The sequence below is a fragment of the Lolium rigidum genome, chromosome 2 (genome assembly GCF_022539505.1).
Source record: "Lolium rigidum isolate FL_2022 chromosome 2, APGP_CSIRO_Lrig_0.1, whole genome shotgun sequence".
NCBI classification, from domain to species: Eukaryota; Viridiplantae; Streptophyta; class Magnoliopsida; order Poales; family Poaceae; genus Lolium; species Lolium rigidum.
This window is the reverse complement of record NC_061509.1, coordinates 172075477-172219655: the sequence shown is the minus strand read 5'-3', so window position 1 is coordinate 172219655 and position 144179 is coordinate 172075477. Positions and strand designations below refer to the sequence as shown.

General features: G+C 45.1%; 4 protein-coding genes, 1 non-coding gene and 2 pseudogenes across 5 annotated transcripts; 6 read left to right on the top strand and 1 right to left on the bottom strand.

Moving 5' to 3' along the window:
- The first annotated feature begins 59764 nt into the window (after nucleotides 1–59764).
- LOC124687706 (GDSL esterase/lipase LTL1-like) lies at nucleotides 59765–62567 on the top strand. The gene is made up of 5 exons (XM_047221460.1): nucleotides 59765–60002; nucleotides 60122–60249; nucleotides 60330–60572; nucleotides 61941–62193; nucleotides 62278–62567. The coding sequence occupies exons 1-5, from the start codon at nucleotides 59765–59767 to the stop codon at nucleotides 62511–62513; spliced, it is 1098 nt and encodes a 365-aa protein (XP_047077416.1). The 3' UTR covers nucleotides 62514–62567.
- Nucleotides 62568–64892: 2325 nt separating this feature from the next.
- Nucleotides 64893–74145, bottom strand: LOC124692595 (polyribonucleotide nucleotidyltransferase 2, mitochondrial-like). The gene is made up of 16 exons (XM_047225994.1): nucleotides 73816–74145; nucleotides 73067–73222; nucleotides 72803–72973; nucleotides 72474–72599; nucleotides 72241–72402; nucleotides 71795–71914; nucleotides 71169–71306; nucleotides 70800–70962; nucleotides 70348–70473; nucleotides 68774–68904; nucleotides 68423–68642; nucleotides 68261–68332; nucleotides 67072–67151; nucleotides 66814–66957; nucleotides 65510–66196; nucleotides 64893–65370 (listed from the first exon to the last, which is right to left on the bottom strand). The coding sequence occupies exons 1-16, from the start codon at nucleotides 74143–74145 to the stop codon at nucleotides 65272–65274; spliced, it is 2925 nt and encodes a 974-aa protein (XP_047081950.1). The 3' UTR covers nucleotides 64893–65271.
- Nucleotides 74146–74583: 438 nt separating this feature from the next.
- LOC124692596 (39S ribosomal protein L41, mitochondrial-like) lies at nucleotides 74584–77528 on the top strand. The gene is made up of 3 exons (XM_047225995.1): nucleotides 74584–74761; nucleotides 76352–76416; nucleotides 77187–77528. Exons 1-3 carry the CDS (start codon nucleotides 74614–74616, stop codon nucleotides 77277–77279), a joined length of 306 nt encoding a protein of 101 aa, XP_047081951.1. The 5' UTR covers nucleotides 74584–74613; the 3' UTR covers nucleotides 77280–77528.
- A 31014-nt stretch (nucleotides 77529–108542) lies between these two features.
- On the top strand, nucleotides 108543–120162 carry LOC124687705 (protein MICRORCHIDIA 4-like). The gene is given in 22 exon segments (XM_047221459.1): nucleotides 108543–108670; nucleotides 109276–109353; nucleotides 109460–109494; nucleotides 109577–109655; nucleotides 110004–110096; nucleotides 110215–110299; nucleotides 112131–112206; nucleotides 112529–112654; nucleotides 113619–113717; nucleotides 113809–113910; nucleotides 114242–114400; nucleotides 114500–114595; nucleotides 114997–115048; nucleotides 115136–115247; nucleotides 115352–115422; nucleotides 116358–116511; nucleotides 116610–116898; nucleotides 118375–118472; nucleotides 119196–119271; nucleotides 119823–119853; nucleotides 119856–119944; nucleotides 120037–120162. Coding segments are annotated over 21 exon segments (2061 nt in total). The 5' UTR covers nucleotides 108543–108670; nucleotides 109276–109283; the 3' UTR covers nucleotides 120106–120162.
- A 9237-nt stretch (nucleotides 120163–129399) lies between these two features.
- Nucleotides 129400–129495, top strand: LOC124693687 (annotated as a pseudogene).
- A 75-nt stretch (nucleotides 129496–129570) lies between these two features.
- Nucleotides 129571–129719, top strand: LOC124693967. The gene has a single exon (XR_007000405.1). It is a non-coding gene; the product is annotated as a small nucleolar RNA snoR136 (small nucleolar RNA).
- A 1112-nt stretch (nucleotides 129720–130831) lies between these two features.
- On the top strand, nucleotides 130832–130927 carry LOC124693685 (annotated as a pseudogene).
- The last annotated feature ends 13252 nt before the right edge of the window (nucleotides 130928–144179 follow it).

Below are 144179 nucleotides of genomic sequence, written 5' to 3'. Positions count from 1 at the left end.
CTCTCCCGATCGAATCGATCTCCTGCTCTCCCGATCCGGTTTCTCTTCGGCCCCTGCTCTCCCGCGCCGCCTGGTTCGGTTCTGCTCCCCGATCCGGTTTCTCTCTCCTGCAGTTGACTTGATCTGAAAAAAAAAGAAAAAAAAAGAGATAGAGCTATGTCTTCCTCGGGCTATGTTGCGATCCCTCGCTGCCCGGTGATCTTTGATGGCGCGAATTACCCTGATTTCGCTGCCTTCATGCGCGTCCATATGCGCGGTCTTCGTCTTTGGGGTGTGCTTTCTGGCCAGGTCTCCTGTCCGTCGCGCCCCGTTGCTCCTACGGTGCCTGTTGCACTGCCACCTGTTGCCCTTGCCCTGATGCTACTCAGGCGGATAAGGATGCAGCCAAGAGTGCTGATGACACTGCTCTGGCTAATTATGACCGAAAGGTCCAGGACCACTCTACTGCCGTTGCGACTTACCGGCTGGATCTGACTGAGTACACTCAGTCGATAGATGAGGATGCTCGTGCTGCTGCTGTTCTCACCTCCAGTGTTCTGCCTCAGTATGCTGCTGAGTTTATGGGTCTTCCCACTGCTGCTGCTCAGTGGGGTTTTCTTCGTCAGCGCTATCAGCCGTCTGGGGATGTTCTTTACCTGTCTGTGGTCCGCCAGGAGCATGCCCTTCAGCAGGGTGATTCTACTATTGATGAGTTCTACACTCAGAGTGCTGCTATTTGGCGTCAGCTTGATTCTCTCCGTACAGCTGTGTGTGCCACCTGTCCATATGCGCGGATCTGGAGTTTCAACGCGTTTTTGAGTTCTTGTCGCGGCTCCGCAAGGAGTTTGAGCCGCGCCGTGCCCAGCTGCTTGCCCGTGGTCGTGTTCCGCTCTCTGAGGTACTTGCTGAGCTTCGTGCTGAGGAGACTCGTCTTCGTGGTGCTGGTCTTCTTGAGGTTCCCTCTGTTCTTGCTGCTCGTGGCCCTCCTATGCCGTCTGCTCGTGGACCTCCTATGCCGCCGGCTTCGTTGCGGTCTCCGGCACAGCCGATACTCCCTACTCCTCTATTCCAGGGCCAGCGTCAGCCCGAGCAGCCTCGTGGTTCGACATCACTTCCTTGCACCTACTGTGGCAGGACTGGCCACACTATCTCTACTTGCTGGCAGAGGGATCCCAGCTTACGTCTACCGCAGCATACTCGTCGTCAGGCTGGTTCTTCAGGATCTTCTGCTGTTGCGCTATCTGATCAGGACATTATCCGTGGTCTTTGTGGCCTGCTCGCTGGTACAGGCTCTTCCTCGACGGGTACTGCTGGTTCTGTGTCTGGCTCTTCTGGCACCGCGCGACCACCACCTTCTACACAGTCAGGTACGTCATCCCCGTGGTATCTGGATTCTGGAGCTTCTTTTCATATGACCTATGCGTCTTCTATTCTTTCTGCTCTTCGCTCTCTTGTTTCTCCTGTTCGTGTTATCACGGCTGATGGTACCTCTCTTCCTGTTTCCAGTCGAGGCACCCTTTCTACTTCCTCTTTCTCTGTTCCTCATGTTTCTCATGTTCCTAGTCTTAAGATGAACCTGTTTTCTGCTAGTCAGCTTACTGATTCTGGTTGTCGCGTCATTCTTGACGCTGATTCTTGTGCTATTCAGGATCGCCGTACACAGGCCCTGGTTGGAGCTGGCCCTCGCAGCCTTGAGTCCCCGGGGCTCTGGGAGTTAGACTAGGTTCGCGTTCCTTCTGCTGACACTTCATCTGCCAGTTCTCCTGCGGTTGCTGCTTCTGTCACTGGATCTTTTCAGCAGTGGCATCATCGGCTGGGTCACCTCTGTGGCTCCCGTTTATCGTCATTAGTTCGTAGTGGTCTTCTGGGGTCTGTCTCAGGAGATGTGTCTTTGCATTCGTGTCAGGGTTGTAGGTTAGGCAAACAGATTCAGCTTCCCTATCCTACTAGTGCGTCTGTATCTCAGCGACCTTTTGATTTAGTTCATTCGGATGTTTGGGGTCCGGCTCCCTTTCCTTCGAAAGGGGGTCATCGATACTATATTTTGTTTATTGATGATTTTTCACGGTACACCTGGTTGTTTCTTATGCACTCTCGCAGTGAGGTGCTTTCTATTTATTAGTGTTTTGCAGCCATGGTTCGTACTCAGTATTCCACGCCTATTCGTGTGTTTCGTGCTGATTCTGCCGGAGAGTATATCTCCCAGCACCTGCGTGGTGTTCTTGCTGAGCAGGACACTCTTGCCCAGTTCTCGTGTCCCGGCGCCCATGCTCAAAATGGTGTCGCCGAGCGTAATCATCGTCATATTCTTGAGACTACCCGTGCTATGATGATTGCTTCCTCTCTTTCGCCGCATTTCTGGGCTGAGGCTGTCGCTACGTTGACTTACCTCATTAACATTCAGCCTTCTGCTGCCCTTCAAGGTGGCATTCCTCTCGAGCGTCTTTCTGGTAGATCTCCAGATTACTCGACTCTTCGCTTATTTGGTTGCGTTTGTTATGTTCTTCTCCCTCCTCGCTCAGTCTGTTGAGTGTGTTTTTCTCGGATACAGTGATGAGCATAAGGGCTATCGCTGTTGGGACACTGTTGGTCGTCGGATGCGCATCTCTCGTGACGTCACGTTTGATGAGACGCGTCCCTTCTATCATCGCCCCACCTCAGGTACTTACCCGGTGGATGATATCGCTTTTCTTTTTTTCTGGATGCACCCCCTGATGTCCCTCCTCCCCCCCTCCTACTTCTGATGCGCCCCCTTCGGCGCCATCCTCTCGTTCGTCTAGTCCACCTAGTACTTCTCGTTCTCCGGCTTCGGATCCTTCCGATGTTGTCCCTTCTTCCTCTTCTTCTGATGACTTGTCTTCTGCCGATGAGCTTCCCTCTTCACGGCCTATTCGTCAGCGTCGTGCTCCAGTTCGTTACTCTCCTAGTCAGTATGGTCTCTCTGTGGTTTCCGAGCCGACTTCTTATCGGGATGCCGAGCGTCATCCTGAATGGCAGCTTGCCATGGCTAAGATCGCTGCGCTTGAGCGCACTGGCACTTGGGATCTTGTTTCTCCCCCTTCCGATGTTCATCCCATCACGTGTAAGTGGGTCTATAAAATTAAGACTCGCTCTGATGGATCTCTTGAGCGCTATAAAGCGCGTCTTGTGGCTCGTGGCTTTCAGCAGGAGCACGGAACCCGTGACTATGATGAGACTTTTGCCCCTGTGGCTCATATGACTATGACTGCTGATCAGTTTTGACTGCACATGTTTGCAGCACCATGTCGCGCACGTCGCACACGATGCGCACTCCGTGCACCCCACGGTTGTAACCTGTACCTATATATATGTGATGAATACAACGAGAGGCACTACGGTGCATTACCACATCTTTCTCTCTGTCTTCAGTTTAGAGTTCACAGAACAATAAGAAGAATGTTTAGACGATCGGTATACCAAAATGCACTGGTGCATGGGTGATTCTTAGTAGAGTGGTAGATGGGTGAGCGGACTCAAGCAACAACTATCTTTGTCAAAGATAGAAAGATCAGAGTACTATGATAAGGATGGGAGAATTACTATATACTTCTTTTTTTAACCACTACCACATCATCAATTGATAGCATTTTGACAAGTATAGCATAAATGAAAACGTAAGAGCGTTCACCAACATTCATTATGCAGCACCAGAATTACTTGTTTTTACTATATTTCATTCACAAAATAAAATATATTTATGTATTTGTGTGCATAGTCCTATTTTAAAATTTTAATTTTAAATTCTAAACTGACCCAACTAACTGGAATGGTGTAATAATTATCATGAAAAAACAGGTCATGTAAAAAGTGTACGCATTCCAGAACAAATATGTAGCAATAAATAAAATGTTAAAATAGCATATATTTACAACTGTTTTTTCATTAATTACCTGAGCAACAAACATTTCTCGTGGAGGGATTTTCATGTAAAATCCAAACTTGAAATACGCAAGAGTTCCAAGAGTAAATTCAAGGGTTCTTGAGCTATACAATTCAAAAACCATGTTGGCCAACGGTCGTCCTGGGCATAAGTATCCAATGAGGATATGTACAAATGTTTCAGTGACTGGTCCCTATAGAAGAACAACGAAGACATAAAAATCCGATGATAATTGAATACAAAAAATGACAACAGTGAAACAAACATCCCTCGTATTTCTCCCCAACGATTACCGACGAAAATACGACCCTAGAAAGAAGGTTATAATATGTCACATGCCCTTGTTTCCACCCATTCAATAAATTCATTTTTGCCACCAATGGGTGATATCTAACCCACGTGCCTTCATGTTGTAGTTTTGGAGCTTTGGAAAAGTGAGGAATACCCTCGATCGGTTATAAGAACAAGTACTACAATAAGGTCTAGTTAGCTGGCTACAAGAATTAAAATAATATATTTGTGTCTAGTTGGAGGAGAGAGAAGAGGAGAGAGAATGTAAGTGAGCTCTTATGCAAAAGCTAGCTGTAGCACGTGCTTCTAGGCAAGATGTGTGAATAAAAGGTGGGTCATCCATTAAAAAAGTAGTACATTCTTATAGCCAACTATTATACTTATTAGCTACATGTCAACTATAGATAACTTGGCATCTTGCTTATAGCCAACAACTGGCTATATTATTGGAATTGCCCCCACCTGGTATGTTCAAGGTGGTATCCACTTCTACTGCATGAGTAGAGTACAACATGGTCATAAGTGATTTTGACATCCGCTTATGTTTCCTGCTTTAAGTACAACATGCGAGTGATCTGGTTACTTCGAATCATGTGTGCGAGATGAGATATGGTGATAATTATCTTTTTTGAGAATTCGGCAAGTGAGATGCTCGATATATTAATAGAAGAAGATTGCCTCAGTTAATAAGGGAAACTGGGCCCAAAAACCGCACAAAGCGACCCAGTTTATAAGGGAAACCGAGTCGAAAAGCTGAAAAGTGGAACAAGATTAACACACACCCTAACACGCCATAAAGTCGATGCCTCCACAGGCGGCGTCTTCAAGAAGGTAGCGGCATAGCTGACGCCGTCGCCCACTCCGAAGGAGCTTGGGTTTTCACCCGGAGACCACACGACACACACACAACGGTAGGAGATTCCGCACACGATGACGCCTACAAGAAGGGGAACGATACGAAAGGCGCCACCGCCATCGGCACCGGCCAGGCACAGTGCAGAACTTTCGTCCGGCATCCTCTCCGCCGTCGGGCCAACCAGCAGGGCATGAAGCTTGTCACCACCCAACGAGCCTGCGCGCGCGCTAGCACCAGCGATGCACTAGGCAGCCACCGGTAAGCCGAGCAGCGCCACGCCAGGCCAACCGTGTCCACCACAAGCCAGACATAAGCCGCGCCAAGGCCGGACGAGGCGAGAAGCAGGACAGACGGCGAGCTGCGGAGAGCAACGAAGGCCGAAGCCACCCCGCAAACCCGCCGGCAGAACCAACGCGCAGGGGCACCGACGCGGGAGCGGTCGGAGATGCGCCGCGGCAAGGACAACGGTGAACCATGCCAAGGCTAGGGCGACGCGGGCAGGAACGCCTCCACCAGGGCACGCGGCAGCGAAGAACCGCAGGAGGCCCCGGGGAAGACGGCAGGACAGGGCGCACACCGGGAGAGCCGGGGAGCGGCGCACGGGCCACGGCCCACCAGGCCTAGATTGATCCCAAACGGGCCCAGATCGGGCCCTCCCCAGCCAGACCGCGCCATGGCCGGGCGTCGACGGACGGCGAGCTGCAGTGAAGGCCAAGAGGTGTGACGCCATGGCGAGGGGTGCAGGAGGGGCAGAGGACGACGACGACCTGCGGGGTTTGGCATGGCGTCCTCCCTCCGAGACGGCCGTGCGAGATCCCGAGAGGCATAGATAGATCCTCGCCGCCCCCTTCATCGGCGGCAGACGGCTTAGCCGCCGGCGGCCTCGGTAGACGACGAGGGAGCGGGCAGGGGCTAGGGGCGGCTGCGGGGAGCTAGGGTTTGGCTCCCTGTCGCCTGGAGGAGGCGACCGAGGAGAGCGGTTATATGGTGATAATTATCGTAAGTGTATATCCAAAACAGCGAGCATAGTTCCACGGTCTCCCTGTTAGATCTATAATATATGAGTAGAGTTTGTCTGGTACTTACAAGTTCATTAGCATGGCTAAACTTTTTTTGTGAATTCGGCAGGTGAGCTGCTCGATATATTAATAGAAGAAGATTGGCTCAGTTAATAAGGGAAACCGGGCCCAAAAACCGCACAAAGCGATCCATTTTATAAGGGAAACCGAGTCGAAAACCTGAAAAGTGGAACAAGACTAACACACACCCTAACACGCCACAAAGTCGATGCCTCCACAGGCGGCGCCTTCAAGAAGGTAGCAGCATAGCTGACGCCATTGCCCGCTCTGAAGGAGCTTGGATTTTCACCCGGAGACCTCATGCACACACAACGGCAGGAGATTCCGCACACGATGACGCCTACACGAAAGGGAACGACACCAAAGGCGCCGCCGCCATCGGCACCGGCCAGGCATAGTGTAGAACTTTTGTCCGGCATCCTCTCCACCGTTAGGCCAACCAGCAGGGTATGAAGCTTGTCACCACCCAACGAGCCTGCACGCGCTAGCGCCATCGATGCACTAGGCAGCCACCGGAAGCCGAGCAGCGCCACGCCAGGCCAACCGCGTCCACCACAAGCCAACCAGAAGCCATGCCAAGGCCGGACGAGGCGAGAAGCAGGACAGACAGCGAGCTGCGGAGAGAAGAGAAGGCCGAAGCCGCCCCGCAAACCCGCCGGCAGGGCCAACGCGCAGGGGCACCGACGCGAGGAGCGGTCGGAGATGTGCCGCGACAGGGACGACGGCGAACCACGCCAAGGCTAGGGCGACGTGGTCAGGAACGCCTCCACCAGGGCACGCGGCAGCGAAGAACCGCAGGAGGCCCCAGGGAAGATGGCAGGACAGGGCGCACACCAGGAGAGCCGAGGAGCAGCGTGCAGGCCATGGCCCTCCAGGCCCAGATCGAGCCCAAACGGGCTCAGATCGGGTCCTCCCCAGCCAGACTGCGCCACGGCCGGGCGTCGACGGACGGCGAGCTGCAGGAGGCTGCATTGAAGGCCAAGAGGCTTGACGCCACGGCGAGGGGCGCAGGAGGGACGGAGGACGGGGACGACCTCTGGGGTCCGCATGGCGTCCTCCCTCCGAGACGGCCGTGCGATATCCCGAGAGGCGGCATAGATCCTCGCCGCCCCCTTCATCGGCGGCGGACGGCTTAGCCGTTGGCGACCTCGGGAGACGACGAGGGAGCGGGCAGGGGCTAGGGGCGGCTGCGTGGGGCTAGGTTTTGGCTCCCCTGTCGTCTGGAGGAGGCGACCGAGGGGAGCGGTTCGTAGCATGGCTAAACTGGAGGAGTTTTAATATAGGTTTGGAACCAACAAGGTGGGAATTTTTCTATCCAGTCCATCTACGCATGATGCTTTAGATCCATAAATTCTAAGTTGAGTGTGTCAAGACCTACCTAGTGTTGTATCTTTGTTGTGGATACAAACCTGCTGTCCATATCCAGATCCACTAAGAGCATCTCCACCGGCAGCCCCCAAATAGTCACCGGCAGGGGTGCCGACACAGCATCCTCTATTTGGGGATGCTGCTCCCACACCGGCGCCCCCATACGCCAGCCCCGATAGATTTTGAAATTTAAAATGATATTTAAAAACCGAAATTCATAGGAAATTCATATGAAATTTATACAAAAGTAGCTCGAATTTAAACATAACTATAACTTAAACTTAATCCTGATCTACTGGCCGTCGGTTGGGGCGGTCGACGGCCCTGCCTCGTCATCGTTCTTCGCCATTGCTGTCTACGTCCGTGCCCGCTTCTCCTCCCTTGCTTCGCGCATCTGGCGGTGGAGCATGGCGGCCGGTGGCGCTGTCCCCTTGCTTCCAGCCTTTCTCGAGAAGCTTCGATCTCGGCGCGCCTCGCCTACTGGCAGGCAAACGCCTCGTAGTGGCGATGAGCGTTGAGCTCTGCGAGCTTCTGTCGCTCTGCCTCCATGAGGCGGCGTCCCGCCTCCTCCGTGGCCACTCGCTGGTGCGAGATCTCGAGGATGTGATCGAGGTTCGCGTCATTGACGAACTCACGCTCCTCTTCCTTCAACCACCGGTATCGTTGTGCGTTCAGCAACGCGAGGATCGCCGCCTGCTCCGGGTGGGTGGGGGCCTGCGGCAGCTCGCCCGACTGCGCTGCCTCCTCCGCCGCCTCTGCTTCCACATCTGCGACGTAGACCTCGTGCCACGCCGCGAACCGTGGGTCCTCATCCTCGTCGGAGCTGTACTCCGTGTTGGCCTGTGGCTTCGGCTCCGACTGCAGCTGCGACTGGGGTGGTGGTGGAGGCAGCGCGCGGCCGTTGAGACCAAGCATCAAGTAGGTGGTCTTCAGACGGCGCGGCATTTTGATGTGGAGAGGAGAGAATGGAGCGGCGTTGGTGGAGATGAGAGGAGAGAATGGAGCGGCGGTGGTGGACGGCGTACGTGCTATATAGCGGTGTCAACTACCCACATTTACGGCGACTGGACGCCGCGTGGCCAGTCGCTGCCCTCGTGGCCACCTCTGTTTCCGTGCGGGAGACCATTAAACGCCGACGACCAGCCTTCCCGCGTTGCGAACGATGCGAACCATCGCGTCCTCTCGCTGACAAGGCGCCCCCATCCGCGAAAGCCGTCGTTCCAAGAGGTGCCGACGCGCCCGATTTGCGCCCTTGGCCAAGGGTCCGGCACGGGGATGCCGGCGATTCTATTGGGATCGAAAAATGGCTGGCGCCGTTTGGGGCGCGCCAGTGCGAGCCAAAAAACAACGCTGGCCCCCAAATCGCTATCGGGACCGCCGGTGGAGATGCTCTAAGAGCCCCTACATAGGCGCCAGTGGGTGCGCCGGCACAAGTGTATGGGGGACGCCGGCACGACCCATACTGGCGTCCCCAAAAAAAATCATACAGTAATTTAAATTTTATTCAAACAAATAAATATTCATACAATAATTTAACATAGTTTAACATAAATGCAAATGGAATTATTCATACGATAATTTAAATTTAAATCATGCATTGGCAGCTCCTCTCCTCGTCCACAGATGCACAACCAGATCCGCCTGAAGTTGAGTATGAACATCTGCATCTTGTATTTTTGCATGCATGTCAAGGAAAGCTATGAACTCTTGGGGTACATGCTCAACTTGAGCAAGAGGCCTTGATAATTAAATGGTTGATCATCATCTACAGGTGTGTCACGCTCGCTCTCAATGATTATGTTGTACATGATCAGACAAGCGTTCATCACATCCCACATCTGAGACTCCGATCAAGTGAGAGCAGGGTACCTGACAACGGCAAAACGCTGCTGGAGCACACCTAAAGCCCTCTCAACATCCTTGCGAGGTGCTTCCTGGCATGTCGCAAAATAAGCGTCCATCTCCAAACCTACATCAGGGATTGTCTTCACAAATGTAGCGTATGTTGGATAGATATCATCCGCTAGATAGTATGCCTTGTTGTATGCGTGTCTTTTGACCTCAAAGTTCACGGCAGGACCTTAGCTAGCCTGGCAAACACCGGAGAGCGTTGCAGGACGTTGATATCATTGTGGGTTCCTGCCATGCCAAATCCAGGGATCATAGTCTGCCACCGCCTCAAGAATGACATTGCACTGACCTTTATGCCCTTGCACATCCCTTGCTAAGCAAAAGGGAAATTCTTCCAACACCAATACATGTAGTCGATGCTTCTGAGCATTCTAGGAAACCCTCAAGCGGCATTTTGTGCCAGGATCCGAGATGTATCATGTGTCGTCGGTGCTCTCAAATAATCTCCAGCAAACACGGCTATGACGGCTCTCCAAAACCTGTAGACAGTCTTGGAGCATGTCGACTCCGCCATGCATAGTTAGTCATCAGCTGCATCTCTAGGAGCTCCATATGCAAGACAGCGCAATGCATCCGTGCATTTCTAGATTAAGGAGAAGCCCCACATACCGATGCAATCTTGCTTACACATGAAGTAGTCTCCGTACTCCCCGGCGCCAAAGATAATCTTCAGGAACAGATCCTTGTTCATCCGGAATCGGTGCCGAAAATCCTTTGGCGTGTGAGTTGCATCGTTGGCGAAGTAGTCGGAGTCAAGCAGCAACGCGTCGGCTTGACGATGCCCCTGCTTGTTCTTCTTCTTGACAACTCTTGAGCCACCGCGTCGATGCGCGGCCAAGAACACAATGGGTTGGCGGAGGCAGAGGAGGCTCGCCAGCATCAGTTGATGCTGGTGCCTCCGGGTGGCGGCAGTGTTCTCCTCCTCCATGAGCAGCTATGCCAACATCTCATTGTCGTTGTCCATAGCGGAAATCCGCCGAACACCTTGTGGGCGAGACAGACGGACGAGAGTGGCGGTAGCGTCCTACTGCAGGCGAGGAGGCCAGGCGCTGAGGTCAGGCGCCACCGGTTTCGATGGCCGGTGGTTTCTGGACAGGTGGGGTGGAAGGCGGCCACGGGGAGGCAACGGCGAAAGCGGCGACCGCGATCCAGAACGGTGGGAGGCGGACCGGGCGGGGGTAGGAGGCGAGGGAAACACGCGCGTTTGGCTGGAAGAATGGCCCCGTGGGCGTTTTCCTACGTGGACGAGGGTGCCGGCGCCCCCGATTTGCACCCCGCGCGAAGGGGCCGGCACGGGGTTGCCGGCGATTCTATTGGACACGAAACGGTGTCGGCGCTTTATTGGAAGCACCGGTGTGAGCCCAATTTTTCCACCGACCCCAAAATAGCTATTGGGGGCGCTATTGGGCTTGCCGATGGAGATGCTCTAAGTTCGTGTGTACCAGACCTCCAAGGTTATATGATTTCTCTCTTGACAACACTGTAGTTCTTAGTTTGCAACCAACTTTGGGGACTCATATTTCTCGACCTTATTGTCTCATTTATAACTTTTCTATAACTTATGAGCTTTGTGGTTTGAATCTCCGCGCATGTAGCTTTTGTGTATAATGGTTGGACTTCTCATAAATTTTTTATAAGTCCACACTCCCAACTCGAGGGAGGGCAAGCTATGGAACCCCTTTGTTGATCTTGTTAGCATGAGAGATCTCTCCACTTTACTTCCATTCTTGAGTATGATTCTATAGAAGAGATCAGCTGGGGATTGGGGGAAATATTTGATAAACTTATAAATGGTTCAGTATCCAAGTAAGTGCAACGATACTAGTTACTTTTGGGTGTTGAGTGTCTTCTGGATGGATCGATATGACTTGGAAGCTTTCATGGTGTGTAGGAATCAAGAAGTTGGTGAAGGACTTAAATCGCCTGATTTGAGCTACCTCTAGTACTAAGCATTGAATTTGTGTCCAAAGATCAAATGAAAACATAGTCTGGGCCAACAAACCAAACTACAAGAATTACATAATGTGATTCTGATCACTCAGCATGACATCTTACTTTGTTACAACTTATTTTATCAAGTTTTCCTATATAGAATTGCTTGCTAGGGTTCTCAAGAAAAATTGCAGTACATGTATTTATTAAAAGTTCCAACTTGAGAAATTTTGCAATAGCCTAGTCACCTCCATTCCGGTCGATATGTTTGATCTTTCATATCTAAGTAAATGGGACACAATTATTCTTATGTATGAAGTGTAGGAACATTACCCTCTTAAAAATTTGTAACAACATATCTGGTAATATCACTACTAATACCATAAACAAAATAAATATCGTAGAAATTTAATTTGGATTATCCATTTGCAATGGTTTGTTGTATTGAAAAATCATAGATCTATTGTTGAATAATTTGGTAATATGATCAAAAAGATTCTGGGAGTTGAGTAACCTACTTGGGCGATAGTAGCACGAAGTGATGCCAAAGGGGGTATGAGAAAAAGTACAAGCAGGAACGCGAGAATAACCCCCCAATAAGGAAGTTGAAGTTCATTTCTGAACCCTTCACAAGCAAACACTGACAAACCCATCATTGGTAATAGAAGAATAAGAAACCACCATGTTGGAATCTTTCTATATTTATTCATCAATTGTGCATGGACATCTCCACTGCCTATGTGTTCATTTGATTGGTTTAATTGGTCCCATAACGACCTACATGCAAGAAAATATGGTATCAAATAGACGATATACATATTAGATGACTATTGCTAGAATGTACCATGATATATATTGTGGTATAATTTAATACCACCTCCGTAATCTAAAGGAAATTATGTTGGATTATTAGAATATCATACTCTAAGTGCAGTATTGATATTTAGCATACGGATGCGCAAGTAGAAGCACTCAGGGGAAAAACTACATGTCATTATTTGATAGTATATGGAATTCAATATCATAAGCAATATTAATATCATTGTGTAGGAAACAAATATTAAAAAAAATTACAGCAGGAAACATGGCAAATGAACTATTCTAGGACCATGGCATCCACTTATGTTTCCTGCTTTAAGTACAACATGTGTCAAGTGATAATATTATTAGTTTAGAGGTAGGTGAAAGAACATTTACCTTTAACATAATTTATTCCAAAGACCTAGTGCAAACATAAATTTACAATATAGGAAAGAATTTCAATTTGGTGAATGGTTTAACTATTATTTTCATTCTAGGATGTAAGTTCAACATTTTCAATCAAATGAGGAATCATATTAATGCAAGTAAAAAAAATAGAGAGCATCCAAGAGTCAAAACTATGCAACTGCAAAAAGAGAGTCTTCTATATCTATCGCAATAAACTTGTAAGCAAAAGGACACCTGCTAGTTTCCTTACCTGCCATGATAAAGTAATATATATGTAAGAGATGCTCCTATAGAAGCAAATCCAAATCCAATAGAGCATGCCCTTGTAATACTCAAGTAAAGATCAGAATAATTTTCATAGCCCGCTTGCTTAAATTGAAAATTACTCTCATCCAAAATCCTAGACATATCATATTCACCACCATAGACATCATACATTCCTGTGCTGACAATAGGAAATCTCTTTGCTTTAAATGAATTGGTCCAGTAAGCAATAGGGACGACAATATACATGAATATGATAAATCCAACCGTTGTGTTGACAACTACAAAGAAAGGGAACATTATAGGACTGCCAGTGAACCCGGTGATTGTCGACCAGTCAAGACCAAGCGAACCAATCCCCAAACCATGGATACTAGAGCCAAGTTGCTGAGCTGTGATAGACCTTTTCCAAATCCAACAAATAAATGACAATGCGCTAATCGAAGGGAAGAAGTATCCTGGAATGGTATAGTATGCAAAACTAGTGACAAAGACCAAGAAGAAAAATTGTCTTCTTGATAGCCATGTTTGTGATATTTCCTCCTTCTCATGGATGGTCCTACATTATATTTAGAATCTATGTGAGTGTGCTATTAAAACATGAAATAAAGAGCAAAGTACACAAGTAGGCTCAAATGCTATCCATGACAAACCTAAATAATGTAACAGTCGGTAGAACTTCAGGCCACCACATCTCTGGGCGGTTTACGAAGAATTTCATGAACAAACCAGCAAATCCGTATACAAGATTCTGCGTAGGTACCAAGAAATTTATAAATAAATAAAAGCATATCTAAGACCATATTTTAAAAATCTAATATTATTTTTTCATTGTCTCAGCAATTTGTAACTTTGTCTAGTTTTTCATGTTTAGTTCCTTGCATTTTACGTCATATGTAAACCGAGGCACCTAGAAACAGTTTTAGTTGATGTTCACAATTTGTGGGAAGGTTTGCTGCTTACCGCTGTTGTGAATAGAAGCAAAAAGTAGGCAGTTGGGTGAATAGATCTTCCAAAATAGGCCCGTGTGGTAGCCAACACTCCCGTGGCCATAGGGATTCCTGACCCAGAAGTAAAGATTGTAAAACATAATATATGTTCTTTTATACTGAAGGGGCCAGGGTTCAACGCGAATATGATTTTTGTTCTAGGAATTCTCATAAGTTTGTTAGGCATCATAGCTGCCATAAGCTTCCCGATAGAGTAGCACACCAGTATAATTGCAAAATCTGGGATATCAACTGGGTTCTGCCTGAATGATGTCAGCACGCTAACAAAAGAGAGGATGATGCAGCCTATGATTCCAACGACCCATACTCGCAATGTCAGTGTAGGGAGTGTTGGATCATCTGTTGTAGGTACAACCAACTGTACTTGCTCAACTGGAGATTGCCCTTGAATATGTGCTAAAACAAATATTGTGAATCGAAAGTGTTAGCCATAAATATTACAAGTGAACTCATAAAGAACATATTACTTCAATATGCTTGGGATAAAAAATCATGGAACAATTATGACAATGGAATACATACTTCAAAGTAAAAAAAAAACATATACATTTAACATAACAAAGGCATTGAATATATTTACCTTGCACTGGAAACATCAAAATATATAAAATTAAAGTTAACACTTTTAGAGAATCAAAGTTGTAGCCCATGCTAACTAGTAACTAAAGATGGCTGCAAGACTAATTTGGTAATCCATGAGGTCAAAGGCAGTAATATACTAGAAAAAGTTAAAACTAAGAGAAATGTGGCAAACAATCGCCCATGCAATCACTAGCATAACAATGAACTCTAGAAATCAAGGACTAGAAATCCACCGTAAAAGAATCAAAGTTTAGTGAACCTTAGTTTACATGCCTCAAGAATAGATATAAATCACATCAGTCTCAGTGGATTCAATGACCTAAGATATTATTGGTGATCTCAAAAATTTCCTATTCTCGAATGCATTGATGAAATGTCGCTTAGCTTGATACCTTTGCTGAGTTTAACTCACGGAGGTCAACTCAAGGTTTTTATACACACACAACATGACTTTTTCTTTTGTATAAGATATCATTCAATGCTTGTTAGTATAATGCATCAGTTTTCTTTTTCTGATTTTCACTTTCCGTTTAATATCACCCACCTTGCAGTATACCAAGCTTTTTTCGTTATGACTATAGGGGCAGGGAACGAGTTACACAAGTTTTTATGAAAATTTATTTTGGTCGATGTCATTGTGGATTGGTCAATTTCGTTGTGGGAGAATGAACCATCGTAAGGTTTGCATCAATTAGGCTAGTTATAGTAGAGAGTAAGATATAATGGTCTGTTCTAGGTTGCTTTGAGAACCGGTTAAGCCACAATGTGAAGGCCTTTCGGGCAACCAAACGGGCCAAAAGTTGCTCGCCCGATATGAGCCAAGGGGCCTCCAGGCTACCAAATAGGCCCATAGTAGCCACAATAGGTTGGCTTTCCCCAGTACACATAAATAACTGACCTAGCAACACCTTAAAATCAAGTTATTTTACGTTCTATTAACTTATTTTCACCGCTACAAGCATCTCCAGTCGCGTCCTTTAAAACGTTCCCAAAGTATTTGAGACGTGCTGGACAAGTGACCACGTCCAGCTGCACGCCCCAAGGGACTTCAGTCTGGCGCGGCCCAATAAGCTATATGTCGGCCCTGCCCGTTCCCGCTACATAGAGGTCATTGCAGAGGCGCCGGACGCAAAGTGGGGAAGACGTGTCGAAAACGCGCACCAGCAGTGTCATCCACACAGGATTGCCACGCTGCGTGTCGTTGTTTAACCTGTCACCTACCTCTGGTCAAGCTGCATAAAAATAAATGGCCGCACATATTTCATAGCGACATTCACAGTTTTCCAGGAGCGCAGGGAGACATCTCGTCGCGTGTGGCCATGCAGGGAGGCATCCCGTCGCGCTGGCCTTCATGCGTCACCGCCCCCTTGCCTGCCTCCGACGTATAAAATGGGAGTCCATGCATCGCCCCCTCACACAACCCTAGCGACACACATCCACAACCGCCCCTCCAAAACCCTAGCAACATGCTCCATGGCGGGTTCTAGGGGCTGTAGACGCGGCCACTGTGGTGGATCACCATCGCATGCACGCTCGTTGTAGCCTCTGGAGGAGGACAGAGTGCTTCCACGGTCATCGTCCTCATCAACGAGGACCCTTTCGGCAAACATAGGCTCCTATAAAAGTTCACGCGATTTCTCGACGACGGGGAGGGTGGCCGAGGTACACCCGAGGGAAGCTAGCTGCGGGTTTTTTCCCCGCTGGTCAACCGAGGTCCTATTCGACAAGCAAGGCCATATGTACCTCCATACTGGCTAGGAGAAGTTTGGCGCGCCCACAAGCTGGAGGACGGCTACTTCCTGAACTTCTTTTACGAAGGCGACAACGAGCTCTCCCTGAAGGTGTTCGAAAATACATCGTGATGCAGGCACAACCACGACAGCGACGACAACAATGTAAGCGACGGTAGACAACGAAGATGGACAGAAGCCTCTATTTTATGTTTCGGGCCAACGAGGAGGTTGTTTGTTTATGTTTTATTTCTATTTCTTCCTTCTATGTAAGAGATGGAATCATAAATAAAGTACAGTATTACAATTTCACTGAAAAAATGTTTAGGAGCGCGTTTGGGCCGGGGACACGACTGGGAACAGATGCCTCCCAAATGCGTCCCACAATCGATCGATCTGGCACTTTTATTGAACGATGTTATGGGGCGACGGCTGGAGGTGCTCTAAGCTGTCCATAGTAGCTCTTAAATAAAATATATTTTCATGAATGGTACATGCCAAAAACTCCTTACTAATTAAAGATGGCGATAGAGAGCAAGCAAACAGCTCGTACATATATTAATGACTGCTCTAGTTCTTTGAAATCTAGATCTACATGCAAATGCATGTCTCGTGTTCTCTTCCGCTTCATCTCGAATGAGCTGCCATAGTTGCATCGTCAATGCAGACTTGTCCGCGTGTGCGAAGTAAATCATGGGTTGTGCTTGTGTAATCTGATGGCTTCCTAAGTTTTTGCGTATGTTAGTTATTTTTCGTTGTTCTATTCTTGTTTTAAAATATTTGCAACCTTTCAATTCTAAGTGTATCCTAGAAATAGTAGCATGCTTCGTCGATCTCTTCTTCGTCTTCGGACGCGTGATAGAATGTTGCAGATCCTAATTCCTTCAAAATGGCACCAAGGTGTCTCTAAATTAAGGTCCGGTCTCACCAATCTTAGCGAGATTTCTAGTACTCGTGTATAGCGGACACATGCAGATGTTAAGTGTTGAATTTATAACCTTCTAACGGAGACGGAACTGGGAGATTTTTCGTATTCTATTTTGATAGGCACACACATTTTTCTCTCTCTGACCAAAATTTTGACTTGGGTGGCAAAAAGTTTGTTCCAGAAACGACAATTCTTTAGGTCTCTCCCAGTTTCTTGACGCCCAAACTTCTCAACAAGAACAAAAACAAATCCAGACTTCCAAATATCCATGGAAGCAAATGATTAATACTAAGTTCACGCGTACTGAAAAACTAATCAGATTGTAACATCAAAATATTTACACGAAAGTCAGATAGTAACACTAAAATGAAACGAAAAAGGTACAACTAAATTAGTGATGAGGTCTTACCGTCAGTACTCATTTTGCCAGTTGCCCTCAGGATAAGTCAGACCGAAGAACCGAGATGACAGAATACTTGCAGGGTAAGCAAAGAACCAATGGGGCAGCTGTAGGTGGGAGAGAAAAGGATGTATGTCTATATGTAGTGCTACAAAAGATAGGGAGTACGGTGGAGCGGTAAGCAATTGAAGACTATTCAATACTATATAGTAGTGTTTCCTACGTTAATGATTGGAGTATTTTATTAGATCACCTCCAAAGATCACGCATTTATGGCCGATATATCCAGGAATTAATGGCAAAGATCTCTTCCAAAAATATCAAAGAGATAAAAAAAAAGATGGACCCACCTCTCGCAACTCCCAAGCGCTGACAGGTTGGGCGATGTCGCCGTCGCATGCACGTCATAGACGACACCGCCTCCTCCACCTCCCACGTGCCCACGGGAGGGACACCGCTGCCACATCCACATCCCATGCGGTCCGCCTGCATGGCGCCTGCATGGACGCCACCTCGCTGGCAGGTCATCGTCGATCATCATGTGGGAGGACCTTTAGAGTTTAGACCGATATGATGGTGGATCAACCAACCTGCTCGTGCTCCTTTGGACCTTATTCATGTTGTGTCAATTAGGCAAGTAGTATAGAAACTAAATTTCTTTAACTCTTCAGGGGGAATCGTGCTGGTTGATTGTTTAAATATAAGATTTGAATTTACTTGAAATAAAAGCTATATGTATCACTTTGATACAGAGGCTGCGGCTTCGTTTCGCCCTTTCAAAAAAAGTCTAGAGAGTGGTCGGAACTTGCTGACATGTCCAATTGAGAATCATTGCTGGGCCGATTCAACTGGAGCAGGCGAGCAAAGAACGTCTTACCCTTCCCATTGATTAGGCTTAGTTTTTATTACTATTTTAGTTTTGGGTTTTGGGCCTGGTTTTTACAGATGTAGCTTTACTATTGTTTGAGCCATTGTGCTACGTCAGGGCATGTTTGGTACTCACATGCTCCTCAACCAGGTCTGCTAGGAATGAAAAACGGGTGTTTAGATGCCCGGAGGGGGTATGCGTTAGAGCCAAAACGGGTCTCAAAGCACTTCCGGCGCAGGATAGCGAGGAATGCCCAATCGGTAGTTTTTCAAGGGTGGGGCCGGGGCACGACGAAAACCGAGAACGATAGACTTCTACTATCTTGTCTAGCATACGGGTAGATCCATTTACGTATAATTTGGTTGTGTCGATTTGGTTGTTCCTAATGGTAGATCGATTTAATTAGGACGGCCACATCCAGCTTTTACATGACGCCGCAACACTTACCGCTGTCATTCAGGCTTGGATTACTACGAGATCAGCCAGGCGTGCTGCCTTTTCTCGTCTCACCTATGGTCCTATGTTACTATGAGATCTGGAGAGGATGGGAAACTTAAACCACATTTACAATTGCAACGATGTAGAGGCTAGCCAAATGCTTTGAATGAGAATAGCCCTTTTCTATGCACTTGTCAAAATGTTCAAGGAGAGAGGAATGTTTCAAGATAGCATCCACACATTTGTGTAAGATCAACTAACCATGTTGTTTATGTTGTGGATCATAACCAGAGGTTTAGAGTGATCCATAGCACATTCAGACGATCATTGGAGACTATTTCTTGTTACTTCCAGCAGGTGCTATTCGTAGTTGGAGAGCTTAGAGGCGAAATGATCAAGCCACCATTTAAGAACAAACCTCCCAAGATCAAAATAGGGACAGATGGTGGCCATATTTCAAGGTGAGCACTAATTATGTTCTTTCATTTCATAATACGAGTGATATGGTCAGAAACATGATTGTCTCTTCGTTGCTTCACAAAACTATATTGGGGCTATCGATGGTACTCATGCGACAACAAGGGTGTCCAAAGATCTAAGACTAGATATGGGTCTCTACTACCATATTGCACAATATCCCATAAGTAATTAGATGCACATAACAAATATATATTACATAAGTAAAGATCTAGGCCTCAGCTCATAGCCCAAGTGAACTACTCACACATAATCGGATTAAAAATACTAAATATTGTAGAACAAATCTCAAAGAGATGGATGGTGGTTAGTCTTGCAATGCCACCAATCGTGAATCAAATCTAGTTAAGGGGTCTAAATGTTATTGTTTCTTAATTTAAATAATTAACAAAGATTAAGTAAAAGAATTAAAAAAAATATTCTTTTATGGTAGAAACCCCCTTCATTTTTAAGTGGAGTTTTATGGGACTTTTGAGTGGGTGAGTGGAGTGTCCACTCACATAATGAGGGAAGAGGTGGGGGAACCCACTAAAGGCCGGTGCACCCCTTTGGGTTGTTGCCCACCTCCCCCTATATAAGCATGGGTGGAGCACCTCTCTCAGGCTTGCTCATGTTCTTGACACTTTGGTTGGTCTATCCCCCTTCTTCCCGCAAATACACCCAACGAGTAATAGCTTAGGCGAAGCCCTGCTGAATTTTCATCTCCATCAACACCACCATGCCGGAGTGTTGTTGGAGTGTTCCCGGTGGATCCTCTTCTTCCGCTGCCCTGCTAGAACGAGGGAACGGAGGTCATCGTCGAGCCGTACGTGTGACCGAGTACGGAAGCGCTGCCCCTTGTGGCGCTTGTCTTCCTCGCGATCTTGAGATCGGCAAGTGATCGACTACATCAACCACGAGAAACATTCTCGTTAAGTAGTGATCCGCATATCAGTGCCTCAATCTCCAAGCTAGCCCTGCTTGGAGTTTCATCAAGCACCTCATAGGCATGGATTACAAAAAAGCATATGTACAAAGTACAAACAAAAATCAGAAGTTATGGGGATAATAAAATCAAAAGAGAGAAGGAGAGGAAGCAAATCAGGAAGAAGAGATGGGTGTTCTCATACTCTTCTTGTTCAGAACCAAGGAGAGACAGGGACGGGTGGAGGAGCGGAGCTGGGACGGTTGTTGTGCATGACGAAGAGGAGCCAAAGATTGAGGCGCTGCCCCTTCTTCGAGCGTTCTCCTCCTTGCCGTTGTCATGTTGTGTAGCGGCAGCCATGGCCTGCCTTGACGGAGAAGGATGAGGACAAGGGGCATGGCCGCCGCCAGTGTTCACTGTCTGCGCTCGGGAGCAGAGAAGGGGCTCAATGCACGCGATGATATTTTGGGCGAGATGAGGACGACGACGAGCCGCCACGGATGGCTCGACCTCCTCATCCATCTCTATGCCTCAATGGCCGCGGACACTGCCGATGATCCGGTCGCATGCCTCGGCCTCAGCCCCCTTTTCGTGCCGCCACTGATAGAAAACCTAGGAGATCTGAGGAGTGCCAGAAAAAGGCTAGAAAGGATGAAATCCCAGAAGATCTGTAGGAATTGGGGCAAAGGGAAGATGTTGTGGAAGGTGTGAAAGGAAAGGCCGGGCAGGGGCAAGCGGCGGGATTGTGCTCGCCCTACGCCGTCGCCTCCCCGGTCACCACGCGCATATGGCCTGAGAGGAGGAGGACGAACCGATAACATGTCATATGTGCGTATTAAGTGATTTGGAGATTTGGTGGAGGATAGAATTGTCTTATTAAGAATATGCTTGACCAAACATGTGACCGGAGGAAACAGAACACATTCGTTCTTTTAAGTAGTGTGTGTGTGTGTGTGTGTGTGTGTGTGTGTGTGTGTGTGTGTGTGTGTGTATATCCATGAGATATATTGTAATGGTGGAAGACAATCAAGGTGGAGGCTCGATGGACCTTGGTGCCACGCCGATGGAATGATGGAGACCATACCATGACGCACAAGATGGAGATCGAATGCGAGAAGGACCATATCATATCACATTATCCATGCATGTGATGTTAATCATTTTTATGCATCTTGTTTTGCTTATATATGATCGCGGCGTTAGCATTATAAGATGATCCCTCCAAATTAATATCAAGATAATAATGTGTTCTTCCTTATTATGCACCGTTAATAAAGTTTGTCGTTTCTAAGTGTTGGAGATACCCAAGAGGCAACAATAAAGTGGTTATTATAATATCTTTGTGTTTATGATAAATGTTTGCATACCATGGTATAATTGTATTAACCGAAACATTGATACATGTGTGTTATGTAAACAACAAGGAGTCCCTAGTAAGCCTCTTGTATAACTAGCTTGTTGATTAATGGATGATCATGGTTTCGTGATTATCATGGTTTCGTGATCATGAACATTGGATGTTATTAATAACAAGGTTATGTCATTAGTTGAATGATATAATGGACACACACCCAAATGAGCGTAGCATAAGATCAAGTCATTAAGTTCAATTTGCTATAAGCTTTCGATACATAGTTGCATTAGTCCTTCGACCATGAGATCATGTAAATCACTTACACCGGAAGGGTACTTTGATTACATCAAACGCCATTGCGTAAATGGGTGGTTATAAAGATGAGATTAAGTATTTGGAAAGTGTGAGTTGAGGCATATGGATCAATAGTGGGATTTGTCCATCCCGATGACGGATAGATATATTTCTGGGCCCTCTCGGTGGAATGTCATCTGATTAGCTTGCAAGCATATGAATGGTTCATAAGAGATCACATACCACGGTACGAGTAAAGAGTACTTGTCGGTAACGAGGTTGAACAAGGTATGGGGACACCGATGATCAAACTTCGGACAAGTAAAATATCGCGAGACAAAGGGAATTGGCATCGTATGTAAATGGTTCAATCGATCACTAAGTCATCGTTGAATATGTGGGAGCCATTATGGATCTCCAGATCCCGCTATTGGTTATTGCTCGGAGAGGAGTCTCGACCATGTCTGCATAGTTCGCGAACCGTAGGGTGACGCGCTTAAGGTTCGATGTTGCATAAGTAGATTCAGAATATTAGATGGAGTTCGAAGTTTTTGTTCGGAGTCTCGGATGGGATCCAGGACATCACGAGGAGGTCCGGAATAGTCCGGAGAATAAGATTCATATATGGAAAGTCATTTTCCGAGGTTCGGAAAGTTCCGGTGTTTTGACCGGAGCTTCTAGAATGTTCTAGAAGGGTCACCAGTGGGCCCACCACCCCGGGAGAGGCCACATAGGTGCCACATGGCATAGTGGGTCCTGCCCACCATGACATGTGGGCCCAGGCCAGCCCCCCCTTAGAGATAAGATCTATCTCTAGTTTAAATGGTTTAAACTTAGAGATAAGATCTATCCCCTAAAATAAATGGTTCAAATTAGGAGATAAGGGGGAACACTTGGGGGAGGGGTTTGCCCCCCTCCATGTGCCGGCCAAGGGGAAGGGTGGGCCCTAGGGGAAACCCTAGGCCGACCCCCCACCTATATAAAGAGGGGAGGGGGTGGCCGGCCAAGGCACCCCTCATCCAACCCTAGCCCCCCTCCCTCTCTTCCTCCTCCATACGCTGTGCAGGCTTAGGCGAAGCCCTGCAGCAACTGTTCTCCACCACCACCACCACGCCGTCGTGCTGCTGGGATTCCGTGGAGATCTACCACACCTCCGCTGCCCGCTGGAACGGGGAGAGGAAGGGGCTTCATCGACACCATACGCGCGACCGAGTACGGAAGTGCTGCCGGATTGCAGCACCGGGGACGATCGTCTACACCAACAACGAGATCTAATCTCGTAGGCTTTGGCAATCTTCGAGGGTTAGTCTCATATCAATCTAGTTGCTTCGATCTTGTAGATTAGATCTTGGGTGTTCCATAGATTAGATCTTGGTTTTATTCGTCTTGCGGTAGGAAATTTTTTGTTTTCTATGCAACGAACCCCATCAGTGGTATCAGAGCCATGTCTATGCATAGATCTGTTGCACGAGTAGAACACAATGGTTTTGTGGGCGTTGATGCTTTTGTTGCTTTAGTTTGTGTACTTTCCATCTTGCGGGATGGTGGGATGAAGCGACCCGGGCTAACTTTACATGACCGCGTCTCATGAGACTTGCTCCACGCTTGACATGCAACTTGTATTGCATAAATGGCTTTGCGGGTGTCTGTCTCTCCCACCATAGTGAAGATTACAATTTGCACTTTCTATTGTCAACACTAGTATCACCGTTGTGGTTCATGTTCGTAGGTAGATTGGATCTTACTCGAAAACCCTAAACCACGTAAAATATGCAAACCAAATTAGAGGCGTCTAGCTTGTTTTTGCAGGGTTTGGTGATGTGATATGGCCATGATGTGATGATGATTATATTTGATGTATGAGATGTTCATTGTTGTATTATGGCAACCGGCAAGAGCCTAATGGTTGTCTTTAATTTTTGTTAAAGACCTGCGTGTCTATTCATCATGTAATAGCTTTATTTCAAGTAGTTGTCATAGTAGCTATAAGTGATGGACAACCATGAAGCGGCGCCATCGACCTTGACGCCATGTCGGTGATGATGGAGATCATGTCCGTGCTTTGGAGATGGAGATCAAAAGCACAAGAAGAAAGGCCATATCATATCACACATTATGAATTGCATGTGATGTTAATCCTTTTATGCATCTTATTTTGCTTAGATCGCGAGGGTAGCATTATAACATGATCCCTCTCACTAAATATCAAGATAATAAAGTGTTCATCCTTAGTATGCACCGTTGCTAAGACTTGTCGTTTCGAAGCATCTCGTGATGATCGGGTGTGATAGACTCTACATGTGCATACAACGGGTGCAAGCCAAATTTGCACACGCGGATACTAAGGTTGCCTTGACGAGCCTAGCATGTATAGACATGATCTCGGAACATGGGATACCGAAAGGTAGAGCGTGAGTCATATGAATGATATGATGAACACTTTGAGTGTTCGCCTTTGAAGCTACATCTTTTCTCGTGAAGATCGGACTTGGTGTAGTGGATTTGGTTCGTGTAATCACTAAGACAATGCGAGGGATGTTTTGAGTGGGAGTTCACCTAGTTAATTTAAGAATTAAAATTGAACTCATTTTATCATAAACTTAGTCTAAACTCTTTGCAAATATGTTGTAGATCATGGCGCCCCCCTCCATCAATTTTAACCAGTTCCTAGAGAAAGAAAAGCTTAAGAACAATGGTAGCAACTTCACTGTCTGGTTCGGTCATGTGAGGATTTTCCTCACTGGTCGAAGCCTGCAATATGTGCTCGATGCACCGCTAGGTCCCCCACCACCTCCTGCAGTATCCGAGGACGTAAAGAATGTTTACGAGACTCGGGTGACTCGGTACTCCGAAGTTCAGTGTGCCATCCTGTGCAGCCTAGAGGCAGAGCTCCAAAAGCGTTTTGAGCACCACGACCCTTGTGAGATGATGCGTGAGCTCAAGGTTATCTTTGAAACTCATGCGGCCATGGAGAGCTATGAGGCCTCGAAACAGTTCTTTGGTTGTATGATGGAAGAGCGCAGCTCCGTTAGTGAGCACGTGTTCGCCATGTCCGGACACGCGAAGAAGCTCAGTGACTTGGGGATTGTGATCCCTAACCAGCTTGGTTTTCATTGTGTCCTCCAATCACTGCCACCAAGTTACAAGAACTTCGTGATGAACTACAACATGCAGAACATGAACAAAGAGTTGCCTGAACTCTTCTCCATGCTGAAATCTGCTGAAGTTGAAATACGGAAGGAGAACCAAGTGTTGATGGTCAACAAGACCACCAGTTTCAAAAAGCAGGGCAGGCCTAACAAGGGCAACTTCAAGAAGGGCGGCAAGAAAGTTGCGGCGCCTCCTGAGAAGCCTAAGGCTAGTCCTAAGTCTGAGACTGTGTGCTACTACTGCCAGGGGAAGGGGCACTGGAAGCGCAATTGCTCCAAATACTTGGCCGATCTTAAGAGCGGCCACGTCAAGAAGAAATGTATATTTGATATACATGTTATTGATGTCTATCTTACTGGTTCTCGTAGTAGTGCCTGGGTATTTGATGCTGGTTTGGTTGCTCATATTGGTAACTCGAAACAGGAACTGCGGAATAAACGAAGCCTGGCGAGGGACGAGGTGACGATGCGCGTTGGAAATGAATCCAAAGTCAATGTGATCGCCGTCGGCACGCTCCCTCTACATCTACCTTCGGGATTAGTTTTAAACCTCAATAATTGTTATTTGGTACCTGCGTTGAGCATGAACATTATATCTGGATCTTGTTTAATGCAAGACGGTTATTCGTTTAAGTCCGAGAATAATGGTTGTTCGATTTATATGAGTAATATCTTTTATGGCCATGCACCCGAGATGAATGGTTTATTCTTGTTAAATCTCGATAGTAGTGATACACATGTTCGGAACATTGATGCTAAGCGAATTAAATTGAATGATAATTCTACTTATATGTGGCACTCGTCGTCTTGGTCATATTGGAGTGAAGCGCATGAAGAAACTCCATTCCGATGGACTTCTTGAGTCACTTGACGGATGCGAAGCATGTCTAATGGGAAAAATGACTAAGACTCCATTTTACGGTACAATGGAGCGAGCTACAGACTTATTGGAAATCATACATACCGATGTGTGCGGACCAATGAGTGTAGCATCACGCGGTGGTTATCGTTATGTTCTAACCTTCACGGATGATCTGAGTAGATATGGGTATATTTACTTTATGAAACATAAGTCCGAGACTTTCGAGAAGTTCAAGGAATTCCAAAGTGAAGTAGAAAATCAACGTAACAAGAAGATTAAGATTCTGTGTTCTGATCGTGGAGGCGAATATCTGAGTTATGAGTTTGGCCTGCATTTAAAGAAATGCGGTATACTTTCACAGTTGACACCGCCGGGAACACCACAGCGCAATGGTGTGTCCGAACGTCGTAATCGAACTCTCTTAGATATGGTTCGGTCTATGATGTCTCTTACCGATTTGTCGTTATCGTTTTGGGGTTATGCATTAGAGACAGCCGCATTCACTTTAAATAGGGCACCATCTAAATCCGTTGAAACGACACCGTATGAATTATGGTTTGGGAAGAAACCTAAGCTGTCGTTCCTTAAAGTTTGGGGTTGTGAAGCTTATGTAAAGAAGTTACAACCTGACAAGCTAGAACCCAAAGCGTAGAAATGCGTCTTCATAGGATACCCTAAAGAAACAATTGGGTACACTTTCTATCACAGATCCGAAGGAAAAATCTTTGTTGCCAAGAACGGATCCTTTCTTGAGAAGGAGTTTCTCACTAAAGAAGTGACTGGAAGGAAAGTAGAACTCGACGAGGTTGATGAACCTTCTCTCATAGATCAGAGTAGCGTAGTGCCGGAAGAAGTTCTTGCGCAGCCTGCACCGATAGGAGAGGAAGCAAATGATGATGATCATGAAACTTCGAACGAGGAAGCTACTGAACCTCGCAGATCGACGAGAGAACGTACCACTCCTGATTGGTATGATCCCTGTCTAAATGTCATGATTGTGGATAACAATGATGAAGACCCTGCGACGTATGAAGAAGCAATGATGAGCCCATATTCCAACAAATGGCAAGAAGCCAAGAAATCCGAAATGGGATCCATGTATGATAACCAAGTATGGACTTTGGTAGACTTACCTGATAGCCGCAAGGCTGTCGAGAATAAATGGATCTTCAAGAGAAAAACAGATGCTGATGGTAATATTACCTATAAAGCTCGAATTTTCACGAAGGGGTTCCGACAAATTCAAGGAGTTGACTACGATGAGACTTTCTCACCTGTAGCGAAGCTAAAGTCTGTGAGGATTTTGTTAGCAATAGCTGCATTTTTCGATTATGAGGTTTGGCAGATGGATGTCAAAACGGCGTTCCTTAATGGTGATATTGTGGAAGAGTTGTATATGGTACAACCCAAAGGTTTTGTCGATCCTAAAAATGCTGACAAGGTATGCAAACTTCAGCGTTCCATTTATGGACTGAAGCAAGCATCCTGGAGTTGGAACCAACGCTTTGATAGGGCGATCAAAGACTTCGGTTTTATACGGACTCATGGTGAGGCCTGTATTTACAAGAAAGTGAGTGGGAGCTCTGTAGCGTTCCTGATATTATATGTAGATGACATATTATTGATTGGGAATGATATAGAACTATTAAGCAGCGTTAAAGGTTATTTGAATAAGTCTTTTTCAATGAAAGACCTTGGTGAAGCAGCGTACATTTTAGGCATCAAGATTTATAGAGATAGATCAAGACGCATAATAGGCTTTTCACAGAGTACATACCTGGACAAGATTCTAAAGAAGTTTAGAATGGATGAAAGCAAGAAAGGGTTCTTGCCTATGTTGCCAGGTAAGGTTTTGAGTAAGACTCAAGGTCCGGCTACGGCAGATGAAAGAGAGAGGATGAGCAAGATCCCCTATGCTTCGGCGAGTAGGCTCTATCATGTATGCCATGCTGTGTACTAGACCGGATATCGCACATGCTTGTTAGTTTGACCAGCAGATATCAAAGTGATCCAGGAATGGAACACTGGACAGCGGTCAAGAATACCCTGAAGTACTTAAAAAGGACTAAGGATATGTTTCTTTGTTATGGCGGTGACCAAGAGCTCGTTGTAACCAGTTACACCGATGCAAGTTGGAACACCGATCCTGATGACTCTAAGTCTCAGTCTGGGTACATGTTTATATTGAATGGTGCTCCAGTAAGCTGGAGCAGTTCCACGCAGTGCACGGTGGCGAAATCTTCAACAGAATCTGAATATATAGCGGCTTCAGAGGTTTCATCGGAAGCGATATGGATGAAGAGGTTCATTGTTGAGCTTGGTGTGGTTCCTAGTGCATTGGACCCGTTAATCATTTATTGTGACAACACGGGTGCCATCGCCAATGCAAAGGAACCAAGGTCACACAAGAAGCTAAAGCATATCAAGCTGCGTTTTCATTCGATTCGCGAGTACATCGAAGATGGTGAAGTAGAGATTTGCAAAGTACACACAGATCTGAATGTTGCCGATCCGTTGACTAAAGCTCTCCCTAGGGCAAAGCATGACCAACACCAAAATGCCATGGGTGTTAGGTACCTTACAATGTAATCTAGATTATTGACTCTAGTGCAAGTGGGAGACTGTTGGAGATATGCCCAAGAGGCAATAATAAAGTGGTTATTATAATATCTTTGTGTTTATGATAAATGTTTGCATACCATGCTATAATTGTATTAACCGAAACATTGATACATGTGTGTTATGTAAACAACAAGGAGTCCCTAGTAAGCCTCTTGTATAACTAGCTTGTTGATTAATGGATGATCATGGTTTCGTGATCATGAACATTGGATGTTATTAATAACAAGGTTATGTCATTAGTTGAATGATATAATGGACACACACCCAAATGAGCGTAGCATAAGATCAAGTCATTAAGTTCAATTTGCTATAAGCTTTCGATACATAGTTGCCTTAGTCCTTCCACCATGAGATCATGTAAATCACTTACACCGGGAGGGTACTTTGATTACATCAAACGCCATTGCGTAAATGGGTGGTTATAAAGATGGGATTAAGTATTTGGAAAGTGTGAGTTGAGGCATATGGATCAATAGTGGGATTTATCCATCCTGATGACGGATAGATATACTCTGGGCCCACTCGGTGGAATGTCATTTGATTAGCTTGCAAGCATATGAATGGTTCATAAGAGATCACATACCACGGTACGAGTAAAGAGTACTTGTCGGTAACGAGGTTGAACAAGGTATGGGGACACCGATGGTCAAACCTCGAACAAGTAAAATATCGCGAGACAAAGGGAATTGGCATCGTATGTAAATGGTTCAATCGATCACTAAGTCATCGTTGAATATGTGGGAGCCATTATGGATCTCCAGATCCCGCTATTGGTTATTGCTCGGAGAGGAGTCTCGACCATGTTCGCATGTTCGCGAACCGTAGGGTGACGCGCTTAAGGTTCGATGTCGCATAAGTAGATTCGGAATATGAGATGGAGTCCGAAGTTTTTGTTCGGAGTCTCGGATGGGATCCAGGACATCACGAGGAGGTCCGGAATAGTCCGGAGAATAAGATTCATATATGGGAAGTCATTTTCTGGGGTTCGGGAAAGTTCCGGTGTTTTGACTGGAGCTTCTAGAATGTTCTAGAAGGGTCACCAGTGGGCCCACCACCCCGGGAGAGGCCACATAGGCGCCACATGGAATAGTGGGTCCTGCCCACCATGACATGTGGGCCCAGGCCGGCCCCACTTAGAGATAAGATCTATCTCTAGTTTAAATGGTTTAAACTTAGAGATAAGATCTATCCCCTAAAATAAATGGTTTAAATTAGGAGATAAGGGGGAACACTTGGGGGAGGGGTTTGCCCCCCTCCATGCGCCGGCCAAGGGGAAGGGTGGGCCCTAGGGGAAACCCTAGGCCGACCCCCCACCTATACAAAGAGGGGAGGGGGTGGCCGGCCAAGGCACCCCTCATCCAACCCTAGCCGCCCCCCTCTCTTCCTCCTCCATACGATGTGTAGGCTTAGGCGAAGCCCTGCAGCAACTCTTCTCCACCACCACCACCACGTCGTCGTGCTGCTGGGATTCCGTGGAGATCTACCACACCTCCGCTGCCCGCTGGAACGGGGAGAGGAAGGGGCTTCATCGACACCGTACGCGCGACCGAGTACGGAAGTGATGCCGGATTGCAGCACCGGGGACGATTGTCTACACCAACAACGAGATCTAATCTCGTAGGCTTTGGAAATCTTCGAGGGTTAGTATCATATCAATCTCGTTGCTTCGATCTTGTAGATTAGATCTTGGGTGTTCCATATATTAGATCTTGGTTTTATTCGTCTTGCGGTAGGAAATTTTTTGTTTTCTATGCAACGAACCCCATCACTAAGCACCACGTGATGATCGGGTGTGATAGACTCTACTTTCGCATACAACGAGTGTAAGCAATATTTACACACGCGAATACTATGGTTCTTCTTGGCGAGCCTAGCATGTATAGACATGGCCTCGGAACACGAACCGAAAGGTAAAGCAAAAGTCATATGGATGATATGATGAACATCTCGATTCTCGCATTTGCACCTAATCGGTCTTGGTGTAGTGAATTTGGTTTGTGTAATCACTAAAGACGACTAGAGGGATGTTGTTATTGAGTTGGAGTTCTCATAGTAATTTTGAATTAACTAGAACTTAATCTATTATGAACTTAGTCTTGTTTTCATTTGCTTGAATCGTTGTATAAATGGCATCCGTTAGTACTACCTCTGAACTAAGATTTTTAGTGATGATTGAAAACTATTAAAACTAATAATCACATTACGAACTGATACCGTATTTTTAAAGAAATTCAAGAAAAGATAAAAGTCCAATTGCAAACTTTCGTATACCTCCAATTGCTCCACATGATTCGAAATCTAGAGCAATGATTTCAACTAGAGTCTAATATCATACTTGTCTCCTTAAAGCCTATGTTTGTAAATTTATTTGAGAAACAAAGTATTGTAAGGAATTAAAATTTTGTTTTTTATAACTAGCAAGGTATGATATATATGTGATATCTAAAAACTTTATTTTGTTACAAGATGGTGGAATATAAATTAGTGAGACTACATGAACTCATAATTGTATGAGTGTGTATGAAGGTTGAAAGACGCTAGGTTGGACATTAATAAAATTCACATATCTAATCAGATTAAGCTATGGTAGCTTCATCATGAAATTGGCATGATGGGACAGATAACAAGTGTGAGTGATTTGTTTATCACATTAAAATATTGCTAATAGTGAAATCCGGAAGAAAATATGCCATATGATAATCAACTTCAAAGTGCAATTCTGAGGATGCTACTACTTGACTATACATGCCTAGGAATATGTGCCAAAACTGTTGGCACCACGTTTTGAGTTGAGGATTTCTTCTGAAGAAAGAGGAAATCGAAAGAGGAAATGCAAAAGTATTTGGCAGAAAGAAAATACTAGAAAGTCTAGCTCAAGTGTACGCAGAGATATACATGTATGAATGTAATTTTTGTTTGGTCACGCATATGTAATTCTTGGGTATATTTACCAGAATTGTTAGTATGAAGTGTCATACAACTCAACGCAATACAAGAATACAATAATACAATGGCCTAAGTGACTAGAAAAGAATATGTTGTGATGCCCATCGAGAATGAAATAAAGTGTTATTATGTTCGTCGTCGGCTCTACGTAGACATCAAAATTTATTCTAAGGAACTTAATAAAGTGTTATTTTGTTTTGGTGGAATGAAAGCAAATGGTTGTTTGAATTATGAACATATTCATATAAGATGGATTAGTCATTATAAATCAGGCTGGTGAAATACACATTCATAAGACTGATGCTAAACGCCGCAAGGCTAATTGATTTGAATTCCTCTTATGCGTGGAACCGCCGTTTAGGTTATATTAGAAGTAACGCATGAAGAAACTCCATGAAAATAGACTTTCGGAGTGAATCGTGTGACACTTGCAAGCCTTTTCTAAAAGAGAAAATGACCGAAACCGCTCATAGGACAAAAGTTGAACGAACGATTACTTATTAGAAATTATACATGATGACGTATGTGATCCATCCAGTGTAATCGTGTGCGGTAGATTCTTCTACTTCATAAAACTTCCGTTGAATAATGAAGTAGATGTATCTACTTGATGAGAAAGATGTTTGAAACATTTGAATAAGTTCAATAATTTTCAGCATGATGTAGATATCATTTTTAACAAGAAAATTAAGAATCTAGGATTAGGATCGTAGAGGAGAATATTTGAGATACAAGCTTAGCAAACATCTAAGTATTGCAAAATTAGTTCCTCTACTTATGCCTTACGAAATACCACATCAGTGTGGAGTGTTCGGGAGGCATGATCGAACATGTTATGAGAAGGTGAGATAATGGTGTTAATTAAATAAACTGTTGTTATATTTTTGAGAACTATGCTTTAGAGACTACCGCTTTACACAAAATAGAGCACCATCATGATCCATTTGAAATGACTTCCATATGAGTTATGGTATGGGATAAAACCCAAAAATCGTCTATTCTTTAGTTTTGGGATGCAATGCATAATTAAACAACTTTATGACCAAAATCGGATAAATTGTCTTTGTTGGTTATCCTTTGGACTTAAACTGGGTATTCTTACCACTATGAAGCCAACGGTAAATTGTTTGGTCGCAAATTGGCTTATTTTTTAGAAGGAATTTTCTCGCAAAATTTTGAGTGGGAGGACAATAGAAAAAGATGAGGTTATCGAACCTAAGCAACATAAGCATAGTAGCGCAGCACCGGAAGCCGTTCGTTCCAGAGATGGCCACGGCCCTCGTAGCTTTGTATCTACAAATTGTTGTAGCCCTGGAGATCGAAATATCTATTGAACCTTGTAGGTTTAGTTAAATACGTAATCAAATGAAAGATTTGAGGACGGAAAAAATTGTTGTTGAACAATAATGAACCAACCACAAACAAAGAAGCAACCATTGAATGGCTTGAAGCCACGAAACCCAAGATAGTATCCATATATGAAATCAAGTTTTGAACTTGATGGACCATCCGAAAGGATAAACCTTTTGGAAATAGGTGGACCTATAGATAAATAGACTTGAATCGACTTGTCAAAAAACTTTACGACAAATGTTCAGGGAATTGACTATGATAAGATTGAGATCTTCCATAGCGACGCTCAAAGTCTATATGGATTATTCTAGCAATCACTACATATTTCAGATATGTTAAATGGATAGCAAACTACAGGAGTGTAATCGAGGGTGCATGCAGGATATAACCACGATTTTTGTCAAATTCAAGAGTGCTAAATTGGTATGCAAACTTTGATAGAAGAAGTAAGCATCATGGAGTTGGAATCTTCACTAGATTAAATGGTCAAAGAGTTTTGATTTCATCGGAAACAAAGAAGATACTTATATTTGCAATAAATTAAGTGGGAGTGCTAATACATCTTTCTAATACTTTATGTGGATGGCATATAGTTGATTACAAGTTATGTATTTATGTATCTTTATCGGACATAATTAAAGTTTCATTGGAAAATTGTTTTTCAAGAGAAAATACCTGGCCAAATTAAACCATGTTAAGTATCAATATTTATGGCGATAAATTGAGACACCTAATAAGGTTTAGTCACCATATATAAAAGAAATATTGAAGTAATTCAATATGGAAACATCAAGAGAGAGTTCTTGCTGTATGTAGTTTAAAAAGACTTGAGTGTGTTTGATACTTGATGAGTAAAACACGTGATTGATTTTAGATCATGAAACGCCATGATATGTACATAATAAGATGTCCTTTGCTCTAAGGTGTTACGAGCATATACCAGAGTGAATCATGTGATGGTCACTACACGATAGTAAGAAAAGCCTTGAGTGTTTTTGAAGAAGTGAGGATATGTGTTGTATATGTTAGTGACAAAATAAAGTTGTTGTAATGTGTTACACCGGTATTAATATCATCACATATACAATTAAATTTTAATCTCAATTAGGCTAAGTGTTTTATTAAACGGTGACACAATATGATGGAGTGATCCATGCTGGTTTTAGATGATTTCTAAAAGCTTGGACATTGTGACGGATTCTACAAATGAAAGGTTGAGTGTATCGTTATTTTGATAACAACCTTTGTAAGGTGTTTGAGTCAAATAGTTATTTAAAGGGAACTTGGTGAATATGGAGCTAAATTCTTCAACAATGTTGGCAACATATTTTCATAATGAGGAATTAAGGTCTCACCAAAGGTCCAAACTTATACAATGACATACTAACTCATTTGAGATTAGTGTTGCGTACAGATGCAACTGATTAGAACATACATACGGATCTGATCTTACAGAACCGTTGACTAATACCTCTTCCACACTCTAAACATGATCATCACCAGAAGGCCATTGGTGTTGGATCTTTGCAAATATTAACTAGATTATTGACTCTAGTGCAAGTGGGAGACTGAAGGGAATATGCCCGAGAGGCAATAATAAAGTGGTTATTATCTTATTCCATGTTTATAGTAGATTTTTATTTTCTCATGCTAGAATTGTATTAACCGGAAACTTTGATACATGTGTGTTTAATAAACAATCAAGGGTTCCTAGTAAAGCCTCTGTTTTAACTAGCTCGTTGATTAACCGATGACCAAGGTTTCCTGATTATGAACATTGGATGTTGTTAATAATGGGGTCACGTCATTAGAAGAATGAATGAACACACACCCAAGTAGGTATAGCATGCGATCAAGTCATTAAGTTTACATTGCTATATCAAACACATACCAAGTAGCTTTGTTCCTTAGACCATGAGATCATGTCAATCACTAACACCAGAGGAGTACTTTGATGAGATCAAACGTCACCCTGATAACCCCCAAGTGCAGGGGATAACCGCAGTACAAATCGATAGGTATTTGAGTGTAGAACCCATAGTGAGCTTAAGGTAAGCTATCTATTCTCTAAAGCTCTATAACCCACTTATATGGCGTTCTATGCAAAGCTAGGAGATATGATGTGTGTGAAGAGGTTTCTACTATAAACTATAAGTGCTGAAATTAAAATAAGAGATGTAAAACTAGTGCAAGAAAAGTAAAGTGAAATAAAAATAAAATAAGATGAAGTTAAGTGAAGTGGAGTAACTCAATGGCGTAAGTGGTCTAGCAAATTGCTACTTCATTTATGTGGTTGTCATAATTAGTGAAGCATAAAGATAGTCTTTTTATTGTTTTTTCTAGACATGAGCCATAGATATGTGTAGCTATGGATATGAGAAAATACACCCCTAGTGATTGCCTAAGGCCATAGGTATGAGCAAACAAAGGATTTATTCAGACATAACGTCCAACCACCATTGTAAGTTTAAAGTAGGTCCCCATAGTTATACCCCACGTTTGATTAATCGTGATTAAGACAACATGCATCTAAGAATTGGGACATGGTTTCTGTCAGGCTCCATCTTTCCCTCATCCTATCAACATGAAATGGTGACAACCTTATGCATCCCCCAACATATGTGTGCACTCATATATCATTACAAAAGATCATCATAGAAGATAACAGATACTTATATGCAACGAGATACAATAGATCATGGGAAACAATATATTGCCTCACACATCATGTTTGCCGAGAGATTACAAGGGGTAGATGAAGATGGTGTTGCTCTAGATGGTGATGGAGATGATGAAGATGCTGATGATGCCCACACCAGAGGGGTTGGAGTCAATAGGAGACGATTCCGGCAGCGTTTCCCCCCTCTGATCTCCGTCGGCGATGGCCTGCAGACTCTTTGTTTATGTGTTTTTGATCTCCACTGCCTTAGCTGATACGTCGCAAACGTATCTATAATTTTTTATGCTCCATGTTTGTTTTACACCAATCTATATATGTTTTGCTTACACTTCGTTGCACTTTTATACATTTTCCAGCACTAACCTATTAACAAGATGCCACAGTGCTAGTTCCCTATTTTCTGCTATTTTGTATTTCAGAAAAGTTGTACAGGAAATATTCTTGAAATTGGAAAAAACAAAAGCCGAAGTCAATATTTTACCGTAACAAAGATAGAGTCTAGAGGGGAGACGGATAAAGGCCACAGGGCGACCGGACCACCCCATGGCGTGGGCCTAGGCCTGTCCGCGCCATGGCATGGTGTGGGCCCCCCTGGCCTCCACCGACCTCGCCCTTCCGCCTATTTATTAACTATCTCAGGAAAAACCTAAACACACGAGCCTCCATCCATGAAAAGTTCCGTCGCGGCCGCCATCGCAAACCCTAGCTCGGGAGGGTTCTGAAGCTCTTCTCACCACCCTACCGGAGGGGGAGATCATCGCCGGAGGCCTCTAAACCGCCATGCCCGCCTCCGAAGTGATGCGTGAGTAGTTCATCCCTGGACTACGGGTCGATAGTAGTAGCTAGATGGTTGTCTTCTCCAATTTGTGCCACGTGTTTAAATCTTGTGACCTGCCTAACATGATCAAGATCATCCTTATGTAATGATACATGTTGTGTTTGCTAGGATCCGATGAATATGGAATACTATGTTGAGATCGATTATATATACTTGTCATATGTTATTTGTGATCTTGCATGCTCTTTGTTGCTAGTAGTTGCTCTGGCCAAGTAAATGCATGTGACTCCAAGAGGGAGTATTTATGCTCGATAATAGGTTCATGCCTCTAGTTTTCTGGAAGAGTGACAATAACTTCTAAGATTGTAGATGTGTTGTTGCTACTAGGGAGAAAACAACAATGTTTTATCCAAGGGTAATTCTATTGTTTACTTTACACACATTGCTTAATGCGATAATCTGTTGCTTGTAACTTAATACTGGAAGGGGTTCGGACGATAACCGGAAGGTGGATTATTAGTCATAGACGCAGTTGGATTACGGTCTATGTATTATGTTCTAATGCCCAAACGAATCTCATAATAATCATCTTTTCATGTATGGTCTCTATTCTGTCAATTGCCCACCTGTAATTTGTTCACCCATCATGTTATTTATCTTTATGGAAAGACACCTCTAGTGAACTGTGGACCCCGGTCCTTTCTATTACACTGATAAATTCATCTACTGCAATCCTGCTCTGTTTACTTTCTGCAAGCACTGTTCTCTTTAATCCTTTGTGTTCAACAAAACCAGTGAGATTGACAACCTCACTTTAAGTTGGGGCAAAGTATTTTGGTTGTGATGTGTGCAGGTTCCACGTTGTTGCTGACGCCGGTAGTGCGGCCAGCCACAAGTCAGCTAGCAACACCTTCAAAAGTCACACCTTTCTCCTACTGGTCGATTAAACCTTGCTTTCTTACTGAGGAAAAACTTGATGTTGTGCTCACCATACCTTCCTCTTGGGGTTCCCCAACAGTGTGAAGTCTACGCTATGATAAGCACCATCAAGACTATTTTCTGGCGCCGTTGCCGGGGAGAAAGAGGATTTCTGCAAGGGGAGTCTGATACGTCTCAAACGTATCTATAATTTTTTATGCTCCATGCTTGTTTTACACAAATTCACATATGTTTTGTTTACACTTCATTGCACTTTTACATGATTTATGGCACTAACCTATTAACAAGATGCCACAGTGCCAGTTCCGTGTTTTCTATTGTTTTTTGTATTTCGGAAAAGTTGTACAGGCCGGAAATATTCTCGGAACTGGACGAAACAATAGACAAAGTCAATATTTTACCGAAACGAAGACGAAGTCCAGAGGGGGGTCGAAGAGGCGCAGCACGGCGGCTAGACCACCCCTAGGCGTGGCATGGACCTAGCCCGCGCCTAGGGTAGGTCTGGGCCCACCAGGCGCCCAACCGACCTAAGTCATCCTCCTATATATACATCTTCTCGGGAAAACCCTGGATACTTGAGCCTCCATCCACGAAAAGTTCCGTCGCGGCCGCCATCGTAGAACCCATCTCGAGGGGTTCTGAAGCTCTTCCCGGCACTCTGCTGGAGGGGGAAATCATCGCCGGAGGCATCTACATCGCCATACCCGCCTCCGAAGTGATGCGTGAGTAGTTCATCCCTGGACTATGGGTGCATAGCAGTAGCTAGATGGTTGTCTTCTCCACTTTGTGCTTCATGTATCGATCTTGTGAGCTTCCCTACATGATCAAGATCATCTTTACGTAATCCTATATGTTTGGTTTGCTGGGATCCGATGAATATTGTATACTATGTTGAGATTGATTATATATTCATGTCATATGTTATTTGTGATCTTGCATGCTCTCCGTTGCTAGTAGAAACTCTGGCCAAGTGGACACTTGTGACTCCAAGAGGGGTATTTATGCTCGATAGTAGGTTCATGCCTCTAGTTTTATGGGAGAGTGACTTTATAACTTCTAAGATTGTAGATGTGTTGTTGCTACTAGGGAGAAAACAACAATGTTTTATCCGAGGGTAATTCTATTGTTTACTTTACACACATTGCTTAATGCGATAGTTTGTTGGTTGCAACTTTATACTAAGGGGTGCGGACGCTAACCTGAAGGTGGATTATTAGTCAAAGACGCGGTTGGATTACAGTCTATGTATTATGTTGTAATGCCCATATCAAATCTCATAGTAATCATCTTGTCATGTATTGATCGATATTCTGTCAGTTGCCCAGCTGTAATTTGTTCACCCAACATGCTATTTATTTATGGAGAGACACCTCAAGTGAACTATGGACCCCGGTCCTATTTCCTTTACTGATAAATTCAACTGCAATCATGTTCTGTTTACTGCAAACGTCTCCTTCCACTCGATACGTCTAATCCTTTGTGTTCAGCAAACCGGTGAGATTGACAACGTCCTCACTGTAAGTTGGGGCAAAGTACTTTGGTTGTGTTGTGTGCAGGTTCCACGTTGTTGCTGACACCGGTAGTGCACCCTGCCACTAATCAGCTAGCAACACCTTCAGAAGTCACGCCTTTCTGATGCGCGTAGATGTACACGTCCGTTGGGAACCCCAAGAGGAAGGTATGATGCGCACAGCGGCAAGTTTTCCCTCAGAAAGAAACCAAGGTTATCGAACCAGTAGGAGCCAAGAAGCACGTGAAGGTTGTTGGTGGAGGAGTGTAGTGCGGCGCAACACCCGGTGAAACCGGCGCCAACGTGGAACCCGCACAACACAATCAAAGTACTTTGCCCCAACGTAACGAGTGAGGTTGTCAATCTCACCGGCTTGCTGAAAATAAAGGATTAAACGTATCGAGTGGAAGATGGTGTTTGTTTGCAAAGAACAAGTAAAAACAAAGATTGCGGTAGAATGTATTCAGATGTAAAAGAATGGACCGGGGTCCACGGTTCACTAGAGGTGTCTCTCCAATAAGATAACTAACATGCTTGGGTGAACAAATTACAGGCGGGCAATTGACAAATAAAGATTCAATACATATCAACGATGATTACTATGTGATTTAATCAGGGCATTACGACAAAGTACATAGACCGCTATCCAACATGCATCTATGCCTAAATAATCCACCTTCGGGTTATCATCCGAACCCCTTCCGGTATTAAGTTGTAAACAACGAGATAATTGCATTAAGTATGGTGCGTAATGTAATCAACACAAATATCCTTAGACAAAGCATCAATGTTTTATCCCTAGTAGCAACAGACATCCACAACCTTAGAACTTTCATCATCACTGTCCCAGATTCAATGGAGGCATGAACCCACTATAGAGCATAAATACTCCCTCTTGGAGTTACAAGTATCAACTTGGCCAGAGCCTCTACTAGCAATGGAGAGCATGCAAGAACATAAACAACACATATATGATAGATTGATAATCAACTTAACATAATATTCTATATTCATCGGATCCCGCCAAACACAACATGTAGCATTACAAATAGATGATCTTGATCATGTTAGGCAGCTCACAAGATCTAAACAATGATAGCACAAGTGGAGAAGACAACCATCTAGCTACTGCTATGGACCCATAGTCCAAGGATGAACTACTCACGCATCAATCCGGAGGCGGGCATGATGATGTAGAGCCCCTCCGGTGATGATTCCCCTCTCCGGCAGGGTGCCGAAGGCGATCTCCTGAATCCCCCGAGATGGGATTGGCGGCGGCGGCCTCTCAGTAATGTTTTCCGTATCGTGGCTCTCGGTACAGGGGGTTTCGCGACGAAGGCTATTTGTAGGCGGAAGGGTAGGTCAGGGGGCGACGCGAGGGCCCCACACAACAGGCCGGCGCGGCCAGGGCTTGGGCCGCGCCGCCCTGGTGTGTCGCCACCTCGTGGCCCCACTTCGTCTCCTCTTCGGTCTTCTGGAAGCTTCGTGTAAAAATAAGCCCCTGGGCGTTGATTTCGTCCAATTTCGAGAATATTTCCTTACTAGGATTTTTGAAACCAAAAACAGCAGAAAAACAGCAACTGGCACTTCGGCATCTTGTTAATAGGTTAGTGCCGGAAAATGTATAATAATGTTGTAAAGTGTGTATAAAACATTCAAGTATTGTAATAAAAGTAGCATGGAACATAATAAATTGTAGATACGTTTGAGACGTATCACTTTCTCATACTGGTCGATTAATGATACGTCTCCAACGTATCTATAATTTCTGATGTTCCATGCTTGTTTTATGACAATACCTACATGTTTTGCTCACACTTTATAATGTTTTTATGTGTTTTCCGGAACTAACCTATTAACAAGATGCCACGATGCGGTTCCTGTTTTCTGTTGTTTTTGGTTCCAGAAAGGCTGTTCGGGCAATATTCTCGGAATTCGACGAAACGAAGACCAAACATCATAATTCACCGAGATGGACCCAGAACACCGAAGGAGAGACGGAGAGGGGCCAGGGGGGCCCACTCCACCTGGCCGCGCGGCCAGAGAGGGGGGCGCGCCCCCCAGGCACCCCCTTGCGCCGCCTCTTCGCCTATAAGATCCCTCGTGACCTAAAAACCCGATACCAATTGACGAAACTCCAGAAAGACTCCAGGGGCGCCGCCGCCATCGCGAAACTCCGCTTCGGGGGACAGAATCTCTGTTCCGGCACGCCGCCGGGACGGGGAAGTGCCCCCGGAAGCCATCTCCATCGACGCCACCGCCTCCATCATGCTCCGTGAGTAGTTCCCTATGGACTACGGGTTCTAGCTGTAGCTAGTTGGTATTCTCTCCCCCATGTACTTCAATACAATGATCTCATGAGCTGCCTTACATGATTGAGATCCATATGATGTAATTGGTGTTGTGTTTGTTGGGATCCGATGAATTGTTACATTATGATCAGTCTATCTATAAAGTTTGTGAAGTTATTGTTTCTGCAATCTTGTTGTGTTTAATGCTTGTCACTAGGGCCCGAGTGGCATGATCTTAGATTTAAGCTCTATAATTATTGCTTAGATTGAATCTACAAGTTGTTTGCACATGTTTATGTCCGGAACCCGAGGCCCCAGAGTGACAGCAACTGGGATAACTGGAGGGGAAGGAGTACCTTAATTGCCAGTAGATTCCCTTGAGGCCCGGCTGCCACCGGCTGGTAGGACAAAAGATGTTATGCAAGTTTCTCATTGCTAGCACGTATGACTATATATGGAAAACATGCCTACATGATTAATAGACTTGATGTTCTATCTTAATGCTATTTCAATCCTATCAATTGCCCAACTGTAATTTGTTCACCCAACACTTGTTATTTGAGAGTTACCACTAGTGTAGATAGCTGGGAACCCCGGTCCATCTCTTATCATCCTATACTCGTTCTATATGTCATTGGAAGTAGTATCAACTATTTTCTGGTGCCATTGCCTCTGTGTTACTGTTACTGCTGTTGTATTACTGTTACTATTGCTCTCATATTACTGCTGCTTTCACATCACCCCTGTTACTAGTGCTTTTCCATGTGCAGCTGAATTGACAACTCAGTTGTTAAGGCTTATAAGTATTCTTTACCTCCCCTTGTGTCGAATCAATAAATTTGGGTTTTACTTCCCTCGAAGACTGTTGCGATCCCCTATACTTGTGGGTTATCAAGACTATTTTTCGGCGCCGTTGCTCGGGGAGGCATAGCTCTACTCATAAGTTCACCTGGGGAGTACACTCTACCTCTCTCTCTGCTTTTATTTTATTTAGTCTTGCTAGTTTATTTCTGTCTAGTTTATTTGTGCTTAGTTTATTTCTGTCTAGTATTATTTTGCCTAGTTTACTTTTGCTTGGTTTCTTTTTGTCTTGTTTTATTTTTCTCATATACCCAAAAATCCATAAAAATTTGAAAAACCTAAAAATTAAAAACTGTTGTTATGGGAGAACCCACAACCTATTTGGAGCTTATAGAATTATATAATAATTGTAGAGAATCAAGAACGGGTAAAGTCATAAGTGCTTTGATAGAAAAATTGAATACAATTGCTAAAATCTTGCTCAAACGCCATGATATAAACTGTTGCTCTAAATAGAATACTAAACATCTTAAATTTCAATGTGGCTTTAGTGAGGAAGTTTTAATTATGAACTATAATTGGAATAACTATATTCATTTTGGGTTCGAAGAGGTAGAACACTTTGTCTTATTTATGGGAGCTTCTGAAATAGAATCCTTCATGTCTAAAAATTATGAAACTTGTGTTGCTTGTAAGAACCTTAAATATTATGTCTCTTCCATCCTTAATTTTTGCATAGAAAGTTACAGCAATAATCCTTATATTATTGATTATAAAGAGAGACTCATTAATGCACAACAATGCACTCACAATTTGCAGGAACCTGCGAAAGAAGAAATTGATGAACCTGAAAGCTCATTGGATGAAAAAGAGGAGGAGAGTGATGAACAAAAGGAGGAAGAATGGATTAGCTACCCATGCCAACCTTCTAATGAGAGTAACTCTTTATCTCTTACACTATTTGATTGTCCTCCATGCTTACCAAAGGAGGATGAATGTTATGTTCATGTGGATTCTCTTGAAATATTCCCAATGAGTAAAACTGGTGAGAATAATTATGCTACTGTTATCTATGATAATCCATGCTGTTTTGACAAATGTTATGATAATGCTTTGTTTGTGCTTGATATCGAAATGCATGGTACTAAAGAGTTTTGCTTAGCAAATGTTTATGATAAATCTCTAGATGATGGTCCTATGTTACTTAATAATATTAATTGTAATACTAATGAAAATGGGATTGGAGAAGTCTTGACTTTATCTAGGAGTCTCATATCTTTTGAGATTGATCAATCATCTTGTTATATTATTGATAAAAGTGGGTTTGAAAGTTTTGATTCCACTATTTTTGGGCTTGATAAAAATTATGTGTTTGTAGATCATGGAAAGCATGCTTGTATGTGATAGTTATATTGTTGAGTTTGTTCATGATGCTACTGAAAATTATTATGAGAGAGGAAAATATGGTTGTAGAAATGTTCATGGTACTAAAACACCTCTCTACATGCTGAAAATTTTGAAGTTACTCTTGTTTTATCTTCTTATGCTTGTTACTTTGTTCTTCATGAATTTATTTGTGTACAAGATTCCTATGCATAGGAAGTGGGTTAGATTTAAATGTGTTTTGAACTTGCTTTTTGATGCTCTCTTTTGCTTCAACTCTCATCCTTATGTGAGCATCATTAAAATTGCTGAGCCCATCTTAATGGCTATAAAGAAAGCACTTCTTGGGAGATAACCCATGTCTTTATTTTGCTACTGCATTGTTGTGTTTTGGAAGTTGTTACTACTGTAGCAACCTCTCCTTATCTTTATTTTATTGCATTATTGTGCCAAGTAAAGTCTCTAATAAAAGGTTGATACTAGATTTGGATTTCTGCGCAGAAACAGATTTCTATCTGTCACGAATTTGAGTAGGTCTCTCTGTAGGAAACTCAGAAAAATCTGCCAGTTTTCATGTGTTTTCCTCAGATATGTACGCAACTTTTATTAGTTTTGAGTTTTCTGATTTGAGCAACGGAAGTATCTCTTAAAAATTCGTCTTTACTGGCTGTTCTGTTTTGGCAGATTCTGTCTCTGTTTTTTGCATTTTCTCTTGTGGACTTTAAGTAAGGCTTTCTAGACGTGGAGAGCTGTAGCTAATGTTTTATTGAGTTCTTGCAATGTGTCACTACAGGACCAAAGTGGAAAGTTTTTTGAGTACTAACCCCTCTAATGAAGTTTATGAGAAGTTTAGTGTGGCAGAAGTTTTCAAGGGTCAAGAGAGGAGGATGATATATGATCAAGAAGAGTGAAAAGTCTAAGCTTGGGGATGCCCCCGTGGTTCATCCCTGCATATTTCAAGAAGACTCAAGCGTCTAAGCTTGGGGATGCCCAAGGAATCCCCTTCTTCATCATCAACTTATCAGGTCACTTCTAGTGAAACTATATTTTTATTCAGTCACATCATATGCGCTTTACTTGGAGCGTATGTGTGCTTTTATTTTTGTTTGTGTTTGAATAAATTCGGATCCTAGCAATCCTTGTGTGGGAGAGAAACACGCTCCGCTTTTTCATATGAACACTGGTGTTCTTGACTTTATTTTAATGTTCATGGCGGAGTTGAAAACCGTTGCACTTGTTGTTATTTGGGTGGAAACAGAAAATGCTTCATATTGTCTTGAATAATTTGATACTTGGCAATTGTTTTGAGCTCTCAAATAGATCATGTTTAAGCTCATGCACCATGTAGTTTAAACCTATTAGTGGAGAACTACCGTAGAGCTTGTTGAAATTTGGTTTGCATGATTGGTCTCTCTAAGGTCTAGATATTTTACGGTAAAAGTGTTTGAGCAACAAGGAAGACAGTGTAGAGTCTTATAATGCTTGCAATATGTTCTTATGTAAGTTTTGTTGTACCGGTTTATACTTGTGTTTGCTTCAAACAACCTTGCTAGCCAAAGCCTTGTGCGAGAGGGAATGCTTCTCGTGCATCCAAAACCTTGAGCCAAAACCTATGCCATTTGTGTCCACCATATCTACCTACTATGTGGTATTTCCTGCCATTCCAAGTAAATATTTCATGTGCTACCTTTAAACAATTCAAAAGATATTATCTCTTATTTGTGTCAATGTTTTATAGCTCATGAGGAAGTATGTGGTGTTTTATCTTTCGATCTTGTCATTTACTTCTAACAGACTCTCACCAATGGACTAGTGGCTCATCCGCTTATCCAATAATTTTGCAAAAAGAGCTGGCAACGGGGTTCCCAACCCTAATTAATTAACTTGCATTAATAATTCTCTTCACATGTTTTGCCCTGATTTATCAGTAAGCAACTTAATTTTGCAAATAGACACTCCTTCATGGTATGTGAATGTTGGAAGGCACCCGAGGATTCGGTTAGCCATGGCTTGTGTAAGCAAAAGGTTGGGAGGAGTGTCATCTAATAAATAAAACTAAAGTACATGTGTAAACAAAAGAGAAGAGGGATGATCTACCTTGTTGGTAGAAATAACGTCCTTCATGGGAGCCGCTCTTGAAAGTCCGGTTGATGAGGTAGTTAGAGTACCCACTACCATTCGTTGACAACAACAAACACCTCTCAAAACTTTACTTTTATGCTCTCTATATGATTTCAAAACTTAAAAAGCTCTAGCACATGATTTAATCCCTGCTTCCCTCTGCGAAGGGCCTTTCTTCTACTTTATGTTGAGTCGGTTTACCTACTTCCTTCCATCTTAGAAGCAAACACTTGTGTCAAGCTGTGCATTGATTCTTACATACTTGCTTATTTGCATTCATCATATTACTTTGTGTTGACAAATATCCATGAGATATGCATGTTGAAAGTTGAAAGCAATTGCTGAAACTTAAATCTTCCTTTGTGTTGCTTCGATGCCTTTACTTTGAATCTATTGCTTTATGGGTTAACTCTTATGCAAGACTTTTGATGCTTGTCTTGAAAGTACTATTCATGAAAAGTTTTGCTATATGTTATCTATTTGTTAGTAAATATAGATCATTGCCTTGAGTCACTTCGTTCATCTCATATGCCTTGCAATAGTATGATCAAGATTATGTAAGTAGCATGTCACTACAGAAATTATTCTTTTTATCGTTTACCTACTCGAGGGCGAGTAGGAACTAAGCTTAGGGATGCTGATACGTCTCCAACGTATCTATAATTTCTGATGTTCCATGCTTGTTTTATGACAATACCTACATGTTTTGCTCACACTTTATAATGTTTTTATGCGTTTTCCGGAACTAACCTATTAACAAGATGCCACAGTGCCAGTTCCTGTTTTCTGTTGTTTTTGGTTCCAGAAAGGCTGTTCGGGCAATATTCTCGGAATTCGACGAAACAAAGACCAAACATCATAATTCACCGAGATGGACCCAGAACACCGAAGGAGAGACAGAGAGGGGCCAGGGGGCCCCACACCACCTGGCCGCGCGGCCAGAGAGGGGGCGCGCCGCCCTATGGGGTGGGCCCCCCCAGGCACCCCCTTGCGCCGCCTCTTCGCCTATAAGATCCCTCGTGACCTAAAAACCCGATACCAGTTGACGAAACTCCAGAAGGACTCCAGGGGCGCCGCCGCCATCGCGATACTCCGTTTCGGGGGACAGAATCTCTGTTCCGGCACGCCGCCGGGACGGGGAAGTGCCCCCGGAAGCCATCTCCATCGACGCCACCGCCTCCATCATGCTCCGTGAGTAGTTCCCCTATGGACTACGGGTTCTAGCTGTAGCTAGTTGGTATTCTCTCCCCATGTACTTCAATACAATGATCTCATGAGCTGCCTTACATGATTGAGATCCATCTGATGTAATTGGTGTTGTGTTTGTTGGGATCCGATGAATTGTTACATTATGATCGGTCTATCTATAAAGTTTGTGAAGTTATTGTTGCTGCAATCTTGTTGTGTTTAATGCTTGTCACTAGGGCCCGAGTGGCATGATCTTAGATTTAAGCTCTATAATTATTGCTTAGATTGTATTTACAAGTTGTTTGCACATGTTTATGTCCGGAACCCGAGGCCCCGGAGTGACAGCAACTGGGATAACTGGAGGGGAAGGCTTAGATATGAGGATCACATGTTTTCACCAAGTGTTAATGCTTTGCTCCGGTGCTCTATTAAAAGGAGTACCTTAATTGCTAGTAGATTCCCTTGAGGCCGGGCTGCCACCGGCTGGTAGGACAAAAGATGTTATGCAAGTTTCTCATTGCGAGCACGTATGACTATATATGGAAAACATGCCTACATGATTAATAGACTTGATGTTCTATCTTAATGCTATTTCAATCCTATCAATTGCCCAACTGTAATTTGTTCACCCAACACTTGTTATTTGAGAGTTACCACTAGTGTAGATAGCTGGGAACCCCGGTCCATCTCTTATCATCCTATACTCGTTCTATATGTCAATGGAAGTAGTATCAACTATTTTCTGGTGCCATTGCCTCTATGTTACTGTTACTGCTGCCGTGTTACTGTTACTATTGCTCTCATATTACTGCTGCTTTCACATCACCCTGTTACTAGTGCTTTTTCAGGTGCAGCTGAATTGACAACTCAGTTGTTAAGGCTTATAAGTATTCTTTTCCTCCCCTTGTGTCGAATCAATAAATTTGGGTTTTACTTCCCTCGAAGACTGTTGTGATCCCCTATACTTGTGGGTTATCAATTAAACCTTGGTTACGTACTGAGGGAAAACTTGTTGTTGTGCTCATCATACCTTCATCTTGGGGTTTCCCAACCGCTTCCACCACTGCCATCACCAGAGCACCATCATAGTCTCTCACTTCCAATCTCTTTACTTTGTTATTTTTTTGCTTAGTTTATTCCATGCTCACCTTCCATGTTGATGTTTCTTGTTTTTCACTAGTTAGGCTCAATGGAAAACAACAACAAAATTAGAGAGCTTTATGGTATTTATCTTGAGCTAGGACATGAAGTGTTTGAAGAGAAAATTAAAAAAAACCTATAGAACCTTATTTTCATGCTAATGGCAATGTTATTGGTATGAATTTTTTGAACACCATTATTGCTAATGCTATGGAAAAGTCTAAGCTTGGGGAAGCTAGTATTTATGAAAATGATCTATTTAGTTCCCCAGCTTTAGAGGAGAAAATTTGCTATGATGATCACAATGATGAATATGATATTTTCAGTCCACCTACTATTTAGGAGAAAATTAATTATGATTACAATATGTCTCCTATATCGGATGATTATGGTGATGAGAATAATAATGATAGCTATTTTGTTGAATTTGCTCCCACTAAAATTAATAAGAATGACTATGCTTATGTGAAGAGTAATAATTATTTTATTCACGTGGATCATGATAATAATGTTTTATGTGATAGTTATATTGTTTAGTTTATTCATGAGGCTACTGAAAATTATTATGAGAGAGAAAAATATGGTTGTTGAATTTTTCATGGTACTAAAACACCTCTGTATGTTGAATTTTTTTAAGTTACTCTTGTTTTATCTTTCTATGTTTGTCACTTTGTTCTTTGTGAATTTATTTATGTACAATATTCCTATGCAAAGGAAGTGGGTTAGACTTAAATGTGTTTCATATTTTCTCCTTGATGATCTCTTTTGCTTCAATTCATATTTCTTATGTAAGCATCTTCTCAAATTACTGAGCCTAGCTAAAAGGCATTAAAGAAAAGCGCTTATGGGAGATAACCCATTGTTTTATTTCTGTAATTTTTCTTTTATGTTGAGTCTTGGAACTTTTTACCTCTGTAATAAACTCTCCTTATCATTTTTATTTTTTTTTTGTGCCAAGAATAGCCTCCAATAGAAAGAAAGTAAGATTTGGGGAAGTTGATGTCCTGAAAACAGATTTTGTGTTGTCACCATAAAAAATCGTATTCACAGGAAGAGCGGAATTTTGAGCTGAATTTTTTTTTTGCATATGCCCCAGGTTATTATCTAACTTTCGTTAGTTTTCCACCTTTTAATTTGAGCAACAGAAGATTTTTGAAAAAAAATTGATCTTTACCTGCTATTCTGTTTTGACAGATTTCTGCCACTATTTGCATTTGCATCTTAATCTCTTTCTTTCTGAGTTCTTTTGAGCAAAGAGTTTTTTTGGAAGACGTTATATAGTAGATAATTATTTAATAGATGTTTGATATATGTTAGAACTGAACCCAAGTGGATTTGTTATTTTGATTGTACTAATGCTGCTAATAAGAATTGTGTGAAGTTTTGTATGAAGGAAGTTTTCAAGTGTAGGGAGAGAAGAATGATATAATGAGATGAAGAATGGACAAAAGCTCAAGCTTGGGGATGCCCATGTCACCCCAAAAAATATTCAAGAGGTACAAGCGTCAAAGCTTGGGGATGCCCAAGGCATCCCCTCTTCATCAACAAAGCAACAGGTCATCTTTCTATGCGCTATATTTTTATTGCTTCGTATACTGTGTGTTGTTCTTAGAGCGTCTTTATTTTTGTTTTTAGTTTATTTTTGCTTTTTTTCTGTAGCATATGGTTGGATACCGGCATATTTATTTTGGAGAATGACACACTCTGTTTTAATTGCGTAGAACACCCTAGTTTTCATTCTTTTTGTTCTGTGAGTGGTCTATTTTGCTAGTACTGCGTTTAGCTCTTGTTCTTTCACTCGAATTTTGTTCAGAGCTCGTTAGTATTCTTTATTTGTGTATTATTAGCTCTATGGTCCATATTGTTTTTTTTATCTCTGAGAGCTATTTCAAATAAATTGATTGGTGTTGGAGACGAGTAAAATTTTTCATGCTTATAGTGATGCAAAAGGAAGCTTGTCTAGACTGTGGCATAGACTTTGGCATGTCATGTTGGATGTTATTCTTGTTATATGCTTAGTATTTATTGTTGTAGCATGAATTGCCTCAAATAGCTGAGAGTGCATAATGTGCTATTGAAAGAATCATGTGTTGTTTCCATCATACAAAGCATAATATTGTGGTATTCTCATTTGATGCTTTATTGGGTTGACTTGGCACATGCGTATACCATGTTATGACTACAACCAGTCAACTAAAGCCTCTAAGATCATTTAGTTCTTGACTTCTAATATCACTTTATGCTTTGATTAATAATATTTTGTCGCTATGCATGATTATGGCCATTACTGCTCTCTTAGTTGGTCGCTCCCAGTCTTTTGCTAGCCTTCGCCTGTACTGAGTATGAACTCTACTCGTGCATCCAACCACCAAAAACCAAAGTTTGCCAATTGTCTCCACCATATCTACCTATTATCATTATTGCTATTCCAAGTATATTCATCATGCTTTTATTTCTCTTCCAAATTAAATTTTGTCATGAGAAAATTAATTAGTAAAGCTCTCGCGAACTTGATGGCATATTTACTTTCTTGCACTTAATAAACTTGATCCATTGTGACTATCTTATGAAGTCTATATTTTTGCAAATTGCGAGTTGGGAGTTAGCATAACCATGCTTTCATGGGGAACGCTTTCAAGATTGCACTTATTCCTATTTTGCTGATGTCATGTTCTTTTGTTTATGGATGTCTAGCGGTGCGAAATAAAATGGAAACTTGTAAGTCCATGGAGTTTGTATATATGTTAGAGAAACGCCTGGGCGACCAATTTAAGCCATGCATCATTCATGGTGGAAATTTACAGCGAACCATAGTGAGCATTCTATGAAGCATCTTCAATAAAAAAAAGCTATGCCCATAGTAAATAAAAGGATTGCTGAGATGCTCATTGTCTGTTTGTCTTGTCATTTTGGCATGAGATTGCTCCTATGCAGGAGTACTTCCATATCATGTGGCAGGAGGTACCCCGTTGGCATTCTCGATGATACATGTATACTTACAATGACAAGAACTTATTTGGGACCTAAGTTGAGTAGCATGAGGTTTAGGTACTCGTATTTAAGGGGAACGAGATTTTCAACTTGTGATTTGTCAAGTATATAACTCATATTTACCCTCACATTAACTTTAACCATTCAAGATGCTTATGATAGGGGTAATGAGAGCTCAAAGCCAATGAGTACCATACTTTTTGGAAGGTTTATAAAACTTGTTAATCTTGCTTCCTCTACAAAGAGCCATTCTTTTACTTTTATGTTGAGTCTTCATCTTCTTGCTTTATGCACCAATTAAGAGAGCATAGTTGTCATTCTTAGTATAATGTGCATAGTCCCAAAATTATTATTGATTGATTCATGATTATGCTATTACTTGCTCTCAAATTATTTGTATCTAGTCACCCTTTAAACTTTAATGGTTTCCTAGCATTTATGTTTTGCTACTTCATAAAGGACATGTTGAGTACCACTTTACTATGCTTTCTCTATGCTCATAAACAAATAGTTGCTTTCAATACATAATTATTCATGATCCTTTGTTTGAGTTACTTCTCATGTTATAACATAGTTGCTAAGTTCTATTATTAGAATTATATCTATCATGCCTATGTTTAGAGTACTTTGATCCCAGCTTACAATGCTATATAATAACTTGATCAAGATTGTGTTGGCTTAATGTCACCTCAAAAATTATTTTGTTATCACTTACCTACTCGAGGACGAGCAGGAGTTAAGCTTGGGGATGCTGATACGTCGTAAACATATCTATAATTTTTGATGCTCCATGCTTGTTTTACACCAATTTATATATGTTTTAGTTACACTTCGTTGCACTTTTATACATTTTCCGGCACTAACCTATTAATAAGATGCCACAGTGCCAGTTCCCTGTTTTCTGTTGTTTTGTATTTCAGAAAAGTTGTACAGGAAATATTCTCGGAATTGGATGAAACAAAAGCCGAAGTCAATATTTTACCGTAACGAAGACATAGTCCATAGGGTAGACGGAGAAAGGCCACAGGGCGGCCAGACCACCCCATGGAGCAGGACCATGCCTGGCCACACCATGGCATGGTGTGGGCCCCCCTGGCCTCCATCGACCTCGCCCTTCCGCCTATTTATTCACGATCTCGGGAAAAACCTAAACACCCGAGCCTCCATCGATGAAAAGTTCCGTCGTGGCCGCCATCTCAGACCCTAGCTCGGGAGGGTTTTGAAGTTCTTCTCGGCACCCTACCGGGGGGGAGATCATCGCTGGAGGCCTCTACATCGCCATTCCCGCCTCCGAAGTGAAGTGTGAGTAGTTCATCCCTGGACTACGGGTCCATAGTAGTAGCTACATGGTTGTCTTCTACAATTTGTGCCTCATGTTTAGATCTTGTGAGCTTCCTAATACGATCAAGATCATCCTTATGTAATGCTACATGTTGTGTTTGTTGGGATCCGATGAATATGAAATACTATGTTGAGATCGATTATATATACTTGTCATATGTTATTTGTGATCTTGCATGCTCTCCGTTGCTAGTAGTTGCTCTGGCCAAGTAAATGCTTGTGACTCCAAGAGGGAGTATTTATGCTCAATAGTAGGTTCATGCCTCTAGTTTTCTGGAAGAGTAACAATAACTTCTAAGATTGTAGATGTATTGTTGCTACTAGGGAGAAAACAACAATGTTTTATCCAAGGCTAATTCTATTGTTTACTTTACACACATTGCTTAATGCGATAATCTGTTGCTTGCAACTTAATACTGGAAGGGGTTCGGACGATAACCGGATGGTGGATTATTAATCACAGACGCAGTTGGATTACGGTCTATGTATTATGTTGTAATGCCCAAACGAATCTCATAATAATCATATTTTCATGTATGGTCTCTATTCTATCGATTGCCCAGCTGTAATTTGTTCTCCCAACATGTTATTTATCTTTATGGAGAGACACATCTAGTAAACAATGGACCCCGGTCCTTTCTTTTACACTGATAAATTCATCTACTGCAATCCTGCTCTGTTTACTTTCTGCAAGCATTGTTCTGTTTAATTCCACTGCATACATCTGTTTCCACTCGACACGTTTAATCCTTTGTGTTCAGCAAAACCGGTGAGATTGACAACCTCACTGTAAGTTGGGGCAAAGAATTTTGCTTGTGTTGTGTGCAGGTTTCACGTTGTTGCTGATGCCGGTAGTGCGCCTTGCCACAAGTCAGCTAGCAACACCTTCAGAAGTCACACCTTTCTCCTACTGGTAGATTAAACCTTGGTTTCTTACTGAAGGAAAACTTGTTGTTGTGCTCATCATACCTTCCTCTTGGGGTTCCCCGACGGTGTGAAGTCTACGCTACGATAAGCACCATCAGTAGCCTCGACGAAACCCTGGGGGTTGTATATATAGTGGTTTTTAGGTCGAAAGAAGTCGGTTCGCTAAAGATTGAGGCCAAACAGATGCTCGAGGTGGGAAAGGACCCTGGTGGCGCGCCCAAAGGGGGTGGGTGCGCCACATGCCCTCTTTCCTTGTATTAACCGGAAACGTTGATACATGTGTGTTTAATAAACAAGCAAGGGTTCCTCGTAAAGCCTGTATTTTAACTAGCTCGTTGATTAACCGATGATCAAGGTTTCCTGGTCATGAACATTGGATGTTTTTAATAACGGGGTCATGTCATTAGAAGAATGATGTGATGAACACACACCCAAGTAGGTATAGCATGCGAAAGTGTTAGTTGACGCTCATGGATCAAGAATGGGATTTATCTGTTCTAATGACACTGCTTGCAAGCATGTGACTAGGTCATAGGAATGTCATATCACAGAACGAGTAAAGAGTATTTGCCGGTAACGGGATTGAAATAGGTATAGTTGATACAGATGATCGGATCCCGACAAGTAAAATATCGTGAGATAAAAGGAATTAGTTATGATATTTATGGTTCATGCGATCACAAGTTTCATCGTTGAATAACTGGGAGTCATTATGGATCTCGAAGAGGTGTCTCGATCATGTCCATATTATTCACGAACCGTAGGGTGACACACTTAAGGCTCGTCGATGTTTTTAAGTGGATACGGAACACCGAAGAAAGTTTGGACAGTATAAGGACTATCTTGGGAATTGCCAGAATTGTTTCAGGATATCGGAATGGTTAAGGGGGCTGAATGTTAATTAAAATAATTAACAAATATTTAGAGAGAAAAATAAGACTGTTTTGTTATTTTATGTGAGAAAAAACCCCTTCATTTTTTAGTGGATTTTTACGGAACTTTTGTGTGGGTGAGTGATAACGCTGGGACTCCAAGTGCAGAGTGTGCAGTTTAGGAAGCAATTTTCCCCACAAGGGTGACTCGAGGGTTATATCGAACTCTCGGGGAACTGAGCAAAGAGGTATCTCTCCCTCTCCTCTTCTAGCAATCATGCAAAGTAAAATAAATCCTTGTGTCCCCAACTCCATCATGTGGTTGTCAAGCACAATGTTTTGTCTAAGTAAATATAACACAAGTAGTAATAAAATAAGTAAAACTAGACAAAATAAAGTAACTAAGTTAAAAAATAGTAAAAAGGTTGATTGTTTTGGGGGTTTTGGATGCAAACAAGATAAGTAAATAATTTTTTATTTTTGGATTAAAATAGGCAGCAAATAAAAAGTAAGACAAAGCAATATAAAGGTGTTTCTTATGATAAAAACTGGACCCAGGTTCATGGGTTCACTTGACTATTCTCTCTTTTAAGTTGTAGTGGACAATAACAATTCATGAATTAGATATAAAGAGCAAAATAATAACATGTGAAAGATACGCATTCACATGGGCATCACGTCCTAATATAGAGATGATGCAACACATCTCTCTTATACTCCACAAGAAAGGGAAAACTTCCATGCAATATTGTACTCAAAATTAACAGAGCATAGTCATAAGTACTTTGACATGATGTTTGAATATCAAATATGCTACCTTGAACAAACAAGATCATCACTTTTGTCACGTGACGAACGTAGCACATGCATTCACTTTATCCCTAGTGAGGTAGCAAAAGAAAAGGCAAAACCATAATAGGTCATGAATTTGTTGTCACTATTTAATCACTAAAACCATGCTACTCCATCTAATACACACATCACCCCGCACACGCACTTGCATAATAATTGGATCAAAAACAATACTTAAGAACGGGGTACATAGTATGCATCTATCAATACATCTTGCACATAATATGATTAGATCTCATAGCACAATATCCTAGAATAAGGATCCACCACATAGGTAAGACAAATATGGCCATAATCATGTTGGGCAGTTCATATGGCACTAAGAACTATGAAGAACATGAGAGAAATAGATCAAGCTACTACCACAAACCCGTAATCCAGAGGTGGACTACTCCACCTTGATCATGGTGATGACGATGAAGACGTTGGAGAAGGTGGAGTTCCTCCGGCGGCGGCTCCCGCGGAGTTTCCCCATCCAATATTCTCTATCGTAGCCTCTCTTTTCGTGTTTCTGTCTTCTGCGACCCTCTTCTCTCGAGAACTCTCCGGGGCCATGTATCTACTAATTTTTAGGTCAAAATACGTCGGTGGCCAAAAAGATCACGCGATTTGTACGATCGACGGCCGAAAGAGGGTGGGTGGCGCGCCACCTGGCCTCTTTCGGACCTCAGGCTTCTCCAGGTGAGCTTCCAGGGCCCAGGGTGCTTCTCCCGATGAAAAAATAACTCCCAAAAATCCCAGCTTAATTTAACTCCGTGTAGGTCTCTTAAAGTGAAAAATACACAAAATAGGGAATTCATGTTCTGCAGAGTTATAAACCAAATAAAGGGGATCATCGGGAATTCATGTCTTGATATGAGATCTTTGTAAGATACCGTATCAGATAAATACTATAACATAAAGTTAGCATTCTATTTTTTTAGAAAAAGGGGACTAGCCCTAGACTCTGCATCAATTGAATCATATGGCGTTTATTTCATTATTACTCCAAACATCCAAAGTAATTATTACATCTCACTGATCACAAAGTTTTGATGTGTGAAAGATAGCATTCTATGTTCAGAGAATGTCAAAGTGGCAGCTATTAGATGTTTTCACTTTTCAGGACATGTTTGTACGGTGTGCAAAGTATTGTAGTACCCCCAAGATTTGTATTGTAGTACAATGATCTGCCGTAGAATGGTGTATTTTCTTCTTTTTATTCATCTTGAAAATTCTACCCCACAGATTTATGAAATTCACATGGTATGTTACTTTCCTCGTGGAAAGTTGCTGACAGCACAATAAATGAAAAGTGGGATTAACAGTGTGCATAGACTTGAAGAGGTGTAAGTTTTTCGGACTAGGTGTTCATTGTAGACATGAGAGTTTTTCTAAAGTTAAGTAGGTGAGAATTACTATGGATTTTAAAGCTAGATACACTTCTGGCAGAGATACTATGGGAACTCTATTCGCCCCCACTCATGACTACTGTCTTCTAATTTACTAAGAAGCTTGTATTAGTCAAAACAAATTCAGGATAAATTCAAATAACCAACTATCATGAAGAAAAACTAAACATGTACTAATTGCCGGACCAACCACACTTCGAACAATTTCAGCTTTCAGCATGGGTTTAAAGCTTTAAATCATAGCTCATAACTGAAATTGTCTTCCCATCGCAGTGCGGTCTGTTTATGGAGAAAACTATTTTAAGCTATCTCAAGAAAACTATATCCGAAATGTTCCGCTCCTCTCATGTAGCCCCTCCAGGCAACCGAGAGGGCGAATCGTAGCCCGTCGTCGTCCCTGCCCTCCCTTCCCTCTCCACCTCGTCGTTGCCTCTGGAGGCATTGTCTTCCGAAGGCCGCGGAGCCAATGAAGGGGTGGCGGGGATTTGGCCCTTTGATGCCCCCTGGCTTCCCAGCATGGCCACATGGAGGAAGGTTGATGTGTTGGTCTCGCCGGGGCTGAGGATGCTGCTCGACGGTGCCCTCCTTTCTCGATGGGCCTGTCCCCAAGCCAATAACTCCAGCGGCCTCCCCACCTTCGTGGTGGCGGGTGGATCTCTGGATCTAGCGTTTTGGCGGTGGCGGCCTCTAGTGGTGGATGTGCTGCAGATGGTGCCCTCAATGGGGCATCTATACGTCGGAGCGGCGGCTCCGTAGGGTGGTGGAGGTTCGTCTTCTTCGCAACGAGCAGCGACCGTGAGTGGTGGGCCCCGTCCCTGGCCGTATGGGTGGCGGTGTGGCGACGTACGGGGTTCTCCACTGACACACGGCGTCAGATCTAGGGAGATCTCCATTCCTTACATGTGAAACTCTAGTCCTCCCGGCCTAATATGTGCAGTTTTTGCGACCGGGGGAAATCCTTGGCTACCGGTGGCCACGATGTCGTCGACACCCCTGGTGTCGGTTCCCTCCTTGGAGGCTTTGTTGAGGTCCGCTCCCCCCCCCCCCACCCCACCCACCCTCTAGCCGAGGTGAAAACCCTAACCCTTGATTGGGCGGTGGCGGCGTCACGACATCGTCCCCTTCTTGAAGGCACCGTCCGGGGTTGCATGGGTGATTGGCGAGCTTATGTCTATTGGAGATGGTTCTTTGCGATGCTTCATTTGTGGGGACAAACCTAGTTTAGAGGTCGCTCAGCATGCTCCGGTCCACTGGTAGTTGCTGCTCCTTATCTGCTACGGGTTGGCAGTGCCTGTGGCGAGTTATCTAGCGCGGGAACCGGTTTTGGTCTCTTCTATGGACTGGACTTTGGTTCGACTCTGTTCTGGAGTATTTTGGGGGAACCTCTCTGCATACCGCCGGTGAAGCGCCCTTCGATCCTAGGTGAGAGGGATGTGGTCCATTTTCGGAGTCACAGACCGCGAGCTGGTCTCCATACGTTCATCTAGAAGCGAAGCAGTTGATGATATCTCCTACGCTCCTCTTGTTTGCAGGCTGACAACATTCTGGAATACGATGTCCCCGGAGTCTCAAGCGAAACTTTCTTTTTTATCCTCAGTTCGCTTTTTTCGTTGTGTGTCATATTAGCCGTGTATGCTGTGCAAAAACTCTGTCTACAGATTTCGTGGCTTTATTAATTTAAAGCTAAGGTAAGGCTTCATGTTTAATCTAAAAAAAAGGCTTTAAAGTATTTCCAGTCGCGTCCCCAGCCCCCAAAGCAATTTGGGGCGCGCCGGACAGAAAATGCGTTTCAGCCGCGTCCCCCAAAGCCTATTTTTGTCCGGTGCGGCCCGATACGGTGTCCGGCGCCCCGAGCCCGTCCCCGTCCCACAGGGGACGCTTCGGGCACGCCGGACACAACGAAAAGCGAGGCAGGGAGTGGCGGGGCCGACCCGTCAGCGACTCATTCAAGTTTGGACCTAACCGTCGCCTACCTCGCGTCGGAAGTTAATCGCGCGACAGCATCTTTGCCTTAATTTCGACGGAGGGGTAGGCGAGACGTCCCGTCGATGCTGCGCAGACTCCACGCGTCGCCGGCGTTCGCACGCCACCGCCCGTTCCCGCGCGATCTTTCCGCCTCTTCCCGCGCTCTCTTCCCGCGCTTTCTCCCCGACGCCGGCGTCTATAAAAGGTCTCCCGGCGTAATTGGTAGCCACCACAGCCGCCGGCAACAAACACAGCCCTCGTCGCTCCACCGCCGTCTCCTCCACCACCAGTGGCAATGGCGAACCGCCCCGGCGCTGGCCAGTTCCCTCCACCGCCGTCTCCTCCACTTCCAGTCCCGGATTCGCAGTTCGATATCGACCCCGCCGCCCAGGAAGAGCGGCGGCGGTGAGGGATGCAGAACTGGCGTGCACATCGTCAGCAGCGGCGGGAGGTACTCGAGGAGGAGGCCCGCCAGCGGCGTGAGGCGGCGCACGCTGTGGATCTAGCGGCGTTCTACGCCCCTGCCTCCGCAGCTGACGAGGCCGCGATTGCAGCAGCGTGGCACGAGTAGGCGACGGCGGGCACCAACAATGCGGTCGCCGCCTCGACGCCAGAAGAGATGCGACGGCGCCGGACGGAGGCGATGGAGCAGCAGTGGGCTGATGACCTCCGCCGCCAGCAGGTGGAGCGGGACACGCTGTACCGTGAACGGCGGGAGGCGATCGAGCGCCGGCGGCGGGACTCGATCGAGCGCCAGCAGCAGCTGGCGGCGGAGGAGCGTCAGCAGCGGGAGGCGGCGCTGGCGGCAACGGAGGCGGCCTGGGCGAGGCGGGCGGACGAGTTGGCGGCGGAGGCCGACGCGTTGGCGGCGGCGATGATGGAGGCGCCAACGGATGTGGAGGAGGAGGAGGCCGAGGCGGAGGAGGAGGAGGCCGAGGCGGAGGAGGAGGAGACCGAGGTGGAGGAGGATGACGACGACGGGCCACACCCAGACGAAACGGCCGATCAGCAACGCGCGATCTTCGAGTCGTTCGAGTCGGAGAAGAAGCTCCAGGACGACGCACGTGCCCGCGAAGAGGCGCAGATTCGTCGCGCCGTCGAGCTCTCCCTCCAGGCGGTGCAGCAGGGGAGGGCGGACATCGACGCGGTGCTGGAGCAGCGGCGTCTGGCCACCGCCCTACGCATGGAGAGGCGGCGCGCGCAGCAAGAGCTGCGGCGGAGGGCAGGCGACGCCGGGGCAGGGCCGTCGAACGCACCGCCGGACGGTCAGTAGGCTAGGTTTAGATGAAAGCTAGCCGTTTTCATTCAAACTTTGTAATATATAATCAAAATTGAATGAAAACCTTTATTTTTGTGCACCAATATTTATTTGGGGGCGGCGTTTGGGGAACGACCCCCAAACGCGGCACGAATAAAACACGTCCTCCAAACGCTCGATCCGGCGCGGTTTTGGGGACGCTTTGGGGGACGCGACTGGATATTGGGGGACGCGACTGTAGATGCTTTATGTTTAGAAAAATCCTCTTCCCTCCAAACAGCAAGCATGACGGCCGTGAAGCAAAGCATATCTCCAGCGAGTGCAGATCGACTCCCTTCCTTTCCGAACAAAAAGCTTCTCCGACCTGCGCTAGCTGCAGGCGGTCACACACTGCTTGCGAGCCTCTCCCGAGGTACCTCCCCATCCATCAGCCAACCACCTCGCATTTTGCGAGCGTGTCCTGCCATTTTAACTTGGTTCAATGCAGGTAGCTGGCCGGGCCAGATAAATCGACCAGCCGGCCCTGTATAAATCACACGCTCGCTCACCACCTCTCTCTAGTCTACTAGTGCTTGCGTACGTACGTAGCCACCTGTCATCTCTCAAGCCTAGAGCGTCTGCTCGAGCAGATGGACGCGGCTCTGGTTCCTCTCCTCGTGTCCCTCCTCGCCGTGGCGGCGCATGCCCCGGCGGCGTCCGCGGCGTCGCGGGCCTTCTTCGTCTTCGGCGACTCCCTCGTGGACAACGGCAACAACAACTACCTCCTGACCACGGCGCGCGCCGACGCGCCGCCCTACGGCATCGACTACCCGTCGCACCGCGCCACGGGCCGCTTCTCCAACGGGCTCAACATCCCTGATATCATCAGTAATGCACAATTATGCTTTCTTTCCACATGCGCCCATGCATGCATATTTCACAATGCTGCTGATTTGGGGAGGAGTGGAGTTATCGAATTACTCACGCCGTCACTTTCGTTGCTTCAGGTGAGCATCTCGGGGCAGCGCCTGCGCTGCCGTACCTGAGCCCCGAGCTCCGAGGGGTGAAGCTGCTCGTCGGGGCCAACTTCGCGTCGGCCGGCGTCGGGATCCTCAACGACACGGGCGTGCAGTTTGTACGAGAGATATAATTGTCAGCACTTGTCATGCATTTCTCTGCCAGACATTACTGATGCATGGTCGATCGGTCGAGCAGGTGAACATCATCAGGATCGGGGATCAGCTGCGCTACTTCGTTGAGTACCAGCGCAAGCTGAGGGCATTGGTCGGCGAGGAGCAGGCGACGAGGATCGTGAGCGGGGCTCTTGTGCTCATCACGCTGGGAGGCAACGACTTCGTTAACAACTACTACCTGGTGCCCATGTCCATGCGCTCTCGCCAGTACGCGCTCCCGGACTACGTCCGGTTCATCGTCTCCGAGTACAGGAAGATACTCGCGGTAAGCTACCAATCCCTTCGCTGCCTCTCACTTGACTGCTGAAGTTCTTCCCGACTTGTTCACAATGCACTAGCCACTGACATGGCCATTAGTAATTAAGAACCAGAAAGTGCGTTCAAGTGATAGGTTTCTGCTGCAAACTGCAAACTTTTCTTTAAAAAAAATTGCACACTGACATGGCCATTAGTAGCACCAAGACAGAAGGAAAAAAATGGAAGTGTCAACTGTCACGAAGCCATAACACATCTGACGAAGAGAGCGGCAGACTGACAGATCTTTTTTCTATTTGTGCACAATGTAATACTACTCCCTCCATCTCAAAATGTGTTTCATATTTTTTTTTGGAGAGTTTGACCATATATGAAGGCAAACATACTAATCCTTGAACTATCTAATTGCATATAATATAAAAATATATTTCATGGAAGTTCTTCTAATATAAGTTTGATATTGTATATGTTAATGCTTTTTCGTGTACATTTGGTCAAACTTATAAAAAAATAACTTTGACTAAAAATGAAGCATTTTGCTAGTTCTAGGTTAATTGATAATTAGGTCAGTCCTAGGTCAACTTCAAAACCACAAGATTTGCGTCGAGATTTGTGCACATCGGCGCCAGAAAATAACGGTGTCATGTAGCAAATTTTCTCGAATTATAAATGGGTATGCACTTAAACGTGTGCATGCAATTTCAAATCATTTTTTCTCAGTTACGCATAAATTACGCATGAAAATTGGGTGACCGAGAATTAAGTTAGTTCTAGGTTAACCAAGGATTAGCCACTTCCAAAGTTTATATGCAACGTAATCTAGCATGGTGGGAGTGGATTGCGGTGAAATTGTGCCAAACTGAAGCACGTTTTTTTTTTTTTTGCGAATGAAAAAAAACTGAAGCACGTAAGAAGGTGTAAATCTCTACATCAAATGGATGTCACTGCAGTCACTAGCCACTACAATTCCAAGATCCAACTACTTCTGGCCATGAATTAACTTGGAGCACATGAAAAAAAACATAGCAATTCACGATCGGATCTACCAGCGCAATGCAAGCCAGTCAAATCAATTTGGTGAGCCCCCACCTTGCGGCGTGAGACCTGTACGTCGCGTCTTCACACACGCGCGCTTTTTTCCCCAAGCTGTAAAGACAAGCATAAATGGAGCCAGCAACGGTAGCGTACGTGCAGGGTAAAGACAGCCCTATACACATGGCGACCGATAGTTAGTTGCAGAATTCACTGGTGTCGCGCTGCAGCATGAATGCACGATGCATGTGCACTGCAGCAGCGCAACGACGACACCTCTAGAATTCACTCGCCTTCCGATCCAAGTGTGGCCTGACACGGTGACATGGTGCATGCACGTATGCAGAGGCTGTACGAGCTGGGGGCGCGGCGCGTGATCGTGACGGGGACGGGGCCGCTGGGGTGCGTGCCGGCGGAGCTGGCGCAGCACAGCGGCGACGGCGAGTGCGCGGCGGAGCTGAACCGCGCCGTGGACCTCTTCAACCCGCAGCTGGCGGAGGCGGTGCGCGGCCTCAACCGCGACATCGGCGCCGACGTCTTCGTCGCCGCCAACACCTACCGCGCCAACTTCGACTACCTGGCAAACCCGCAGAGCTACGGTAATTTTTTCCGAGAACGCGCAGGAGATTGATCTGTGCATCTTTGTATTAAGCCTAATCGGCAAGTGTTGTCTGTGCGTGCAGGGTTCACGAACGTGAAGGTGGCATGCTGCGGGCAGGGGCCGTACAACGGGATCGGGCTGTGCACGCCGGCGTCCAACGTGTGCGCCGACCGGGAGGAGTACGCCTTCTGGGACGCCTTCCACCCCACGGAGCGGGCCAACCGCATCATCGTCGGGCAGTTTATGCATGGATCCACGGACTACATGCACCCCATGAACCTCAGCACCATCCTCGCCATGGACCGGGAGGGCCCTTAATAGTTCAGTCAAGCTATGAGTACCCGCTAGTGTTCCGAACGCTCCGAGTTTGATGTTTTCCCGTTCTGCGTAACAGGTCTTGAGCCTTGTGGATTAAGAGCTTTATATACTATACACTACTAGCATATTCATGGCCTCGTGATTAAGAGCATCTCTAGCACGCACCGTATCGAACCTCATCCAAATAATAACGCCGTTTTTCAGTTTTGGACGGAAAAAAGGCCAGTTCAGACACCGCATCGGACACCGTACCAAAAAAAAATCCAGGCCATCCATTTTCGCGCCGTGGAAAACTCCAAGTTCTCGGGTTGGCGAGGCTGTGCGAACGGGAACCCCACGAACTCCCCCGCATTGGCGCGAAGAAACATTCAGCTCCTCCCTTTCCCACTTCAGCCCCACCGCCCCCGATTCCGCTGCATCCGCCCTTCTCCGGCCTTCGCACCGGCGCGCTCGCACCGAGATGGAAGCCATCAACCCGCCGCTGCTCGCGGACCAGGCCACGCCACGTGGATCGATTCCACCCACCGCAGTCGGATCTAGCGCCGCTGCAGCAGCCGCCACCGAGGGGCTCGTGGTCGACGCCCCGCAGCAAGATGTCCTCTCCAATAGCAAACGGAAGCGGCTAGGGCAGCACGTCGTTGCCGACCTCCCGCTGCTACTGCCCCTCCCGCTCCGACCAAGCGGGTGAAGCGGCCAGCCAACAAGCCGTCGGCGCAGAACCCGCTGTGAAGAAGCCAGCCGCTGCCAAGATGGCGTCGTTGACAGCTTTGACGGCGGCGATGGCGAAGGCACCGTCGGCATCGGCCATTGCGCACAAGGTGGTTGACGAAAGTCCCGTTGTTGATGTTGCGCCGGAGTCGTCAACGAGGCGTCCGTCAACATTGATTCGCCGCCGCTCGCGGATTACGGCGACTACAACAACGGCTTGGAGGAGGGACTCGAGGGCGATGAGTTTGGGGAAGAAGAAGACGCCAGCAGCGATGAGGAAGATGACTTGAAAGAGATAGAAGAGGGGGCGTTTCATGGGGAGGTGGCCAAGGCGAAGGGAGAGCGGTCCGGTCCGGCAACTACACCGAATTTGAGGACGTGATCATGACCAGGGCTTGGGAGGCGGTTTCGATGGATGCCGTGACCGGCAGCGATCAAACCGACAAGAGGTATTGGCAACGCATCGAGGACAAGTTCTTCCAATTGATGCCACCTCTCTCTTCTATATTCCAACTCGCTCCTACCGTTCACTCCAAGGCCGATGGGCTAGCATCAAGACGGCGTGCAGCCGGTAGGTCGGTTACATTGAGGGCGTGAGGAACTCGCCACCGAGTGGCACCAACGCCGGTGATTGGGATGCTATCGCGCAAAAAAAAGGTATAAGAAAATGCTTGGGTTGAAGGGCAAGGCATTTACATTCCGTCATTGCTATTCCCTTCTTGAGCACAATCCAAAATGGAAGTTGAGGGAGCAAGAAGGAAGGGTCACCACTGAGGCATAAGCTTGTCGAGTTGGAAGATGTGGAAGAGGATGATGTGCTAGAGAGCAAGAAGAGACCCGATGGAACAAAGATGGCCAAGGACAAGATCAAGAAATAAGAAGAGGCCGCAATGTCTCTCAAGATCGATGTTATGGTCAAATCCAAAAAAATAAATTGGTGATGAAAACTTTGGAGACAAAGAGGGAGATGATGGAGATGAAGAACAAGGAGAAGGAGGCAAAATGGAGCATGCTCCGGGAGGATGCAAAGCGCAAGACTGACATCGAGGAGAAGAGAGGGCACGCCGAAGAGAACCGGGCCATGATGGAGTCCATCGCGGCGAAGAATGCAACTATAATAATGAACCCGGCTGAGATGGATGAGTCCTGTCTTGAGTGGTGAAATCATGCGAAAAGGAGATCTTGACGCGAAAGAGGGAAGTTGCACACGCTGCCATGAATGCCTGAGGTGATGATGGTACGGCATGATGATGCTACGGCGAGTGGTGACGGCCATGTCGATGCCCCGGCAACCAACGGTGATGCTTGATCATTCTTTTTGATGCGATGTTTGATTTTCTTTTGATGCCGTGTTTCATGTATAATTGAGTATATTGAACAATCTATTTGCATGATTATGTTGCTACATTTGAAAATTATCTGATAATTTGCATAAACCCTGTGTTTCCGATTTTTGTTTGCGGACAGAAAACCATCGTCGCGTAGCCCAAACGTTCCGCATAACAGCATATTCGGTATTCGGTATTTGGGGTGTCTGCTAGAGATGCTCTAACGATGAACCATTTTGTCTACTGCCTCACCGATTTGGAGCTAAACCTTGATTCATTATGAACACTATCAAATGTTCAAAAGTACAAGCGCCAATTAGCCATCTGCCGATCAGTAAACAACAAGTAGGCATCTCTAGCCATCCTGTCTTGAGTGATTCATTATGAACACTATCAAATGCTACATAAAAGGACATTTAACATCACGATTATTTTAATAAACAACAAGTAGGCAACATTGTGGCTATCCACGTTGCAAGTGCTCTTACGTTTCAGCCGAATCACAGGATGAAACTTTCCCCCTCCTTGCATTGCAAAAAGGGGGGAAATGCAGGCGCAAAATGTTCGCAGCAGCTGCAAAAGCACAAAACTTGGGGAAAATTGGCGCTGCTGTGCTTCTTTCATGTTCATCAAGTTGGTCGATTAACTGCTACGCATTTACAAGTGTCTTACCTCTATAGACCTCTAATAATGAAGAGTAAATTAGCCGCATCAAAATGGTACTAATCTAGCAATGAGAAGACTGGGACACCCTTGGCGTTGAAGCTTGAGCATTTTGCAAGCACTTCCTCTCCGACCTCAAAATCTTTTCGGCCATTATCCTGCAAAACATTGACCCAAACTTCAGTACCAAAGAGCAAATGATAACTACCACAAACAAGGGTTACAAAATTGAACAATGCATGAAATAATGGAAGCATGAACAAAAAGAGAAAATCGGGGAGTTGGGTATGAAATTACCACAAATTTATGCATTCCACGAACTCCATCACTCAGCTCAAGTACTAATCCATAGGCCCGTATCTGGTAGACCTTTACTGTAACTACGTCGCCCAGCTTCATAGAACCTGATCTGAAGTTTGTGGAAGTCGAACACTTCAGGGTGTTGCTTATGTCTTGTTCTGGAATGGCATCGAGCCCATTACTTCCAGAATCATCAGCCTTCACTTTCTTATTTTTCTTGGCGGTTGATGTACTTGATGCTTTCTTAGGGGAAGCTGGCTTTGCCTCCTGCCGTTCTTTGGCTGCTTTATATACTCTAGGAGATGACTTTGCAGCCTTTGAACTTGCAGCCTTCGATTGTTTCTTAGTAGGAGCATCTGCAACATCTTGAGCATCACAGTCAGCAGCACTGCGAATTATGACTGCAGGAGTAGAAAATGCAGGCGTCTCCTCACTTGTGATGTCTTCATCTTTGCTACTCGATAGCTCAACATCAAAATCCTTGCTCGCCATGTTTTCCACAGCTGCCCAACCAACAATGTCTTGATTTGCCAAAGGAGCAGTATCCTGACTTGCTAACTCCTTTTTATGCCTATGGGGTAGGGTTGCTTTCAGTGAAAGTTTAATATTACCCCTCACGTCCTGACCAATGCACGTCAATGAGAGCACTTGGCCAACAGAAACAATATCTGAAACTTTTGAAACCTGAAGGAACGAAATAAAACAAAAATGGCCGAATATAATAGTTAGAACTATTAAAAGCTGCTTTGCCAGTATTTAGAATACGATAGAGCAGTTATAAATACAGTAAACTTTTGTTGTTGTGGACGATAGGTGGTGTCAGGCTAGTACATCAAGGGTCATTGACATTTCATCATTTTTTTATGGCGTGATATCATTGCTCATACTGTAATTATAGACATGCCCGGTGATTTTTTTTAGTGGAAAACTTCAGGGGATGACCTCACAGTGCAACTGTGCAAGAGAGGAATATACAGCAAGAGGAGACAGGGAAGGGCTACAGAGGAAAGAGCAAAGAGGCCTATCTTAATAAACAAAAGCAAGTAGTCTAAACTAGGATTGGTGGTGCACCAACCCAATCTGTTTTTCAAAGAAAGCAAGAAGGTTGGGCTTGGAGTTACGATCGGATGATCCTACACCAACCCGGTTCTCAAACCAAATACCCTCTTGGCCTCTATCAAATTAAAACTACGTGCGGAAACGTTCTCCACTTGAGTACTTGATGCTACGTAATTTCAGGATAAATAAATACTGATCCATGAGATAACTTGAAATGTGAAGCAGAAATTGAAGAGAAATACCGGTTCATGTGACAGCTCAGAAATGTGAAGAAGACCTTGCTGCCCACCATTGAATTCCACAAAAGCGCCATACTCCTTTATTGAGGAAACAATTCCTTTGTATGTCCTGCCAACTTCAATTTCACGGCCCACAAGAAATTCAACCTGCGAACATATAGAACAGGTTAGACTTTCTCATGTAACGATTCTTCCTCCCAAACACTTGTCTTATAGCAACACAAGGATACAAGCAGGAGGTGCCATGTTGTTGATACATACCTTCTCAAGAGCCTTATCCATAATTGGCTGAGTTTTAGCAACAATAGTGACTGTACCGTCACTAACAGATACACGCGCACCTTAAGAAAATGGAAAAGGGAATTAACTACAAACTTAGCTGCCTAAAAACTTGAAAAATACAGAGTGCATAATGAAATGAAGTATATACATGGACTGGAGTATACAAGTTGCCTAACAGAATGGTGAAAAATTATTTCCATATTCAGTACTCCCTCCGTCCAAAAATAAGTGTCCCACTTTTTCTAGATACAGATGTATCTACAACTAAAATGCATCTAGATACATCCAAAACTAAGACACTTATTATAGGACGGAGGTAGTATCTTAGAAATTATGTTAATCCTGAAGGGGAGTTTAATTTATGACATTCAGGTATCACACTGATATGCAGGTCTGGACACCACACAGAGTGACAGCTAAAAGGAAACAAATAGGAACATCTCCTAGCAGGAAAGATAGAGTTGTCCTTAACTTACTGCCCCCCACCCACCCACTATGAATCATTTCATATTTATCTTGCAGTAATCCTTCTATGCATCTTAGAGATAGGCATTGAAAAATGAATCAACAATTAGGCGATAATCGAATCCAGGTTGTATTGGCGATGTTTTGGAGATAGGTTGTATTGGCGCAACAAAGTAGGAAATATATGAAATGAGGCTGCGCTACACTGAAGCATGAATTCACATTGGATCTATGGGTGATGTAGCCCATGGGGGTAGCAACATATTTCCCTATTATCAAATGCAATAATAGAATCAGTATTTTACAATTATCAGTCCAAGTTCTGCAACAAAGAAAAGATAAAACTCAAATCTTATAGCATACCCTCCAATCACTCAATGTTATAAGCTGGATCAATCTTGTGGTCTCTAAGGTTGTCTTTATTTCATCTAGGCAGAACTGATAATGGTATAGTGTTGCCTTGAGAACAAATATCAATTAAGTTTTTTGGAAATGAAAAAAAGTTGCAATTAGGTTCCAAAATGCACTTGTCGATAACTGAAACGCATGTGTCTATCATCGGCAGACTTATGGCACAGCAGACAACAGCAACATTTTCACAAACAATTACATTTACCCCTCTTGTCAAATGGCATGAACCACTTCTTATAGAGAACTTAAGATATGACATGAATAAGAATCAGGTAAAATATTAACTTCATACCTGTGTCTTTCTCAATCTTTTTCCTGTGGAAAAGCAACTTCCTAAGAGAATCACTGCTGAAGCTCAGTGTGGCTGCAAGTGGAGGCACGATTGTAACATTAACAATTAACAAATCAAAATAACCAAACCTAAAAATGGAGCAGCGACAAAACATCAACAAACCTAATCGAGGACCACTTCCATCATTGATAGCACGAGCAGAACTGATTTCCTGGTCCATGCGGTCAAGGATTTGATTACGAGCCTTTCGTGCAGGCTCCAAACTTTCACATACTATGTCCAATGGTATTCCAGCAGGTTTTATATCCAGCTGAATAGCAGTAATACCTCTCCTTGTTCCTGCAATTTTGAAATCCATGTCACCCAGGTGATCTTCAAGACCCTGAAAACACCAAATAAGATGTTTATTGAGCATGGGTATTTTCGGAAGCAACGTACTATTAGTCAATTACATAAAAAAAATACAAAATGGTTCTCTCCTGATTTGACAACAGAAATGAAGAGAAGACTTACTAAAATATCTGTTAATATACGGTAGTTCGAAATATCTCCAGTCGCTGGGTCGGATTCACTGACGAGACCAACTGAAACACCAGCAACATGTTCCCTTACAGGTATCCCAGCGTCCATTAAAGCCATGCTTCCTGTCAGTCACCATTTAGAAACACGTGAAAAGTAGAAGTCCACAAAATAGTAATTACTTGTGAGCAGTTCAAGGACATAACAACGACGCTTGAAAGACATTTTTTATCGAGATTAATAGGAACCTAGAAAACTATTGAACTTAATACATATAATATACAAGTTATTTTGAGGTCTCTTGGAAATGTTAACATATGCCTTGCAGCCCTTGCGTTGCCACAGACCGCGGCAACTTATATTCTTACAAATTCATCGAAATTAACTTAAGACTGTTTCTTCCTGTTCCTTTCCAAATTCGTGAAGTTCATTTTGCTCAAGAAATGTCCCTTCAATCTAACTCCTTCCAAGTTCCAACACACCTATATGAAAATCACACCATGCACACGCTCTACCAGTACACCTGAGATGCATCCAATGTGTTGCAATACCCTCCATTAAGTTACCAGTTGTATAACATGCTGATGTTGTTCTGCGCCACCCGTTTCCTCTGACCACATGGAGGCACCCACGCCTGTCCTTGTTGCCATGGTCACTAACACGCCCGGCGACTGCAGCGTGCGCACCTGCTGCCTTGCAGTGTCTCTCTACTTCAGAATCACCAGTATGCCGAGCTGCCAGGCCAGGCTCATGTCAGCACTTGCTTGCTAACCGGACTGGTTGTGCAGGCTTTGTACTTGGGTTTCTATAGAGAGGAAGGAGGGGAGGGAGGGGGGACCCATCCCTGATTCACCAACTCCCCTTGATTGAAAGGCAACTGTGAATGGCTTGGGTTGGGTTTGTTACAGACCAAAGTATAGACCCTTGATCCATTTTACATGGAAGTGCAGGACATGTTCTTGCAAACTAAGGCTTTTGCAAGTGAATGACATTCTAGTGAAGATCGACCAGCTAAAAGCTGCAGAACATTGACATGCAGATAAACGAAATTTAGTTCAAATAAAACACCATCTGCAAGGCTCTAAGCCATAAATAAAAGAGCAGAGTTCCTTTATAAGTACTACCTCATAAATAGATGTCTTAGATTTGTCAAAAATTGGATGTATGTAGACAATATTTAGGGCTCCTTTGATTCATAGGATAGGAAAATCATAGGGATAGGAAAAACATAGGATTGCTATGTCATGCCTAGTTTAATCCTATAGAAAGATGAGTTGTCTTTGATTGTGCCAAAGAATTTTTCCATGAGGCATGACCTCATGTTTTTCCCCATAGAATTTGCACTACAGGCCCATATGATTATTTCCTATAGGATATATTCATATGGATCAAACAACTAGCGTAGGAAAATATCTCATAGGATCTAAATCCTATACAATTCCTACACTATTCCTATGAATCAAAAGAGCCCTTAGTGTATAGATATACATCCAAATTTAGACAAAACTGAGATATCTATGTATGGAAGGAGGGAGTATAATAGTAGCACTAGAAATAAAGATGTGTACCTCCACATACTGATGCCATTGATGTTGAACCATCAGAGGCCATGACTTCTGAATTTATCCGAACAGTATATGGGAAGTCGTCTTCCGGAGGAAGCACAGCAAGTAAGGCTTTCTCGGCAAGAGTGCCTGCACAGTGTACAAAACACGTAGCTGAATCGGTGGTATTTATTTTGCCTCATCACAATTTCACTGTAAACTAAGACTGAAATTAATCAAGTTGAATGAAGAAGAAACAAGGAAAACACAATCAGGGATAAGGAACCTAAATATTGCAGCAAACAATAAGGCTACGCTTTAATCACAGTTTGCCAAGTTCCCTAAGCTCTGTAATCTAACCTAATCATATCTGATACAAACTAAAACATGGTATTGCACATATCTCTTCAGCTTAGACTGCAGGATAAGCAAATTCTATAATCTGCAGCTCTGCACGTACAAGGAAAAATATGTACCATGGCCAACTTCACGGCGATTCAAACCCCCACGTTTGGCAACTTCATTTATCGAAAATGGTGGAAAGCTGTAATGAAGCATGAAACGCTTTGTTGGAGGGCCAACAATTGAATCCAATCGCTGAGCATCACCAGGAGCACCAAGGGTAACTGTACATAAAACCTATAAGAGAGGATCAGGTTACTTCATATTGTGTATATGTTAAAACTTCATTCCATATAAGCAGTAACCATTTGCAGTGGGCTGTGCAGTGTAACTGAGTATGCATGTTCGCATGTTTGACACGCGTGCGCAGGCGTGTGCGGGCATGTGTGTGTGTTGAGAGAGAGAGAGAGAGAGAGAGAGAGAGAGAGAGAGAGAGAGAGAACCTGAGTATCTCCACGTGAAAACAGTGCAGAACCATGCAATATTGGATATGTGCTGGATTCGCAGAACAATGGCCGCACCTCATCAAGTTGCCTACCATCGACTCTAAGACCTTCCTTAATTATTCTATTGCGTATGACCTGCAGGGCACAACTCATTATGAACTGAAATAATATAAGTGATTCTACAATAAAATAGCACTGAATGAAGTGTTATCAGGTTATGCCAAGGGTAGATGGCAGCTATAGGTCTTGGAATTTTCATCTCATTTTAGAAGTTAGCAGCCCAATACCTCAGTATAGTTTACCTAGGTTCTCAGAGATTTTCATGTACTACTGGAATCTATAAATTATCTTGAATTCAGACATATTAGAAGATAAAGAGAACAGGTCAGGAGAATGCATGGAGACCGGAGCTTTCATTTATTCATGCACATGGAAGAAAACAGGGTTCTGGTCCAATTGCTAATGCGTTTGGGACACATAAGCTACAACTTTTCCAAATGTCGAGGATTCACTATTAAGAGAGCAATGTGCTCTGATATTTCTGTTACATATATGTTCTTGCATTAAACATGTTCCATAGTGTTCTGAGTTTCAGTGTGTCAAATGAGATCGATGTGCTCTACCTGCTTTCTCACAGTGTCAACTGCCTTTGGAAGAAACTTCAAGCTTTCCTCGTCACATTCTTCTTCAAGCTTTGCTTTTACAGATTCTGTGATGTTCTGCAAGGCTTCTCCACGCTCAAACTGCAACAAATGAAAACATCTAAGCGGAAAAAAAAAAGAACAGGAGATGTTGCTTCAATAGTGATTCAAAAAGAAATGTAGATGTTTGACTTTGACTCTTCATGGTTTAAAAAGCAAACCCTGAGCATAGTTTATCATAACATACTAGCAGAAAGGAGAGAAAGCAATATTCAAGAGAAATCACCACACAGCTCCCAGGGCAACTTATATTTAGAGTGGGGGCAGAAGTCTTTACAAGAGTCAGAACCAGAAATTTCCAATTTCGACTCCAATAAGGCAATAACTAGAAAGGAAGAGCATCGATCAAAATCGAATACATTACACACCTTGCCATAGGTTTTATCTGTGAAGACTTCCTCAATTGGTGCCTCTGATAATGTTCTTATTTTCTCGTAGGATTCATCTGAAATCATCGAAAGCTTGTATTCCTTTTTCTCTTTGCCAGCTCGCTTAGCCAATCTAATTTGAGGGTCGATACACTTAACTGCCTGATAATCATAATCAAGTGCATGAGAATACAATTACAATGTATCAAACATAAATTAATAAGGAATAATACCTCAGAGTGTGCAAGCTTCATTCCTGCCTGAAGATCCCTTTCAGTTATCTCACGAGCTTGTACATCGATCATTAATGTTTTATCCCGTGAACATGCATAAACTAGGTTGAGATCACTCAACCCTAACTGCAGGTAACAGGTGAAGTATACAAAAAAAAAAGAGTAAACTGGATGAATTCATAGCATTCTATAATTGACGTAGTTAGTTATTATGGTACAAATTACACAAATGGAATGGGCAACATGAGCGAACAAATGTTCCTGGTATATATGATACTATTCACGCACAGTGGAGGATATATCACATTATTACATGTGGTAGTACTTACCTCGTCCACTGTTGGGTTCAACACAAAATTCCCATCAATTCTGCCAACACGTATTACTCCAATTGGCCCATTCCAAGGTACATCAGATAGCATAAGTGCAGCTGAAGATGCATTTGCAGCCATAACATCGGGGTCCTGCTTTCCGTCTGATGAAAGAACATTTACCGTGATCTAGAAAAGCAGAACGCAACTCCACCAGTGAGTGATAATCCTTGTGCAAACTTTGTGAATTTGAAGAGTAGAATATTAAAATAGAAAGATCACCTGGACATCATGGTAAAAGCCACGAGGAAACAATGGCCGTATTGGTCGATCGATTATGCGCCCACACAGAAGTTCCCTTTCCTTAGGGGCACCTTCCCTGCGCATATAAGTTGTGGGAATAACACCTTGAGCGAACTGCTTTTCTTGATAGTCAACCTACAGCCAAAAACGATAACCAACATGTTCATCAGGGGAAAGAAGCACCAAAATGGTCCTAAAAAGGTGCACGCAGCAGATGTATAGTGTAGCGTCGAAAAATGTGAAGACAGACATATTCAGTTCTTCCTTCTGGGTTTAGCACATCCCTAATAAGTTATATTTGCAAGATAAAAATTAGAGTACACAATGGGTCTTTTAAGTTGTCCAGGGCGATCAAGTACCCTAAACTCAAGAAGTGTAGAATAATTCACTGTACCGGAGAAGTGTAAGGACCTGTAGTGTTGCTCTATTAAAATTTACTACAGGTAAATATAATTATGCTTTCTTACCAGCAGACAAAAATCAAGCATTGTAATGAGCATATGGCATCAGAGTTAATCTTAACAATCTCTTAGTGAAATATCAAATTGGTCGTTGCCACAAATGAACAGCATAATGACCAATGGTACTGGAACCAAAAAGCCCTTGTGAACGAAATCAGCAAAAAGGGTGGAGGGGTTAATGAGTTTTGTGAATTCCTGTCGAATTTAATAGCCTCTGAAATACACATAATAACAACAAACCAGGACAGGGAAGGGAAATGGCCTTACTGTTAGAGGGAGAAAGTCCCGGACAGGGTCGGAGGACTTGGCGGCGGCGACGGTGGCGAGGACGTTGGTGTCCTCCATGGAGATGACGACGGAGCCGTTGGCGAAGCGCGCCACCTTGCCGGTCTCGAAGGCGATGAGGCGGCCCCCGATCTCGAACTCCTCGCGGAAGCTCTCCAGCACCTTCCGCCCCGGCGGCGGCGGCGGGGCCGCCCGCGGCAGGTCCTCGGCCGCGTCGGAGAGGAATGCGGCGCGCGCGCCGGGGACCACGGTGAGCCGGAGGTGGTGCCGGCGGCGCGCGAGGAAGCGGAGCGAGGCCACCGCCATCGACATGGTGGCGCGCGCGCGGCCGGAAGGAGGTGGAGAGGGGTTTGGGCTTGGGTTTAGGGTTTAAGCGGCGAAGAAAGGGAAATGGTTCGCGACTTGGGCCTGCTGCAGTGCTGTGCAGTAGAGCTGTGCCGCGGTAGGGTTTGGGCCCACGTGTCAGCTGGCCGAACGGCCCAGATTCTTCCACATTCATGTCGCTCACGCGATCTCGACCGTACGTTGAGCGGCAGACGGCTCAGGACCCCAAAGGAAATCCCATTTCTGTCGCACGGATCGCCCGCCGCCGCCGGAGAGGAGCCCCGAAACCCTACCGCAGTTGCCCGCGTCGTCGCCTCCGATCCCCCTCGCTCCGCCGGTATGCCCTTCACATCGCCGTCCCCTCACCTCGCCTCCCCTCCACTCCCCTCCGGCCTCTTCACTCTTCCTTTGGGATTCGCAGGAACCAGCGGCAAGGTTTGTTGCCAGGGGAGGACGATGCCGCTGGGGCTGATACTGGGCTCGATCGGGAGGTCGATGCGGCGGAAGCGGACGTCCTCGCTCAACATCCTCTCCTCCAAGAGGGCGCCCCGGGACTACTACAAGGGCAAGAACTGCAAGCCCACCGGGTTCCACACTCGCAAAGGTGACACCAGTCCTCATCTGAGCCTACTAGTCCTTATCTGTATCGTGTGCAGGCTGTTAGAGGCTGCAGTTTTGTTATCACCTTCTGGTTCATGTGTATTTCACATACAACATCTGTTGGGTTTGGTAAGTGTAGATAGAAGATTTTGAAACCAGATGTAGTTAAAATAATCTGACACTGCGGATCTAATCGGTTGAAACATTAGTTGCTCAGTGCCGCCTATTGCCGCCCTAGTTTCCTTATCATACGTCGGAGATCAAATGCCAAAGATTGAGTGTCGTTGTGAGCAAACCGTGCAACAGTGTGTGAACCGAGTGATTCCTTACTTGACAGTTGAGGTGCTTTCAATTGCATCAAAATAGGATGATACCATGGTTTAGTGAGTGGAAAAGGTGAAGCACATTTCAATTTTCTAGGCAGTCTATAGCCATTTTTGAGGTTCATGGGAGCGAGTATTAGGACCGGATATGTGGCAACTAGTAGGTATGTTCAGTTACTGTTCATGCATACTGCTAGAAGAACATCTTCACGGAAGAAGAATATAGATACTTCTTTGGAAAACGTACAAAAATATACACATCTGCCTCTGTACAAATAAATGGTCACAGAAACTGACTTCAAGTTAGGGTTAGCAAAACAAGGCAACTTTTAAATAGCAAAACAGTTTAAATAACCACACGACTTGGTTTCCATGTCCTAAAACAAGATGGTGGAAGTCATGTAGAGATAGCCCCACCTGTCAGCAAGTTACTTCTCAAGGAGGCGGGGTAGGAGTAGACAGATTACCATTACCACCAAGGATATACAAGCATAGAGATAAATCCTTGCAGGAAGAAATGTATGTATGCATCCATCTAAGGTCTAGTAATGCTGTATTGCTAGGTGATTGTGAAATTCACATGCAGGCAAATGCAAAGAATTAAAATACTGGTGGATATTTAGCTGAACTTTGATCCTGGATAGATTCTGGTACTTGGCAGTAGTATGTACATGTTCAGATGAGATCATTGTATTGATGTCAGCCAAAACTTAGCACCATCTTCAGTGAAACAAAGTCAAGAAATGATACTATCCATTAAGATTTTTGTCCAAAGGAGGAAACATATATGTAGAAAGAAATCCTTGCAGATAAATCCTCATCTGAACTTTGTCCAAAGGAGGAAACATATATGTACCTTGCCCATTAGATCCCATAATTATATTTACGAGTTTGATCCAAGTCTGAAAGCTTCACGTATCTTGTGATCGGCTCATTGTCTCTAGTACTCTTATGTGGATGTGAAATTTTCATCTACTGACACGCCATGCTTGTTTGAACAATAAACTATTTATATATTTTTGTGCAATAGATTAGTTTGATTATGTGTTACATACTTGTACGGAAGGATCGAGTCCCTCTGTGTAGTATTCTTCATGTTGCTTGGTTCAAGTAAATATGCAACCACTTTCATCTAGGATATGATTATTGCACTAAGTGGGTAAGAGCGTGGCTGTTACTGTGAATTTCTAGTTTTTCGATGGCTTTCAAGACTGAAGAATTCCACTTGTACTTTTGAACATCATTTTCAAAATATTGATGTAATTTTGCAGGTGGGTATGTGATGGTGGACGCCAAGTTGCCAAGATTTGTGGTCCCTGACTTGACTGATTTCAAGGTGACTTTGTACATTTTTGTTTCATTTTTCACCTTTTTACGCTGAATTTAAATTAAGTTCCAAAGTTACCTATGCATTTAAGAATCTCAAATTTCTGGTAACTTCTTGGAATATTGGAATGTTAACTCTTTTGCTCGGAATGCAGAGCACTATACTAGATAAAGGTAGTTAGCAAGGAAAATACATAGGAGCACATGGGTGCTGCCCTTCCTCATATCTCACCAACCAAAATACATAGGAGCACATGGGTGCTGCCTTTCCTCATATCTCACCAACAAAAATACATGGGGATCTGTGTGCTAATCTGTATTCACACCGGTATAAATATCGCATCGTTGGTGATAATTCTGGTTTATATGCAGCATGCCTTGGCCCCAACACGTCCTTTTCAAGCATTGCTCAAACTTTTCTTTTCAAGTATTGTATTTCGGAAAAAAAAATCCCAGATCCTCGCTCATCGAAAAAACGTAGGACAGATATTGCCAAGGAAAAAATAGTAGCATTGGATTGTTTAACCCAGGCCAAGGTAGAGGAACTGAAAGTAGACGATATCACATGTATTGTGCGAAAATCTCTCAGCATTGGATTAAATGTTCCAAATCTAGTAGCATTAGATTGTTTAACCTAGGCCAAGGTAGAGGAGCTGAAAGTGGACGGTATTGCGTGTATTGCGCGCGAAAATCCCATATGTGATTTAGCTGAGGGAATCATCTTCCCTCACGGTGTACTGTAACCTGTAACTAATCAGATCCTTGTCTAAATAACTGCAGTTGAAGCCATATGTATCGCAATGCGCCAGGGAGGACCTTGCAGCCAACTCAACAGCCTCCGCTTCAGCGGAATCTACTGAAAACAAAAACTGATATGTTAGATGTTCAGTCGTTGCTTGTTTCACAAGAATACGGTGGGGCTCTGCAGCTATGTTTTCCATCCGGTGACCATGTTCAGAATATGTAGCCTCGTCAACATTGCTGCATGTGAACTATTCCATGCGTAACTGCAAACTCTGTGCTTCAGCATAAATCGTTGGAAAACTTACCATTATTAGATGTACCATGTACTCTGAGTTCACTATTTCTGGCGTTAGTGGTATTCATTTGATCATTTCTGAAGCATGTGATGCTACAACATTGGTTGCCGACAGGAACAGGATTTACTGAAATTACATTGTGCCAGTGAAAATATCATTGTCATATACGGTACACTACACAGGGGAGGTGATAGGCATCGGCCTAGTGGAAGGAGCCAAATATCTGCCACCTTTCTGCCGTCTGATCTGGCTAAATCATGATATGTGTCGTCCGTCCGTTGCAGCCTTTCCCTCTCATTTCTCTTTAACATTTTTTTGGTACAAGTCAAAACAAGGGAAAAAAAACTTTGCAACATTTCAAAACATCTATGCTGCATAAAAAGTTATGTTTATGCGGCAAAAAAAGAAAAGGAGGTTCCAACATGTGGAAAGAACGTGTACAACATTGAAGATTCCATAATCAGTAACGGAAATGCAAAACTGATCTCGGGCTCATTTGCCCTGACTTCCGTTTGTTCCAAGATGGGTGACCTTCAGCGTATTTGGTGGCGTATATGTTTTATATTTCAGCTCTGTTTGTCTTTGAAATTTCTTGCCATAGGGTAGTCCGCACTGACGCAGCTATGCTGCGACACACCTACACCCCTACACCCGTGATTCATACATGCATCAGTCATGTCAAACTCGTTCTGACACTGGTGACTAAATAGCATCTAGCATAATAAAAAAATTGACATGTGATGCGGTCTAGGTGTTTGGCGTTGTGTAGCTTTTTTTTTCTGTTGAAACTGATATGTTCAAAACATGATCGGTCAACGTAGAAACATAAAAACTGAACAATGAAATCTAAAAGCTTGGATTAGCATCTTACCGCTATGGATGTCCTTGCCGAGCAGAGCTTGAACCAGAAAAGAAGGGGTCCATGTACGCGACGACCAAGATAGCCTCGTGGTGGTCTTTGATCTACCGGTGGCAGTACAACCGCTGGTGGCGAGAGGGGAGAGAAGGGAGAGGAGAGGGCAAGTGAGAACGGGCGAGAGTGAGAGGGGAGAGTGGGTGGTGAGGGGAATTATGACGCGCCTTCTCGAGGCGTCGCGGCGTCTCCCGCTCTTCTCGACACGTGCAGCGTCCCCCCCCCACCCCCGCGCTCGCCAGCGTATGGCCACGGAAAAACGACCGAATTGAGCATTCTTGCCGGACCACCCTGCATCTAGGCTGCTTTGAGAACCGTTTTGGGTAGGGAATCTTTTTACTTGTGGGCTACCAAACGACTTTTTTTTGGCCCAAGTCATGCGAGAAAGGCCATTGCGAGCAACCAACCGGGCCCATAGTGCATGCACCTTTTCATGTCACGAAAGACAAAGTCCCTTTTCTTATGGATAGATTCTCCTCACTCCGGAGATGGCAAGCTCCACAACCTCTTCATAAGCTACACGAAGGAAAATCCCAGGCCTCTTCACATCTTCCACAAAGAGGTCATCGGAGCACCAACCATCAAACCAACTAGGAGATCACCCTCTAAGAGTAACAAGCTCATGGTTTCTCACTCGAACTAATCGTAATTGGGAGCTCAACACTATGTAAGAATACAATGGCCGGGGGTGGAAATAACGGTTTGAATTTATGGCCTAAATCTTTGGTCCCTTGAACCTTTGAAGTTTCGTCGCTAGAAGTTGTTGGGGGCATAGATTGGGGCGGAAATACTAGTCCGGAAACTTCAGAGTTTCCGACCACGCGAAAGTTCATGTCATCCGGAAGGCTTTCTTCCTCGAGACCCCCCTTGGAGATTTCGGCGCCGCGAAATAACAACGGCTAGAAACCTGGGGAACCTATAAATAATCACCCTTTGTTTCCCAAGGTGGTGTTGACGTCAGAAACCCCCTGGCGGGCAGAGACGGGCAACACGGTAGAGCCGAGAACAACTAGGGCTGCGGCTGGCCCCAGTCCCTCTGAGCGACGGCCCGCAAAGCCTCCTGGTCGCACGCGCCGATGTTTATCACAAGGGCGTGCCACCTGACCTATACCTGGTCAGGAAGGTGTGGATGATGCCTCGCTTAGTTTCTGCCGGGGCACACACGTAAACGTTAAATACGAGCCTCGATCGGCTCTCGGGTTATCCTGTGAATCGGCTCAAAGAGCCGATCCACCCATGATTCGGACGAGGTGTCCGAATATATGGTGGTCCTGCTTGATCAAGGTAAAGCTAATGAGATCTACGACGATTTAGGGTTTTCACCGCATAATCGGATCGTCCTACTCCGGAGTTGGGCCTCGCGCTCGCGCACGGTGATCATAAGCCGATCCTAGACGGGGCCTAAAAACCAACACGAGGTTGATCCCCGGAACATCCTTTCTAGGGCTAGCAAACGTCACCCTACACGCCGCTGGATCCTCCCCCTTTGTAAGGCCTAACTATTGCAGATATTAAACTAATCCTTGTAGAACAAGGAGCAATCGTAACGGATCAGATCTACTAAACTATGATCAAGCGGGGTGCCGCCCCTACACCTAAGATAGGTGTAAGGGCGGCTAGACATGCAAGGGTTGCACTACGAAAGCATGTAATATGAAAAACAATGCTAACCCTAACATGTCTAAGATAGCTACGTTGCTCGCCATCAAAAAGGCTTCAGTACGAGCAACGCATGAACAACGTGGGCGAGGCTTGTCTTGCCTAGATCGCAAGATGCGATCTAGGCAGCATGATGCTTACCGGTAGAAACCCTCGAGACGAAGGAGTTGGCGATGCGCCGAGATTTGTTTGTGGTTGAACGTTGGTTTTTGTTTATTCCATAAACCCTAGGTACATATTTATAGTCCAGCGGACTTTCTAATGTGGGCGTGCACTAAACCGTGCACGAGATAAACTCTAACTTCTAAATCGATACACAATCTATTATATTAAGATACACGGGCTAACTAACCCAACTTCTAGCACAAGGCCGCTTCAAAGATGCTCCACGTGTAGCCTTTCAAAGCCCATCTTCACTTACGGCCCACCTCCTGATTTGGCCAAAATCGGGTGATAACACATGCCCCCCTGGTTTTGATAATGATAATTGCAAAACCATCCTGTTTTTCTTCGAAGGGTCATGTCGTGGCAGAGCGGAAGCTGTTGCGGTATTCTTCATCATGACGCCTTGCCTTCACAACTTCTTTGCACGATTCGACAACTCTGGCACCACATCCTTGGAAACTGTCCGAGCATTAAATCTCCACTATATCTTCTGTTACTTAATCACATCGAACAGTCCACCTCCTCACCCCCTTTTGCTCCAAACCAGTCGCACGTCGGAAAACCCTCCTCCTCTACAGCCATGTCTTCTTCTTCCTCCACTCAATCCTCCTCCTCGAGCGAATCGGAGCCAGAAGTCGATCAAATGGCCCTCCACGACGCTCCCACGCCAGAGCATTGGGACGCGAGAGAATGGGATTTCTCTATCGAGTCAGAAGCCGACGAACCCCGCACCATTGGGGAGGAAGACCTCCGGTTCCTCGTTGACGGGGAGCTGGAAGCGGCGTGCGCAGACGACCTCCTCTCATGGGAGATAGACCCTTCCTCCGACGCAGAGGAAGGAGAAGGAGAAGAACCCGAAGAAGAAGACTCTTCCGACACCGGGTACCCACCGGCCAAGCGCCTTCGAGGCTGGGCTTGGTCAGATGATGATGACGAGGAGGATGAAGACGCTACCGGTGGCTTCATCGGCCGGCGGCGAGGAGCTCGCCTGTAGCAGCACCGATGATGGCGGCGACGAGGGCGGTGACAGCCCTTAGATAGGATCCCTAGGATAGGACCCGTAGTAGCAGACAGGGCACTGTATCCCCTAGCACTTCCTTTTGAGAGTACTCTTAGCTCTTTGTACGAAATCTGGCTATCAATGAAGAATTCTCCTTAATTTGACTTTGCCGATCCCTTGTATGCTAATTTGGCCAATTTTTCCTCATCCTGGCTCTGCCGACCATTAACCTTAGGTCTGGGAAATCCAAATCCTCTGAGCTTAATGTTAGCTCTAATCGGCAAAGCTCCAGAATCAATGCCTTCCAGAGAACTTCAGGATCATTGCTGAAAATCTTGATCGCCTATCAATTATGATGACTTCCTCTTCAAATTGGTGGCTCTATTCTGCAAGAATTCCCCATCTCTTAAACGGGTTGTGACACAGAGCCAGCCGACTCCAACGAAATTGGCTTCTCAAAACGAAGGACTTTTAGGGCGAGCTGCCCCCCGAGCCTCAGTCAAGGCAAGCGCAGTAACGAGCCTGCCCAACGTGCCATCCCCAGCCTCCAAGCTATAGTGCAGAACCAGCCGATTCCCATAGAATCGGCTCCCCAGAACAAAGAACTCTCAAGGTGAGTTCCCCCCGAGCTTCTTCAGACCGCCTCTAGCGCCTTGTTGACTAGATCGGCTCCCTTCTTTTGGTGGGTCTGAGGCAACCCATCCTTGACCTGATCTTCGTGGTCTGCTTACTGCCCCATTACACCTCTTGAGTCGATGGCCATGCATCGGCTTTTATATTCTGAAGTCGATGTCTGTGCATCGGCTACTATTCTTCAGATTATTTTTTACTGGCCGATTTAAAATCGGCCTCCATACCTTACTGCCCATCATCCCACATGCTTGGGAAATACTTCTTGAGGTGTTGACCATTGACGGCTACTGGGAACTTCTGCCCGTCTAACTCTTCCAACATGTATGCATTACCCTTCAAGGCCTGGACGACCTTGTACGGCCCGTGCCAATTAGGAGACCACTTGCCATATGCCTTGTCCCTGGTTCCTAATGGCAACACAGCTTCCCATACTAGATCGCCAACTTGAAACTCCTTTGGTCTAACCTTTTTATTGTAGGCACGCGCTACCCTGGCTTTGTTCTCCTTAATCTTCTCCAATGACCAAAGCCTCAGTTCCGTTGCGTCCTCAATAGTGTCACTCATCAAAGCTGCGTATTCTTCCGCTGTCAGATCATTCTGAAACGTGACACGTCTTGATCCAGCCGTAATTTCCCAAGGTAATACGGCTTCCTGTCCATAGACAAGCTGGTATGGCGAAGTTTTTATAGCTCCATGGCACGACATGCGGTAGGCCCACAATGCTTCTGATAACTTCTCATGCCAATCCCTAGGGTTCTCGTCAATCTTTCTCTTGATCAGCTTGATTAAGCTCTGATTGGACGCCTCGGCTTGCCCATTAGCCTGAGCATAATACGGAGATGATCGGACCAGTTTAATCCCCATGTCATCGCAGAATTTCCTGAATTCTTTAGAAACTAAGACCGAACCTCCATCGGTCGTGATAGTTTGGGGAATCCCGAACCTATGAATCACGTGTTCTTTCACAAATTTGATCACATCTTCTGATTTCACCTTCTTCATAGGGACGGCTTCCACCCACTTGGTGAAGTAATCTGTGATGGCCAAAATCCATTCATGTTTTTTACTCGAGGCCGGATGAATTTTGCCGATCATGTCCATGCCCCACCCTCGGAACGGCCAAGGTTTGATGATAGGGTTCATCGCTGATGCTGGTACCATCTGAATCTTCCCAAACATCTGGCATGCTTGGCACCCCTTGTAGTAATTGAAGCAGTCTTCAAGCATGGTGGGCCAATAAAACCCTGAGCGCCTGATTAGCCACTTCATCTTGTGAGCCGATTGATGAGTTCCACAGGCACCTTCGTGCACCTCATGTAAGAGCCGATTAGACTCAGTTGGTCCCAGGCACTTGAGTAGTAACCCTTCCAATGTCCTGTAGAACATATCGTCTCCTATGAGGACATACTTCATGGCTTTGTATCTTATCCGTTTGGGTGCCCCCCGAGCCGAATCTTTTAAGTAATTGAAGATTTCGGCTCTCCAATCATCCTGCTCCAGGAATTGTACCTGGACCTCCGACCCTTCAGGGGTATCTATATAGCCTGACGCCATTTGTGCGAGATTGTTGGCCTCGGTGTTTTGGGCTCTTGGGACCCAATTAAAGTTGATGTACCGAAACTGTGTCATCAACTCACGGCATTCCATCCAATATGGGAAAAGCAATTCACTTTCGCACTTGTATTCATCCGTGAGCTGGTTAATCACCAACTTAGAGTCTCCAAAAAGCTCTACTGCTTCGGCCCCGGCTTCTAATAGCAATTCCATCCCCTTACGTACTGCCTCATACTCGCCACATTGTTAGTGCAAGGGGTAGATAATCTGATGGAGAAAGAGTACTCGCCCCCGAGGCGATACGAGCAGGATACCGATGCCACAACCCTCGTCGCGAGCCGATCCATCGAAGAACATAGCCCATGCACGTATGGATAGTGCTGCTATATTGGTACCGATTCGCTCAGCTATGAGATCGGCCAACGCTTGCCCTTTGATCGCTTTCGCAGCTGGTACCGGAGATCGAGTTCGACAACGCAAACATCCACTTACCCGGTCGGCCTTTCAACACAGGGGCCGACGACGATGTGCTTGACGACATCCGACTTGCATATGACGAAGATCTCTGCCGTCGAAGGATGTGATGCAGCTTGGTGCGGGTAAAGAACGAGCGAGAGGCACGGTTTCTCGACCTCGGGATACCTTGTCTCCGCGTCCAACATCCTTCCGCCGAGGTAGAAAACGACTCTCTCGACGCCCTCGTGGAGTTGCACCACCACCGAGGCGATGGACGTGTCGGCCTACCGATAGGTAGATGTAGAACGGCTTATCTTGCCGGGGCGGAACTAGCACGGGCGGCGTCGTCGAGATACCTTTTAATTTCATCGAACGCCCGTCGCTCGTTCGCCCCCAGTGAAATTCGTCGTCAGACTTGGTCTTCACCAGCGCCATAAATGGCTCGATTCGTCCCGACAGATTGGAGATGAATCGTCGGACAAAATTGATCTTGCCAATTAGACGCTGGAGCTCCTTCTTCGTGGCGGGCGGCTGCATGGTGCGCACCGCCTCTTGACTCTTCAGGCCGATTTCGATTCCCCGTTCATGAACCAGAAAACCTAGGAACTGACCAGCCGTCACACCGAAGGCACACTTCTTCGGGTTCATTCTCAGTCCGAACTTCCGAGTTCGGTCTAGGACGCGCCGTAAATCATCCAAGTGTCCCTCCATGGAAACAGATTTGACTACGACGTCATCGATATAGATTTCCACCAACTTGCCGATCAAATCGTGAAATATATAGTTCATAGCTCGTTGGTACGTCGCACCGGCATTCTTCAATCCAAAGGTCATTACTACATATTCAAACAAGCCTACCGCCCTGGTACTCGAATGCGGTCTTGTGTATATCTTCGGGAGCCATGAAGATTTGATTGTAGCCGGCGTTGCCATCCATGAAGCTCAACACCTTGTGGCCAGCAGCCGCATTGATCGGTGTCTACGCCACGGGCATCGGATATTCGTCCTTGGGGGTGGCTCGTTGAGATCTCCGAAATCAATGGCCACACGCCATCGGCCATCCTTCTTCTCTACGGGCACGATATCGGAGATCCACTCAGCATACCTGCATGGCCCGATGAACCCGGCGGCCAACATCTTCTCGATCTCTTTCTTGACCTCCTCCAGAATTTCGACTCTCATCCGACGTGCTCGTTGCTCGGAACGGCCGGAATCCTTTCTTAAGAGGGAGCCGATGTTCGATGATGCTTCCGTCTAACCCGGGCATCTCTCGTATAGTCCCATGCGAAGCAATCCGGGTATTCTTTCAGCAGAGCAATCATCTGGCTCCTGAGCTGTGGATCCAACTTCTTGCTGATAAAAGTTGGTCGCGGCTTGTCTCCATGGCCGATGTCGATTTCCTCCAGCTCATCAGCCGAGGTGAACCCATACCCCAGCTTTCCGTCCCCTGTGAGGTCGACGCCAAATCCGGGAGAGCGGGTGGCGCGGATAACACGGTCCGATCGCTAGAATCGGCCTCCATCTTGATCATCACTAGGACTTGGTGGAAGTGTCGGAGCCGGTTGCGTGGGTCGGCTCCTTCTTCATTCTTGCTATGAGAGCAGCTGCCCTCATCACTACCCTTACCAGGGCGGTACCCAAGTTCTACCATGTTGATGCTGAACAAGTGTCCTGGGTGACCCTGGGAACGGGTTCTGTGGAAAGAGCCGATGAGTTCGGCTTCGAGGACTGACATAGGCATCCCAAATGGGCCTGCCAAAGATAGTACCCGGGATTTATAGAAGGCCCACTACCCGAAGAATAAAAAGGTTCGAGAGTCCAAGATATGTTAAGGGAAGTAGAATTGTAATAGGAAGTGTTGTTTGTAAATCGGCGGGACGAGTTAGAAACCGTCCCGGACTCGTAACTTGTACGAAACGAGACCCTCGGCTCCACCTCTTGTATAAAGGGGGAGTCGAGGGACGAGGAGATCATCGAATCATTGTCTCGCGACCCTAGTTTTCATAATCGTCGAGCGCTTTTCGACTGAAACCTTCGAGATCTACTTGCCCTCTACTTCTAACTAAACCCTAGCCTACAATCCATAGGCATTGACAAGTTAATCCTTTGTCAATTGGCGCCGTCCGTGGGAATTAGAGGCGTAAGGATCTGATCTCGATGGCACGTTCAAGATCTTCGACATCGTCAACCGGGAGCAACACCATGGATCGAGGTAAACAGATCGCCGCTCGGTCTTGTTGATTTTGTTCCTCACCCACCCTCCCGTTTGGATGCATATGCGTATCTGGCGGAGCCCTTGGAGATGACGTTCGGAAGGTTCCACTTCCGCGTCGAGAAGGAAGGATCGTATCGTGTCGAAATTCCGATTTCGTCGGGATCGTCGGCGGTCGATTCTGATTTTTCAAGCTATGCATCGTCAACCGAGTCAGAAGAAGAAACTTCGGCAACACGTTACGTCAGCATCAGAGCAAGAGAGAAACTCGCCAAGATCTTCAGCAACGCATCGTTTGAGTCATCTCATGGACTCATATATAAGCGATGGCTCAAGCGATGTCGACAGCTACGACTTCATCGACAAATCTCTCACAATGGACAAGGTCTTCATCAATCTCAACAATGATGTCACCAAACCCAACATAGATCCGAGTACAAAATATCATCGGATTTATGCTATCGAAAATCAAGAGGAAACATCGGAGGCTTTCGACGAGTTGGGAAATCCTTTTGTCGATCCCTCGGATCTAAGGAGAGGTATGGGCACTAAATATGTCGGGCCCACACCACGCGTCGAGTTCAACTTCCACGAGCAGCCTCGGGATAGAGCGGCAAAAGCCCTAGATGGTTCGGAACCAATGACGACAACAGCTACAGCTCAAGAACCGCAAGCTTATCAATATAGGCTCGCACGAACTGCCCGAGAAATAGAAAAACAGATGACACTGAGTTGAACATGAGAAAGGAGGCAGCTTCGCATCCAGCAGGAGAAGGGCAGATCTAAGTGGACAATCTAGAGTTTCGGGTGATAGCCACGGGAGGCTCGGAACGAGAGGAAGATCAAGGTTACAACACATACCCGAAGCGAAAGAGAGCACTTGGTTCAAAACCTCGACATGTCTTTTATGTCGATAGATACAAGAGGAAATATTATCCCTAAGACACCAGAAGCTGGGTATATGGCGACACAAGCTTACATCCTTGCATCCAGGCCACCCCCAGGAGATCCAAGGGAAACATTATACAACATGGCGTTAGCAGGGGTTGGAGCTATGGGGACAGCGTTCGTAGCAACGCCTCCCGAAGGAGCGACAAGGCAAAATAGTCCACGACCTGCGGCAGCAACGGCGGCAGCTCCTGAAGGACCAAGTGGAGCAAGAGACACAGGAGCACAAGCAAGGGTCGATAGAGCGAGGCAAAGCGGAAGGGATCATCGGCGGTCCCGGAGCTTAATGACGAGGATATGTGCGGTCTACCATGCTTCACGAGAAGAGTCCGAAAACTCGAGTCCCCTCGAGATTCAAGTTACCCGATCACTTCAAAAAGTTCGACGGCCCGCAAGATCCGGAGGACTCGGCTAATTGATTACCTCGAGACGGTGAAGCTAACTGGAGGAACTAGAGCAACAGCCATGCAAAGTATTCAAGTGCACTTAAGTGGAGCCGCACGATCTTGGATCAAAAAACTTCCGCCAGGATCCATCGACAGCTGGGAAAGTTTCGAGGACGTATTCGTCAAGAACTTCAGGTCCACATGCAAAAAACCTGCGTCGTTAGAAGAGCTGAGGGCATGTCGACAAAAGCTAGATGAGTCAATGAGAAAATATATCCAAAGGTGGAACATCATAAAAAACTCGGCAGAAAATATATCTGACGAGAGAGCAATAGATGCGTTTGTCGCAGGAATTAGGCGTGGAGATTTTGTCGAGGATTTGGGAAGGACCAATCCAAAAACGAGTATCCGCGTTGATGGAGATAGCAAATAGATGGGCGGACGGAGAAGACGCTGTCCACAATAAACGACACAGGTCGCCGGAGGAGGACCGTGGTCGAAATTATCAATCGAGGCGACGATTTCCTCGGCGATATCGGAACTACGACGCTCCGGGGCAAATTTCGGCTGGATTCCGAGCCAGCGCAGGAGGAAATAATAGAGATGATTATCAGAGAAGTAATGAGCAGAGAAGCGACAACAGAGACGACTCCCGCAATAGACAAAATAGCGGGCCGAGGTTTCCAAGACCTTTCGTGTCCCCCGAAGAAATGCTGAACGGACCGTGCCAGATGCACTTCTTCCTCGACAGCAATGGGAAAAGACAGTCAGGGCACCTGCAGAAAGACTGTCGAAATTTTCAGGCAATGTTCAGATACGCAGAAAATGCTCACGCTCGAGCAGCACAGAGAAATCCTCGGGAGCCCAGGAGCGAAGTTCACCTACCGCCACCTCCCGCAATTACAGAGGACAATCGACACCAGCTCAGAATAGCGGCAGCACCTGCACCACCACCCTATGTTGATCCTAATTCCAACGGAGCAGTGTCGATGATTCAGAAGGGAAGGCCGTCCAATAGAGCTCAAAAAGTAATCTCACGACAGGTGTTCATGGCAGAGAAAATGCCTCCACCAACGAGTTGAGTACCTCAATTGGTCGGGGCAAGACATCGGCTTCACCATAGCGGACCACCCGCAGCAAGTTCCTCGACCAGGGCGAGTCAGCACTTATTCTGCCGCGAGCTATCGCAGGATTTGACGTTTCTCGAGTATTCATAGATGGTGGCAGCAGCTTAAACCTTATGTATGCGGATACATTGAGGAAGATGAACATATCCTTAGCAAACCCGAAGCCAACGGACACAAGGTTCCACGGCATCACACCGAAAAACCAAGTTACCCATTGGGAAAGATCAACCTCGACATTCGGTTTGGAACCCGAGAAAATTATAGAATCGAGAAACTGGAGTTTGAAGTCGTGGATTTTCCATCGCGAGTACCACGCTTTGTTGGGACGACCAGCATATGCTAGATTTATGGCAGTACCACACTATACATACCTGTTATGGAGATTGCCTGGACCCAAGGGACCAATCACGGTCAAAGGGAGTTTTGCCTTAGCAGATAAGTGCGACAAGGATTTCCATCGGTTATCAGAAACCTTCGGGATGCAAGCTGAATACTTGGCGTCGAAAAGCATGACTGATTACGACGTACTGCCAGACGTTGGAAGGCCAAACAAAGAATCAACTTTCAACACAGAGAAAAATTCTAAGGAGGTGCAGATTCACCCGACAGATCCAAAAAAGACGACATCCATTGCAAACAACATGGATATCGCATAGGAAAGCGCGCTCGTCGAGTTCCTCCGTGAGAACTGGAAAATCTTCGCATGGTGTCCAGCCGACATGCCAGGAGTACCCGAGGAACTTGCCGAGCACCACCTAAATTTGGATCCAACAGCGAAACCAATCAGACAACCTTTGCGGCGTTTTCGGAACCAAACCGCAAAGCCATGCTATCAGAAATAAACCGACTAGAGGAAGCTGGTTTTATCAGAGAGATATCTACAGAAGCCACATGGGTAGCTAACCCGAGTGATGGTGCCGAAGAAAAACACGACGAGTCCTTCGCATGTGCGTCGACTTTACGTGTCTCAACAAACATTGCCCTAAGGATCACTTTCCCCTCCCAAGGATCGATCAAATCATCGACTCCACGGCAGGTTGTGAACGTCTTTCCTTTTTGGATGCATACTCTGGTTATAACCAGATCAGATTAAAAGAAGATGATGAAGCCAAAACAGCGTTTATTACACCTTACGGCGTGTTTTGCTACAAGACAATGCCCTTCGGTCTAAAAAATGCGGGAGCAACATATCAGAGGATGATGCAGAAGTGTTTAGCAACACAGATCGGGAAAAACGTGCAAGTATACATTGATGATGTCGTCATAACGTCAAAAAAGGGGCAACGCTGATCGAGGATCTCAAAGAAACTTTTGACAACCTCGACAAATTCTGCCTCAAGCCGAACCCGACGAAGTGTTCTTTTGGCGTCCCGGCAGGGAGAACTTACGGGGTTTCTAGTTTCAGCAAGAGGGATTGAAGCAAATCCCGACAAAATACAAGCTATAGTAACAATGAGAAAGCCAACAAAGTTGAAAGAAATACGACAGACTAACCGGGCGAGTCGCAGCTTTGAGCAGATTCGTCGCCGGAGTTAGGAGAAAAGCGTTACCATTTTATGCGCCGATAAAACAAGGAGATAAATTCCGAGTGGAACGAAGAGGCCGATAGAGCTTTCGAGGATCTGAAGCGAAAAATCTCGACACCACCAATCTCGGTGGCTCCGAAGGAAAATGAACCTCTCTCGTTGTATATTGCAGCCACACCCCAAGTGGTTAGCACGGTATTAGTTGTCGAAAGAGAAGAAGAAGGGAAAATCCATGGAGTGCGGCGGCGAGTATACTTCGTGAGCGAAGTCTTGTCGCCCTCAAAACAAAGGTACCCTCGGTACCAAAAACTAGCATATGGAGTGTTCACGACGAGCACGGAAATTGCGCCACTATTTTTCGGCACACCCGATCATAGTGGTCAACGAAGCTCCCTTGTCAAATATACTGAACAATCCGGAAGCTACGGGTCGTGTCTCCCTTTGGGGAATAGAACTTTCCCCTCGGGACATCACGTACGAAAAAGAAAAGCAATAAAGTCGCAAATACTGCCGGACTTCATCGCAGAGTGGATGGAGTTGCAAAATACAGGACCTCCAGATTTGTCGAGAACCTGGACTATGAACTTTGATGGGTCCAAGAGACTAGAAGGGGCTGGCGCAGGAGTAGTACTCATATCACCTGAAGGCGATAAGTTGAAGTACATCCTTCGGATGACGTTCCCTAACGCATCTAACAATGAAGCAGAATATGAGGCTCTCATACACGGGATGAAGATGGCGAAAGCTTGCGGAGCAACTCGATTAAAAATCTTTGGCGATTCACAATTGGTAGCTCAGCAAGTTATGAACCAATGTGACGCAGTCAATGATAGCATGATGGCATACAAGGAGGTGTACAATGAGCTCGAGAAGTTATTCGATGGATGCGAAGTAAATCATATTAGTAGATTGAGCAACGACGAAGCCGACGTTCTTGCAAACATCGGGTCGCGGTGCCTTGCGATCCCACCGGGTGTATTTTGGGAAGAGATAACGGAGAGATTCACTGAGTCGACAAAATCAAAAAAGAAGGAGAAGAAACCCTCGGGGGCTACCAAGGAGAAGCAAGAGGAAGAAGAAGAAGAGCAAGACCTGGTCATGGTAATACAGATACCGTGGATGCAGCCATACATATCATATATACTCGGGAAAGAAATACCCGACGATCCGGTCGAGGCAAGGCGAGTAATTCGACGCTCCAAAGCTTTCACGGTGGTTAAGGGAGAATTATATAAGAGAAGTATTTCGGGCGTCTTGCAAAGGTGCGTCACACCCGAAGAAGGAAGAATAATTCTAAAGGATGTACACGAAGGAATATGTGGCCACCACGCAAGTAGTCGAGCTATCGCAGCCAAAGTTTTTCGGGCAGGATTCTCTCGGTTAACGAGCAATTGAGGACGCTAAGGACATAGTACGAACTTGCGACGCGTGTCAAAGGTTTGCCGCAAAACCTCACTCTCCGGCGGCAGAGCTAGCACCAATACCTTTGTCGTGGCCCTTTGCACAATGGGGACTCGATATGGTGGGCAAGTTACACAAATCGTGGCCAGGAGGAAAGGAATACATGCTAGTAGGTGTCGACAAATTTACAAAGTGGATAGAAGCGAAGCCGATAAATTCACCAGGACGGATCATCTCGAGTAAAAGTTCATAAAAGGCCTCGTCTTCAGATTTGGAGTGCCCCACGAGCATCGTCACAGACAACGGCAGCAATTTCACATCCAATGAATTCAAAGACTATTGCAAAGAGGTGGGTATCAAGCTGAACTTTGCGTCAGTTGCACATCCTCAAACCAATGGGCAAGTCGAGAAAGCCAATGGCATCATCTGCAATGGCATCAAGAAACGTACTGTTGGGACCTTTAGAAAAAGCTCGACATACACGGCTCGAAGAACTACCAAGTGTGTTGTGGAGCATCCGAACAACACCAAATACGGCGACACAAGAAACCCCGTTTTTTCTAGTCCATGGCGCGGAAGCAGTACTTCCAATAGAAATAGAGCACGACTCCCCTAGAGTCACAGCATATGATGAAGAAGCGTCAAAGACAGCATTGGAAGACGATGTAGATGCACTCGACGAAGCTCGAGACGAAGTATTATCAAGGGTCACCAAATATCAACAGGACTTGAAAAATTATCACGGTCGACGTTTGCGGCCAAGATCTTTTCAAGTGGGGGACTTAGTTCTTCGGCTCACGCAAAAAAGTCATGAAAAACTCGAGTCACCATGGCTTGGTCCCTATATCGTCACGGAAGTAATTGGAGGAGGAGCATACGGAATAAAGGACAAGAAGACGGGGGTGGAGGAGCAAAACCCCGGAACGTGGCGCAACTCGGGCGGTTCTATGCCTAGAGCTAAAATATAGTCCTTGTAAAAACTTCAATGTACTTGAAACGCCCACGAGTTTTCGGACGCACTCTTTTCCTTTTTCGGGGCACCGAGTGGGGCCGGGAAAGGTTTTTAATGAGGCGGGCTCGTGGTGCTGCAATATAATAAAGATAGTGGAGATATACTTCTTATTTTTCGACACGCTCGGGGGCTCAAACGCCCAAGTCTCAAAATACATACAATATAGATTCACCGAAATATTTCGCCTTGGTACATTAATACCTCGCCAAATATAACAAAATCGGAAGACAGCAATCATAAATATAGTGTACACATCAAAAACGTAAGTGCCTTGGTTTAAAAACCTCGCCATGCAAATATAGAACTTCGACATCAAAGATACTCAAAAATGGGCAATCTACCCAAGGGACAAACAAAGATGCCTTTTTCCAGCAGAAAAAATAGATTTCAAGGAAGGAAAAATAATGCAATCTTCGCCTAGTTAGGCTCGGGGGCTTCAACAACATAGAGGACCTCGGCAATATACAATAAAATCCTTCGGGAACATAAAAAAGAGAAGGGACATTAAAAAGAGTGAGATATAAGTTTCCAATATAATACAAGTCGGTTAAATCCCAAGATAGTATCTACGGACAAGCCCCTGGTTGTCTTATGCTCAACATAAGAACCCTTGGTAAAAACTCCGAGTCCATCCGAAGAAGTTCATCTATCATCGATTCAGCTACGGGAGCTACCATTGCATCGATTGAGTCAATATCATTTTTTCGACGCGTTTTCTTGGACAGGCAACCAGCAACAATCTTCGTCAGGTCCAACTTTGGATAACAAATGTTTATCATAATCATGGCAAACCTCGCTCCAGCAGTGAGTTGAGCCCGCACAAAGTTATGGATGCGAGGAGTATCTCTGAATACCTCTAATAATTCGGGAAGAGTTTTTGGAACCTCGTTTCGTGGAAACAGATTCCTATAGACAAGGGTTAATGTCGACGTGCAAAAGCTGAGAAAATCGCGCACCTGGCAAGCACGATCTTGGAACCTAACAATTTGTTGGGTTCGTTCAGGAGTGGCCTAGAACAAACACCCATGATTAAGGGAGAGGTTAACAAGAAGATTTGTCCTCTCATTCACTCTCCGATCTTCGGCGGCGAGAATCAAGAAGCGAGCACTGTTAAAAGCGACGGGACAAGAAATTGGAAAAAAGGCACAGCAAGATAAAGAAGAAGCGTCAAAAGAAAGCAAAAACGTACCTAGCATATCTGTGCTAGCTTCCAGCATTAGCTCAAGCATACTATTTTCTCGGGTTGTGGCTCCCTTTGCTTCCGATGCAGCGAGCATCCCTAGCAGCCACGGCTTCTTCGGCTTGATGAAGAGCAAGTTTTCTCCTTCGAGAGGCTTTTCGAGATTGTTCCATCATGGCCAAAGTTTGTTTCTTCATAGACTGAAGTTGTTGTCGAAGTTCTTGCAAATCTTCCGACAAATGTCCGCTTGATGAACTCTCGAGGAGATTATGGTCGACTAGTATTTTCTTCGAGAAGGAAGATGCGTGGTGAAGCGGCGAGAACAAGGAGGAGTCGAGTAGTTATCAAATATTAGCTGGAAAAGAAAGGCCCGGGATCAATGAAAAGCACGAAGGGAAATTTCATTACTTGCTAGAAAATTTACATGGGTATTACAAAAGAAAGTTTTCCAGGAGGACTAAGTGAGTAATTGTCGCCAAGGCTAAAATGGCGACAAGAGCAAAAGAAACAGAAAAAGAAACAAGGAGGCATGCAACTAGACCTCCGGCCTCGAGGAGCTAGGAGTCGAAGTTGGCTTGATCCCGAGATACGCCAAGATTTTCTTCGTATTGGGCTTGGCCGCCTTAATCAGTGACTTCCATCTCGACTGTTCTATCTGATCGGTGTCGCCAACCTTCATCCGGTCGAGAGTACGTTGGCTGTCGGCAACCGAAGCAACGGTATTTTCAACGACCACCTTCATATTTTCATGGCGCATCTTCAGTCCAAGATCTTCCGATGAATTGAAAAGCTTGGCAAGGTCAAGGAAAGTCGAAGGTTCCTCTTTCTTCGGGAAGAAGTAGGGGAACAACGCCGACAAACCCGCATTGGCATTGGCCACGCCTTCACGAATTTCGCGTCCATGGAGCTCCAAAAGAGAAAGTGCGTCAAGGAGAGGGTCATTGACGGGATTCTCCAGATCAAAATCTTGGTCTGTTTGGGCTGCCACATGAGACAAAACATTAGTTGAAAACAAAGATACATGAAGTGCAATAAAATAGAAGAAATTGAGGATATTACTCAGCGTACGTCGACTTTGCGACTTCAAACGCTTGATGATCCCTTGCTCACGTGCAGCTTGTGCAGATTTTTGCTCGTGTAAGGCAGATTCAGCATCTTTGAGCCTTTGCTGCAATTCCTCGACACTAGCGGCCTTTGCTTTGGCATCATCAGCTTCAGCTCTAGCTTCGCTAGCGGCAAGCTCAGCTTTCTTGCGAGCCGCCTCACTTTGCTCAAGTTTTCGAGCAAGTGCCTCGGCACGTTCGTTAGCCTCTGCAAGTTTTTCTGTTGAGATGTGGAAAAGAGAGAGAAGAAAGATCAAAAATAGCGACAAGCAGCGGGAGTAAAAAACCAAGGAAAAACAGCAAGTATAAAAGTCGTTACCTTCGGCTCTACTGGCATACTCGCGGTACCCAATAAATTGGGACCCGATGCGGATGAGATCCTTGATCATAGGCTGTCAAAAAAGAAGAAAAGAAGGAGAAAACTTCGGCATTACAAAAAGTAAGGGTCCACAAAAGCAAAATAGAAGAAATATAGACATCGACAAACTTACATCATCCAAGAGCTGCGGCGAAAAGCTGCTCAATTGAGGAGGAGGCTCAACGATCATTTCAACCCTTGCCCTTTTTGGCGAAGGGACAAGGGGAGCTTGAAGGAAGAGTAGATGTATCAACATTCCGTTGAGGAGGCGACGATTCTTCTCCTTCAACGAGCTTCTCCGAAATAACTAAAGTGTGTGACGTGCTCGTCCGAGGAGCTACGTCACGAGTTGGTACTTCTTCCTCGTCATCACTGCGAGTAAGGAGCAATAGTATAAAAAGCAAGACAAGGAAAAACTTCGATTACAGAAATAAAGAGGAAGCCGAGGAACTTACGAGCTGACGAGGGATGCAACATAAGGATCATAAGTTGCCTTCGGAGGAGAAGGAACAATTTCTTCGGCTTTGGAAGTGCCGGAATCTTCGACATCGTTCCTCTTCCTTTTCCTTTGTGGGGAAACAGCGGGAGGAGGAGATTGGACTGACGTGGTGTCCTCGGAAGATCCCGCGGACTTTCGAGAATCCACGGGATCATTCACAAAGGACGGAGCTTCTTGATTGTCGTCAGTAACAATGCCCATTTCTTCGACTTCTCCATCCTCAGGAAGAGGAGGAAGGGAAGTCATAGTAGGGTGATTCTACAAGAAAATAGCGACAAAGGGAAAAATAGAGAGATATCAATGCAATGAGATGCAGGGAAAATTCACAACAAGATAAAATTCGAGAAGACAAAATACCTCGGGGAGAGGATTGGTGGAGTTGTAGGGTTCCACGCGACAAGAGGAAGGAATAGGATCCCTCTTACTCAGTGAGGTAATTCTTCGAATAAGCTTCTCCAAGTCCTTCACAGAAAGATCATTGGAGAGCCTATTGGCGTCATTGGCACCAGAGTACGTCCAAAGGGGATTTTTGCGAGCCTGAAGAGGCTGCACTCTAATCCTAAGAAAATAGGCGGTGATTTGGACACCGAGATAACTCTTTGCCTCGAGTATTTTGAAGTTGATGAATACGAGACATAAGAGCTTCGTCGCCTTTTCTCTTCTTCGGAAGCTTCGGCGTCCGGGAGTAGCGGCGTTGAATCTTTGCGTTTCCGTCGAAAGGAACTATGTTGTGTTCCACGGAATTGGTGCTTTCTTCGTGTATATAGAGCCACCTTTTGCGCCATCCTTGGACAGAGTCGGGAAATTTGACGTCGAAATAATCGACATCGGTTCGGACACGAGATAACTACGCCACCTATGTTGTAGGTGGCGTTGTGAGCGCTCATTGCGGCGAAGGCGAGAAAATGCGCTTCCAAAGAGCCCAATTGGGAGCGACTCCAAGAAAGCATTCGCAAAGCGTGATAAAAATAGAAATGTGAAGGATGGAATTGGGGGTCAGCTGGTGCAGCTGAATCCCATAAACAAAGAGAAGACCGTGGAGGAAATCATGGACTGGGGTAGAGAGGCCGCGGATGAGATGATCAACGAAACTAACCCGATACTCCATTGGAGGCTTGGGGTAGCTTTCTTCGCTGGGAAAGCGGATGGCGTTTTCCTTCTTCATCAGGCCGAGCCTCTTCAGCATATTGACATCTTGGTTGGAGATTTTGGATCTCTCCCACTCAAGATCTTCAGCGGCCATCTTGGACTCCGGAGTGCTGTGGCGAGTCAAACGCGCACGCGGTGGCATCAATGGCAATGGGCAGAGCAATGTATGCGAGTGCGGAAAATCAGAGAGAGTTGGGCGCAGAGGAAGATTTGCGAAGAGGAACAGGTGAGCGGCGCAAGCAAGGGGATGAACGGAGGTTGAAGATAGGTTTATATAAGAATTGGGTGAAGCGGTGTGCCGTTGGATGAGGAAATCGTGTGGTGAGAATAGATCTTCTAGATACAAGGGCAAAAAAGTATTTTTACTGAGATAAGCGTTACCGTACGTGCGCCAGAAAAAGCGGAGGACGTGTGTCCCCCACTTGCACGACGTGTCAACGTGGTGGGAACCATGGACCCACAAGGCGAGAACAAAACCCGACCATTAATAGAGTTGAAGAAAATTTGCCAAGGGAAAATATGTCGACAAGAAAAATAAAAGGAGAATGGCGACAGGATGAGTTATTTGCATACTTCGGGAGCCTTTGGTCAGAAACAAGTTTTTGCCCAAATGCTCGGGGGCTACTTCGAAAAAAAAAAAGTAAAGTTTCGACTATGGCAAATATAGAAATTGTGGGAGCCTACAACCAAGCACAAGTTCTTGGCTGTAGCCTCGGGGGCTACTCCCATCGAGAGCGCTGTTCGCGCACCCGAGAGATAAAAAAAAAAAAAAAAAGAGAAGAAAAAGAGAGAGAAAGAATATCGGGAGATAATGGCAATACAGCGACAAGGTGGACTAAAATGTTGAGCCTACAACCAAGCACAAGTTCTTGGTTGTAGCCTCGGGGGCTACTCCCATCGGGAACGCTGTTCGCGTGCCCGATGAAATATAAAAAGGAAAAAGAAAGAAAGATAGAACGAGCAAGAGAGTATATTTCGAGTTACAATTAACTCTACATATACTCCCATCGGGAGATTAATATAAGTCATATGTGACTCGATAAAATGTGCCATTCCAACAGCCGGAAAAGCACTCGACAATATATTCTCGAACGCCAAAGTTGCGATCAATTTCTGAATGCCGCAAATTTGCGAAGGTAAGACCCGGATCTATTCTCGCTGGGCGTGGCATCGCCGAAGACTGCGCTCTGCTACTTTTATCCGTATCAACGGATACGAAGAAAAATCCTAACGGACGCGTTAGGTACTCGATAAATTTGATCGGGACTCGACAGAATGGTAAGACCTTAAGCGGCACTCGTCGAAGTTTGCACCGATATCCCGAGATCATGTCCGGGGACGTGATCTTGAAGTAGGTTTTTGCGGATTGCCACTAGAGCAGTTAACTAGTACCTGATCCGTCGGATGAACTAGCCCCAAATACCAATATCCCCGTACAATATAGAAATTTATATAAAGAAATATAGAAAAGTTTACATTGTGGAATAAAGAATAAGCAGTGGAGATTTTCCCTGATTCTACGATTCAAGCAAAATCTCGGGGGCTACTGACATAGGCATCCCAAATGGGCCTGCCAAAGATAGTACCCGGGATTTATAGAAGGCCCACTACCCGAAGAATAAAAAGGTTCGAGAGTCCAAGATATGTTAAGGGAAGTAGAATTGTAATAGGAAGTGTTGTTTGTAAATCTGGCGGGACGAGTTAGAAACCGTCCCGGACTCTGTAACTTGTACGAAACGAGACCCTCGGCTCCACCTCTTGTATAAAGGGGGAGTCGAGGGACGAGGAGATCATCGAATCATTGTCTGCAGACCCTAGTTTTCATAATCGTCGAGCGCTTTTCGGCTGAAACCTTCGAGATCTACTTGCCCTCTACTTCTAACTAAACCCTAGCCTACAATCCATAGGCATTGACAAGTTAATCCTTTGTCAAGGACTGCCTTGATTTCGTCATGTTTCTTCTTGAGCTCATCAGGCAGATCCTTGTACGTGACCGGAGTGTCTTCCGCCATCTCGGATGTAGATGGCGATGTCGTGGATGTCGTCGGCTGTCCCACCGGGCGTGCCAGAATGTGTTGACGTCAGAAACCCCCTGGCGGGCAGAGACGGGCAACACGGTAGAGCCGGGAACAACTAGGGCTGCGGCTGGCCCCGGTCCTCCGAGCGACGGCCCGCAAAGCCTCCTGGTCGCACGCGCCGATGTTTATCACAAGGGCGTGCCACCCGACCTATACCTGGTCGGGAAGGTGTGGATGATGCCTCGCTTAGTTTCTGCGAGGTACACACGTAAACGTTAAATACGAGCCTCGATCGGCTCTCGGGTTATCCCGTGAATCGGCTCAAAGAGCCGATCCACCCATGATTCGGACGAGGTGTCCGAATATATGGTGGTCCTGCTTGATCAAGGTAAAGCTAATGAGATCTACGACGATTTAGGGTTTTCACCGCATAATCGGATCGTCCTACTCCAGAGTTGGGCCTCGCGCTCGCGCACGGTGATCATAAGCCGATCCTAGACGGGGCCTAAAAACCAACACGAGGTTGATCCCGGAACATCCTTTCTAGGGCTAGCAAACGTCACCCTACACGCCGCTGGATCCTCCCCCTTTGTAAGGCCTAACTATTGCAGATATTAAACTAATCCTTGTAGAACAAGGAGCAATCGTAACGGATCAGATCTACTAAACTATGATCAAGCGGGTGCCGCCCCTACACCTAAGATAGGTGTAAGGGCGGCTAGACATGCAAGGGTTGCACTACGAAAGCATGTAATATGAAAAACAATGCTAACCCTAACATGTCTAAGATAGCTACGTTGCTCGCCATCAAAAAGGCTTCGATACGAGCAACGCATGAACAACGTGGGCGAGGCTTGTCTTGCCTAGATCGCAAGATGCGATCTAGGCAGCATGATGCTTACCGGTAGAAACCCTCGAGACGAAGGAGTTGGCGATGCGCCGAGATTTGTTTGTGGTTGAACGTTGGTTGTTGTTTATTCCATAAACCCTAGGTACATATTTATAGTCCAGCAGACTTTCTAATGTGGGCGTGCACTAAACCGTGCACGAGATAAACTCTAACTTCTAAATCGATACACAATCAATTATATTAAGATACACGGGCTAACTAACCCAACTTCTAGCACAAGGCCGCTTCAAAGATGCTCCACGTGTAGCCTTTCAAAGCCCATCTTCACTTACGGCCCACCTCCTGATTTGGCCAAAATCGGGTGATAACAGGTGGATGCTCGTTTTTTCCTCCCTCTCCCTCTCTCTCTCTCTCTCCTCCATTACTCTAGAGCTTAAGCATGGTTGATTTCCTCTCTAGCTAACGAATGAAGACCCCCCATTGGGGAATCTGAGGAGAAGGGCTAGATCTACCCTTTTATCAAAGGAATTCGAATTGCCTCCTGATTCCACCAATGAACTTGTAACCCTAGGTTTCCTTTAAAACCCTTTAAGAAGTCCATCCTTGAGGCTTGCTTGGTGTTGTACATGATGGGATTCGTAGCATAGAAAACAAAAAATTTCCTACCGCAAGAACGAATAACAAGCCAAGATCCAATCTAGAAGATGGTAGCAACGAGAAGATCATGAGACTAACCCTTGAAGATTTCCAAAGTCTACGAGATTAGATCTCGTTGTTGCTGTAGTCGATCACTTGCCGCTTTCAAAAGCGCGTAGAAGATCTTGACGGTGCCACAGTCGGGCAGCACCTCCGTACTCGGTCACACGTTCGGTGTTGATGACGACGTCCTTCTCACCGTTCCAGCGGGCAGTGGAAGTAGTAGATCCTCCTCGGAATCCCGTCAGCACGATGGCGTGGTGACGGTGGTGGTGGAGACCTTCGGCAGGGCTTCGTCTAAGCACCATGGGAGAAGATGGAGGAGGGGAGAGGCTAGGGTTTGGGAGAGGGGGGCTGCTTGGGCGCCGGCCTGGGAGCCCTGGGGGGTGTGGCCAACTTGGTGTAACCAGCCCCTCCCTCTCCTCCTCTTTATATAGGTGGAATCCCTAGGGTTCACCCAAAGTGTTCGAATAAGACCCCAATTCAAAAACTTCCATATGGACGAAACCTAGAGGGACAGGGACTCTCCCTTTCCCCCCTTGCTTGGCCGGCCAAGGAGGTGGAGTCCACCATCGACTCCACCCTCCCACTTGGTTGGCTGGTTAGGGTTGGTGGAGTCCAACCGGGACTCCACCTTCCATGGTGATTTCTTCCGGAAGGTTCTAGAACATTCTAGCGCCTTCCATAAATGCACCGGATCATTTCCAAACATGGAAAGTGACTTCCTATATATGAATCTTATTCTCCGGATCATTCCGGAACTCCTCGTGATGTCCTGGATCCCATCCGAGACTCCGAACAACATTCGAACTCCATTCCATATTCCATATCTACTTAAAACGACATCAAACCTTAAGTGTGTCACCCTACGGTTCGAGAACTATGCGGACATGATCGAGACTCCTCTCCGATCAATAACTAATAGCGGGACCTCGGAGATCCATAATAGCTCCTACATATTCAACGATGACTTCGTGATCGAAAGAACCATTTACATACGATATCGATTCCCTTTGTCACGCGATACTTTACTTGTCCGAGGTTCGATCATCGGTATCTCCATACCTAGTTCAACCTCGTTACCGACAAGTACTCTTTACTCGTACCGTGGTATGTCATCTCTTGTGACCTAGTCACATGCTTGCAAGCTAATCGGATGACATTCCACCGAGAGGGCCCGAGTATATCTATCCGTCATCGGGATGGACAAATCCCACTCTTGATCCATATGCCTCAACTCACACTTTCCGAATACTTAATCCCATCTTTATAACCACCCATTTACGCAATGGCGTTTGATGTAATCAAAGCATCCTTCCGGTGTAAGTGATTTACATGATCTCATGGTCGAAGGACTAGGTAACTATGTATCGAAAGCTTATAGGAAGTTGAACTTAATGACTTGATCTCATGCTATGCTTACTATGGGTGTGTCCATCACATCATTCACCTAATGATATGATTTTGTTATTACTAACATCCTATGTTCATGATCAAGAAACCATGATCATCTATTAATCAACAAGCTAGTTAAATGAGAGGCTTACTAGGGACTCTGGTTGTTTACACAACACACATGTATTAATGTTTCCAGTCAATACAATTGTAGCATGGAGTGTAAACATATATCATGAACACTAAGATATAACAATAACTAATTTATTATTGCCTCTCAGGCATATCTCCAACAGTACAAGCCTCATGGTGTAGTTGGGAGCCTCTGATTGAACTTTGGAGTGTGCCCCCAACCTTATGTGAAGGTTTGGTAGTCACCTCGACCGACATCGCTTAGTGAAATATGGATTCACCTTTGTGGTGGGTTCACCAAATAAGAAGGGTGAAGCCTCTGTTGCATTGGTGATCCTTGTGGCACCACACATCTCCTACATAGACGTACTTCCCCTAAAAAGGAAGGAACTACATGAAACAAAGCTCGCGTCTCATGTCTCCCCTAGCGGTTACTTCAATCCTTTGTTGTTCTTTGTGTTTACCTTTGTTGTTGTTCATGTAGGTTGCACACTTTGCATTAAATAACTCTACCTTCATGTTTGACCCTAACAATTGAAAATGACAAAAAGAGTTATAGTTCATTTTCACCCCATCTAGTCTCTCATACCGATCTTTCAAGATCCCTTAAAATCGTCTGACCCTTAAATATTTTTAAAGGGCATCGTGAACACACGCCCGAGAGCCTTGTATCTCAAATTTCGGAGGAAATTTTGCCAGCGCCCGTATACCGGTCAATGCTTGGCGCGATGGAAATTTTATGACGAGTCGGCGCCCTTCCATTGTGCAACTTGCCGGAATCCGGCCAACTTCCGGCCGCTTTTGATAGAGAGGCCCATTTCCGGCTGATTTTCCAACAAGCGAGTGCATGGAGCAATAGGTGCGGTCCCTAGTCAACCAATCCCCATTGTGTGGGGCCTGAGCCGCGGATGGAGGAGTTGGTGAGCTGGGTGGCCGACAAGGGCCACCAACAGAGGTCCCCTAGGAAGGTAGAGGGGACACACCCGGGTGGGAGTAGCATCTTCTCGATTGCTTCACGGTGGGAGCCATGCTGCTAGTGACAATGGCAACCTATAAAAAAATTAGGAGTGGAGGAAAATAAAGTGACTAGGAGCATTTCTTGTATAAATTTGCGAAATCCGAAGAAACTTCATTCAAATTACAACAAAGAAATTATAGGGATTCAAAAAATTGAGGCCCCCACTCATCTACACTTGGGTCCGCCCATGGCAGGTGAGGGGGAGCACCGTGGTGGCTCGATCTGCTGCTACTTCACGCGTGTGGGCGAAGGCAAGGAGCGAGTTAAGAAACACAAGTGTTTAGGGTTTGCGTGGGGCAATGCCTCTCCACGTATCTCTTTATATATAGATCAGCTACGTACATAATACACGTATACATGACAGGTATAATACATCTAGACCTACTTTAACACTCCCCCTTAATCTGAACTTCTATTTTGTACAAGGTTCAGATTGGTACTAAAACGGTCTAGCATCTGTCGAGTAGCTGGTTTGGTAAACACATCAGCCTAGCTGATCATTGGAAGAGATGAACCCGACTTGAAGAGCTCCGGACGCCACGCGCTCACGCACAAAATGGAAATCGATCTCAATGTGCTTTGTCCTTGCATGGAACACCTGGATTAGTCGTCGTGTAAGTTGCCCCTAAATTATCACACCATAATATGGGTGTTCGCTGCCGAGATACTCCTAACTCCTTGAGTAGAGACTCTATCCAAATAGCTTCAGCAGCGCCATTTGCCAACGCTTTGTACTCGCCTCGTGTACTCGATCTCGAGACAAGTGGGTTGTTTCTTCGAACTCCAAGAAATAAGATTCGACCCAACAAAGATGGCGTACCCTCCAGTGGATCGTCGATCATCCACACATCCTGCCCAATCTGCGTCAGTAAACACACTGATTCCTGTCGAGGCTGACTTGCGAAAGAGCAATCCCGTGCTCAAAGTGCCCTTGACATAACGCAAGATACGCTTGACTGATTCCCAATGTACATCGTCGGCCGTGACAGGAACTGGCATACTTTGTTTACCGCAAATGATATGTCCGGACGGGTGAGAGTCAAATACTGGAGGCCTCCAACGACGCTACGATAGCGGTGAGAATCCTCATCACTCAAGAGAGTGCCAATCTCTCGAGATAGATGCTCCGTCACATTCAGAGGTGTAGAAGTGGGTCTACAATTCTCCATACTCACACGGTGCAAAAGATCCAATGCATACTTCCGTTGAGTGATAGTCATCCCCCCTGAATTGTAGGACGCTTCAAGACCCAAGAAGTACTCCAGCCGTACCAAGATCTTTAATGGGAAAACTGGCCGAGAGGGCACGCACAAGTCCATCAACCGCCCCGGAGTAGAACCAGCAATGACAATATCATCGACGTACACCAACATGTACACCCGAACACCATCTCGAGAAAAGGTGAACAAGGAAGTGTCGGCTTTGGAGGGAACAAAACCCAAATCAACCAAAGAAAGTGCTCGACCGAGCATACCAAGCGCGCGGGGACTGCTTCAAGCCATAGAGAGCTCGCTGCAACTTACACACATGAGAGGGATACCGAGCATCCTCAAAGCCGGGTGGTTGTTGCATGTACACATCCTCGGACAGAAAACCATGGAGGAAAGCATTGCTGACATCAATCTGACAGAGACTCCATCCGCGAGACACGGCAAGAGAGAGAACCAGCCGCACCGTAGCTGGTTTGACAACTGGGCTAAACGTATCACCATAGTCAATACCATGCCGCTGAGTGAAACCCCCGAGCGACAAGTCGAGCCTTATGTTTATCAATAGAACCATCAGGGCGATGCTTAGTCTTAAAAATCCACTTGCAGCCAACAACATTGACGCCGGGAGGACGAGGAACCAAGACCCATGTCCTGGTGTGATGAAGGGCAGCAACCTCCTCAGCCATGGCAGCGCGCCACGCAGTCTCACGGAGTGCATCACGATGTGAGACGGGTGTAGCAAAGAAGGCCCGTCGGCTAGGATCATAACGCACCGTACCATCGGTGTACATCCTCTCACGCCGAGTGTTGTCACGAGCACGAGTGACCATGGCGTGGCCCGGAGCAGCCGTGGGCGTCGCGGTCGAGGAGCCCTCGACAGATGGCGACGCGGGCTGATCAGGGACAGGGGCCGCGCTGAGAGAGGCAGCGGCCGCGGGTGACGCGCAGGTCGACCCGTCGCGCGACGCAGCAGGCGCGGGCGAGGGAGCTGCATGTGGCGCGGGATCTCGCGCCTCCGCATGCACGTCGATCATCGGGGCATGCGCAGCTGGCGCGGACGGTGGTGTAGCTTCGGCGGCCATTTGTTCCTGCACAAAAGGAGCACTACCAGACACATCAAGAGGTAAACAGGACAAGTCATATTTGCGCATAGTGACACTCGTAACCGGTTCATCGGACGGAAAAGACAGTGCATCCGCTAGGGTGGAGACGTCGACCGAAACACCGGGAGTGGCATAAGGAAACACGGACTCGTCGAAGACAACATCTCGAGATATATAAACGCGACCCGTGGACCTATCCAGACACTTATAGCCTTTATGCATGGGGCTGTACCCGAGAAAGACACACATAGTGGACCGAAACGCAAGCTTGTGTGTGTTATATTTGCGTAGACTTGGCCAGCACGCGCAACCAAAGGTGCGAAGGAAGGAATAGTCAGGCTTGACCTGAAGAAGCCGATAGATAGGTGTATCTTGCTCGCAAAACAGCTAGCCGGCATGCGATTGATCAAATAGCACGCCGTAAGAAAAGCCTCATCCCAAAAGCGCAAAGGGAGAGAAGAATGAGCAAGAAGAGCAAGCCCCGTTTCCACCAAGTGACGGTGCTTGCGCTCCGCCACCCCGTTTTGCTGCGAGGTATGCGGGCAAGAGACACGATGAGCAATTTGAAATAGCTATGCCCGATGATACTCACCACCCCAGTCCGACTGAACGGTTTTGATTTTAGTGTCTAAGAGACGCTCAACATGAGCCTGAAAGGCATAAAACACTTGCTCAACATCAGACTTGTGCTTGAGGAGATAAATCCATACAAAACGAGAATAATCATCGACAAAACTCACATAGTACTTATACCCTCCCGAGGAAGAAATAGCAGGACCCCAAACATCGGAGTGAATCAACTCAAGAGGCATAGTAGAAATACGATGAGAAGCATGATATGGCAATTGTCGACTTTTAGCACATTGACAAGCATCACAAACTGGAGTCTGATTATTTGGAAAGCACACTAAATCATTATTTCTAACAATGTGTTGAACGACATTATTGGTGGGATGACCAAGGCGATGGTGCCACTGTGAAGCAGAAGCACGGACACTAGACGACGCTTGACGTGATGATGACGAAGAGGCACGGCTGAACGGCACCGGGTAGAGACCGCCGTGACTCCTACCGTGTAGCAGGACCTTCTTGGTGACCTTGTCCTTAACAAGGAAAAAGAACTTATGAAATTCCACAAAGACATTGTTATCACAAACAAGGCGATAGACGAAAAGAAGGTGCTTGCTAATGTGCGGGACATGAAGGATATTATGCAAGCGAAGAGATGAACCGGTTAATTGAGAGTGACCAATATGCGAAATAGACAAACCTGCACCGTTGGCCACTTGCACTTGATCCTTCCCGCCATAGCGCTCATGGACATGCAGGCGCTCAAGATCACTTGTCAGGTGGTCGGTGGCACCTGTATCAAGGTGCCAATATTGCTCGTTGTCGTGGGAGGAGGTCGAGGCGCCGTTGCCGGAGCGCTGATCCCGATCATAGCGCCGACGACAGTCATTTGCATCATGCCCCCATTTGTCACAAATCTGGCACTGGGGACTCCAGCGACGGTTGCGACCGTTGCCGCCACCGTTTCCTCCTCCTCCATTGTTGCGGGCATTGCCGCCATTGCCGTTGCCGTCAGTGCGGCGGCGATCCTGGCCACCTTGGCCACCCTGGCCGTAGCCGATCTGGCCCTGCGGAGCTCCCTGGCCGGCAGGACGACCACCGCTTGGGCGGTTGGAGTCGTACGTGCGCCCGGGGTTGTTGAGGTGGACCGGGCGTGACGCGAGATTGGCGGAGGACGTCCAGTCCTCGCTTCCGCCCGCTCGCTTCGGAGACTTTCGAAGTTCAGCACGTTCTTGTAGAACACTCGCGAGGGTGACGGGGGTCGGCGCGAAGTCCATGGAAGCGGCGATGGGGTTGTATGCGGTGGCCGAGCCCCGCGCAGCATGTAGTCGATGATCTCGTCATCGCGAAGCGGGATCCGGCGGCGGCCATGGCGTCGGCGAGCGCCTTCACCTTCGCATGTACTCGCCGGCCGATTTGTCGCCCTTCCGAAGCCCTTGGATCCGGCGGCGAAGAGCGCGCACGCCGGCTCGGTTCTCGGCGGAAAACATGGCGTGAACGGCACTCCAAGCCGCCGCAGCCGAGGTGCACGCGATGAGTTGGGCCGAGATATCCTCATGCATCGAGCCGAGGAGATGGCCTAGAACCTTCCGGTCCATCGTCCACCACCGCGCGTAGTCGGGATTGGACAACGTCGCGCGCGTCGCTCCGGTCCCTTCCTTGATGGTCGCGGATGGGGCCTCGTGCCGATCCGTCGAGGAAGCCATGAAGACGGGCACCGGCGAGGTTGGGAAGGGCGTGAGCCCTCCAGAGCATGAAGTTGTTGCCGTTTAACCGCACGGTGATGGCGGGGAGCACCGGCGCAGCTGCAGTTGCAGATGGCGGATCGATGACGGGTCCGGCCGACCGTCGTGGAGAGACTCCCCACGGTAGCCAACGTGAGGGCAGAGCTGGTCATCGCGGCAGATGCGTGGCGCGGAGCGCGGCGAGCTGCGGCCGATCGGAGAGGCGGCGCGCGGCGGAAGACTCGCGGCGGCGGCGGGAGCCCTAGGTGGCTCTGATACCAAGTTAAGAAACACAAGTGTTTAGGGTTTGCGTGGGGCAATGCCTCTCCACGTATCTCTTTATATATAGATCAGCTACGTACATAATACACATATACATGACAGGTATAATACATCTAGACCTACTTTAACAGAGCGGGGGTCAAGGAAGGGAGGTGGGGGAAACCAAGCGGCGGAGGAGAGGCCCGAGCTGTGCTAGCCCACCGACAACACAAGAGGGAGTTCACACGTCAGAAGAAGAGGAAATAAAGGGATAGGAAAAAAAGAAGAAATAAAGAAAACCCCGCTGGCTGGTGGGTTCTATGTAATTTAAGATCTCTTTTGTGGTATCTACTCACAATCCAAAGCCTAATTGTAAGTGTTTTTTATAAACGTTTAGAGAGGCAAAATTTTAAATGCTCATAAGTGAGCCCACGTGGTCACCCAGCACTGTTGTGAATAAAGGCAAACTGATTTGACGTTACCAGTGCAAGCACAGTATGGTGGTCTTCTGCTTTTGCAGGCGCCTGACACTCTAGACAACACTTGCTATAGTAGTCCCTATGCTTGGCATGTTGGGCCGCACCGTACCGCCAAATAGAAGGGGTCGCATTCTGGCAACACCCAGCTCACACTTTTCACTATGCCACCCACCATCGCCGAATCAGATGCCGCCGCGCACCTCTCGCCCCCGCCGCCCGCCGTTGCCGGTGGAGGCAATGTGGCCCGTGAGGCGGCGATCGACGTCAGCAGCAGCGACACGGAGTCGGACTCCGGCGGCGCGAAGAGGCCCCGGCGCCGGCGGAGGGTCGGCCGGGAGGAGAAGAGGGCTAGGGTGCTAGACGCCGTACCACCCGGGTTCCTCGAGCCGCTTCCGCCGCGGAGGTGCGTAACGAAGCAGTTTTGGAAGGCCGGGGACTACGATGGCGAGGGGCATCTGCTCTGGAGCGAACATGCGAAACACTCTGGTACTGTTCATTCATCCGCGAAGTTTCTTGTTCTGCAACTTATTGTGGAGTTACTGTAGGAGGACGGGAGTACAGAGTTCTCTATATCCAGTGCAGAATCCAGAAGGATTGGGCTGATATTTGTGTTTGTCTAAACTGTGTTAGATTTTGAAAACTCTTAGGGTCTGTCGGGAGAGGAGTAATTTTTGGTAGGAGTAGTATTAAATTCGCGATTTTAATCTCAGTACCGAGAGTTTGGAGCATTTTAGTCGACTGCCAATGATCCGAACCGAGTTAATGCTTGTCATTAATTCGGTGCATGTGCTCGCAAATAAGGCAGATCAGCCAGGCAGTACGAAGAATTTGCATGCAGAGTAAAAAACAAGATTCCATGGAAATTGTTTTCCTATGGTATTTGTGCACATATGCAAATCTGGGTCTGAGAGGTTTTGATTGCAACTTTGGTGCTCTGTTGCCTGAGTGGCCTCTGCTTGTTGAATGCCTGATGTGGAAACTATTTCCTATGGGCTATTGTGCTCTCGTGCATCTTATCTTCATATATGTCTGTTACGTTGGTTGTTGTTGCTCACTCGCTCACTGAAGTTGTTCTGCGAATCTGCTGCCAGAGTCAGGAATGGAACATGTCCGTGTCCATCCTAGATTTCTACACTCAAACGCGACAAGCCACAAATGGGCTTTAGGAGGTATGGTCTGCTCCCCATGACATATATCTTAGAAATGCACTCTAAGCACCCAACCGTTCATTTTTCTATGTTCTTCTGATGTATGATGGTCTTATTAACATGTCAGCTTTCGCCGAGCTGCTGGACAATTCTCTTGATGAAGTATGCTTGACTGAAAGAGAGCATAGTTCTTGTTTCCAGTTTCAAATCCCCATGTGCTCACTCACTGGTATTTCTCTGCAAGGTCTCAAATGGAGCTACCTTTGTGAACATTGACATGTTGGAAAATAAGAAAGATGGATCTCGGATGCTGCTTGTTCAAGGTGTGAAACTGTCTCACTTTATATAGCTACTTAGAATGATCTGAGAAGTCGCATAATGTTCAAGGGGTTTGAATTAGAACGTTAATATTGTCCTCTGGCAATACTGAAAAAAGAATGCCTTACTTTTCTGCTCATACCCACATTACTGAATGATATTGACTAGTCTTCATTCTGTAGCATATTTCCATAGTCCAAACTCCAAAGTAGATTGTAGGATTATGACCATTTAATTACAGAGAACCAGTACTGAAGTTTTGTACTGAAGATTTGAAATGTATTTTCAACATTGTATATGGATGTGTATGTGATTCGCACCTGAGGTTACTTTCATGTTCAATTGTTGCATAGATGATGGTGGTGGGATGAGCCCAGATAAAATACGGCACTGCATGTCCTTGGGTTATTCGGCAAAGAGCAAAGTTAAAAACACCATTGGACAATGTATGTATGGAAGGGAAACTTTTCCGCAACAATACATACAATTTCTCTGAATCCACATTTTTTGGTACGTTCATCAAGATACAAGAGATTCAGTTTGCTTTCAATTGCACTTCTGCAGATGGAAATGGTTTCAAGACAAGTACAATGAGACTTGGTGCTGATGTCTTGGTATTCTCACGTAGTCACAATAATGAAGAAAAAAGGTTGTTTTCTGTTATCTTAGCTACTGCAAACTGTATAAATCACACTCTTGTAGGTTTCATTAGTCCCCTAACACTCAAGGGAAAATTACCCTTTCACGTGGTGGGTTGTTTCTACAGATAACATGATTTTTTTTTTGGTTTAGCCCTTCATCCCTACTCACGATGATTATGTACCCATGTTGGAAAAGGAAATTATGTTACTCCCTCCGATCCAAATTAATTGACTCCACTTTGAATTGGAGGGAGTACTTAAAAACATGAGTATTACAATACCTAAGGATGAAATTGGCGATTTCATCCAGCCTAGAACCAAACACACGCGGTTCTATCAGAAGTTCTACCAAAACGAGCTAAACCATCACTAGCCTTTTTTTTGGATCTTGGAATCTTACAATGCTAATATGGTGATCAGACTGCATCATGGCCTTAATCTCAAAGATTAAGTATCTCAAAGATTAAGTGGCCAAGCTCAGAGGTCAGAGCTATCCATCTGCAGGCTAGACACCGTCCGCATCAAACGTACTGCCACAATCACACCCAAGATGACCCCTTCTCCCTCACGTCATCACGTGTGTCTCACGCGCCAAAACTCTTTGCACCCTAGGACAAGCCACAACATTGCAGTGTGGCACTTTTTTGCACACTTTTCCTACTTTGTATCAAACTTGAACCGATTTGCCAAGTTATGGACTTATAGGGGCCAGATGCAGGATTTCCTAGGCAGTGTATGGAAGTGTTCCCACCAACAAAGTTTCATACCCTGGTGCATTTTACTCTTCTTCGAAACGAGGATTATGTGTTCTGACAATCACAGCTTGAGTATGGTCATGATGACACTTTTCAGTTCTATGAGCTGATAAACCTTCTTTAGTGCATACTCTAGAGTTAAACTTCAATCTTGTATGGATAATAACTGACAGGATTTAGAGCATCCACTTTTTTTCACAATTGTTAATTTAGGATATTACTGGAATTGATTCTGATGCATCCATACCCCCTGAATCTAGAAACTGTTCTATCTTTTTGGAAGTGAAAATACTTACTTAAATGGAGATTAAAGTTGGAGGGATGATGGTTTTTCAACTGAAGACTATACAAAGAGTCAAAGTTCAGTGCTCTTTTTCTGTAACTTTGAAGTCCCCTTCATTACTGCCTTACTATATGTTAGATACCTTTGTCCACCTGATTATCTAACATAGTGATATTCGGTGTTCCCTTAAAACTTGATACTTTTGTGACAAATTAGCATGACCTCTAAAAAATAAGGAAAAAAATTGCCTTTCCACTTCAAACTCTGGCAAACTTTAAAACAGTTTGATCTGCATCCTTTTTTTTAGCTGAAAACTGTAGGGAAGGCCCCGACAGTAAAATTTTATTAAAAGAGATAAAATATGTACAAGAGGAGAAGAAAGGAGGGAATGTAAAAAAGGGCCTAGCCCTGGGCATAACCCAAAGTGAACTACAAAGCGTCTAGCCAAGCTAAGAGAGGGGTTTGGTCATCCTTCATTCTGTAAGAGAGAAGGAAGAGGTCCCTCGAACTGTTTAAAGAATTATTATTTCACCCTTGGGTGGTTTCACAGGTTATTTCTTCACCATTTTGGAACAATAAATATACAGTTGTGTACATGTATCTGTAACCGTACACATAAACTAGTGAGTTTTCCCTGTTTACTACATGCAATTGTAATAAACTATCTCTGGGTGGTCGTTAGTAACTATTAGTAGGTTATTCCTCACTGTGTCACAACTTATCAATTTTGCTACAAGTTATTACTTATTTTCCTTGCTCGAGGTGCTAATCCTTTTTCCTGTTCCCTGGGTGGCATAAAAGGCTTACGCAAAGCATTGGGATGCTATCTTATACCTTCCTGAAGAGCACCGGTAAAGATGACATTATTGTTCCAATGGTAAGCTCGATTTCATTCTCTGGTAAGCTTGATTTCATTCTCTGCTTTCTTCAAGATGCTACTACCATTTTACTTGAGTTCAGTGATGGGGTTTCACCAATAAGAATAGTCCAGTAAAACATGCCGTATGTGATGTCTCCTGATCTAACATTGAGTTGTTGTCATTTTGTCTGTATCAAGTATCAAGCTCTCAGTATCTATCTATCTACCATGTAGTTAGTATCCTTTATTTGTGATAATGCCAAACTTTTTGATGGAAAGAGAATGGCCCAACTAGCAAGTTAACCGCTAGTTTGTCTTGATGCTTGTATAAAACTCGTAGATTGATTATGAAAAAGGACAAGCTTGGAAAAGGAAGGTGCGGACAACATTGGGTGACTGGTCTACAAGCTTACAGACAATAATACAATGGTCTCCCTATTCTAATGAAGGAGAACTTCTTCAGGAGGTATAACATACGTTATTGCATACCATTGTAGCTGTTGTAGATATATCTTTATTATGCTGTTGTTACTTCGTATTGTCATGAAATCTATTTGTGACAGGATCTGGTTTTGCAAACCTGAACCTTTCCTGTGCTATGCATTAGTTTAGGATCATGCCATTCTACCCGATTGCAACTTCTATGGTCTCGGATCAAGTTAGCAGTTCCAACGCCCACACATACACACAAGTTAGTCCATATCGAGAAAAAATACACACAAGTTAGTCAGGAATTTTCCCTCAAAAAATAAGTTAGACAGGAATTCGTGGAATTGGTGGTGGGTTGCAGTGGTAGCTCATTGTCTCGTGCGCTGGCGGATATTTGCAGTGTGCCAGCCACACCAAAAGCCTCCGGATCACCGGCCTCGGAATTCTAAAATCGTTAGAATTGAAAAACCTCTACAAATATATTTAATGAAGTGCTAAATTACAATTATTTTCTATTGCATATACAATGATGCTGAACTCAAATAAAATATCTGCAACGGTTAAGTAATATTTGGTTACTCAAATTAGTAAGTATTTAATTAATAAAAAATAATTTAATCTTGAAAATCGGAGGGAGTATATGATTGTTCATGAATAATGTTTTCACATAGTAAGCAAATAATTAACCATAAGTTGGGATGTGGCATCTTTGTAGAATAAAGGAAAAACACACAACTTTCGAAACCTTTCTGCAGATTACGCGCACTTCAGAACTGAAATGATATTGTTTATTGTGCTTCTAGTGGCAATAGCAATGTTTTACTACGAGACAAATGATATGGAATTACAGTATATTCTGTAACGTACTTATTATTGTTCTTTTTTTTTCTTATCGTTGTTAATTTTAGCTTTGGATATCTTTATTCTTCTCTTTCATCATGTGCATTGTGATATTTTCTATTTCATGATCGTAAGTGCTATGTACCTATATGGTACTGCAGTTTAACTCAATTAGTGAACAAGGAACTCGAATCATTATATACAATCTGTGGGAGGACGAGCAGGGAGACTTGGAGCTCGATTTTGATGCTGATGTAAATGTACGTCCCAACTAATTACTGGTCAAGTCTTATTGCCATCAATACAAAATATGGCTAACCGTGACTCCTTGTGATCTTTGCGAGGTGGCAGGATATTCAAATCAGAGGGGTTAATAGGGACGAGAAAAACATCTTGATGGCAAAGCAGTTTCCAAACTCGAAGCACTTTTTTACTTATAGACATTCTCTAAGGGTATGCTTGATATGTACTTGTTTGTTTGTGCCAAAGAAATTATTGCTTTTGTGTTCAATCGAAAGAATAACTATTATTACTGTAGCAGGATATGATTACTTCTATTCCATACAGTATGGTTGATTATTTAGTTTGTCATAGTACAAGTTGCTAATGCAAAAATGCAATGATAATTTACTATAGCATAAAATAAATTAGGTAAACTTCGTATGAAGAACAAAACAAGCATGCACTGGAGCAGTTTCACAGTTCTAGAAGCATTACAGTGGCCAGATGATATTTCAAGGCAATGTCTTGTCTCCTTTGTTAGTCTATTGCTCCTTTTGTGCAGAGTTATGCATCCATTTTATATCTCCGAGTCCCATACGTCTTCCGGATGATTTTACGAGGAAAAGAGATTGAACGCCATAACATTATCAATGATATGATGCTGAAGAACCAGGTTACTTACAAACCAGCCATGAGTAATGGATATCCAAATGATACAGAAGTAAAAAACTATGAGCTTTTCTACATACTGTTTCCTATACAATGATGTACCCAGCATTCAGCTAATAACTTGATTTTACCCTCATATTTTGAATGCCAGATGGTCGCTAATGTTATAATCGGTTTTGTTAAAGACGCAAAACATCATGTTCCCATTCAGGGTTTTAATGTTTACCACAGGAACCGCCTAATAAAGGTATCCATTAACTATGCCTTTTATATTATGAATGTACAATTATAGCTTATCTTCTATATCCAGCATCGACATTGACTCTTGCAATATGGCACATCAAAGTAGAAAGACTAATGAGTGGAAAATGTATACACTATTTAGTTTTGTATGTTTCGGCATCAATGTGCTTCATTGTAAAATGCCTATATATTGAGCTAGAGTCATTTGATTTTTGGTTATTTTTTGTGGTAGCAAGTGGTACTTGCTTACCATCTCATACAATTATCTAAATATGCCGTTCAATAGCATGCTTCTTGCTTTAAACATGCTGACACGACTATCCACAGAAAGTATTTGTGTTAACTTGGAAGTTCTATTTTGGTTTTTATTTATTTGTTATATGATAAATCCCATGTTTATTTTAGCCTTTCTGGAGAGTATGGACTCTTCCTGGATCTCAAGGACGCGGTATTATTGGTAAGTAAGCATGTTGCATGTCTGTTTTTGAGGTCATGTTTCTTTCATAATTATAAGTGGCTAACTGGCTATTGTTTTTCTGTGCAGGTGTACTTGAAGTCAACTTCGTAGAGCCAGCTCATGATAAGCAGGACTTTGAACGCACAAATAGTCTCTCAAGACTTGAAGCGCGATTAGTTTTAATGCAGAAGAAATACTGGTTCGTTTTGTTGATATATGGCATGGTCATTTTGTGGTCAATTTGCATACCAGTTTGTTGGAAGAAAAAGTTTCTTATCCTGAAATATGTTTTTCATTTTTCAGGTCTGAGAATTGCCATCGTATAGGTTATGGTGGCAACCATGCTAACAGAAGTTCTGGGAAAAGAGACAGAGGTATGAAGAGTCTCCATTTGGTTTATTTGAATATTTTGGTTTGGTGAGTGTAACTTTTCTATCTTAAAATAATACAGAACCAAATGAAACAATTTTTCTTTTGGAAAGCCTTGAAGTCATTTATTTATCCTTAGAAACCAGAAATCGATTTTGATTTCTTTGTATTCAAATCATAGAAAAAGAATCTCAAATGCTCAACATGTTCATGGCATGTTGACTGCTTAGCAATACATGTTGACAACTCGGTGCTATAACTTGATGTGAAACTTTTACTCCTACAGAGAAACGAGTTAATTGTGATAGTTTGTTTGCCCTGCGGTTGCATTGATTCCCAATTTGCTAAGCGTGCCTACTTCAGTGCCCACTTAATTATGTAATACAAGAACACCCAGTGTACCATGAATTTTGCAGAAACGATGTGCAGCAGCTGCATCCAATAAATGGACTAGTTAGTCTTGTAGAATTTACTGTATTATCTTTTAAATTCGTAGCAACACAAAGGTTCTTCCCTAGTACAGATAACATGTAGACAATAACTGTTGTCTCTGAAACTATAATTTGAGCAAATTAGTATTGTTTAACTACATCGATATGCATCAGAAAGATGAAGACACGATGACATTATGTGAACTTTAAAATACGACTTTCCTGTTCCTAAAGCAACCACATTGAGTGAAGAATTGTATCGTGTCAAGAACATATGGCTTCGGAGGCGAATTTTTATCTTTTCCTGAAACAGGAACCTCATGTGTTGAGTTATACCGTACAAAGAATATCACAGAACTACAAATTTAGTGCATAATTTCTTACAGTTTGGTATATTAAAAGCTTTTTCCATTGAGGAAATATGTTGAAGATGGCTTAAATTTGCTAACTTCTATGGTTGGTGTAGTAACTTTTGGTTGACTAAGCACGTACATTTTTTGTCGGGATAGAGTGTTCACCTGGAGATAGCCCCTGCACAGCTCCATTGTCATATCAATCTTTGAAAAAGTGTGGAATGTCAAATTGTTCGCAAAGATCCCAAGCTGAGGATATATTATATTCTGGATCAAGTAATAAGATTATTTCCAATGCCCTGGGAAACAGGTTCAGATAATATTACAGCACTTTTTAATCATATTCCTTACTGGGAAACCCCACTTCTCTTATAGTCCCCGTTTTAATCATCTGAGGGATGATGACAGGAAAACAGGAGCTTCACCCTTGGCAATGAGCAGAAAATTCTCTTCAAGAAAAAAGGCCCAGCAGGCAGCCGAGAAGTCCCCAAAGACTGTAAAATCTTCAGGATTAGTACAACATGGTCTGTCATATATAAGTGATGATAGTGATACTGAGATTGCAGGCACTGCATCAAGATCGCTTTCTCAGATCCTGAATGAACCAGAAAGAACCTATAACGGTTCTATTGTGCATTTACCTCCATCCAGTGGAGCAATAAGAACTGAAAGGATCGCAACCAGATCGCTGTCAAAGGTAATTGTGCTTGCTGTTTTGTACTGAATTGTTTGCTTCGGTTGAAGTATTTGGTTGTATACATATGTCATATTCATAAACAATCGTCAAAAAGGGAAGTGTCCACTTTCAACCATGAACTTTGACAAATACGAACTCCCAGAAGGAACAAACTTTTGTTCCAAGCAAGTAAACCCAATAGAAACCTATGGCAACCAAAGAGTGAAGTGAGAAAAAGAACTACAAGAAAGTAAATTAAGGTTCTGGCACAGGGATTGCTGATTTCCATGCAGTCCTATCAAGTGCCAATTCTATATGTACATTCCAATCCTTCAAGTCTCTATCTGCCGCCTCTTCCCATGTCAACTTTGGTCGCCCTACCTCTCCTAGTACTTTCGCTACACTTTAGAATGCCTTTTTTCAGTGCTTCAGGAGGCCTCCATTGGATATGCCCAAACCACCTTAGTCGGTGTTGGACGAACTTCTATTTGATTGCTGCCACCTGTACCATATCTCATATTACCTCGTTCCTGATCCGGTCCTTCCTTGTATGGCTACACATCCACCTTGCATGCGTATCTCTGTGACATTCATTTGGTGGATGTGTACTCTGTGACATTCATTTGGTGGATGTGTATTTCGGTGGGCGAACATTATTCTCAGTATTGAGAATAATGGTTCAAAATATACTTGTATTTCATTTTGTATTTAAGTATTGGCCATATTACCCCTAGACCAAAATTTACACAGCCTTGAGCACCAAAGTGCCGACGGCGCGTGATGCGGCGTTGAGCACTAAATTCGCCGTTGGCGTGCCCGACGCAGTGTTGAACACCAAATTGACGCGGCGCCCTCCTCCAGCACCGCCCTTCTAGTCACCAGGGCATAGAGAATTATAACGCGCGTCTTAATTGCAGTATCAATTAACTCTCATAGCTTCCCCGTTATGGACCCTACGTTCCAAGTATGGTCCTGAATCCTATTTTCCTTGATTAGCTTCATTGCCCTTCACATTTCTCGAGTAAGGGGGTGGCATCCCGGCCATTACTCATTTAACACCGCACCCGGGTTCCAATATGGTGCATTGCTAAGAGGGGTTTCGTATCCATAGAGGAATGGCTAGTTTTCACGTTGGCTGGCCAAGCCTATCATAATCCTCCTCCTTTACCCGGGTTTGGGACTGGCTATGCCTAAAAAGGACATATGCAGAGTTAGCTCCCAGAAAAACACATGATAGATAAATGAAGTTCAAAATAATAAACTAAGGTTAAATGGAGCATGCAAAAATGAAAATACGGGCATGCACATTTGGTGAAATAAGAATGTTTCCCTCGTGAAAAATGTGTTGGTGTCTCTTACTGTATTTGTTTATTGAGGTGATTATAAGTGTAGCAGAAAAATAATGATGTAGTCATGTATCACTTTTGCAAATCTAGTTCAGTTTGATATATTTATAAAGATAACCATTTGTCCTTTCATGCACTATCCACTTTCCAGGAAGGAACTGTGAAAAATAATGGACATGGAGGAACTATTGATGATCCCGAGAGTGTTATCAAGCGGCTGAAGGATGAAAATTCATCATTGAAAGAACGGTAGATATTACTGGTGCTTCATCCACTTCTGTTTGCAATTTATGAATAGCTGATGGGCAATAACTATCAGTCATGATCACTCGAAACAACAGTTCGAGAGATCAAAAGTTGTTGAATTAAGATTTGGGTCTTGTGTGCCAGGTCTTGCCGTTGTCCACTTATTGTTTTCTTTTCTTCCCGTACTGAAGACCAATTCAATATATGCCACCGCCCACTTCAAGTATTGGAGAATGCCACTGCAAACAAAATTATGAAAAGGGCCGCTGCCAACACCTGGGTAATTCTATAGATGACACTATGGCAGTGACATGTATCAAATTAACCCATTTTTGCAGTGGCATTTTCGTATGTCATTTTTTCTCATGGCATTTTTCGAATACACAAAATCATGGCATATATGGAATTAAAACCTTAGTAAAAATGGTATTTGATGAGTGACCAGATATTAGGATATTTGAAATTTGGAATATACAATAGATATATGACTGTAATACTTCTTAATGTAACTTAAAAGATTTAAAAGACTTAAAAAGAGTGGGTTTGGGCGGTGAAGCTAAATAAGAGAAACAGGGGCACCAAAACAGGTTTAACTGATTGTTGCTGAAAACCGGTGAATTTTGTCCTTTTGTAGAACCCTGTGAGTGACCAACTAAAACTAGCCTTGACTCAAAATTCTCTAGACACAAAACCTAATAACAAAATTCTTCTTTTGTCCTGTGATAGTTTCTCCAAGGTGGAGGAGTTGTTATCAAAGGAATTGCAGATGGAGCGAGAGAAGAACAAGTCTCTGCTTGAGAAAGTAAGCAGTATTGAGATTTATGAATTGAGCTCCTGGTAGTAATACCCTTTTTTGTATTTTATAATTGTCACTGGTTACCTCAAATTTATTCAGTTTGCACTATTACAGTAATGTGTCGAAAGTGAAATTTATCAAGCGATTGTTAGGATAATCTATATAAGTCTTGAAGGTGCCATGAAACAGATAGACTGAACACCGGGATGCAATGTTGAGCAGCCAATAACCAGCTAAAACTTGAAAATGTAGATATGAGATCACAATTATGTAATGCACCTACTAGTACAACAATTTCTAGTAATATGGAACAGTGTTGTATTTCCAACACGGTTTAGTGTCATCTCATTAGTTTTTTCCTTTTCATGATAGTACGATTATTGGCTTCACCTACTACATGTTCTAGTAAAGCCTCTGTGGTTGTATTTTGTCTGTCCTATTGATTAGCAATTCTTATGTTTCTATGGGCACAAGGCTAATTACAAGGCTTGAAGGCCAAAGGGCTAGCTTGCGTTCTTTGTAAAAAACCGATGTTCCTTTCTTGCTTTGTTTTCCAGATGGAGAATCTAGAGGCAAAGCTTGAAACTGCAAAAAGGAGCAAGAAGCGTTGGTGGACGCCTATGCAGAGGAAATGAAGTATCGAGACCAAGAGGAGCAGAATTTGCGGAATAAGCTAATGGTTATCTGCAACTCTGTCACTGCAGCTCATTTGTTTGCACATATGCCTCGCTGCACTCCGGTTGTGATGTTGGCTGCTCCCCATTCTTGCAGGAGGCGTCTTCCACCATCCAAGACCTAACAGAGCAGCTGACTGCAGCTAGGAGCTATCGCAAGAGTTAAAAGGAGCAGACGGAATAACCTTCGCCTTTGCGTTGTTTGCTACCAGTCTAATAATCAATCTCTTGTGCATCTTAGTTAGTTATGTCCAGGTCATTAGAGCTGGAGCAGCTGTAGTATTGTAGAACCATGATCTATGCCCCAGTCTGTATGATCGATGTATATGTGTATAGTATGTACGTAGATGCTGATAAGTCTTCTCATCCGACTGTCTAGATGTAGGAGCAGTGTAGATGGCTAGATGCTATCGTTATCCGTGTCTCTCAGTTCATGATCAGAGGGCCGCCTTCATGTATGTGTCTTAGGGCAGGAGGCACCGTTACCTTTTTCACGCTACATTGTCATTGTTTTTTGACATATTGTCAATTTTCTCTTTAATGAACTGGACATTCTGGTTGAGGTTATTCATCCAATCAAGTTGTTGTATCCTTTGCCTAAAATAAAGGTTTCATTAGTTCTCTCCTATAACGAGAATAAGCTCGTCAGAATAGACCAATCTCCATTCTCATATGAATTTTAAGTTCACCGTTATTACTCATAGAAAATGACGATACCTGAACAAAAGGCTAATCTGGTGCTACTCCTAGTCTCTGGCCTGGAGCTTCTACTTCACCGGTGGAATCTGTGCGGAAATGATGCAGCAGGAAGATACTATCTCACTACTCATGCGTATTTCCTGTCAGTCAGACATACATGTTTACTCTATATATGTACTCTAGTTTCATCAAGGTACACAGTTTTCGAGAAAACTCAAACGACTTTTATCGACTTTTATTGAAAAGGTAGAGTTTGAGGCACAATACTCCTAGGAGGCAAGTTACAGTTAGTCTACAAAAAGCCTAGTTTCTTTTTCGATAAGTGGAAGCCCGGCCTCGGCATGGATCGACTCATGTAGCTCATACAAGGAACCTAGTACACATCCTGGGTCGCCTAGACCATGACTCTTTAATCTAAGGGCACTGACTCTCTTGCCCAGAGTGCCGCCTCGTCCTTGATCTTGTGTGAGGGTGTTCACCAAAGGCTGTGCTCCGTCGAAGCTGCATTCGTTATGGTGCTTTCAGATCATCCATGGCAGGAAGATGACGGAGGCGAGGCCTTTATGCAATGGAATTTGAATGTTGTGTCTGGCGTGCTTCCACCAAGCCATAAGTAATGTCTGTTGTAACGGTCATCCTAAGCTAGACCAGTATCCGTATCAAGCTTGTGAGGCGAATAATGGAGGATGAAGTACCGTCATCCTAAGCTAGGACAAGATCTCAAATTATGCTAGTACCAAAATTATAAAGTTTAAAAAAGAGAGAGAAACATCTCGTACAATGGAGATTTTTCTTATATATTATCTTACTACTAAGAGATAATCTCTTAGCTAATTAAAAGAAGATATTTTTCTCTCTCATCTATCTAACACATGAATCATGCTTTATGTAAAAGAAAAACTCATGAGTCATCCAATGGCCCATGAATTAACTCGTATGGCTAAGTTTTCCTAGTACTTGGATGGTACCTCTTTTGATTAAAGATATAATAACTCTTATTATGAATGAATAAAGAGGTACTAAGTTGTAAAAACACACCTTGTGTAGGTCGCAAGTTTTTCTTTAGAGTAAGAGAGATCAGTGTAGATAGCCGGTGGAGTGCTGGTGAGCTAGGGCAAAATTACGTCTCAATAGGTCTTAATTCTTTTTTAGGGAAATGTTAATAAATAGACGAAGGCTATGGCGGATGACATCCTCCTCCCGCAGGGCTGTCGGATCAGCCTTGGTCACTGGCCATGTTACGGGCCTCACCACCTCCTCTTATCTTCTCCAACCAAATCACATCTATTGTCTTCGCCTTATGCACCTTCTCCAACAAAATCACATCTCTTGTCTCCGACTTATGCACCTGCTTGTGTGCGACGCCGCCGCCAAAGGCGAGGTATGAGTGGGGCTACTTCTTCACGACGTGCCAGGCGAGCAAGATGAGGTTTCCAAATCGCGCATGATGAGTGGATTTATATAGTGTTTTAAGCATATCTAATGCTTCATCTAGCAATTATTATGTTCATCATACATGATTACTTGCTTCCATGCATTCTCATGTGACTGTTGCAGAACATATAGTTTTTATTAGAATTTTATACTTTACCTTGTCTTTGGTGTATGTACGTGTTATGGAAATTTATGAACACAACATGGTAAGAGCATCTCCAGTCGCGTCCCCCAAACCGTCCCCCAAACCGCGCCGGATCGAGCGTTTGGGGGACGTGTTTCGTTCGTGCCGCGTTTGGGGGACGTCGCTCCCCAGCCGCGTCCCCCAAACGCCGCCCCCAAACATTTAAAATAATTTTTCTGGCATTTTTATTTCAATTTCCACAAACTAATACATAATTTGGAACGTGGTTTACACGAAAACACAGTTTGGAACATGGTTTTCCACAAACTAATACATAGTTTGAACCATGGTGGACACAAATATAAAATATTGCAAAGAAACTAAACCTAACTAGGCCGTGCATCGAAGGTTTCGTGTGTTCGCTGCTAAGAAAGAACACTCGAGGGCACACCCAGATCACCTAAACTCGGAAAATCCAGCGGGAGGATGGTGCCCTTGTTGGTTCTACCGATGAGGCGAACAGGCAGAAACCTCCGTGCACGTATTCGCCGCGAAGAAACAACACTCATTCGGTCGTCCTCCTCGTCGGTGCCGTCGTCGTCCCCGTCGACGTGGTAGTCCCGGAGGCAGCGCCTCTCGTCGAAGACCTTGACGCTCATGTCCCCGTTGCCGAAGTAGGAGAACACGAGGATGAAGCCGGCTTCGAGGCTGTGGTGGCGCGCGAACTTCTCCCGGCCGATGTTGAGGTACATCTTGCCGCGCGCGTCGTAGATCGCCTTGACGATCCACCGGCAGTAGCCGCACGAATGCTCCCGCGGATGCATCGTGCGCGGGCGTACGCCGCCGACGTACTCGGCGAAGGAGTCCGGCAGCCTCTGGATGCCGCGCGGGTCGCCCTTGAGGACGTGGACGAACTCGAACAGGACGTCCGGCTCCACGTCCATCTCCGACGATGAAGACGGCGGCGTGGGAGGCGACGGCGAGCGTTCAGCTATGCCGCGGCCACGACCACGACCACGACCACGGCCGCGGCCGCGAGGTCGGCCTCCGCCTCTACCAGACATAGCGTCGAGTCTTGTTGAGAGATGGTGGCGGCTAGGGTTTGGGAGAGAGGCGCTAGGGTTTGCGTGTGAGAGGGACGATGAGAGGCGCCCCTTTTATAGGCCGGAGGGAGACGGAGGAGCGGTGGCGCTCATTAACGCCGGCACGCAGAGCTAGGCGCGACGGGACGCGTCGCTGCGCCCTCTGCGGGAACCTGCACCGTCGCTGCGCGCCGACAACTTCCGTCGCGAGGTAGGCGACGGTTAGGTTTAAATTAATTGTGCCGCCGACGGGTCGGCCCCGCCACTCCCCGCCTCGCTTGTTGTGTCCGGCGTCCCCGGAGCGTCCCCCGTGGGACGGGGACGGGCTCGGGCGCCGGACACCGTATAGGGGCGCGCCGGACAAAAAAGGGCTTTGGGGGACGCGGCTGGAACGCTTTTTTTGTCCGGCGCGCCCCAAATCCCTTTGGGGGACGGTTTGGGGGACGCGACTGGAGATGCTCTAAAGGGAGCCAAGAGGGGGCAATATGGAGCGGTTACATTCACCAAAACTTAAGTCATATGGAAGCTAGAAAAGTGAAAATTTCCATCATCGCATAATAAAGATCCAAGACCATGGTATTGTATCTCTCATCCATATGAATCTAATGATTCGAAGAACGCCCCAATCAAAGTTCGTACAAATAAATGATGCCTAAAATACTAAAACATTAGAGAGCAGCCAATGAGCAAATGGTACGAGCGTAGGGTCATACCGTGCAGCCGTACCAACATCAGCTTGGCCGAAATCATCAAACCAAACCATTTTTAAAGTGGGAAAAGGCGTATTTGAAGTGAAACACTCCCATACACTGAACCGATCTGCAAGAGCCTATTTAAGGAGGGAACCCTAGCCACCTCCTAAATCAATCCACAGAACAACCATCACAACATCCATAGCCACCACACCTCCAGCACCTCAAGATCCATCAACATCATGTAGGGATTCGTAGCATAGAAAACAAAAAAATTCCTACCGCAAGAACGAATAACAAGCCAATATCTAATATAGTAGATGGTAGCAACGAGGTGAAGATCAACATACCCTCGAAGATCGCTAAGCGTTAACGAGATAAATCTCGTGGTGGATGTAGTCGATCACTTGCCGCTTTCAAAAGCGCGTAGAAGATCTTGACGGTGCCACAATCGGGCAGCACCTCCTCACTCGGTCACACGTACGGTGTTGATGACGATGTCCTTCTCCCCGTTCCAACGGGCAGCGGATGTAGTAGATCCTCCTCGGAATCCCGCCAGCACGACAGCGTGGTGACGGTGGTAGTGGAGATCTCCGGCAGCGCTTCGCCGTAAGCACCGCGGGAGAAACAGGAGGAGGGAGTAGCTAGGATTTGGGAGAGGGGGGCACTTGGGGCGCCGGCCTGGTAGCCCCTTGGTGGTGCGGCTGGATTGGTGTTCTCAGTCCCCTCCCTCTCCTCTATATATAGGTGCAAAACCAAGGGTTCCCTCAAAAACCACTTTGAAGTCCAACTCCCAAACTTACGAAAATTGGAAACCTAGATGGAAAGGAAGAAATTTTCTCCCTTTCCTTCTTCTATGGCCGGCCAACAAGGTGGAGTCCATCCCACTGTTGGAGATATGCCCGAGAGGCAATAATAAAATAGTTATTGTTATATCTTAGTGTTCATGATAAATATTTACACTCCATGCTATAAGTGTATTAACCGGAAACATTAATACATGTGTGTTGTGTAAACAACCAGAGTCCCTAGTAAGCCTCTCTTTTAACTAGCTTGTTGATTAATAGATGATCATGGTTTCCTAATCATGAACATAGGATGATATTAATAACAAAATCATATCATTAGGTGAATGATGTGATGGACACACCCATAGTAAGCATAGCATGAGATCAAATCATTAAGTTCAACTTGCTATAAGCTTTCGATACATAGTTACTTAGTCCTTCGACCATGAGATCATGTAAATCACTTACACCGGAAGGATGCTTTGATTACATCAAACACCATTGCGTAAATGGGTGGTTATAAAGATGGGATTAAGTATTCGGAAAGTGTGAGTTGAGGCATATGGATCAAGAGTGGGATTTGTCCATCCCGATGACGGATAGATATACTCTGGCCCTCTCGGTGGAATGTGATCTGATTAGCTTGCAAGCATGTGACTAGGTCACAAGAGATGACATACCACGGTACGAGTAAAGAGTACTTGTCGGTAACGAGGTTGAACTAGGTATGGAGATACCGATGATCGAACCTCGGACAAGTAAAGTATCGCGTGACAAAGGGAATCGGTATCGTATGTGAATGGTTCTTTCGATCACGAAGTCATCGTTGAATATGTGGGAGCTATTATGGATCTTCAGGTCCCGCTATTAGTTATTGATCGGAGAGGAGTCTCGATCATGTCCGCATAGTTCTCGAACCGTAGGGTGACACACTTAAGGTTTGATGTCGTTTTAAGTAGATATGGAATATGGAATGGAGTTCGAATGTTGTTCGGAGTCTCGGATGGGATCCAGGACATCACGAGGAGTTCCGGAATGGTCCGGAGAATAAGATTCATATATAGGAAGTCACTTTCCAAGTTTGGAAATGATCCGGTGCATTTATGGAAGGCGCCAGAATGTTCTAGAACTTTCCGGAAGAAATCACCATGGAAGGTGGAGTCCCGGATGGACTCCACCAACCCTAGCCGGCCAGCCAAAGGGGTGGTGGACTCCACCTCCATGGCCGGCCATAGGGGAAGGAAAGGGAGCAATCCCACTTCCCCTAGGTTTCACCCATATGGAAGTTTTTGAGTTGGACTCTTATTCGGATTTTGGGCAAACCCTTGGGGGTTCCACCTATATAAAGAGAGGGAGAGGTAGAGGGCTGGCTACACAAGTTGGCCGCACCATCAAGGGGCTCCCAAGCCGGCGCCCCAAGCCCCTCCCCTCTCCCAAACCCTAGCTACTCCCTCCTCATTCTTCTCCCACAGCGCTTACGGCGAAGCCCTGCCGGAGATCTCCACCACCACCGTCACCACGCCGTCGTGCTGGCGGGATTCCGAGGAGGATCTACTACATCCGCTGCCCGCTGGAACGAGGAGAAGGACATCGTCATCAACACCGTACGTGTGACCGAGTGCGGAGGTGCTGCCCGATTGTGGCACCGTCAAGAACTTCTACGCGCTTTTGAAAGCGGCAAGTGATCGACTACATCAACAACGAGATCTAATCTCGTAGGCTTTGGAATCTTCGAGGGTTAGTCTCATGATCTTCATCTCGTTGCTACCATCTACTAGATTAGATCTTGGCTTGTTATTCGTTCTTGCGGTAGGAATTTTTTTGTTTTCTATGCTACGAATCCCATCACCCACTTGGTGGGTTGGCTAGGGCTTGTGGAATCCCTCCGGGACTCTACCTGCCATAGTGATTTATTCCGAACGATTCTGGAATCTTCTACAACTTTCCATAAATGTACCGAACCATTCCCAAACTTGGAATGTGACTTCCTATATATGAATCTTATTCTCCGGACCATTCCAGAACTTCTTGTGATGTCCTGGATCCCATCCGAGACTCCGAACAATATTCGAACTCCATTCCATATCTACTTAAAACGACATCGAACCTTAAGTGCGTCAGCCTACGGTTCGTGAACTATGTAGACATGATCGAGACTCTTCTCTGAGCAATAACTAATAGCGGGACCTGGAGATCCATAATAGCTCCCACATATTCAACGATGACTTCGCGATCGAATGAACCATTTACATACGATACCGATTCCGTTTGTCTCGCGATATTTTACTTATTCGAAGTTTGATCGTCGGTATCTCTATACCTAGTTGGACCTCGTTACCGATAAGTACTCTTTACTCGTAGCGTGATATGACATCCCTTGTGAGCCAGTCACATGCTTGCAAGCTAGTTGGATGACATTCCACCGAGAGGGCCCAAAGTATATCTATCCGTCATTTGGATGGACAAATTCCACTATTGATCCACATGCTTCAACCTATATTTTCCGAACACTTAGTGTCACCTTAATATCATCAAAGCATCCATCCAGTGTAGGTGATTAACATGATCTCATGGTCGAAGGATTATGATACTATGTAGCTTAAAGCTTGAAGCAAAACGAATTTAATGACTTGATCATATGCTACGCTTACTATTGGTGTATGTCCATCACATCATTCACCTAATGATATGATCTTGTTATTAATAACATCCAATGTTCATGATCCATGATCATATATTAATCAACAAGCTAGTTTAACAAGAGACTTACTAGAGACTCTTTTACGTTACAAAACACATAAGTATTAATGTTTCCGGTTAATAAAATTATAGTATGGGATGTAAACATTTATCATGAACACTAAGATATAACAATAAACACATTTATTATTGCCTCTTGGGCATATATCCAACACATCAAACCTTGGAGGAAGGTTGGCGAAGAAGACCAAAAGGAGTCACCTGCTCCATGCGGCACCACTGCCTCCACTCTGCCGATGTTATTTCCATTGGAATCACCACCGCTACTTCTTCTTTCCCAATCATGGTCTCCATGATGGGTTGTAGCGTGGCTTAAACCCGGAAATTCAATTCGGCACATGGGAGCATATGCTCCTGCCACCGGAAAAATATTTTGAAATGTTCAAAAAATTCGTACAAAAAATTTCTCGCTTACGTATCAACATGTTACGTGCGCACATCAAGTCTTGCGAAAAATCGACATTTTTTGTTACTTGTGTGAAAAAGATAAACAAAACGTCTAGTACACAACTTTTTCTTACAGAAAAATTTGTCTTTTTTACAAATGACACTCAAAATGTCGATTTTCTGTGAAACCACTTTGTGAACGTGTAGAATTTTGAGGTGTATCCACTAAATTTTATGTTCAAATTTTTCAACATTTTAAAAGTGCATTTAAAATGAAGTTTAAAAACCGGGAGCATATGCTCCCGGGTGCCAAAACACCACTCCCGGCTTAAACCCATTTATTAATGTTGTGATTATGTAAATATTTCTGAATAGTGTAATGGTCTAAAATGATTTGGAGCGTAGTGCCTCCCTCTTCCCATGAGGGATCAAATCTTAGATTTGATACTTTGGTGTCTCATAAATATTGAATATTATTTTAGTGAGCAGCGACATCACCTTAGTCAATATCAAGATCCGTCTGATTAATTTATTGGATTTACTTTCTCGAAGGTGCTTATAGAGATAGAGCATGTATGCGCACATTTTTAAAATCAGTGTATGTATGTATCTGTAAGCCTTTGTGTCTGTTTCACAAAAAAATTAAGAAACTAAATAAATACCTCTGAAGATGGAGATGGAGGGTGCAATGTGTGATGGGATGCGTGATGGATTTTCTCGTTACTATTTTTTTGCGAAACTCAGTACAAGAGGTAGCACTAGCTGAGCCCATTCGTGTTTGCTCCTTGAGATCTGCAACAAAAGAAATAGCACAAAATCTGGCGAAATATTCTGGAAGACGCCCAGAACGACCTTTTGTTTTTACAGCCACTACTACCCTTTCTTTTACCCTTGAGTCTTTTTTGGACCATATTTACCCTTGAGGTGGGATCATTTTTACATGAAACGTTCAATTGCGAAGGCCGTAATTTGTACCGTGCCTGAAGTTCTCGCGGCCCATCACAGCACGCTAGCCCATTAGGGTTTGATGCGCCAAGACAGGAACCGCGTCGGCTATAAATTGCTCTCGCCTCCCCGTCCTCTAACCTCATCGCAGCCGCCGCCTCCGCCTCCGCCTCCGCCTCCGCCTCCGCCTCCGCCTTCTTCCTTCGCACTTTCCAGACGGAAGATTTGTTTCAACTTGTTCGTTCTTTGTTTCTCAGCGAATCTGGTTTCCGTTCTTCTGATTTTTCTTCGTTCTCCGCCATCTATCTATTTTTAATCCATTTATTTGTTTGTGCTTCATCATCTGGTCATTGGGATGATCAGTCTCTCGAGGCTGATCGGTTCCCTATAGACTCGTTCCCTTGAAGCAACATCATCCCGTTGTATCTCGAGTTCGCCCCTCTAGTGTGCCCTGCGAGTTCCTCTCGCAGGGTGCCGGCGGCTCTTACATACATTTACATCGTCCATATTTGGTCCTACCTTGTCTCTGTTTTGATACGTTTGATTTCTGACAACCTTGATGAGCCAATTTTACAGTTACAGACCTGTAATGACTCCTGCGGAAATGATCGCATGGTTTAAGAACATCTAAGGGACTGAGTTGTCTTGTGAAATCTAGATTCGTATCGTGGATCTTGGCTGTTCGTAAGTTTATACTAGATCGTAGCCGATTTTGTATGATCTGCTTCTCTTAAAAGTATTCGTATTCATGCCTGTGAACTCACTTTATGGTTCTTGGGCATTGACAAGACGGGGAGCAGAAAGCAATTGTTCCTCTCGCTATCCAGCGCGGAATTCTTGATGCAACTGGACGTCGAGGAACGACAATTTGTTTTGATGAACTTGAACCTTTTTATATCGATTTTGCATCCGAACATTGACCTTCCATCACTGGACACACTTTACATGGAATAAATTGACTGGGAAGGAGGAAAGGAAAGAAAAAACAGAATAATAAAATTTGTTTGGCAAACATCCGCTGCACGGTGTGCGGCTATTCGAATCGAGTTTGATTTCAGAAGGTTAATATTACGGAGCCCTCATTCTGTCTGCTGAAGATTTGAAGCTTGAACACTCTGCATCGCGTGAATCCGTAAACCTGACCGTCGAGATGGCCCGGTTGAGAACATCAGGCATGAGCAGGCGTTGTCAAAGCAATCCCTGAGGGTTCTTCATATTGACTTGTCATTTCATCTAAGAAATTTGTTAATAGTATGGTAAAATGGTTACTTTCAAAATTTGTTTTTCCTCGTAGGCTCTAGAGCTGATCCTGTTAGATCACTTGTTGATTAAAGTGAAACCTTTGTGAACCCATGGGAATTGATACAGGGAGGGCACAGTTTTGAATGCAGACACTCGTTTTACCAGTGTTTCACTTATGTAGCCCACGGCCCAAGCTCACCACTCTCAGTTTGCGTTCACTGACATAGTTAGTTATGCCCCTTGGATCTTGATGCTTTAAAACACTGAATGCTCATGCCAATACTAGCAATTGTTCCACGTAATTGAAATTTTCAAAGTTGAAAGTTCCCTATGCCCCTGTGATATTGATGCTGTAGAACACTGAAAGCCCAAGCCTACCTTAGCTAGTGTTCCACTTGTTTAAATTAAAAACAGCAGGGATTGTTCAAAAGTTCTTGTCTTTTCAATCTTGATTTGCTTTGCTTTGCTCTGTTTTGTTTGTGCTTTGCCAAAGGTATCAACACGTGATTTACTCCATTAAATTGTTCGTGCTTCGTCATCTGGTCATTGGGATGATCAGTCTCTTAGGCTGATCGGTTCCCAATAGACTCATTCCCTTGAAGCAACATCATCCCGTTGTATCCCGAGTTTGCTCCTCTTGTGCCCTACGAGTTCCTCTGGCAGGGTGCCGGCGGCTCTTACATACATTTACATATATGCAGCGTGGTTCTTCTGTCCTGCTTCGATACGTTTGATTTCCGACAACCGTGATGAGCCAACTTTACAGTTACAGACCTGTAATGACTCCTGCGGAAATGATCGCATGGTTTAAGAACATCTAAGGGACTGAGTTGTCTTATGAAATCTTGATTCGTTTTCGTGGCTTTTGGTGTTCGTAGTTTTATAGATCTTGCAGGTTTTGTATGATCTGCTTTTCTTGGAAGTATTCGTATTCGTGCCTGTGAACTCACTTTATGGTTGACGAGATGGTAAGCATAAAGCAATCGTTCCTCTCGCTATCCAGTGCCTAAATTTGAATCTTGTGATTTCCGGTAACCTTTTGATTTCAATTATTCATATTAACATTGCTTTGAACTGCCCTCCTTTGACTGGACGTACATTACATGAAAATCATATGCTACGAACTGGCACGACACCAATGGAGGAAAGGAATCAAATAGATGAGAATACTATCATAGAACACAAGCAAGAACACTATCATAGACTGCAGAGAACTTAGACGATACAAGTTCACGACACACCATTTTGCAGAGACGATCATTGTTTTGGATACGGTAGATAGGATCATAGTTCAACACACTAGACATGAATAGCAACTAGACACGACATGGTACCATGTTAGCTTCAAACATGATGCTTGGAGACGACACACGTGGTGTCATTGCCATGGTACGGGCACCTGCTCACCACATCGGTGATGTTGTGTTCAAAGATGAACACACTGTACTTCAAGGAGGACACCTTCTGAAGGTGAGGAACTGACCTACTTTGAGTTGATGGGTGACGGTGAAGGTTGTCCATCCCTAGTTGATGAATGCGTCATTGCCTTCTCTTCTCGTAGTCATCCTCTAGTTGCATCTAGTGTTGGTGGTAACGATGATGTTGGAAGGAATTTTTTGAACCACTTGACAAAAGTTTTAGGGATCATGAGCCGGCCGAAGGTGGGCTTGAAGATGATGTGGAGGAAGTGGTCCGGCCCTGCCTCCTTGTGGAAGTGGCTGACCTTAGCCGGCCTTCCACGATGCTTCTTCGCTGGTCCCTCGCTGGGAACCTGAGCAGTCTGCCCCAAGAACACATGACATTAGAGGTGTGCCTGCTCACAAGTAGTTTAGATAAAAACGACATTGATAACATTAGTAAGGCCTCATACATAAGTGTAGTGTGCAACGACTGTGGCACACATGATTAAGTTTGAGGCCACCACCTAGCCTTCCATTGTACATTTGTTGAATCATTGGCCAACGCAAATGAGGCCTCACACATTTGGTCACATGGCACGTAGAGGGACTGTCCCCAAACTAAGTTTAGTGTACAACGAATATGGTACACACGACTAAGTTTGAAGGAAGCACCCTGCCTTCCATTTAAGGATGACAATGGGCAGGGTATGGGCAGGGTAGAGCAAATACCATACCCATACCCGTATAGTTGATGGGTATAAACTTCTACCCATACCCGTGCCCATGGGTATAAAACTTTACCCATACCCATACCCGGCGGGTACCCGTACCCATTGGGTACCCGGTGGGTAGGTTAAATTGTACATAAATTTCTCGCAATTTTGCATTTATCGATAATAAATTCGATTAAAAAATGAATTATCTCAACTCGATAACATGTAGTTGAGTACATAACAATTAAAAAATATAAAAATCACATTCTCGTATAGTAACTCATAAGTCAATAAAAGTAGACGTGTAACATAAGAAACTAAGAATAAACGGGTAGGGTATGGGTATACCCGCGGGTACAAAGCTATACCCGTGCCCTACCCATGACTTAACGGATAGGGTATGGGTACTACCCATGGGCATAAAAGTGTACCCATACCCTGCCCATGCGGGTACGGTGCCCGCGGGTACCCGTACCCGTGGGTAAAATTGCCATCCTTACTTCCATTGTGCCTTTCTTGAATCATTGGCCAATGCACTAGACAAACCAAAACAAGGCCTCATATGTAGGATCACACGGCAGGAAAAGGGACTGCCCGCAAACTAAGTCTAGTGTGCTAGTAATACGGCACACATGACTAACTTTGAGGGTAGCATCCTGCCTTCCGTTGTGCCATAGTTAAATCATTGGCCAATGCAGAACTGAAGAAGCAGAAACATGCAAAATAGGGTATCAGAGGCCTCATACAATGAGGACATATGGATGAGATATTTGACCAGAACCAATGGTATGGTCATGTTAAGTCATACCATAGGTTCTGATCAATCATCTCCTCGTACTATGATCCCATGTTATAATTATTGGCCTAGTTCAATCAAGAAACAACACAAGTAACAGTTTAAATTGAGTACATTACGAGGGGTACTAAGGGTACATTACAAATTTTACTTAGGCCACATTACAAATTCTCCTACAGTACATCTAGAACACATTCATCACTCATCACAAGTAGAACTTATCCTCTTGAGCTTATCCTTGATTGAAAAGTTTGCTTGAAGCAGATCGTATATGTCATACTCTAGCTTTCTCTTCTCAGCCTCCAAAGCCTTTTTTCTGCCTCCCATTCCCGTTTCTTAGCCCTCTCCACTTGTGCTTTTGTTCTCTGCAGATTCTTGAGCATAGCAACTTCGTTCTTCAAGTCCTCCCACTCCTCTTGCGTCTGAACAAACTAGCGCGACTCGACTTAATCTTTCGCACAACAATCACAACATGCTAAACCCCGACACAAAAAACTCTCCCCCTCTATGCATGCACAATAAAATCTGGTAGTTTCACTAATCCAAAGCTCGATCTTTGAAGGATCTACCACGATTGAAGATTAGAGTAATAGATCTAAGAAAATCGAGACCGTGAACAACAAGAACAACAAGCAATGGCGAGGAACACGTTGCAAACATCAATCCGAACCCTATCCTAATGGAAACCCTAGCACATCTAATGTGCATGTCGTCGCAAATGCCCGAGAATGGCATGTTCTGGTAGAACGAGTTCGAAGATGTGAATGAGAGGTCGTTACCGCCATTGTTCTGGCCGAGGACGAGCTCGAGGTCGCGGGCGAACTCGAGATGCCGATGAAGACTGCGAGCAGGTTCCGGCCGATGTCGCGCTGCTGCTCGCCGACGTCTCCTCCGGTACCAGTGCTCCTCCGTGCGGCGGTCCAGCGCATTGGTTGGCAGGAGGGGAAGCGCCGGGTGATGTGACAATTTGGGGGAGGTGAGAGTACGGTTGAGAGTGAGAGGACGGAGAGGGGAGCGGTGAGGCTAATTATGGCACGTGTTCCCGGCGTTTCCGTCTCCCTTCCCCAAGCGTGCAGCCTTCTGGCCGCAACGGGCCTGGCCCTGGAGAAACTACCATTCCGGGCGTTCCTCCAGGGCCTATCCCAAGGGTGCTTTGAGATCCGGTTAATGCAAGAACGCAGTGGCCTGCAGGCATCCAAACGGGCCAAAATTTATGTTGGTCGCTATAAGTACTATGTGAGCTTTATTGATGATTTTAGCAAATTTACATGGATTTACTTGCTCAAAAATAAGTCTAATGTGTTTCAGAAATTTTGAGAGTTTCATCAACATGTGGAACATCTCTTTGATCGAAAAATTCTAGCCCTACAGTCTGATTGGGGCGGAGAGTATCAAAAGCTCAACTCCTTTTTCTCCCGGATTGGGATTTCACAGCAGGTCCACAGGCCCAAAGCATTGGGCGGTTTGGGGGTACACTGCATAAAGGACTTTGGCACTGCGCTTAGATTAAGGTGGATGTGGCAGAAATGGAAGAAACCCAACAAGCCTTGGGCCCACATGCACATTCCAGCATCTAGAAAGGGCAAGGCCTTATTTGCAGCAGCAACAGACAGATGGCTGTTTGATCTTCGCCATCTAGAAAGGGCTTTGGACATCCGGGCATCTTCAAAATCTCGGTTAGAAAAAACCGAACGGTCAAGGACGCCCTGGCGAATGAGAAATGGATGATTGATCTTCGCCATCACCTGGATGTCCAACACCTGCCGCAGCTTATCAGGCTTGCACAATTGGTGGAATCGGTCCAGCTCACAAACGTGCAGGATGATATTGCATGGAGGTTTGGGAGCAAACAAGAATACACCACTAAGTCGGCTTATAGACTCCATTTCTTGGGGGCGGTCGGAACTGATTTCAGCAAGCTGATCTGGAATGGTTGGGCCCCTGCTAGGTGCAAGTTTTTCATTTGGACACTGCTACTAAATCGGGTGCTCACGGCGGACAAGTTGCTATTGAGACAATGGGAGAACGAGTATTTCTGCCCTCTCTGCCGAAGGAATTTAGAAACTGCTAATCATCTTTTCATGGAGTACCCGTTTAGTATTAAGGTGTGGGAGAAAATAGCCTCCCACTTTGACCTAGATCCCTAAAACCCACACATTGGGTAGGAAAGGACATCACCATACATGACTGGTATAGGGGCATGGTTGGCAACCACTCCAAAGCCCAAAGGAAAAAAGATCTTCCCAGCCTCCAATCTAGTTTGCTGGGAATTGTGGAAGGAAAGAAACAGACGAATCTTTGAGAAAAAAGAGATACCCGTGGCTGCTTTCATCTCTATGATAAAAGACGAGGCAGCAACTTGGAGAATGGCTGGTGCACCAATCCCGCTAGTTGACCAGTCCGGTGGCACACCCTTCGATCCGGGTTGATTCCTTTTTTCTGTCTCTTGTCTTACAGGATGGCCGCTTTTTTCGGCCTTCCTTTTTCTGCTGTATCTTTCCCCGCTATTGCAATGAAATAGCAGCTCTCCTGCTGTCATTCAAGAAAAAAAGAATAGCAGTTTGGCGCAGGTGTTTTTTTTGGCTTGTTTGTGGGCCACCGGTGCGGACACGGAAATAGGGGTCTGTTCTCTGCTCCTAGCCATGTCCCCCATAAAAGAAATCTAAACTTCAAAATTTTAATCAAAATTCATTTTAAAAAGGCAGTTGCATGGATAGTTTGGCGGTTTCATACATAGTTTACACAATTTTTTTTAAAAAACCTTAAAACTAATAGCGGCCACGGCTGATGCCTAGGCGACAGTACATCGTTGCCACGTAGTCCATGAGATCCTCGTCGTTGGCGGGTGGCTGCTGTAACCATGGCTGTTGTCGCGGTGCCATCGCAGCCTGTTCGACGGGTTGGCCTTATCGTCGTCATGCGGGTTGATGATGAAGCCGTGGCGTCATGCGCGCTCGGTTTGCTCGCGATGATACTCTGTTGCGGACCATGCCTCTATGAAATCGTCTATCGCCTGTTGCCATCAGCACGACCTTGACCGAGGTGCGCTCCGTGATGCGTTGGCCTGTAAATTCTTTCTTGTCCTCGTCGATCTTCAACTGGAAACCAGTCACCTTGTAATCTAGTGGTGGCATCCACTCCTTCGCCTCGCGCTTCGGCTTGACGAGGTGGAAGATGTCGCAGGGACGAGAAGGCTGGCGCGAGGTGCAACGGTTGTGGATGATGATGCCACAGTCGGTGCGCATGCGGAGAGGAGGGCCGTATTGCTGCTCGTCGTTCACTGGCGCGAGCGGCGCAACATAGCATCGACAACGAGTACCTCGTCGTTGACTTCATCAACATCGGGTTGTTGCAGTCGACAATGTAGTTGAGGACCAGGGAGTGTCCTCCCTGGGCCGCTCCACCATTGCCGTTGGATGTTGGCTGACAATGGTCCGTTGCTACCTAGGACGATCCGGTCCCTGCGCTGCCACACGAAGAATGCTGGCCACACGTGGCGGTTGTCGAAATTGCATCGTGGGTCGTTGCGCTCCTCGTTGTGAGGACCGACCAACGGTCGTAGGTCGCTGTCGTGCGCACCGCTCCGACCGGCACCGACAAGCCGCCGGCGCTGAGCACCTAGCCCGTCGGATAGCGCATGTCTGGCGATACTAGGTACCCCACGTGCCAAAGGGCTCGCGCCTCCTCAACGAGCAACCAAAGCCACCCAAAGCCGTTTGCGGCAGCGTCGTCACCTTAGTAGTCGCGGTGGAGGGAGGGGATTTGCTCGCCGGTTTGCTCGGGGATTTGCGGTGGAGCGTAAGGTTTGCACGGAAAAGAAACGACAACGATGGGGCAATTTTATAGCGGGGAAGGGCATGCGAGCGATGGGTGGGCATTAACACGGACGCGCGAGGGTTTTCTGGGATGTTTGCGATCATCGATTGTATGCATTTGGGTTGGAAGTGCCATTTTCTTAGCAAAAGTTGTACAAAGGTCATACCAGAGAGTGCAGTGTGATACTTGAAGCTGTGGTAGATTATCACCTCTGGATTTGACACGCTTTCTACGAAATGGTGGGATCTAACAATGACATAAACCTGCTGCAATGCTCTCATGTTGCAAGGCTAGCTGAGGGGCACATGCTCCAGTCGTTAACTTTGAGATCAATGACCACACATATGACGTATGACCAAGCCTATTATCTAGAGATCAGTGGCCACACATATGACATATGACCAAGCCTATTATCTAGTTGATTGTATCTATCCAGCCTGGTCTACATTTGTGAAGACAACTTCCTAGCCTACTAGAGAGAAGACATCTTATTTTACTCAACGCGAGGAGGCATGTCAGAAAAATGTTGAGCGGACATTTGGTGTGCTCCACTAGCATTTTGCTATTGTTCGGTACCTGCTTTTACCTGGTCGGAATCTAGGATGTGGGAGGTGCTGAACTGTTGTGTGATCATGCACAACATGATCATCTAGAGTGAGTGGGACAAACCTGTGGTTGGTGTTCATCTATTTGACTATTTAGGGACCTCTTTCCCAAGTTGATTATGTGCCGATCGAGTTTGTTGTTTTCCGTGCTGTAAGGGTATTTTACCCTTATCCATTATTTTGGTAACAATGACACCGTGCTAGAGTATTTGGCCTAATACATGTTTGAAAGGATAATCCCAGGTATTAGCCAAAGAGGCATAAATGGTGTATCAAAGGAACAAGAAGGCTAAGGGAGACCCCCCACTTCGACAATAATCAAAAAGGGGTCTACAACAGGCAGCCGGTCAGTGGCCCGGTTGGACCGGCTCGTGCGCCGGCAGGCTCCGATCTGCCGCCCGGTCGACCGGGCGCATGGCCGGGCGCTAACCGGCTCCTACGCTGATGCCTTCCGGGCGACGTACTGGAAGACACGGAGTTGCCCCCGATCGAGGTTCGGTCTGCCGCCCGGTTTGGACCGGCGGGTCTGGTCCCTTGCCCGGTCCGACCGGGTGCATGACCGGGCGCTCCGGCGCCGACCGAGCTCTGCGCTGACTACAATCGGAAGGAGTACTGCGCGACATTTCGAGGCTCCGGTCGGGGTCCGGTCTGCCGCCCGTTTTGGACCGGCGGGTCCGGTCCCTGGTCCGGTCCGTCCGGCCCCTGCGCCGGACGCTCCGGTCTGTGGTCCGGTTGACCGGGAATCTCGGAGAAAGCTGAGTTGGCAAGTGAGCAACGGCCAGATTTCAAGAAACACTATAAATACCCCTTCTCCTACCTCTGAAGGGGTAGGCACTACACTACAAGCTGTTCTTGAGCTCTCTCTATCATACTCCATTGCTAGAAACACCAAAAGCCTCAGATCTCCCTCCTCCTCCACCCAAACTCAAATCCCTCTGGGGAAACGATAGAGGAGGACCCGGTCTACTGTTCTACCAAGACAAATCTCATTCCCCCTTGTATTCATAAAGAAGCTTGCTCTCTAGGGTTCCTTGGAAACCCTAGGTGGGCAAGAGTGGTCTGGAAGCATCCGGGCTGTGGATTTGCTCTGACAAGATTGTGAAGGTTTGGAGGCTACCTCAAAGTCTACCACAAGTGAGAGAGCTATTCCTTCGTGGGATAGGCTCCGAAGAATAGGGTGAGCCTTCGTGGCGTGGGGAATCCTTCGTGGGACCTCCACCCCTCCAAACGTGACGTACCTTCTTGCAAAGGAAGGGAACACGGGAATACATCCTCGTCTCCGCGTGCTATCGGTTATCTCTAACCGAACTCTTTACTTGTGTTATAACTGCCTGTGAGAGCCTTCGTGCTTGAGTTACTTGTATCCTCATATAGGTTGTTTCACCTAGTTTGCATTAGGCTCATCTTTATATTCCGCAAAGCCTAATATTGCAAAGAAAGAATTAAAATCTGTAGAAACCTATTCACCCCTAATCTAGGTTTACCATCTCAGAACTTTCACGTGCGATGCATCAAGAAATCCTAGATGTATAGGTTCACACTCAACTTTAAATGATCTAGTGGAGCATTTGTAGGAGAGGGGAGGAAACATTGACTCATTTTTGAACAAGTTGAATTGCAATTTATTTGAATTCTTTTATGAATAATTGAATTTGTATGTTAATTTGGATTATTGTGTGAATTCATTTATGTGTTTGAACTATGTAATGTTGTTTGAATTATTGTTTAAAACTATATGCAAAATCTTGTAACCTGTAAGAGAATTAAAAAAATCATATTTTTGGGGCGTCAACCGTATTGGGAGCGTTGGAGTGGGCAACCCTTTCCCAAATGGAGGGAACGAGTGCCAACCTTACGCCTATTTAGTGGCCGCCGGTGGAGATGCTCTCACAGACCGGTGAGTCATCCTCCCCCGATTCAAGTGGCAGTGATAGAGTCAAACCTAACAATCACTCACTTAGCGGAAGAATTACAGTCACATGAAATAGGAAACGATTCAAAGTTCTATTGCAACGAAAGATACATGATTACATATGAATGTTTGCCTAACCTCAACAGACACAGCTAGGGTTTGAACCCAAGATTACAAGCATACCTAAAGCGAGAGAAATCGATCTGAATAGGGAGGGAAGTCGGGACAAACAAGTGAGCAAGTGAGTTTCCAAAGTGCCAGTTGTAAAGCGGGGTTGTTGCATTTCAAACACCGACGCTTGACTGCCTAGGCGAGTGCCGAGTCGAGCATGACGTCCTCGATCTCAGTCATTGGATGAGAGATATATGGTAGACACCATACTGAACAAGTCATTGGACAATTATAATTATGAAGAAAGAAATGAACTAGTGTTCTTCATCGACCAGACTCCAGAGTAGTAGGGGCCTACCAAATCCCCTGTTTGAGACGACCAGACTTGTCCTCAAGGATGAAAGCCAGAAAAGACCTTCAAGATGAAAACTATATTCTCCCTTGTAGATTCTTATATTATGTTGATAGGTTGGACCATTCTCCCATTGGACCACCGGTATGACTACGGATCCTTGTTTTCTAGGAACGATTTGGTGCTCCATAATTGCTCAAGGGCAATAAAAATTGTGCCATACGTCCTTGATGTTTCTTGAGTCCTTATCGAAAAAAGATGTTTCTTGAGTTGAAGGATATGGAATATGTGATGAAGTTTCCAGCCTTCTAGCAGTAATGGTTTATAGGATGTATTGCTGTCGAATGTAGCTTCAGACATCTATGAATGTTTAGGAAGGTGCGACTATATGGTTGAATATTTAAGTACACCATATCCCCAATTTTCGATGCTCTTTCTGATCTTCTTTTGTCAGCCTAGATTTTCATCTTTTCTTGTGCTTTAATAAAGTTTTGCCTGAGCTATCTCTCTCCGATGGTAGAGATTGGGATGTAGTCAGTTTGATTGTCCTCTGGTGTAGTAATTTTTCAGCAATCTGAGGTGGTGAAGTGTTTAGAGAAGTGTGAAATGAAGTGTAAAAGGTACCCCCGTGATGACCCACAAGTATAGGGGGTGTATCGTAGTACTTTCGATAAATAAGAGTGTCAAACCCAACGAGGAGCAGAAGGTGTTGACAAGCAGTTTCGATGAAGGATTCACTGTAAATGCTCACAGACAAGTATTCAGGGGGTTTTTATATAGCAGATAAATAAAGTACAAGTAAATAAAATGCGAGAGTAATAGTTGCAGTGAGTGGCCCAATCCTTTTTAGCACAAAGGACAAGCCGGTTTGTTTACTTATGATGACCAAACGTTCTTGATGACACACGGGAATTTAGTCTAGTGCTTTCGCTTCATAGTCGATTAATCTTCATTGTTTTGATAAGTGTTGTGTGGGTGAACCTATGCTAATGCACCGCCCTTCCTAGGACTAATACATACTTGTGATTATACCCCTTGCAAACATCCGTAAATACAAGAAAGTAATTAAGATAAATCTAACCGCAACCTTAAACTCTGAGATCCTGCTATCCCTCCTGCATCGATATACCAACGGGGGTTCAGGTTGCTGTCACTCCCGCAACCCCACAATTAGCAAACGAATACAAGATGTACTCCCCTAGGCCCATAAAGGTGAAGTATCATGTAGTCGACGTTCACATGAAACCACTAGAAGAATAACACCACAACTTAAATATCAAACCATTGAATATTACTCAACATAGTTCACTACTAACATTTAGACTTCACCCATGTCCTCAAGAACTAAACGAACTACTCACGAGACATCATATGGAACATGATCAGAAGTGATATGATGATGAATAACAATCTGAACATAAACCTTGGTTCAATGGTTTCACTCAATAGCATCAATAACAAGGAGTAATCAATACCGGGAGAGTTTCCCCTATGAAACAATCAAGATTCAACCCTAGATGTTACAGCGGTGACGAGGTGCAGCGGTGGAGATGACGGTGACGGCGGTGGAGATGATGGTGATGATGATCCCAATGAAGTCCAGCTCGATGACGGTGACGATGGTGTCGATTTCCCCCTCCGGGAGGGAATTTCCCCGGCGGATTTCAGCCTGCCGGAGAGTTCTTTTCTCTCTGGTGTTTTCCGCCCCGCAGAGGCGGCTGTGTCTCCTCGCGATTATCCTCCACACCTTAGGTTTTCGGCTAGATGAAGTACGCGAAAGAGAGGCGGCCGAGAGGGGCTGTGGGCCCCCTCCCCACAAGGTGGCGCGACCAGGGCAGGGCCCGCGTCGGCCTATGGGGGGGCCCATGGCGGCCTGATGTCTACGGGAGCTTCTATTCTTGTAGACAGTGTTGGGCCTCCAAGAGCAGAGGTTTGTAGAACAGCAGCAAGTTTCCCTTAAGTGGATCACCCAAGGTTTATCGAACTCAGGGAGGAAGAGGTCAAAGATATCCCTCTCATGCAACCACTGCAACCACAAAGCAAGAAGTCTCTTGTGTCCCCAACACACCTAATAGGTGCACTAGTTCGGCGAAGAGATAGTGAAATACAGGTGGTATGAATGAATATGAGCGTAGCAACGGCACCGGAAAAGTGCTTTGCCCGGGACGGTAAACAAGCGGTAGTAATGCGGCGGTAGTAACGCGATAAAACGGTAAACAAGCGGCGATAGCGATATTTAGGAACAAGGCCTAGGGATTAGACTTTCACTAGTGGACACTCTCAACATTGATCACATAACGAGAATAGATAAATGCATACTCTACACTCTTGTTGGATGATGAACACATTGCGTAGGATTACACGAACCCTCAATGCCGGAGTTAACAAGCTCCACAATTAAATGTTCATATTTAAATAACCTTAGAGTGCAAGAAAGATCAACACGACTAAACCAAGTACTAACACAGCATGCACACTTGTCACCTTCACACTATGTAGGAGGAATAGATCACATCAATACTATCATAGCAATAGTTAACTTCGCAATCTACAAGAGATCACAATCATAGCCTACGCCAAGTACTAACACGGATGCACACACTTGTCACCATTACACCGTGCGGGAGGAATAAAACTACTTTAATAACATCACTAGAGTAGCACATAGATAAATTGTGATACAAAACACATTGCAATCATAAAGAGATATAAATAAGCACTTCACTACGCCATTCATAACGGTGAATAAGTATTCTGTGAAATATAGCCTAAGAGACCCACACGGTGCACACCTTGTCACCTTTACACACGTGGGACAAGGAGTCTCCGGAGATCACATAAGTAAAACCCACTTGACTAGCATAATGACATCTAGATTACAAGCATCATCATATGAATCTCAATCATGTAAGGCAGCTCATGAGATTATTGTATTGAAGCACATAGGAGAGAGATGAACCACATAGCTACCGGTACAGCCCCAGAGCCTCGATGGAGAACTACTCCCTCCTCATGGGAGCAGCGGCGGTGATGAAGATGGCGGTGGTGTCGATGGAGGAGCCTTCGGGGGCACTTCCCCGTCCGGCGGCGTGCCGGAACAGAGACTCCTGTCCCCCGGATCTTGGCTTCGCGATGGCGGCGGCTGCGGAAGGTTTTCCGTATCGTGGTTTTTCGCATCGGGGGTTTCGCGACGGAGGCTTTAAATAGGCGGAAGGGCAGCCTCGGAGGGGCGACGGGGCCACCACACCATAGGGCGGCGCGGCCCCCTCTGGCCGCGCCGGCGGTGTGGTGTGGCCCCCCGTGGCTTCCCTGCGGCGGCTCTCGGGTGTTCCGGATGGTTCCGGGAAAAATAGGAACCTGGGTCTTGATTTCGTCCAATTCCGAGAATATTTCTTTACTAGGATTTACGGAACCAAAAACAGCGAGAAAACAGGAGCGGCTCTTCGGCATCTTGTTAATAGGTTAGTTCCGGAAAATGCACGAATATGACATAAAGTGTGCATAAAACATGTAGATAACATCAATAATGTGGCATGGAACATAAGAAATTATCGATACGTCGGAGACGTATCAGCATCCCCAAGCTTAGTTACTGCTCGTCCCGAGCGAGGTAAAACGATAACAAAGATAATTTACGGAGTGACATGCCATCATAAACTTGATCTACTATTGTAAACATATGTAATGAATGCAGCGATCAAAACAATGGTAATGACATGAGTAAACAAGTGAATCATAAAGCAAAGACTTTTCATGAATAGTACTTCAAGACAAGCATTAATAAGTCTTGCATAAGAGTTAACTCATAAAGCAATAAATCAAAGTAAAGGTATTGAAGCAACACAAAGGAAGATTAAGTTTCAGCGGTTGCTTTCAACTTGTAACATGTATATCTCATGGATAATTGTCAACATAGAGTAATATAACAAGTGCAATATGCAAGTATGTAGGAATCAATGCATAGTTCACACAAGTGTTTGCTTCTTGAGGTGGAGAGAGATAGGTGAGCTGACTCAACATAAAAGTAAAGAGAATGGTCCTTCAAAGAGGAAAGCATCGATTGCTATATTTGTGCTAGAGCTTTTATTTTGAAAACATGAAACAATTTTGTCAACGGTAGTAATAAAGCATATTAGTTATGAAAGTTATATCTTACAAGTTGCAAGTCTCATGCATAGTATACTAATAGTGCCCGCACCTTGTCCTAATTAGCTTGGACTACCGGATCTTTGCAATGCACATGTTTTAACCAAGTGTCACAATGGGGTACCTCCATGCCGCTCAGTACAAAGGTCTAAGGAGAAAGCTCGCACTTTGGATTTCTCGCTTTTGATTATTCTCAACTTAGACATCCATACGGGACAACATGGACAACAGATAAT

Excerpts from the sequence above, each read along its gene's own strand:
- LOC124687706 (XM_047221460.1), top strand. The coding sequence starts at position 59,765 with ATGGACGCGGCTCTGGTTCCTCTCCTCGTGTCCCTCCTCGCCGTGGCG. Across the intron at positions 60,250-60,329 it reads ACGACACGGGCGTGCAGTTT|GTGAACATCATCAGGATCGG; the intron begins GTACGAGAGATA and ends TCGGTCGAGCAG. Across the intron at positions 62,194-62,277 it reads GGCAAACCCGCAGAGCTACG|GGTTCACGAACGTGAAGGTG; the intron begins GTAATTTTTTCC and ends CTGTGCGTGCAG.
- LOC124692595 (XM_047225994.1), bottom strand. The coding sequence starts at position 74,145 with ATGTCGATGGCGGTGGCCTCGCTCCGCTTCCTCGCGCGCCGCCGGCAC. Across the intron at positions 73,223-73,815 it reads GGGACTTTCTCCCTCTAACA|GTTGACTATCAAGAAAAGCA; the intron begins GTAAGGCCATTT and ends TTTTGGCTGTAG. Across the intron at positions 68,333-68,422 it reads TGGAAGTGGTCCTCGATTAG|CCACACTGAGCTTCAGCAGT; the intron begins GTTTGTTGATGT and ends CTCCACTTGCAG.
- LOC124692596 (XM_047225995.1), top strand. The coding sequence starts at position 74,614 with ATGCCGCTGGGGCTGATACTGGGCTCGATCGGGAGGTCGATGCGGCGG. Across the intron at positions 74,762-76,351 it reads CGGGTTCCACACTCGCAAAG|GTGGGTATGTGATGGTGGAC; the intron begins GTGACACCAGTC and ends GTAATTTTGCAG. Across the intron at positions 76,417-77,186 it reads CTGACTTGACTGATTTCAAG|TTGAAGCCATATGTATCGCA; the intron begins GTGACTTTGTAC and ends AAATAACTGCAG.